The 144,179-nt window shown below is 42.4% G+C and overlaps 2 protein-coding genes across 6 annotated transcripts; one reads left to right on the forward strand and one right to left on the reverse strand.

Moving 5' to 3' along the window:
• Nucleotides 1-2,680: 2,680 nt before the first annotated feature.
• LOC147610738 (uncharacterized) lies at nt 2,681-4,439 on the reverse strand. Its single transcript, XM_086785242.1, has 2 exons — nt 3,860-4,439; nt 2,681-3,109 (listed from the first exon to the last, which is right to left on the reverse strand). Exons 1-2 carry the CDS (start codon nt 4,215-4,217, stop codon nt 3,078-3,080), a joined length of 390 nt encoding a protein of 129 aa, XP_086641368.1. The 5' UTR covers nt 4,218-4,439; the 3' UTR covers nt 2,681-3,077.
• A 43,804-nt stretch (nt 4,440-48,243) lies between these two features.
• LOC147610739 (uncharacterized) lies at nt 48,244-118,493 on the forward strand. 5 transcript variants are annotated; one of them, XM_086785213.1, is made up of 4 exons: nt 48,245-48,338; nt 48,412-51,311; nt 117,536-117,611; nt 118,003-118,493. In XM_086785213.1, exons 2-3 carry the CDS (start codon nt 48,772-48,774, stop codon nt 117,579-117,581), a joined length of 2,586 nt encoding a protein of 861 aa, XP_086641339.1. In that variant the 5' UTR covers nt 48,245-48,338; nt 48,412-48,771; the 3' UTR covers nt 117,582-117,611; nt 118,003-118,493. The 5 variants fall into 5 exon arrangements, with proteins under 5 accessions (XP_086641338.1, XP_086641339.1, XP_086641336.1 ...); XM_086785212.1 differs by lacking the exon at nt 117,536-117,611 and having other exon boundaries at nt 48,244-48,338; XM_086785211.1 differs by having other exon boundaries at nt 48,253-51,311.
• The last annotated feature ends 25,686 nt before the right edge of the window (nt 118,494-144,179 follow it).

Raw genomic sequence — 144,179 nt, forward strand, 5'->3', positions numbered from 1 at the left:
CACTAACTCTAGACCTGACATTTTCTATTGCACATCCATCTTAAGTCAGTATTTCAATGCTCCGAAGGAGCCACATTGGAGTTCAGAGAGATGAGGGTTATTCGCTATCTAGTGGATACCTATATTTTCGGACTTCACTTCAGTCATGGGTTCACCCTACATGGTTACACGGGGACTTCGACTGGGCTGGTGATATCGATTCCCAGCATTCCCATGGTGGTTATTTGTACTCACTTGGATCTGGCCCTTTCTCTTGGTCTAGCAAGAAGTAGAACACCATTGCAAGTTCTTCCGTTGAGGCCAAGTACCAGGCCCTCTATGACACCACCACTTAGGCTATGTATCTCCGTCAGCTTCTTGAGGAGATGCATGCTCCCCTGGCACCACTACTACTATCTTCGTTGATAGTTAGAGTGAGATTTCCCTTGCCGAAAATCCTATTTTCTCTAACCATACCAAGTGTGTTGGTGTTCATTTTTCCTTTGGAATAGGTTGAGCTTGGTACTATCAGGCTCCATTACATTCCTACGGCGGACAACCATGCCGATATTCTTACAAAGTCCATCAACTGGCCTATCCTCGAGTGTCTTCACGAGCGGATCGGCATTGGTCCTCCACCATCATCCTTAGCATCTTGAAAGGGGGAACCATCCTCACCATTTGGATTATTTATCATTGTTTTGTGAAGGGTGCATGAGTAAGTGAAAACCCCTTGAGGGCACTGCTCGTGTGAAAACCCACTGCATAGCATTTACCATCTTGCATACCCTTTGCATTCCATTCTGTTTTTTGGGTTTGGGGTGCATGTATGAATGAAAACCCAAAAGGGAATTCATGCTGTGAAAACCTCTTGCATTGTGGTGGGGCATTGATCCAGTACAGCCCAAACTCAAAAGACTCTACAAAAAGATGAAGAGCACATGACCTACACCCCAACAACCAAAGGCAAATACTTCGTCATGTTCCTCTTCACCCAATTACCATCTTCTTCATCTTCTCTCATGGTCCCCTTTTGGCCTGAGAAGGGGTGTGTGACCACCATCTCGACCACCATCTCTGTGCTGCTGGCACTTCATCACCCCAACGGGTCATCACAGATTAATCGTGAGCATCAACAATATATCATCGTCAACCTGACAGCATCCAACTGCAGCATTTCTACACACGTGATCAATCAACATATCAACCACCGAATATCTACAGCCTTCGGCTGTGTCTCTTGCGCATCATTCGTCAGTTAGAGCAGCGCCTAGAACATCTACATCGATCAACACAAGGCAACCTGCATCATCGTTCTGCCTTCAACTTCAGGCCAATACTCACAGCTACGTTTTCTGCCCACACCATCCAACCGGCCACCTGCATACTACAGCAGCTCGGCAACCAATCCCAACACATCATCTTCATCGTCGGCTCTACCCCCTTCTCACAACAGCAGCCTGCCTTCGACATCCTCACGGAATGCCACCGCTGTCCTTGACGGGAGCCTTCATCACACCGATTGAATCTCTTGCTTCCTGCTCTTTCTCCCATCTACTACTCAGAGTCACCTCACATCAAAGGGCCTCCTGTACTGCTCCTTCTCCCGTCTACTACTCAGAGTCATCTCACATCAAAGGGCCTCTTGTACAGGCCGATTTCATTCACCATTATACATACACTCATTCATCCATATCCATTTCATGCTGTGTTGATTTGCTGTCATCTCTTGATCTCTCTCACATCTAGTCCTTTCGTACTTTTGCCCTCACAAGACTTCCACAAATTCTAGTACGATCTTACAACCTTGGGGTGATCACTATGTAAAAGCTCCTATAGCATGCATTTACAAGGGTAATCCAAAATCCCCTATCTATAGATTTCTTATATAGTTTATATAAACTTGTTCTATAAATTTTGAGATGATAAAGTGCCCTTTTTAACATATAGATTTTTTCATTTTTTGGATTTAAAAATGCCTTATGTGTGTATGTTTTTATAAATCCACATCAAAATCAAACCCATTTTGTTGAATGCACGTGATTTTTAATGACCACCTAGCTTTACAATATGCCACAGGGAAGAAAAACACACATTGGGCTCATAGCATGCCATATGGAAGAAAAGCATACACTGGGTTCAATGGACACCCCTCAAGTGGCACTCAAGTGATAGAAGATTTATCAAACTTTTCCTTAAACTTTATGTTTTGTATAAAAATCTTGATAGAAGATAATATTTAAAATGTGAGGTTTCTATTTGGTAATATGCCCATTATTATATTTCAAAATAAATTTGCAACAATTTATTACTTCTTCATCCTATTCTTATTCTTCCTCCTATTTAGTTGTGTGATAAAGCATGAACATATTTATTTTTTACTTCTTTAGTTTGGTTCTAAATAGTTTAGTACATCCTATTCTTATTCTTTCTCCTAATTAGTTGTGTGAGAAAGCATGAACACATTTATTTTTTATTTCTTTAGTTTGCTTATACATGCACTAAATAGTTTTCCTTTGCTAAGCTCTAAAAAATCTTATGAATTTTTCAACACGTGTTGCTATTAACCTTCCTTATATCTATCAAATATAACCAATTTATATGCTAGAAACAAATCACAACAAATCTCATTACATAAGTCAATTTGTCATAAAGGAATGAATGTGTGGGGTCTTATTATGGAAGTAGTTTTTCTTAATGAGAGAAGATTGCTTAAGGCAAAAGACGAAAGAGTGGATCATAATAAACTTGATAACTCCACCCATGTCTTGTTACATAGAGATAGCGTAACTATGCAATTATTACATAGAGATAACATAACTATGCAATTATTTAATGAAACAAGCGAATATAAATTGCAATTTATTTGTAAGATGTTTGCATATAATTGAAACTTTCTCATACCATCATAGCTACGTCTTTTTGGATTGTGTCTTATGCACACACTTATACACACTTTAGGACCACCCTAACCATGCCCTTGTGAGGACTCCGATACCTCTAACCAAGTGGCTACCAATTCCTCGCATGTCATTTCACCTTTGGATGATTGTTGAGGTTGTTAATTTCTCGGTGGTTGTCTCATCACCATCTATTTTTTATTCAAAAGTAAACATTTTGATGTAGTCAACTGCGATTGAGCCAAAAACAAGAATTCGTTATCAACTTTACAAAATTCATTTCTTCTTTTACTTCACTCAATGCATCCAAGGTTTTTGACAAAAAGTAATTTCTCCAACCAATCCAAAAAAGAAGAAGAAGAAGAAGAAGAAGAAGATGCCTTGACTTTGGCATTCTTTTCCTTCAAAAAGTTATACCTCAACTAGTTTTGTAGGTGAACTTTGTAAACAATCATAGCCAGTATTCCAACTAGTTTTTTTTTCAATTTGAGGATCATGACATAGAACAACTTATCATGAAAAATACAGTTTGACAGGAGAGATGGGATGGAAGACAATTGTATTGGTGGTAACATGCTACACAAGGTATAACGAGAGCAAAAGGCAAGTGTAACACCGAACGCTCAGAGTCTTATCCTCTAGAATGTGTAGGCTCTAGCGAAATCCTAATGGCTTGGTATTTAAAGGCTTTAGTGTTTTTCTTAGTGTATTTAGGATTCTGTTTACCAGTTGTTGCAAATGGCAAAAAGTCATGCCCTATGCCATTTTGTACAAACCACACAAGATTATCACCTACAATAATTACCACACCCCACCAATAAAGCCCCTATGCACACACAAGTGTTTGCTACCATTGGAGCAAGCATTTTCTTCATTCTTTTTATAACGAAATTTTTGAGAAGCCATTTTTCCTTCGAAGCTATTTTTTAAAATTAGGGTAAAGCGCAGGCGCGCCCACACACACACACACGACGTCTTACCAAAGATGGAAGCGATCTTGTCCTTGCGAGAGTCGATGAAGGTGGTGAGTTGCTGCTTGAGATCTGGGGAAACGCGGGTGCTGTCGACGCGGTTGAGGCTTCGGCCGGCGGCCATGCTGAGCCGAGACCCGGTGGTGGAAGGGGCCGCGGCCGGCGGGGGCAGTGTATCCACCACCCCCCTCTTCAGCCCTTCCATCTCGGAGGAGATGACCGACTGCATGAGCCGCACCGTGAAGGCCTGGCACCTCTCCCTCTCCTTCAGCTTGCCACTCTCCATCCATGGACCCGCGTACCTTGGCAAACCTTCTCTAATATGCCTCCTCTGGCTGTGTTCTCCCTCTGTCGTATCATAGCCCATCTCTACTTGAAGGAGCCTTCTCTCTTTGATGCTCTAATCAATGGATAAGGCTAACCTAATTAGTCTAACAGTATGCCTACTGTATTGCAACGCTCACCACTGTATCGCTAGGGTAGAATTGGATGCTTGATTTGGTGGGCTGATATGATTACGGCTGGCTAATCTCTGCAAGGATTTGTAAGGGCGGATAATGGTTTTCTCAGCTCCTTTCGAATGAACTGAATTGCTGCCACTCAAATAACCTAGGTTAGCACCGTATCACAATGGACTGTTCTGCACGCTACTCCTACATAAAAGCGTAGAATGAAGACTTCCCTGCCTTTCAGACAAAGCTAAATTGCAACTTTCATGGAAACAAGCAAAGTAAGGCTAGGTACAGACAGCATCACGTGCATAAGGTTATTTAGGTGCTTGTAAATTTAATTGGTGCGTAACCAGGTGTTGGATTGCTTGAGAAGTTTATCATATGCGCATTTTAAATGCTTGACTAAAGCTATCGACTTCGCTTATTTAGAGCACTAGCCGGCTCACACCTTATAGGCAACGTGAAGGGGATGAAAGCCTCTCCTCTACAGTTAATTAACCATTTCTTTCACTTTCTTTTCTATGGAATCAAAGCATGAAGCTCAACAACTGAATTTGGAGATGGATGCATCATTGCATAAGTAAAGAGGAAGAAAGACTTCCCACTTCATTCAAGGCATGAGACTTAAAGAATTGCATCACTTGATGCAAGATGATTTCAGCCTTAAAAACTCATAGGTGGAGCACTTGAATGTAGCGCCTTCTAGCCCCAAGGGACCCAAATCAATACATGTACATGTTTGTATAAAAATAAAAAGACATTTAAGACAAATAGGTAAGTTCCATTAAATGTTTCAAAGGTAGCGATGTTTACTAAACTTACCCTTTTGGACAAAGGGAAAGTGTGGTTGTTGATGCCGCACTATTCAAAGATGTAAATGAAACATGAGAAAAAAAAGTAATAAGTTAGAGCATCCACAAAGAACGTGCTTCTCCTTTCTAAGGAAGCATATCATGCATGTACGTCCCCAATGATTATCATCTGCCAAGCCATCACCACTTCTTACACTACAACACAACCCCCCTAGCAACGCCCGTTTCTGTCGCTAAGGGGTCAAGTATGGACGTCGTTACTACCAACGTCATTATTGTGGGTCGTTTTAGAGATACTCCAAACGACATATTTTTGTCACATAAGTGATGTGTAGTGCATTGCATAAATGACGTCCGATATCCCATAAGGACGCATGTTTACAAACAAACATGTGTCACATAAACGATCACTTGGCCAGTAGTGCTAATCAATTCATTTTCACATCATTCAAGTAAGCAATTGGCCAATTTAGCCAGTAGTGCTGATCAATTACAACCTACCACCATTCATTTCCATAAAGAAGAAGCATCTAATACTGAGTTTACTAATTCCAGGTATGTGCACAAGCAACATGGTCTAAAGTTGTATCCACCCGATATGTTTATACCACTTGAAAACTCTGATTCGATATAGCACTCGGATGTAGAAAAATGACAAGTCAAAGACATTAATGTGTACCTTGCACCACTCAAATCATCGAAGATCTACAACAACACCATAGCACCAACTATAGCGGGAATATCAACAAGAATATATATCTTTGACATAGAAGATTTATGCCTGAAGGACACATATTGCGATCAAAATAACAACCAAGACATTTCAATAGAAGGATTGAGAGTGCAGTGTGTCCTATATGAATGACCCCCTATGGACTGGTACAAAAAATGGACAATTGGGCATATTATAGATCCAAACCCTAAGCTCACAAGCAAGGCAGACGAGCATTGTCGCACAGAGACAAAGGGAAAAAATTAATGACACCCGAGATTTCAATATGGTATAGTTTGGAATATTGGAAAGAATTGAAAATCACACATCTTCTTAAACCCACGCATATTTTCAAAAATGTTGGACACTCGCTTTGGAAACATCTTGTAGGTATCAAATATACAAAGGCTGTAAGGGTGAATTTAAAGGACAAAACTATAAAGCATCTTCATGGACTATTGTAAGCCCTAAAATAGGAAAGATGACTTATCGCCTAGCGCCATGGGTACTGACAAAGGACGAGATGAACACAATCAATGATAGGATGAGATTGATACATACACCTACTGGTTAAGGTGCATCATTGCAAAACATGTTTACTATGGACGATAAGTGTCTTTTTGGATTAAAGACACATGATTCGCATAGCTTCCTTAAGGTATGTCATACCTCTAAATCTTATTCTTGACATTTTTTAATTTGTGTGGATACTAATGTCAAAGACTTGCAGCTTGTTAATGAGAAGGCTCCCCCTATTTGGATGGCAGAAGAATCAAATAAATTATCAGAAGAGGTGTTATGTGGAAAGGCACTCCCAATACATCTTTCACACAACAAGCGAGAGAATTTAAGTATTTTTGTGATCTATAATTCAGAATATATGCAGAATGGATCGAAGAACATGACAAAGAATGGAAACAAAATATACAAAGAACATCCAAGAGGCAACGGGTGACCCCCACCATGTCAATGACTTGGATACAAGAGTGAGTAAAAAAGGTGCAAGAAGAAGGTACTCACGTTACGCGTGAGGAGTTTGAGCTTAGTCTCGGGTGTGACAAGGAGGTAACACATGACATGGCCCATACTTTCAGTATTCTATGTGCATGCTTTTGTGATGTTAACATTCTCTATGCTTGTGATTTTAGGTCAAGCATATAGCAGCATGTGGATCTATGGACAACATCTTCGAGTCAAAATAATTAATGATATGCATCTTACTCAAGAATCATGTATTGTTACATCATTTCAACAACAATCTCGTGCAAGTGCCATGACATGAACCTTGTCGGTGATGAGCTAGGTTACGTGGAGGATCTAGAGAGAATATACAAAGTTAATTATCATGTTATAAAACAAATCCGGGGGGGGTAGCACATGGGTTCAATAGAGGGCATTTTAAAAATCCCTTTTTAACACATTTTTTACATACAGACGGGTACCATTTAAAGGGGGTATTTACAGATTGAATAGAAAAAGGGTGTGCTTTATTCATGAAAAAATCATAGATAAGGGGTTTTTTAAATAGGCCTTGAACGCACGTGATATAGAGAGTTTACACATAGTGAACCCCCCAAGTAAAACAGGTATAGATCAACTAAAAGTTGAATCAGTCTCTCACATGTTGGTGTATTTGGTGCTAATTCGAGAGCATGTTTATTATAGGTCATTTTGAAGATTCGTTGGTTCCGTGCACAATACAGAGGTAGAAATGTATGAAAAGAGATCCCACATGTTTTTGGTCTATTTACTCTTTCAAGTTGCTAACGAGAAAGCAAATAACCTTACCTTCTTCGGGCCTTCTTCCAATACACTGTGAACAAGCATTCTCTTACAAGAATCCAAATGGTAGTCCATGGTGGCAAATTATGCAAGTCAATCCCCAAGGTCGACAAATTTTTAATAGCACACTTGCCTCCTTACTTGAGGATAGAAACCATATTGATATCTAAGAAGATACATCAGTTGGCCGAGGAGTGTACACATCCCGACCTCATCTTGATGGTGATTGCACAAGGAGATAGACCAACACCGTCTAATGTGAATGAGGAACGGGAGGAGGAAGACGAGGATGAGGGGAACGAAGACGAGACAAAGACATCCCTAAGTTTGGCGTTAATTAGGTAACAAAGCCTATAACATCAACAACTTTACCTATACCACGTGGACTGGACCTAACAAAAGAGGAACTACAAGAAGCTAGCCAGGACAATGATGATCTGCTCTTTTACATTGACATTTTTTTTGAGTACTTGAAACTCATGTATAATCCTAATTCTCCAATAATTGTCCTTTCACGATACCTTAATTATGGTTAGAGATTTAAATATGGTTGTTCAAGATCTCTCACATGCTTTCATGGCTTTGTAACATCACATGTATGTTCATACCCTAGTTTCAATGGGCCAGCCATAGAGACGGTAATTAGGAGTCTATATAGATCTATGGACAGCCTATACTAATATTATTCTTGGGTAGCCGTAGAGACAAATTAGTGCAATGGTGATTATGTGCATGTGTTATCCTACGTATATGTACTGGTGGATTGCGAGTGTACGCTTATAGGTTTAGGATTGATCTCCTTCTTGCATCTGTATTGGATGCACGTATATACTATAGACATCCATGGCAGACTCCAAGAAGGCAGGTCTCTTGATAGGCATCAAGAGGCTATTGCACTCTCTTGGTTTGAGTAGATCCGGAGGAGGATATGACAGAGTATGCTACCTTGACTGTCGATGAGTTGGAGGCTACTGTTCACTCAACTAGCCCCCTGCTCCTTAGCGAGGGCACCCTAGATCTATAGGAGGAGGAGGATCCAAAGGAGGAGGGTTAGGAGGAGGGCCAGGTTCAGGAGGGGTTAAGATCAAGATGTGGCACCAGAGGATCAGGATCAAGTGCTAGTCATGGTGCCATGCAAGATCAATATGTCTAATTTCTATAGTTTGTCTCTTTTGAGCTATAATTTGTTTTACAACTACTATAATATTTATATCTGGTTAATTGTACAGGACATAGAGGAGAGTACATAGGGGCCTGGTGCCATCACCCCAAGACTCTCAGAGCAAAGGCATCATCAATGCAGGCATGAAGTATGCTTTGTGTGTTATACTAGTTATTTGAATGTCTAATAACTATTTGTTTTAATTTCCTTATAGGAGTGATGAGCGGAGTATCACTATTCTGTCCGAGTAGCCAGCCCCACCACCTCTAGTGCCACGATCTTGTATAGGGGACGTGGGCATAGAGTGCTCGAGCGGGGGCACATTGTGGATTGATATGGAGGAAAGGTTTTCTGTCGTCAGCTCTCCAAGATCTCGTGGACCTCTACATGCCTAAGATCCACAAGATATGGGGGTAAGGGATCGCAGTGATTTAGCTATGTGCATGTCTACATGGGGTTAGATATACAGTGGGTGGACAGGTTGGGATATGATGGGTATACAATACATTATTATGCTTATATGGTAAAAGTAATACAAAAAATACAAGACCACATGCTTTGAGAATACACTTGGACATAAGCATTCAGAAGATGTTATGGATGAAGAGATGGTTGCATTGGATGCAAATGAGACATGGGAGTTGGTGCCTTTGCCTACTTAGACGAAGGCAATTAGATGCAAGTGGGTCTATAAAGTAAAGTGGAACTTAGATGGGTTTGCAACCAAGTACAAAGAAAGATTGGGGATATGTATAGACCTATGGCATTGGTTATGAGGAGATCTTCAGTCTATTTGCTAGAAACTGTAAGAGCAGTCATTGCTATGGCTACAACTAAGAAATGGTCTTTACATTAGATGGATATAAATAACGCATTTCTACATGGTGATTTATAGGAGGAGGCCTACATAGTGTAGCCACCAGGATATATGAGGACCATGAACACCCAGAGTTTATTTACAAGTTACGTTGTAAAGCCTTGTATGGCTTGAAACAAGCACCTAGAGAATGTGGCCATACAAAATAGGAGTTTATCTTGTCAGTATTGGATTTTATATATCTACATCAGATTTTTCACTTTATGTGAAAAAGATGGATAGGGGCATTATATTAGTAGTCATCTATGTTGATGACTTCATTGTCATCACAAGGGATAGTGATGGTGGTGACATTCATGAGGTGAAGATGCTCCTTAAGAGGAACTAGTTCAAAATGAAGGATTTGGGTGAGCTATGATACTTCTTGGGTATAGAGGTGATTAGATTACCTCAAGGGATTTGGAGTTTGGAGAGGCAATATGCTTTTGGAAATGTTGCCCAAGTATCGAGGGATGATAGGTTGTAAGCCAATCTCAGTGCCATTGGAGAAGAACACAAATTTGGATGTAGATACATGTGATCTTTTAGAGGATCCTACTATGTACTGGCATATTATAGGGAGTTTGATTTTTATATGAGTATCACTAAGCTAGATTTGAGCTATGATGTTGGGTTAGTGAGTCAGTTATACAGGCCCTTAGGACGCCACATTTGGATGTTGCTAGGAGGATACTCACATATATAAAGCCTAGAGTACACTATATGGACTTTTTTATTAGGCCAGAGTATAGGCACATATGCATGGATATATAGAAATAGATTGGGATGGTGGTATCTCAGACATGAGATCTACTAGCAACTTTATGTTTTCTTTTTGAAGTTCTATTTGTTAGCTAGAGCAGCAAGAGGCGACCAGTGGTTTCTTTATCAAGTAAAGAGATAGAGGGGTGCTGCTATGGCAATATGTGAGGTAGCTTAGTTATAGAAGCTATTTGAAGATATGGGGTGAGCCCATGGATAGTGATATTATCATATATTGTGATAACATAAGTAGCACACAACTGGCAAGTAACCCAATGTATCATGCTAGGATAAAGCACATTGAGGTGCATTATCACTTTGTGAGGGAGAAGGTTTTAGAAATTGACATGGATTTGGTATATGTCTACACAGAGGATCAACCAACTAACATCTTCACAAAGGTATTGGGTATAAAGAAGCTTCGTAGGTTCTAGAGCTTACTTAGAGTACATGGTATGGAGTTGAGCTCAAGGGGGAGTGCTAATATATTGACCTTAACTAGTGCAGATATTGGTGACATGCCATGATGATAGCTTTGCACTTATTCCAAGATTATGGTTGAAGAGATTATGGTTGATATACCACTAGTGGTGGATGACACGCACATTTTGATTACTAGAATATGGCATATTTATAGCACCAACTCATATAGTCAAGTTCACACTATGGACCAGCGTTTTATATGTTATAGTAGGGGAGTACTTTCCTTATAATAGTATGTAACCTTATCTCTTTATGTTAGTGGTTGTAGAGAAGAGGAGATTAGAAGCAAATTCAGCCATCCGTCTCTCTTACTAGCGCTCTTCTACTCGTGTGTGTGTGTGTGTGTGTGTGTGTGTGTGTGTTGTCTTACAAGGAACTCAAGCTCATCCTCTCCCTTGCATTGCGTGTGTGTGTGTGTGTTTGTGTGTGTGCGTGCTTGTCTACTTGCGTATGTGTGTTTTCTTATAGTATGTACTCTTATCTCTTTATGTTAGTGGTTGTAGAGAAGAGAAGAGAATAGAAGCAAATTTAGCCATCCATCTCTCTTATATACTTGTCTACTCTTACAAGAAACTCAACCTCATCCTCTCCCCTACATTCTTCTCATTATTGAGCCACAAAAGGCCACTTGATGTGACTTGCTTGTGAGAATTATGAAGGGAAAACACCTACTGGAATCATACACATTTCCTCATGTAAAGATTAGTTCTCGTCAAACTGCTAAGAATTTGCTCTACTATGAGAGGTCCTTTGTTGAGATAACCAAGTGTTAGGATATTGTGATATGAGGCCCCAAGTGAGTTGCTCTACCCTTGGTGCAGTTTTTGTTGCTAAATTATTGTATAGATAGTAGGGTAGGAGTCACATAACCCTTTTTAATTCTATTAAGAATGTAAGCTCAATGGTGGATGACAGGTAGCGAGATGACAAGGACAACCCATAAGAATCATCATGAGGCATTGATAGATGCTAGTTGCATCTGGTAGATATGCAAGCATGTAGAAGCAAAAAATGGTCAAACAAATGACCAAAGTGTGAATGCATATGAGGAGGTGTGAAGCCACATGTGAATGGGGGCTTGTAGAAGTCAATTATATTTGGAGAAAAAATAAGATCTAGAAGATAGAGAGAGAAAAAAGTATTTTGATTATGGAGTTAATTAGGAGATTTCATTACACAAAATAAACTGAAGAAAAGCTTTAATTCATCCCTATTATTTTCACAATATATTTGCTAAAGTGTTTTGAGTTGATTAAGGTATAGGTGTTTAGAAACCATGGGAGATGCTAGCTTGTCTCAAATTGCATCTAAGAATAAGAATAATTTTTAATCTTGGAAGTTTTGAATGCAAAACTTTCTTATGGGTAAAGAAATGTGGGATTTTATTACATGTGGAAGTTTTATAATAATCACTTTCAAGCTTGGAAGCTTTCAATAGTGGAACATAAGGTATGGGCAGAGAGAGAACACAAGGTGCGTCATTAGATCTCTATGAGTATTAGTGACCATATGATTGTATACATATAGGATGCAAAGAACCCAAAGGACACATACTCTTATGGGTCTCTATGAGACAAACACAAAAGCTAGGATGATGCACTTAAAGTACGAATTGCATGGAATTAAGAAGAACTCAATGTCCATAAATGATTATGTTCCAAAGATCAAAATTGTCGCGATGCTTTGGGTACTATATATTCTCTAGTGGATGATGATGACTTGGTTGTAGCTACAAGGAGTACAAATTTTTCAATACTTCCATTAGTGTTTGAGAAAATTATTCAAATTTTGGTGAGTTGGTGGTCTTCTCATTAATGAGGAGGAGATGAAGTTGGGAGGACCTAGTCATGTAGGTGTGTGAACCCATTTAATAAAAGTGTTCTCTACCACATATGGGAGTAGTAACAAGTGTTATGAAAAGACACTATAAAAGTTGTAAATATTATGAGAAAAGCTGTCCATGACCAAGCTTACTAGTTATTTTTAAGTTTTGGGCATCCAAATGTGAAAAAGGGCCAAATGACATAACGCAAAGACACAATCCCACTTTGTTCTAAGTAAGCTGCTCTTGTTATCTTGTGTGAATGTGTGTGTGTGTGTGTGTGTGTGTGTGTGTGTGAGAGAGAGAGAGAGAGAGAGAGAGAGAGAGTTAAGATATGGTGCTTGATCTTAGTACACATGTGCCTCTTTATGCTCTATGAGAAAGTGTAGAGAGTGAGAGAGTTGTGTCTTTGCAAGGAGGTGTAGCAAACCTCTTTTTGACTAATAGGGAGGCTTGGAGGGAGGCCTCGAATATTGGAGCTAGCTACTACTGGTGAAGCTTGGAGGTCATGGAGATCCTGGGCTTGGAAGTACCATGATGCTCAAGGTATGTTCCCCGATGAACTTCTCAATGCTTTAATGCCATGTGTCTATTTACCATTTGAGAAGATCTTACCATGAGATTCATTAAGTCTCTTTGGGAGTGTCTAATCTTATACAAGATTCGCAACAATGAGCTTTGATTTTTCATGCAATGACTAATTTCAAGCTAATACAAGTGATTAAGCTGCAGACTATGTGCTAAAAATACACTAAATACGATAAAAAGTACTCAAATTGAGCAATGCAAACAAGTAAGATGGACTTTGATGTAAGAGAGAGCTTCCCACAGTAGAGATTGATACTTTAATTATCCAATTTTGAAGCTTAATTAGCATAACTTTTGCTAATAATGAACTAAAGATAGTGATTAATGCTTAAGTAGTGTGATTAAGGGTAATAGAATTTGGAAGGTAAAATTGAGCTTGTACAATGCAATATGAGGGGTTTTTTCATAGCTTAGTTATCTTGAGAGTGCAAGTGTCCTATATGAAAAGATTTAGCTCAAACAACTTACTTACACTTACACAGCAATGATTGTTTTTTTGTGGATTCCACCCCACCTAGTTGATGAGAAGGCTTGAGATTCAAGCTTTGAGCTCCTTATCCTATGCTATAGACACACCTAAAAGGTCTTAGCTCAATTTTATGTAGGCAAGGAGAATGAGCTTCTAGTATAGCCACGACAGCTTGCAGAGCAAAACCAGCACAAATATGATGAATCCATTAGCCTCCTTGGCTGTAGAGCTATGCCATAGATTGAGGAATAACCTCCTAGAAGGGCAAGACAAATGATGGCTTGTGTGAGGAGAACAAGCCTCTGCAAATTTGGGCCACAAGAGGAAGATCAAGATAAGAATGGGATTTGTGAGCTCAATGAACTTGATTAGCACTAATGATCTAAGATAAGTGAAATGGAAGTGACATGGGTAAGCAATGGAATGCTATGGAGAAGCTCAAGGGGAAAGGGGAGGCTCGAATACCATGTCAAGATTTTGAGTATGGCACCTCATGGCTATGGTGATGAAGGTGAGACTATGGTGGGTAAGCTTAATCATGGTGTGTGAGTGTGTATCCTACATGAGATGGTGGGTAAAGCCTAAGCTTAATCATGGTGTGTGAGTGTGTATCCTACATGAGATGCACTCAAGTACAATTAAACACCAAGATAAATTAGCTTGGATACATAAAGAAACTTGAGTAAGTGCAAGTGATATGTTCATTGCTTGAAAATGGTACCCTTTTATATGGGTGAGTACAACATTGAATTTGCTAGCTCATGTGAGATAATTCAAATTTGCTCATGTGGCTTCTTGTTAGACAATGTCTTTAGCTTACTCAACTCACTCCCTACCTCTTCCTTATGCTCAATGGCACCACATTTCTCAACAAAAATGAGGAAGAAGAAATAGATAGGATTTATGCCACCATTGAGCACCGAGGCAAGAACCAACAATTTTCAATAATTCAATTTTTGAGGTAAAAATTTCAAGCACTTGGTTGATTCAAAGAGTACTTATTCATTTATTTCACCTTGATACCTCAGTAAATTAGTAATCAATTAGAAGCATAGTAAACCAATGCAAGTGGAATTGGATAGTGGAAAGGTTCTTTTCATGCACCATGAGATGGAGGTAATTTAGGTCTCCTTAGATGTGAACCTAATGAATCTAAGTTAAGACTTTACCCTTAGGCATATATGATGGTATTCTTGGGATGAATTGATTACATAAATTGAGGCTGACACTCACAAGGGGACTATTTTCTTCATAGATCTTTATAGGAATAAGGTCAAAGGGATTAGAGTAACTGGACCTCCTTCCTTGCAACTTGTAAATACATCTAAAATATTGAAGGAACTTAGGAAGAAGCATGAAATTTATGTCGTCAAGCTTAATCCTGTAGGCAAAGAGTCACATATGAAGGAACCTAAATGGTTAAGTGAGTATACTGATATATTTCTTGAATATTTTTACTAAAATGCCCCCAACTCATAAGGTAGATCATGAGATAGAGTTGATACCTAGAGCTCAAACTGCTAAAAGAGCTTATAAGTTGGTAGTTGGGAGAAGAAATTAAACTCAAGGAACAATTGAGGTAAGGCTTTGTTCGGACTAGTATATTCCCCTAGGGTGCACCAATTCTTTTTCATAAGAAGAAGGATGGGACTCTCATATTATGCATTGATTATTGAGGATTGAATCACCTCAGTTTCAAGAATAAATATCATATTCCTAGAATAAATGAGCTATTAAACCAATTACATAGAGCCCATACATTTACGAAGATTGACGTAAAATCAAACCAGGATTAAGGAACAACTTTTAATACCCGATATGGACACTATGAGTTCATGGAAATGCCATTCGGATTAATTACTACAACTACTACCTTTAATCATTTAATGCAATAAATATTCAACGAGTATTTGGATGATTTTATTTTAGTCCTCTTTTATGTTATTCTAATCTACTCCAAGAATGCTAATGATCATGAGAAGCATGTGTATAAAGTCCTAGAACCCCTCAAAAAGTTTGCCAAGAAGAGTAAGTGTACCTTCTTTACCAAAAAAAATTGAATATCTATGGTTCATAGTGTCAAAGGATGGTATATAAAGTGATTTTGTAAGAGTTCTAACCATTATTGATTAGAAGAACTGAAGACAGTAAAGAAAGTTAGAGGATTCTTCAGTTTAACAAGGTGGTAGCAGATCTCTATTCCATGATATTCCAAGATTGCTTCGCCTTTGAATGTCACTTCTCAAAAAGGACATTCCATTTTGATGTTCTTTGATGTGTTAGGGTGCCATTAATAAGCTGAAGGTTGCATTAGTGACAAATCCCATGTTGAAATTGCCAAAATTCAGGAACCCTTTGAAGTCATCATCACTAATACCAATGAATGTGCTATTGGAGAAAAGACGCCCCATAGCTTAAGAATCTTGGAAATTGAGATCGCATGAAAGGAATTATGTTATTCGTAATCTTGACTTGCTTACAATAGAGCATGCCTGGGCTTGAAGCTTTGACGACACTATCTTCTTGGGCAAAAGTTCACTTTGGTTTGAGATTAAAGTGCATTTTTACTCAAACTGATCTTAACACGAGAAAAAGAAAATGGATACAAACTCAGTATAGGTCAGGAAATGAGAATGTAGTCACATCGATGCACTTAGCAAGAAAGCCTCCTTACTTGTGGTCACTAAAGTCTTTTTGAGGAAATATTCAGACTTCATGGATTTCCTAGAAGGATAGTCAGTGGATTAAGATGATAAATTCACATCCCACTTTTAGACTGCTTTCTTCAAAGCTGTGGGTCTTTGCCCCTTCCGAAGAACTCTAAACTCTATGGCCAATCCATCATACCTGAGCCCAACTTGCTTATTCTCCAAATAAGACCTAAAACTCCTCTTGGCATCAATATTATTGTCCCTCAAGGCCTCTTCATTGGTTGCAAGCACTCTTGGCACCAACAGTATCCTCCCTTGAGGCCTTTTCATTGGTTGTAAGCTCTCTTGGCATCGTTCTTTGTGCTGCCAACATTTAATTTTGCATTAACTATTGATTCATGTGTGCTTGTAAAATAATATACTTTCTTTCTACATTGTGTTTTTCTAGATGGATAAAGGAGGTGAGAGCCAAGCCATCAAAAAGATAGTAGCATCAACACAAGAAGAAGAGGGGGAAGGAAAAAGGTCCCTCCACTAAAGCCTCTGTGAGTGGAGGCGCCTTGGAGGAGACTAATAAAACTACAAACATTAAGGGTGACCACACTCTTATTGTTGATGAGTTGGTTGATGTTATGGGGCTAGGTGCTTTGGTGCCATTGCAAGTGAATGTTAGGGGAAGTGAAGATGTGGAAAGTGGGGAACATGAGGTTATCTTGACCTTCAATTGTCAAGTGGAGGTGATGTGATTAAAAAGTGGAATCTTGTGGAGTTTAAACAATGTCCTTGAGTTCCTTTTTGTGTAGATTGATCACTTATGCATGTGTGAGAGGATTGAGAAATGATGTATCAGCCCTCAAGTCTGCATTTTAGCATGAGGGGTACATGATGGAGAAGAGTGCATTTATTGCATCGGTTTGTACATGTAAGGGAGATGAGATTGTTGTAGATGATGCTATGAGGGCCTCTTGGTCTCATGTGTAGCAAGAGGTTGACAAATGAAATTGAGGCAAAATTAGCAAAGCAGGTCAATCCTTCACTTCTTATCCAATAGGATGTTTTATTTATGGAAAGGAAATCATAGGATAATGGCATGGATGTCCTTGATTGACAAGATGTACATTGAAACAAAGTGGAGGCACATAAGGGTGGGGTGCACAATCATTGATCCTAAGAAGACAAATGACATTGCTCTACTTGTAGGCTTGCAAAGAATGTATGCGTGAGTACACCTATTGCAAATAATAAATACATGAGTATGCCTATAACTAAAACTTGCAATTTAGATACACACATAAATGCTAACAATATTTGTGAGTGTGATGTTGAGAAGTATATGAGTACTCTCACTAAAGAAGAGTACAATATTATTGAGCATATCAAGTCAAGGGAGCTAAAAGGTGTAAGGCCTTGGTATCCTTTGACACAAGCATACTTGGCACGACTTGTGTTTCAGGTTGTTCAAATCTTAGCAATGGCTATTTTACATATTGAAGATATACTATTGATCTTTGGTCTCATGCCCAAATTGTTTATGCTGTAAAACTTTTGGTTTAAATTAGTTTGAATATAATGTCAAAGTAAAGATGATCACTGAAATAGTTAGAAGCAAAGTGCCAATCAAAGAAAGAGGTGCTGCTAAAAGAAGTAAGCCAAAGATCGGATCCAAACACAAATATCAAATTGAATAGGGAAGGTATTCTTGAATTGTGTAGAATCTATGTTAAGCTTTATATTATATAGGATGGGCATATTGTTATGTGTGGTAATTTGTAATATTTTTTCATTGTCATGATATTTTAGGTCTTGAATTGTATTAATCCCCAACTCGGAGATGTTTGGAAGAAAAAGTTATTTGCATTGCAGTATGATGACAAAGACTCCATAGTGACCCTTGAAAAGTTGAAATGCATTGCCACCTTGACACCTCTTCGAACGGATAGAAGGGTCTATGTATCACATGCCGAAGCAAGATGTGGAATATCAAGGGTTGGTTTCTATCACTGGCTCTTGTTAATGTGCACATAGATATACTAAACTTTATAAAAGATTTAGGGAGGTTTTGATTGCATAATCTTTTGATGTCTTTTATATACATGCATGCATGAATTTGTGTAGGTGCCTTTTTTATACGAGATTTTGTATTATGCTATTGATTTACTTTGTGTGTTTGTGTTGTGATAAAGATGGTTAGCGCGAGAAGTGTTCTTGGATAAGACTGAGAGGAATGCCATTGCCTCTTTGGAAAATATATGTGGAGTTCTTTTAGATGTGCACCCATTGGTGATCCGAGGTAATTACTCCCTTTTGCATTACATGGATGAAATCAAGCTAGAGGGAGGAAAGCACATGTTCACTATGTTGAGAATGAAAGATGCTAAGGTGCAGTCAAAGAATGCAATGCAAGGTGATGCCACATTGTCACCGTTGCCATTGATGGGTTCAACTTTGAATAGAAACTCTTGAGAAGTCAAGGCAAACAAAGGGGGAGAAGGGGGAAACAAAGAAGGACAAGATAAAAGGTATTGTGTGCATGCTCCTTCGCATGAATTTTAAAGTATGTTGCATATATTTTTCATGCGTAGTTATTGAGGATAAGGATGACTCATCACCCCCCTATCACATCAACCCACAACATCACTAGTAGTAGTAGGTGCTACTCAACAGCTCCATGGAAAAGGATGCTTCTTCAAACAAAGTTGTCTGTATTGGTAGAATTGAATTCAGATTTAATTTGTTGTTTGGGCTAAGGCTTTTGTGTGATGCTTGTTTTGCATTAGTTTGTGCAAATACTACCACCTTGGAAAAGGTTAAGGTCCATTATGTTTATTGCTACCCATCATCTTTGGATGTAGTGTTGGTTCATAGATCTGTCCGGACACGAGACTAATCTGGTGGTCATTCCGAAACCGAAACCGGGAAAATTTTCCTTGCCCAGAAAACGAGGACGATTCCACCTTTTTTATTTTCTTAACGAATTTTCTAAAAAAACTTCTTGATCATAAGTTTGAATTCCATAACAGAATTCCTCGAATTCTGTAACTTTGATCCACAGATCAATTCGAAGGGTCTCAAACTTAGTTTCAGATTTGGTGGGAGTTTTGAGTGTATTTTCCTGAACTGGTCACATCTTCTTTTCTCGAAACTGACGAAAGAGTTTGGTCTTGGTCATAGTCTGATTCAGGGTTCGAGTCTGATAAGGTTCTTCCTGAACTATCTTTCTCAAAAAGGGGGTGATATTTCAGTTACTATTTTACTGAATTTCATTCATACAATATTTACTTAGCTGATTCTAAATTAATCACGAATTCCGATGAGGAATCATTTATCTGAATATTTCGACTTTGATAGATTTCCTGAATTTTCTCTATACAATTTGAGTGAATATAAAACGATAGAAATTCCTCTCTCAGAGTATTTACTTATTCACTTATCAAATACTCATAGAAATTAAACATAGAATTAAAGAGAATTCTAATTTTGATTTAAAAAAAATCTTTATGCATCTATTTATGCATAAGAATCAACGTCAATGGGAATAACACTTTTATATAAAAGAAAATCCTTTTATGCATCTATTTATGCATAAAATCAAATTTAATAGGAATAACACTTTTAAAATAAAAAGAATTTCTTTATGCATCTTTCTATGCATAAAAATCATATTTAATAAGAATAACACTTTTACAATAAAAAAAATTCCATTATGCATCTTTCTATGCATAGTAATTAAATTTAATGAAAATAACACTTTTATAATATTAAAAAATTTCCAATATGCATCTTTCTATGCATAGAAATTAAATTCAATTAAAATAACACTTTTATAATAAAAAAATTTCCAATATGCATCTTTCTATGCATAGAATTTAAATTCAATGAAAATAACACTTTTATAATGAAAAAATTTCCAATATGCATCCTTCTATGCATATAAATTAAATTCAATGAAAATAACACTTTTATAATTAAAAAAATTCCAATATGCATCTTTCTATGCATAAAAATGAAATTCAATGAAAATAACACTTTTATAATAAAAAAATTCCAATGTGCATCTTTCTATGCATAGAATTTAAATTCAATGAAAATAACACTTTTATCATAAAAAAATTCCGATATGCATCTTTCTATGCATAGAATTTAAATTCAATGAAAACAACACTTTTATGATAAAAAGATTTTCAATATACATCTTTCTATGCATAGAAATTAATTTCAATAATTAATATCAATGATATCCATGCATATTCATAGGTGAATATGTACATGGAGTAAATAAAAATATTTCTTTTAGAATGCACAAACGGTGGGAATTACTCTTTTAGAATAACATAAAATAAAGTTTATTTTCCATAAAATTCAAGAAAATTTTACCATAACCTCCTTTGTATGGCTGACCATTTCTCAATTTTTAACATTCTATTTTCAATTTAAAATTAACCTCAATCTGAAGTAAAGTACTCTAATCTACTCAATTTTCACTTTCTAGTGAGTAAACAATAAGAAAAGTTTAATCAATTTATTTGTTACTCATTCTAGGATAGAGAAAGGCTGAATTCTTAAGGAAGAGAAGGGGGTAGCCTTTTCATCAAGGCATAACATCAGGACTCACTTTAATCAACTATTAAAAAAATAAAGAAATCAGAAAACCATATATTTGAAATTAAAAAGTAGAAATTTTAGCTTACATGGAGTTTTGTAAGCTTTCCTTTGGCTTGAGGGATTGAGGGTTCTACTCTTGTTTGGATCAAGAGTGGCCACCAATTTCTTTGGAGAGGATTTAGTCAAAAATAATTGAATTATCAAGAGAATTCAATGTAATTGGCTCTAGGTAGGAGTAGAGTTACATTGCATAAACACTATTAAGCTTTTACAAAGGGAGAGGCTTCTATTTATAGGAAAAAGTGAGTCTCAAACCAAGCAAAATGATTCTAGAATTTTCTAGATCAGTTTGGTCAATTTTTTTACCATTTTTGGGTCAGTTCAGCTTACGTTTTGGAACTAGACTTGAAATAGGAGAGAGGAGAGATGAAATATCTCACTTAATTGATTTAAAATTGGAAAATAATGATGAGAAAAAAGGCACCTCCTTCATGAGGAAAAATCCCCACTCTAAGGTATTAAAAATTTAATTTGTTAATGTTTCCTTTGGTCCTTAGTCCACTCTTCATCTTATGTGAGTATTTACTCATTTTTTGGGAGGGGGTTCTTTATTTCTTCAATTTATCTCCTCCCTACATTTGGATTAATCTCATTGGTCCCTCAGAACCTTAATCTAAAATTTTAGAAAATCTGGACCCTTAGGCTAAGGTCTTTTGAGCAGATTATAATTTATTTCTAATACACCTTAGGAAATTCTTTTTAAACTTCCACTTCGGGGGAATTTATTTTAATAAGAAAGGATATTTTTCCATCCAAAGATATCTAAAAACTGATTCATCTCTCTCTAGAATATTTTCTCTCTCTAGATAAAAACAGGTAGAAAACAAGATCTTTTATTATTCTGAAAAGGGGATTGATTATAGGGGAAGAAACTGGACATCTTGAGGGGCTGGGGAGGAATCTTACATTCTCTCCCACTTGAAAAACGCAAGATGTCCTCATCTCACAAACTGGGCGTAATCCCACATCAGTTCGATTTCTTTCTCCCAGGTGGCGTCTTCAAAAGGACATAATTTTCATTTGACTAACAATTCTCTCAGAATTTTGTTCCTGAGAACCTTCTCTCGAACATCAAGGATTTCATTAGGTTGAATTTCCATCAACCCTTGGGTTGAAGAAGTTAAGAGTTCATCATTAAGCACATGATTCGGGCTTGGTACGTACTTCTTAAGTAGGCTGAAATGAAATACATTATGTACTTTAAGATGAGGAGGCAGAAGAAGTTCATAAGCTAAGTCACCTACTTTCTTTGTAATCAGATATGGCCTACAGTATCTGGGGGATAACTTCTTGTACTTCCCAAGAGATAGAGAACTTCTTTTGGGGTGTACTCGAATGAAGACCATATCTGCTTCTTCGAATTTTTTGACTGATCTCTTCTTATCTGCATACTGCTTCTGTCTATTTAAATCTTTACGAGTTGGCTGCATCTGCTGCTCCATGTCATCGTTTTTCTTTCCTGCATAAGTAGGGTAGCAATAGGGCCAAAGAATCTATCCTGTATGATCTTCTCTCTTGCTTCATTAATCAATGGATTTGACACCACTGTGGTTGCAAGCAAGGAGGCTTTTTTACTGAGGGCATCTGCTACCACATTTTCTTTGCCTGGGCGGTACTTGATTTCAAAATCAAATTCGTGTAGGGTCTGCATCCATCTTCTTTAGCGCATGTTGAGATCCTTCTGAGTGAAGATCCACTTTAAGCTCTGATGATCTGTATCAAAGTGAATCTTTGACCCGATAGGTAATGTCTCGACAACTTCAAGGCATATACTACTGAAAGTAGCTCCAGGACATGGACAGCATAATTTCTCTCATACGTTCTGAGTTTTTAGGATTCATAGACCACTGCATGAACTTCTTGCATGAGTGCACCTCCCAGGGCAAAACCACTGGCATCAGTTACTACCTCAAAGGGTAGAGAGAAATCTGGCAGCTTCAGAACGGGATTGGTTTACCAAGGCAATCTTTAGCTTATCAAAAGCGCTCAGACACCTGGCAAACCATTGAAACGGGGTATTCTTCTTGAGAAGATTAGTCAGGGGGGAAGCTATGAGAGCATACTTAGGTATAAAATTCTATACCAACCAGTTAATCCCAAGAATCCTCTGACTTCTTTCACTATCTTTGGTTTAGGCCAATCTATGACTACGTCTCATGGTGAGTGAAAAGGATCTTCTCACTGGCCAATTCAACTTGCATAGGTTTCCCTTATTTCTGTTCTAAGACTAGCTTACGCAAGCATCCAGGGGAAATAAATGAATGAGTACTGCCTGAATCAATCAAAAGTTTGAATGACTTACTCTTATACTCAACTAGAGTATGGATGACAGAGAATTGACAATTTGGCCCTTGGTTTTCAATTGCAGCATAAATCTGACCTCTTTCCTCTTCCACTAGGGGCGGAACTCTTTCTCTTTGGTTACCCCAATTTTGGGAGGGAGTTCTGAGATTACTCTGAACAGAGACAGATGGCTGAGCTAGATTCCTCCTGGGATTGCCCTGATTTTAATAAGACCGACCCTGATTGACTACTGATAGGAAGGAGTTGGTCTCTGCACTCTGGGTCCTTGACTTCTGTGTCCTCTTGACATGGCAGGAGTCGGGAAGTCTTTAAGCTGGTGATCGAAACCCTGACATCCAAAACATCTGTTCTCACTTCTAAGCTCATCCCTCTGAGTCCTTGAAAAAGGTGAGGCTCCTGAGAAAGTGTTCTGAGGGAAGGGTCTTCCTTCACTTCAGAATCTACCAGCATCTTGATTCTGATTCGGGCCTTGCTACCTCTTTGGGGGAGGAAAGTTTGAAGCACTTCTCGGGGTTTGGAACCTTTTAAAGTTTGAGGGTGCAGGCTTTGGCGGGACCTTGACAACAAATGCCTTGGCAAAGTCCTTTGCCATTCTGACAACTTCCGCCATTGAGACTGGTTTGGCATTTTTCACTAAAGTGTCCAATGGCTCGTTCATTCCTCGAATGAATCTGGCCATCAGCTACTCTTCATCCAAAAGTGGAGAATATTTGAGGAGAAGGGCAAATGCCTGATGGTATTCTTCAATTGTCCGGCTATCCTGCTTCAATTCCAAGAACTCGTTCATTTTGGTTTCTAGGAAGCCCGGAGGACAGAACCTCTTCCTAAGGTATACTTTAAGATCTGACCAGATCTGGGTATTTCGGTCGAGATGGTTTATCTCGCAATGGTTCCGCCATGCGACCCTGGCCATTTCCACAATTTTTAATCTGGCGAGAGCCATCTTGCTCCTCTCATTATAACCGGATACATCAAAGTACTCTTGCATTGCCTCAATCCATTTTTCCATTGTTTCTCCTAATTGTTCCCCTTCACCCTTGAATGGACCAGGTTGGGATCGGTGCAGGGCTTTACGAACGTCCGGATCTAACTCTTCATCATCGGTAAGAGGATCCGACTACTTAGCACGAGCCGCGCGCCTCATGATTCAAACAAAACGAGATTTTTGTCAACTTAACTTTGGCATCAGATTTATAATTATTTAATTTTTGAGATTTATTTCTTAAATAATAATTATTCCATCATAATTCTTAAAAATAAGATTTACTCTAATAATTTTATTAACCAATATTCACAACCACGAAAATAATTTGTAATCTTTTGCAAAACATCATTTATTATCAAGTCTTTGATATATACATAGAGCGTCTCGGCTCCAAAAGTCATTGCCTCAATCGCGTACGCATAAAAAGGCGATACTGCGATGGAGACATGCTATGATATACACGATTCATCACTGATAAAGGTGGTGTAATTCTACTTCTAGGAATAAAGTGGCTTAGAAGTGTAAAAATTCAGCAAGAATTTCTAAAATTTTGGGGTGAATGATTAAAGAGTTGGACATAATGAATAACTCCTAGCCTTATCAAGATCATGGCTAGTGAGATATTCTGCCTGAGTTTTTGAAGCTGATTGGTATTGACATTAATATGTCGCCCTCCAGAGAACCACATATGCTGATGTCACTCTACTGGATCAAGGAAGTATAGATCCTCAAAGTGACGAGCGAGCCTCACTCTGCTTTCTCGGGTTCTAGCAGAGTTGATGAGATTTTCGAAGGCAAAGGCGATCATTTTCTAACTCTAGGAAAGTCCAGGAATGCTAGACAAATTTGGGGTATCCATCCAAAAATCCAATTCAATTTATGAATTTATTTCAAACATAATTTTAGCAAGTGAAAACATTTTTTTTCCAGATTTACTTTAAAATTTTAGGCAATTTCTGCTGCTATTTCATAAGTTTACAACAGCGCTCTAATACCAATTGTGAGATCCCACTGTCCCCTCCGTGCACCGGATTCCCAATTGATAGCAGAAGAAGTATTTTCCTCTTATGCGGGGCAGGGTTACCCACTCAGGGCCTCGCCCTTGAATGTCCGGACACGAGACTAATCTGGTGGTCATTCCAAAACCAAAACCGGGAAAATTTTCCTTGCCCGGAAAACGGGGACGATTCCACCTTTTTGATTTTCTTAACGAATTTTCTAACGGGTTCAAGAGACTAAACTATCCTTCACCTGAATAAACCAAATAGAAGGAAAACTAGTACACAGACTTAACTTGAAGAAATCAATGCTTTTTTCCTAACTAAAATCAGACACAGCCGTTGATCTATTCATTTGAGAATTCTTCAGATTTTAATCTAACTACTCGTATTCTAAGCATATTCTTATTTTTCAATTTCATTATTAAAACTCCACTGATTCCAGCCTAACCCCATCCGGCCCATGGGTTAGCCACCACCCAACCACTGGAATTGGTAGAACCAGACAATTACTCACCCACCCATAATTGAATGCCTTTCTTAACTTTTGCTTTCGAATATAGATACGCACACACTCCTCTTTAAAACATTAACTTATAAAAACAATCCATTGACAAAACAGTTATTGGTATTACAGATGTCATAACTCAAAATTTCCATCGAGTCCTTGTTTCTAAAAAAAAAACAGTATCACTCTGGACTCTCCGTTGAGACCAGCTGGTCAGCAACACGAGATCTAGTAACAGAGATGACAATAATCATTGGTCCATCATACAATCTTCCACGACATACCTATGGGTGTCCTAGGCACCGTGAGCCCGTGCATCGCCTGGTCAGAACCCTCTAAGATCCTCCTTAGGTGTCCTGGCACTTCACTAAGGGACCGCTTCGTCGGCCCTCGTCCATCGTACCGGAAGCGCACTGTTTTAACCGTACCGAGGCTGGTCAAGACTTGGGCAGGCTTTGTCGCATGAGCTGTCCTTTGAACACTCCCCGCACCAGCTGTTGCAACCGAACTTCTCTTAGAAAAACACATATACCAAATGCTCCCTCCAGCATTCTGGCGTAAGACGGTCCTAAGACGGTCCTTTAAGAAAACAGGGTTTCTATGCAAGTTTTTAGTTTGATTTTCTTTTGAATACAATGAGTATACCTTAAATCAGTATCCCTAAAACTTCTTGATCATAAGTCTGAATTCCATAACGGAATTTCTCGAATTCTGTAACTTTGATCCACAGATCAATTCGAAGGGTCTCAAACTTAGTTTCAGATTTGGCGGGAGTTTTAAGTGTATTTTCCTGAACTGGTCACATCTTCTTTCCTCGAAAAACTGACGAAAGAGTTTGGTCTTGGTCATAGTCTGATTCAGGGTTCGAGTCTGATAAGGTTCTTCCTGAACTATCTTTCTCAAAAAGGGGGGTGATATTTTAATTACTATTTTACTGAATTTCATTCATTGAATATTCACTTAACTGATTTCTAAATTAATCACGAATTTCGATGAGAAATCATTTATCTGAATATTTCGACTTCAATAGATTTCTTGAATTTTCTCTTTACAATTCGAGTGAATTTTCTCTTTACAATCCAAGTGAATTTTCTCTTTACAATCCGAGTGAATATAAAACGATAGAAATTCCTCTCTCAGAGTTTACTTATTCACTTATCAAATACTCATAGAAATTAAACATAGAATTAAAGAGAATTCTAATTTTGATTTAAAAAATTTCTTTATGCATCTATTTATGCATAAGAATCAACGTCAATGGGAATAACACTTTTATATAAAAGAAAATCCTTTTATACATCTATTTATGCATAAAATCAAATTTAATAGGAATAACACTTTTAAAATAAAAAGAATTTCTTTATACGTCTTTCTATGAAAATCATATTTAATAAGAATAACACTTTTACAATAATAAAAAATTTCCATTATGCATCTTTCTATGCATAGTTATTAAATTCAATGAAAATAACACTTTTATAATATAAACAAAATTCCAATATGCATCTTTCTATGCATAGAAATTAAATTCAATGAAACTAACACTTTTATAATAAAAAAAATTTCCAATATGCATCTTTCTATGCATAGAAATTAAATTCATTGAAAATAACACTTTTATAATTAAAAAAATTCCAATATGCATCTTTCTATGCATAGAATTTAAATTCAATGAAAACAACACTTTTATGATAAAAAGATTTCCAATATTCATCTTTCTATGCATAGAAATCAATTTCAATAATTAATATCAATGATATCCATGCATATTCATAGGTGAATATGTACATGGAGTAAATAAAAATATTTCTTTTAGAATGCATAAACAGTGGAAATTACTCATAAAAATAAACTTTATTTTCCATAAAATTCAAGAAAATTTTGCCATAACCTCCTTTGTATGGTTGACCATTTCTCAATTTTTAACATTCTATTTTTAATTTAAAATTAACCTCAATTTGAAGTAAAGTACTCTAATCTACTCAATTTTCACTTTCTAGTGATGAGTAAACAATAAGAAAAGTTTAATCAATTTATTTGTTACTCATTCATCAAGGCATAACATCAGGATGATTCACTTTAATCAACTATAAAAAAAATAAGGAAATAAAAAAACCATAGATTTGAAATTAAAAAGTAGAAATTTTAGCTTACATGGAGTTTTGTAAGCTTTCCTTTGGCTTGAGGGATTGAGGGTACTACTCTTGTTTGGATCAAGAGTGGCCACCAATTTCTTTGGAGAGGATTTAGCCAAAAACATTGTAATTGGCTCTGGGTAGGAGTAGAGTTACAGTGCATAAACACTATTAAGCTTTTACAAAGGGGGAGGCTTCTATTTATAGGAAAAGGTGAGCCTCCAGATCAGTTTGGTCAATTTTTGACCATTTTTGGGTCAGTTCAGCTTACTTATTGGAGCTAGACTTGAAATAGGAGAGAGGAGAGATGAAATATCTCATGTAATTGATTTGAAATTGGAGAGTAATGATGAGAAAAAAGGCGCCTCCTTCATGAGGGGGAATCCCTACTCTGAGGTGTCAAAAATTCATTTTTTTAATGTTTCCTTTGGTCCTTAGTCCACTCTTCATCTTATGTGAGTATTTACTCATTTTTGGGGGGTTTTCCTTTATTTCTTCAATTTATCTCCTCCCTACATTTGGATTAATCTCATTGGTCCCTCAGAACCTTAATCCAAAGTCTTTTGAGCAGATTATAATTTATTTCTAATGCACCTTAGGAAATTCTTTTTAAACTTCTCTTTCGGGCGAATTTATTTTAATAAGAAATGATATTTTTCTATCCAAATATATCTAAAAATTGAGTTATCTCTCTCTAGAATATTTTCTCTCTCTAGATAAAAACAGGTAGAAACAAGATCTTTTATTATTCTGAAAAGGGGATTGATTACAGGGGAAGAAACTCGACATCTTGAGGGGCTGGGGAGGAATCTTACATCCCTCGAATCATCTCCTCAGTCTCACTACATTAAAAATGGTAATATTATCTACCTAATCTATATAGCAACAGTGGAAGAGAAATCAATGCCTTAGGATCCCGCATGTCACTATAGTGCTATCACCTGTAAGGGACTTCACCGAGTGACAAAGTCTCCCATTAAGACAGTTGTGGGTAGAGCCGCACACTATCCAAACCATAGCCTCACTAGGACCTCTATGCGCTGGTGTTGTGGCATTGATCACATGTACAAGGATTGCCTATTGTTGAGAGCATAAGACAACTAACTTGCTAAGATTCAGAGATGGGCTAGTACAAATGGTTCCTCTCAATGCTATGTAACGAGAATGCAAAATAGGAGGAAAGCCACCACTCACAAAGTTGGAGAAATCAACTCCCCATAAAGGACATAGAAGCCCCCAACCCAGGTCCTATCAACCAATTGTCGAAATATGGTGCCCTTCATGTCATGTATGGGGCACATGTATGCGAGAGCAAGGTAGATGAAGCCTAGAATAATATGAAATGGGAATGGATAAAGACTAAGGTTATTTGGGCATATGAATGGATGAATGTAAAAGGGAGTCAATGGTCAAAAAGTAGGCACATGTAAAGTGCAAGGGTGCATATGGCATGTGGTCATTTTATGAACACAAGGAAGGCACAAGGGTGTATGGAGCATCTAGATGGGATCTCTATGAGAGCTATAAATGGATGTATCAAACTCATTTCCTTAATGCAAAAATGTGATTATGTGATTAGCCCTAATCCATATCTTGTTCACCTTCATTAGTGTCAACTTTATACTCAAATTATGTATTCCTCCATCTTTCATAGGTCTCTTTTCTTCATATTCATACACTCATCCTATTCAAATCCATGTCATTTAACATAGTATCAGATCCAACTCCATTCCTCAAATTAGGTTACCACTTCATAATACCATAATTAGTAAAATTGAACCCATATTAGTGATTAATCAACACTATTTTATCCCAAAAAAAATTGTGGCAGGCAGAGAACCACCCAATGGTGGAGGGCTCCCCATTGCTTACTCTCTCCACCATTGGGGAAGGGCTTCAAAGATAGTGTAGAGGAGCTATGGGCAATTGAGCAACTTGGAGGATTGAGACCAATTTGGCACAGATCAATGGGAATCACCTGTATCGTCGCTTGAAATTTTGGGAGGAATCAGCAGTCTATTGTTGAGCTCGCGTAGCCATCGCCTAATTGCACTTAAATCCGGGGGTTTTCGACGCGACGAATCTGCTGGTACAGTCTGTTTCATCAATGGTTGACTGTGCATTGAAATCAAGGCATGCATGCTTCACTTCATAAGGCCATTAATGTTTAGTAAGCTTTTGCGTATGAATGCTTATGTCAATTATAAATGTCTTATTAAGCTTTGCATATGAATGCTTATGTCAATTATAAATGTCTTATTTTAACACTACTATTTTTTCCCTTTAAATTCTCTTTTCCAATTGAGAACACATCAAGCCCAATTGTCTTCTTAAAGACTATCTATTTTTGCTTGGGATTAGTTAGTGATTAATGGACTTAATCATCATTAGTCCACAAATCTGAACTAAATTTGTTCAAAGCATTATAAGAGGACTAGACACTACTTAGATTTAGTTAAAATCTTAGTAAGACCTTCCTCATGGGGCCATGGCCACTCAAATCTTACTGGATAAATTTAGTGGTGAAGGATTTCATACATGGCAAACAAAGGTCATGTATCTACTCATGCAAAAGGAACTTTGGGGGGTAGTAAATGGAGATGAGCTTGATGAAGGGAGTGATGATGAAGTCAAAGCATGGATAAAAAAGGATAGAAAAGCCATGTCCATCAATTGGTTAAGACTTGGGGATAACATCATTCATCATATCAACCAACAAGGAGCATGTCAAGGAAGCGTGGGATGAGCTAGAGAAGGTATTTGGAGCCAGGGTTAAAAAATTCAAAAATAAACATGAAAATACAATTCTATGGGCTTGATATAGAGTTCAAAGACTCATTTGTGGAGCATGTAGGGTAAGATGAAGAGCATTATAATGTAGGTTGCAGGTATCAAGGCACCCGTGGATGAGAAAGATGCAATTGTGGCTTTAATCAAAAGCATGCCTCAACGCTTCTCTTCGATGGTAACAACTCTTACTAATCTTGCAAATTGTACTCTTGAAAGTGTTGAATCCTCCTTTTTTGAAGAAGACAAGAAACTGAAAGGTTCACAACAAAGCTTAACAAATAGCAAGGAGACTACATTCTTTAATTAATCCAATATCAAATGTAATCATTGTGTAAGGGCCCAATGTCATATCAAAACAAATCTAAGCTTGTATGTGATTCATGTGGCAAGTTAGGCCACCTTGAGAAGAATTGTTGGTTAAAGGAGAAGCAACAAAGCAACTTGATGGTGGAAGCAACTCATGAGGATGCTCCACAAAAATGCCTTTTCTAGGTGTGATGATGATTCATGTCATGTCTTATGTTGATGTCAATCTTGGGATTGGGCAACCCTTAGTGAAGATGTGTCCATATATATGCAGATGTGATGATGCATGTTGATGTAATCACCACTAGCCACCAGTAATGATGTCAACTAAGTGATGTATGTGTGTCTCCATTGGGGGGGTGGGGCAAATGTCATGTCTATGTATATTACCTTCTTGGGATGAGACCCATTTGGGCACCAAGGGGGGGTGTTGAAATATGGTTCTCATCATGTCATGTATGGGTCACATGTATGTGAGAGAAAGGTAGATGAATCCTAGAATGACATGAAATAGGAATGGATGGCTATTTAGGCATGTTAATGGATGAATGTAAAAGGGAGTCAATGGTCAAAAACTAGGCACATGGAAAGTGCAAGGGTGCACAAGGCATGTGGGCATTTATGAAAAAAAGGAAGGCACAAGGGTGCATGGAGCTTGTGGATGAGAGATCTATGAGAGATATAAATGGATGTATCAAACTCATTTCCTTAATGCAAAAATGTGATTATGTGATTAGCCCTAATCCATATCTTTTTCATCTTCATTAGTGTCAACTTTATACTCAAATTATGTATTCCTCCACCTTTCATCCACCATAGATCTCTTTTCTCCATATTCATGCACTCGTATCCTATTCAAATCCATGTCATTTAACACCAATGAAGTCTCTGAACATGCTAGAGTCACCCCTAGAACAACCAGAAGACAAAGGCCCAAGAAGATGATAGGGGAAGACTGAATGAAAGTTTAAGAGGGTTTAGGTAAGGGTACAACTTCCAATGTCTCTTTATCCTCTTTTGAGGAGAAATTGAATCCTTGACCTGCCATGGACCAAGAAGAACTAGTCATAGACCCCAGAAAATTGCCTAAAAAGTTGGTAGAAAAGTAGTCTAAAAGTAACTTAGGAATTAGTAAGAGCGTGCCAAGCATAATTGAATGGTGAAACTCTAGTAGTTCCACTATTGGAGAAAAATCCAATATAGATAATGCCAGCCAGCTTCACTTTGCTCAAGATAAGACCGAGAAAGAACCAATCTATTCTATAACACGATGAGACTCAAAACATGGCTTAGGCAAAGTGGACAAAAGCTTTAAAGCCATACCCTCCAAGAGTTTCACACTCGAAAAAGGGACTATAAACATTCTATTTACCATTACCAGTCCTGTTATGTAAGTGATAATGGACATACCCTATGAGACATAGCAGGGCTCACCCTACAAGACATAGCAGGACTCACCGTCGCCTTCCTACCTCCCAAGTCCATATTTCTATTGGCTCCCTATTGCTATTGCAAGGAAGCCTAAGTCTATGGAAAGACCCAAAGGATTGGATGGATGAAAGAAGAACAACCACCTCAAGACTCCTTAAATGAGTCTGATGATGATGAACCCATTAGGAAAGAGGCAATTCACCAAATGTTTCCAAAAGTACCGATAAATAAATTGGGCCACTACTTTGAGAGTGATGACATGAATACCATCCTTCCAGTAAATATAAGGATAGCCAAGTCAGCCATCCTAGATGGAGGGGCTAGAGTCAACATTATTACCACGTACCAGCCTAATAGTTAAGCTTGCAATGTGGCCATAGCAAAACCCATGGGGATTTTGTGCAATCTAAGAATCCTAAGTTTTCGCCACTTTTTTGTGGTAATGAACTTTTCTTAGTAGCCCAACTCTTATGACTGCATCTTCTAGGCAGACTCTTTATGAAAGGCCAGAATGGTTCATGACTAGGACACATGCCATATCTAAATAGAAGAGTAATGAAACCCTAACGGTAAACCTGAGAACATTGAAAATACATCCCATGACTAGTGGACCTTTTGCCGAATAAATAACATTGCAGAACTAAACATGTGTCTCACATTACATGTGTCTCACATGTCATAAAACATTACACGAGGTGTGTATCGCTCAGAATTTGCTTTGCTCCTAGAGCAACAAGACTCTAAGAATTGGATGCACATCCTTACAACCATGGACATCCTCCCGAGCATGAGATATGCCACAACACATGGAAATTTCTTTGATCTATAGCGCATTGCAGCAATGCAACGTATGCCCAATTTTGAAGGCAATATCTACAACTAGGAGGTGGCAACTTGGGCCCCAAATAACTCAAAAAGAGAGGATTTATATCTCTTCTAGTAAAGACTATTGGCCATAGACTTTCATGTGGACTTTTGCCACCAATGGCAAAAGTCCACATGGCTCTTTTTGCCACCAATGGCAAAAAGAGCTCAATATTTTCAAGGTTCTGGTCAAGTTAATGGTCACAAAGAGAGACGAATCCTCAGGTTTAGGAGAATCTAAAAAACTCTCTCACTCCACAAGAAGAGAAAGAAAGAAAGCCTTAAAAAGAAGCTAAGTACATTCTCAAGAGAGTTCGTGTGGAAAACCTCATGCAGGTTCCTGAGCACTTCAAACGTATGACATGGGTGACTACCTCGTACATTTTGAAAAGGTGAAGAGGACCCCTGACGGAAAGCCTGAACCTCTTACAAAGGTGAAGAGTGTCTGTGTGAAAAATCTCAAGGAGGTTCCTGAGCACTTCAAAACGTACGATGTGGGAGACTACCTCGTACATTTTAAAAAGGTGAAGAGGACACCTGAAGGAAAGCCTAGAACCTCTTACAATGGACCGGATGAAATTAAGGAGGTTAACCTAGCAAGATCTGATGAGTGAAACTGATTTATATTGGAAAAGATCTAGCTCCAAAGGAAGAAAAGGACCTAGTTGACCTAATAACAGAGTTCCAAGACTGCTTTGCTTGGAAATACCCTGACATGAAGGGAGTACCTCTGAAGTGGTCAAGCACACTATTCCTATCATTGAAGGAGCAAAGCCATCAAGGCACAAGACCTATCAAATGAATCCAAAATACTCCAAGATGGTCAAGGAAGAAATTGACAAACTCCTCAAAGCCGAATTTACTTATGAGATAGAGCATATGGAATGGTTATCCTAATAGTCATAGTGCCCAAGAAAAATGGGAAAATTCAAGCTCATGTTAAACTCAAAAAGGTTAATGCGGCCACGATAAAAAGATCATTACCCATTTCCATTCACTAAGAATGTGTTCGAATACATAACAGGCAAGGAGGCTGAATTCATTTCTGAGATAGAGCATATGGAATGGTTATCCCCAAATAGTCGAAGTTGGATTCATTTATGAGATAGAGCATATGGGATGGTTATCCCCAACAGCCATAGTGCCTAAGAAACATATGGGTCTATATTAACCTCAAAAAGATTAATGCAGCCACCACGGAGCATGTGCTGGAATGCGTAGCAAGCAAGGAGGCCTACAGATTCCTTGATGGGTATTCGGGCTATAACTAAGTAGAGATAGAATTGAATAATTAACATAAGATAGCATTTACCATAAAATGGGGAACTTATGCATATATAGGTACAGTGCAAATCCTTGCCCTACTATCCCTAGGCTAATGGTTAGGCTAAAATAACCAACAAGATTATATGTGCTATCCTAAACCAAGACAGTTGAAGCCTCACATAATGACTAGTAATATAAGTTACCAGCTACTCTATGGGCATACAAAACCCCCTACAAGGTGGCTATCTGCACCACACCTTTCAACTTTAGGGCATCATGTCCATAGAATTCTTAGTACCAAGCTTTGCCATCAAGGAAAGGTTGTTGACACGAAACATCCTAACTGATTGATTATTCAAGCTTAAATGCTTAGGAGAATCCAGACTATGTGCAATCTATGGAATGATTGTTGAAAAGTTACACCAAAGAAATGGTTTGATAAGAAGCTCAAAGCAAGAAAATGGAAGTCGGGGATATGGTTCTCATGTACAGCACCACAAGAACAAAAAGTGCAAGCTAAAGTACAAGGAAATGGAACCATTCCTAGTGTGTGAGCTCACCTCTTAAGGATATGTATGCATCAAAACACTTAACAGTATGGAAATGAAAGGATTAGATGCTAATATGGTCCTTTGACTACAAATGCTTTTAAGGCCATTCACCAAAAGAAAGGAGATAAAATAAAAGAGGCTATGGTGAAACAAGAGGCCCATCGTAAATCGTAAAGCTAAGGCTAGGCAAGACGTAAATTGTAAAGCTAAGGCTAGGCAAGACAAGCTACACAACCATCGCATCTCCGTTAATATGGCCCAGTCGTTGACCTAGAAGAGGAATGCTAGGGGTTGAAGCTCGCCAGACATTGGTTGGGCATGACCACAGAAATTGGTCTTGAACAAAATCTAGCACTCATGGACATGAGAGCCAGCCCCATAACCTAATGTCTCAGAGTTGAAGAAAATAGTGATGATGGAGCAAGGAGGAAATCAGAAATAGAAGAAAGCAAGAGTGATGGAGAACGATGAGGGAGAGTCCCCAAGGAAGCATATACTAATCATGTAAGTGGTTCTCCAATAATTAGCTTTCTAGGTGCATCTCAGGATGGGGGGCCATGGCGGGTGAAAAATTAGTCCATGGTACTGCCGACCACCTAGATTGCTAAAGATCAGAAGAACACTAATTAAACGCACTTCCACAGGCATGGCATGCATATTTAATTAGGGTCTTTTTGCATGAAAATCTCAAGCACACACCCTTGACTAGCACCCAACTCACCATGTTTGAATTGTTATAAATCTCAAAAAGTTGCATGCTCAAGTTGCGCATGCACGCGCCGAGTTGTGCACATGTGTTCTAAGTTGTACAAGCATGTTCCTAGCTAGGCATGCATGTTCCAAGTCGTGCAGGCACATTCGTTCCAAGTTATGTACACACGTTCCAAGCTGTGCACTGATCCTATTAAGATCTGGGTTAGGGTTTTGCCTGTGCTCCACAATCTGAATTGCTTGGTCGATGTTGAGGGTAGTGGGTCTCTCCAGTTGAAAGGATGGTCAAGGGGGAACATCTATTCACACTCCATGATTGGGGGTGTTAGGATCTCAACTCCTTCCAAGGATGGATCTAATGCTTGTGAGGTAAGAGGGTGGCTAGGACTTCCCCTAAGGAGGTAATGGGTGGCGGTGGGGAGGATGGTGATGGAGAGGCTGGGGGTGTAACCATTGGCAGAGTGGCGGGTGTTGAAGTAGACGCAACATGAGGTAGATGGGGTTTGGCATGAAGTTCTTTAACTTTGCTTAGGACAGAAGCTCCTATAATTGGGTGTCGAAAGATGGGCCTGACAGGGGAGGGTCCTGAGGCACCTCACTTGGGCCATCAGCTTTTGAGCCTGCAAGGTGCTCCTTTGTCGTTTTTCCTTGGCTTGCCTGACACATCACTATCGTCTTTGTCTGATGGTGGGTCGATGTAGGGTAGGAGCAGAGGACAAATAGCTTGAGGAATTTGCCTTGCTCCAGGAAATTGGAGTATGTGAGGATGTGGCACCATGTGTGGAGATTGAGGCTGAGGACATGATGGGGGAGGCAAAAGATGGTGGAGGGCTCAATTAATGAGATTGTGTTTTGGAAGAATATCATGGCAAGGGGGACTGAGAGGCCCATGGCACTTTGGAGAGGTTGGTCTGGCAAGAAAAGGTGGGGATGTACTCATCTATATAAATATTATGTCGAAGGAGGTTGAGTTAGAGGCTTCAGTGTTGTAGCTTGAGAAAACCAAAGGGCCACATGGACTGTGTCGATGTTGTTGGTGGCGGATTCTTCATGAGTTGGAGTTGCTTCCATTTGCTATGGTAAAGTACTAGGATGACATCCTAGGGGTAGGCCACATGGACCGTGTCGATGTTGTTGGCAATTCTTCATGAGTTGGAGCTACTTCCATATTCTATGGTAAAGTACTAGGATGCCAATGGGTTTGTAGAACCACACTGTGCTTCGAGGTTTAATTCCCATCATCCACTGCACTTGAATATCCATTGGATTGCATTGATGATGATGGTGGGTCGATGCAAGGTAGGAGTAGAGGACAAATAGTTTGAGGAATTCATCTTGCTCCACGCGATTAGAGTATGTGAGGATGTGGCACCATGCATGGAGGTTGAGGCTAAGGACATGTATGATGCGGGAGGCAAAAGATGGTGGAGGGCTCAATAAATGAGATTGTGTTTTGGAAGAATATCATGGTGATGGTGGAGTGGGAGGCCTAGGGCACTTTGGAAAGGATGGTATGGCAAGCAGAGGTGGGGGTGTCCTCATCTATATAAATATTATGTTGAAGGAGGTTGAGTTGGAGGCTTCGGTGTTATAGCTTGAGAAAACCAAAGGGCCACATGGACTGTGTCGATGTTGCTGGCGATTCTTAATAAGTTGGAGCTGATTTTATATTCTATGGTAAAGTACCAGGATGACATCCTGGGGGTAGGCCACATGGGTCATGTCGATGTTGCTGAAATTCTTCATGAGTTGGAGTTACCAGGATGCCAATGGGTTTGTAGAACCACACTGCTCTTCGAGGTTAAATGCTTGTCATTCACCACACTTCAATATCCATTGGATGGCATTGATGATGATGGTGAGTCGATGCAGGGGAGGAGCATAGGACAAATAGCTTAAGGAATTCGTCTTTCTCCAGGCAATCAGAGTATGTTAGGATGTGGCACCATGCATGGAGGTTGAGGTTGAGAACATGATGGGGAGGTAGAAGATGGTGGAGGGCTCAATTAATGAGATTGTGTTTTGGAAGAATATCATGGCGATGGTGGAGTGGGAGGCCCAGGGCACTTTGGAGAGGATGGTCTAGAAAGCAAAGGTGGGGATGTCCTCATCTATATAAATATTATGTTGAAGGAGGTTGAGTTGGAGGCTTTGATGTTGTAGCTTGAGAAGACCAAAGGGCGACTGTGGGGGATGGCAAGGTTTGCTATGTTGGTGGCTACATCCATTAGGATGTCAATCTTCTTTTCTGCTTTGAGCGGGACCTACGCTTCAATTCTAGCATGGATTCGGCCTGTTGTTATTTGCTACTCCAGTTGGGTGATGGTTATGTATTTGGCTTCAATAGCCCTCTTGAAATCCCTGGTTGCTCTGAAAGTGTGTTCTAGAACTCATCCATGAGCTTGAACCTTGCTTGCACCAAGATTTCAGCCTCATGCAGTGCAGCAGTAGCTCTTGTGACCTCTTCATGTGTTTGTGCCCTAGTTGTTTTGGCCCCTTCAACCTCTATGTGTATAAGCTCTAGCTCTCACTCTAAATGATAGATTCATGGAGTTGACCTCGAGAGTTTGTACCTGTAGCTAGTTATCAAGTGCTCTCGCTCTAAATGATAGATTCATGGAGTTGGCCTCAAGAGTTTGTACCTGTAGCTAGTTATCAAGTGCGATAGCATCATTTTTTTGTGTCTCCAATTGGGCATGGTTAGCTTGGGCAAGGAGAAGTGCCTGCTGGGTCGCATTAGTCTACTCTTTTTGTCTCTCCATGAACTTTGTCACATGACCCACAAGGTTGTGGAACGTAGAGTTGGATTTTGCTGAAAAATCCGGGGACGACCCTAGGAGTTGAGGATTTCTCGCGAAGCTTTCTGCCGAGGCGAGATTGCCTTTGTGACGTCTCTAATTGGATCCAACTGTGTATCATATGCACGCCACCTTTTTCTCTGATTGGATCCAACTATGTATAATATACCCGCCAAAGTCTCGGAGTAGCTCCACTCCAAGTGGGGAGAAGTAGGCAACAACCACTTTTGGTACTCCAAGAGCTTGTGGACCTTGGTGGCCTTCCTCTTCTTAGTGGTTGTGAGAAGAATAGTGTCAGGTGATGTGTTTAAGTATATAATTTTACTAGCATGATGGCGGTTTGTGAGAGGAATTGATAGTGTACTAAAGGGGGTCGTGAAGGTGTGGGTGATTTCTAGTAAAATCTAGCAAGAGTTTGGCTAGCATAAGAGTGAATAGTAAAAAAATGAGAGGAGGGGCCCAACTTATATAGTTTTTTGAGTGGGAACATACGTACAAAGGTTGAACATACATTCATCTTGGGAACGTGCATATGTAGAGCAATGTATGTACGTGCATAACTCTAAATGTGTGTGTGCATGTCGGTACATGTATAGCTGAGAACATGCATACACAACTTGGAACGTGAGTGCGTAACTAGGAATGTTTATGCACAACTTGGAACGTGCATGCACATGTGGCTTACCTATTATCTAGAGGTAAAATTTAACCAATGGTCGAGGGAACATCATAAAAGGGACCATGACGGGCGGATACAAAATGCCATCATCCAAAGCTGATCCAATCATGCACGACCTTATGGGGAAGCAACTTGTTTGGCAGGCAACCATACCTTCTCAAGCCTAAATTTTGAAAGGAATATTGTTATGCTCTACAGTACCTCTGAGTCTAGGATCTCTTTGATAAAGAGCTGGAGAAGAACCCAAAGTTACAATTCAACTTCCCGACCTAGCCACCCTTCTCAACAAGGCATGGATGCTTCACACCATGCGAAAATTCATTCAAGATTACGATCAAGTGCCCTACCCCAACATCTTAATCACCATTCAATCCTTTCGCCTTGTCATCACTCTTCTGGTGGAATTCCTAGACTTGGACAGTTTTGATGAAGGTCCCTAGGACCTCGCCTTTGACATCAACAAAGGTCCAACGCTTTAACAGGTACTCGGCTACTACAAGCGAGTATAATGGATGTAAGGCTACGGTTGCTCATCTTTGAGGATCTGTTTGAGATAGCTTTCTCAACCTCCTACAAAGCCTTTCACCACCCCACCCCTAGTATCCGAAATCTTGCTTCAAATTCTAATGGAACTACAATGGCTTGTACCACATTGACTCCCACTGTGCTTCACTACCGATTTCGAGGACATAACCATGATTAGGTAGGGGGTATGTTGATCACATTGGCTAACATTACTCTGAACATGCGGCAACACTTTTTGAGCCATACTTTTTGTACCGTGCACAAAGCGCTTCATGCAAATGATTATGGGAAATCTCCGAGCTTATGACTTGTGTAATGCTTATACTATATACTTAGACTAGGAAATTATCTTAGATTAGCCTTTGGGCCCTAGGACATGTTGGAATTAGGGTTGCAGGAATGCACACACAACTTCAAGAAGATGAGGAAGCTTGAGCACAACACAGTAGTGTATTATGAGTGCCAAAAATGAAAGATAACGAGCCCTAGAAGATAATGGGCGTATATACAATGCACGGGGGAAAAAACCTCCTAGTGAGGGAAAAAGTGCCCCGGCGGTCCTAAGTGTGTTCACACACATCACTACTATAATATGGTAACAAATCCCCCCTGGAGTGATGCGGTGAACAAGAGCTAGCACTCATGTATAGGGAAGTGTCTAGCTATGTGGACGAATCCACAAAAGGGAGTAAGCCCAAAGCTTTGCGAAAAGCTTCGAACTTCTCACGAGGCAGAGCCTTTGTGAACAGGTCTGCAAGGTTATCCTGTGTTGGCACATAAGCCAAACTGATCTCTCCTGCAGAGAGTCTCTCCCTGACATAATGGTAGTGCACCTCAATGTGCTTCGTACGAGCATGGAACACTGGGTTCCGCGCAACTGCCAATGCGCTCTGACTGTCAGTGAAGATGGTGGTGGCAGATGGCTGCCCAACACCCAAATCAGCCATAAGGCGTCTGAGCCACACACACTCAACCGTAGCTGTGAAAGCTGCCCTGTACTCAGCTTCACAACTAGAAGTGGCCACAGTAGGCTGCTTCTTGCTCAACCATGATATGCATGAGCTTCCAAGCATGAAGCAAAAACCACTCGTGGACACGCGTGTGTCATAACAACCAGCCCAGTTAGAATCTGAAAAAACATGTAAATCTGGCGGCAATGATCCCCCCTTGGGATAAAACAACCCAAGATGCCGAATACCACTCAAATAGCGAAAGATACGCTTCACTGCCTGCCAATGCTTAATGCCTGGGCTATGCATAAATCTGCTCACCTGTGAGACTGCAAACTGAATGTCTGGCCTCGTAATGCATACATAAATGAGGCAACCAACAGCTGTCTGATAGAGTGTGACATCAAAGTGATCTCCAGCATCATGAAGACTCAACTTCAAACCTGTCTCCATTGGAGTAGCAATAGGCTTGCAGTCTTCAAGGCCAAATCTCCGCAACAATGTTTCAATATACTTTGTCTGACACAAAGCAATACCTCCATCACACTGCTTAAATTGTATCCCCAAATAATGATGCAAATGCCCCAAATCTGACATCTCAAAAGAGGCATTCAAATCAGCCTTAAAATCAGCAATATGACTCTCATTTGGTCCTGTGAGCAGCATGTCATCGACATAGAGAGCAATGATTAGATGTACACCATCCACACGTTTAACATACAAAGTGCTTTCTGTTGGACTATTCTGAAACCCATGTGCAGTCAAATATGCATGTATTTTTTCATACCAAGCTCGTGGAGCTTGCTTTAAACCATATAAAGCCTTTTTTAACCTGCACACTTTGTTTTCCTGCCCTCTTTGAACAAAACCACGAGGCTGCGATACATACACCTCCTCATGCAAATCTCCATTTAAGAACGCAGTCTTTATGTCCAGCTGATGTACATTCCAACCATTATGAGCTGCTAATGCACAGATGCTACGAACAGTGGTCATACGACATGTGGGAGCAAAAGTCTCATCAAAATCAATGCCCTTCTCTTGAGCATAACCTTTTGCAACAAGCCTAGCCTTATGGCGATCCACTGTGCCATCAGGCTTACGCTTCAATTTGTATACCCACTTAGTGCCAATGGCCTTCTTGCCAGGGGGCAAGTCACATAAAGACCATGTACTATTCTTCATAATAGCATCGTATTCTGCTTGCATAGCAGCCATCCAATTTTCTGAACTTTGTGCCTCATCAAATGAAACAGGCTCACTTTCATCGCACATACTAGAAACAGCCAATGCATAACAATCTGACGCATAAGAGGCACCATGAGAGCCAGAACGAGTGCGACTAGACAAAGGGGCATCCAACTTGCTGTCACGCAAAGTCTGCACCAGCCATCTAGGCATGTTCCTAGAGCCCTCAATCTCTTGTCTCTCATCCTCAAGTGCATCATGCACATCTGCATCAGATATAGGCTGATCTGTGCCATCATTTAAAACCTGCATAGGCTGAAAAACTGCCTCATGAGGTATTGCACTTGACTGTGCACCACTGAAAAGAGGCAACAATGTATCATAGACATCACGTGAGCTGATATCTGTCTCCTTAGTACATGAAACCAAGGGCTGAACTGCATCTTCCACAAATACAACATCACGGCTAACCAAAATGCGCTTTGTCTGTGGATGATACAAACGATAGCCTTTGCTCTCAGCACTATATCCAACAAAAATACATTTGACAGCTTTGTCATCCAATTTTCTGCGATGTTGCACAGGCACTAATGCATATGCCAGGCAACCAAAAACACGTAAATGGCCAACAGATGGCTTGCGGCTATGCCAAGCCTCATATGGAGTGACAACCTGTAATGCTTTGGTGGGACACCTGTTTAGTACATAAGTGGCACACATGACAGCCTCAAGCCAAAAACCATGTGGTAGACTTTGACTCTTAACCATACATCTTGCCATTTCCATGAGAGACCTGTTTTTTCTCTCAGCCACACCATTTTGCTGTGGTGTATACGGCACTGTACATTGGTGTTTTATCCCACGCTCAGCCAGAAATGCATTAAATTCTGAAGACATATACTCCCCCCCTCGATCTGAACGGAGGGTGCCCATCTTACTTTCTGACACATTTTCAGCCATAACCAAAAACTGTTTGAAGCACAAAAACACTTCGGACTTTGCCTTCAAAGGATATACCCATGCATGCCTGGTAAAATCATCAATGAAAGTCACGAAGTAAAGGTAGTTTCCAAATGATGGAGTTTGCATGGGACCACAAACATCACTGTGAACAAGCTGCAATCTGCATTCAGCTCTCACTGATCCATCTTTGGGAAAGGAAGCACGCTGCATTTTACCCAATATGCAGCCCTCACAAACATGCTTGATAGGTGCCTCAAGCTTAGGCAAAGAAGACACCATTTCAGATTTCTGCAGGCGCAGCAAACTTGCAAAATTCAGATGACCAAAACGTGCATGCCACAGTTTTGCATTTGAAATAGCCTGCGTATCCATAATAGCACATGCTGAATCCTCTACACATTTGCCATCCATATTGAGCTTATACAGCCCTCGACATAGTGAACCAGATGCTACAATGATGTCACCACAAGAGAGATCATGAACAGTACATCTGTCATCCACAAATTTTACAACCAAACCTGTTTTGGCAAATGCGGAGACTGACAGCAGATTCTTTTTGATCCCTGGCACATACAATGCATCAAAAAGTGTAAAGGTGTTGCAATTTGCAACATTCAGCACAATCTGTCCAACTCCTTTAACGGGATAAGAGGAGTTATTGGCACAAGTGACAGTATTCCCTGTGGGAGCAGACTCAAGGAAAGTGAATAAACTGCGCTGCGAGGTGATATGCTTAGTGGCACCACTGTCAAAGTACCATACATCTGAATCTACTGCAGACATACATGTGTCATGCAAAGATGGGTCATAACTGCACTGCGCATTGAATGCCCATTCTATATCTTGAACAACATTAGCAGATTCATTGTTAGAAGGAGAGGCATCTGCAACAGCCATACCAGCCTCTTTCTTCTTAGCCTCTTTCGCAGCCAGCTTAGGACACGCTTTGATGACATGATCATTTCCCTTACAGTACTTGCAAAATGTCTTCTGTTTGTCACCCTTCTTCTCATCTTTGTCTTCCTTCTTTGGTTGCGCAGCATTTGCAGATTTCTGCTTACTAGAAGAAAAGCCAGCTTTACCTTTCCCGCTTCTCTGACTAGCAACGAAAGCTTGATCTGCGACACGCATAATATTCCTGTTTTGCCTTGACTGGTCTTCTTGCAGCAAAACAGAAACTAACTCCTCAAATGATAAGGCATTGGGATTGCCTTTCATCATCAAGCGAAGAGTGGAAGCAAAACCCTGATAAGAATCTGGTAGACCATTCAAAACAGTCTGCACAAGTGAACTGTCTGACAGGATTTCATCTGCAGAAATGAGCTGCTCTTTGAAATCCTTGATCTTTGTCAAAAAGCTATCCATAGAATCACCTTCGTTCATATGCTCACTCTCCAACTGTTTTCGGAGGTAAGCAACACGAGCCTCATTTCTTGCCTGATACAATGTGGCAAGTACATCCCAAGCATCCTTAGAAGTCCTGCAGGAGCGAATATGTGGGATAATGGTACGTTTGACAGACAGCGCAATCAAGGCATGAGCCTGCGCATCTCTACCATCCCAACGAATCTGCTCAAAGCCAGCTTTACCTTTCCCGCTTCTCTGACTAGCAACGAAAGCTTGATCTGCGACACGCATAATATTCCTGTTTTGCCTTGACTGGTCTTCTTGCAGCAAAACAGAAACTAACTCCTCAAATGATAAGGCATTGGGATTGCCTTTCATCATCAAGCGAAGAGTGGAAGCAAAACCCTGATAAGAATCTGGTAGACCATTCAAAACAGTCTGCACAAGTGAACTGTCTGACAGGATTTCATCTGCAGAAATGAGCTGCTCTTTGAAATCCTTGATCTTTGTCAAAAAGCTATCCATAGAATCACCTTCGTTCATATGCTCACTCTCCAACTGTTTTCGGAGGTAAGCAACACGAGCCTCATTTCTTGCCTGATACAATGTGGCAAGTACATCCCAAGCATCCTTAGAAGTCCTGCAGGAGCGAATATGTGGGATAATGGTACGTTTGACAGACAGCGCAATCAAGGCATGAGCCTACGCATCTCTACCATCCCAACGAATCTGCTCTGCTGAAAGTGGTGGTTCTCGAACAGCTGCTACAGCACTTGTGCCTGCACCATCATCAAGAGTACCTGTTTCTGATGTGTTTGCAGCATTCCCAGCCACAATAGGACGTGCATCAATACCCTGCACAATGTTCCATAACCCCTTTGCTACCAATACATGTCGCATCATATATGCCCACAATGGATAGTTGGTGCCATCCAACTTATCCTCAGCAGCCAACATGCGGAATACATCATTGTTGTCAGCCATGGCCAATGACTGTACTACTAGATGTAAATGCTGTCTGTAAGAGGTAAACCTGTATAAAATCGACCTGTGCTATATAGCACAGCCCAAAACAGACGAATGGGCACCTGTCCTGCAGATTTTAATCTTGACAGAAAATCTGCACAGTAGGACGATTTTGCCTGCGCAGTACTTGGAATGCAAAAACGGAGGGCGAAATGACTTCAGATCAAAATTCTGAAACGAACAAGCCCTACGGGCTTTCCCACGGCATATACTAACCTGCAGACGCTCGTGAAACCTCGTCACAATCGGAGGAGATGAAGCGGCAGGTGCCGGTGATGCTGCCCGGGAGGAGGAAGCCTGCTCTGATACCAATTGTTGGAATTAGGGTTGCAGGAATGCACACACAACTTCAAGAAGATGAGGAAGCTTGAGCACAACACAGTAGTGTATTATGAGTGCCAAAAATGAAAGATAACGAGCCCTAGAAGATAATGGGCGTATATACAATGCACGGGGGAAAAAACCTCCTAGTGAGGGAAAAAGTGCCCCGGCGGTCCTAAGTGTGTTCACACACATCACTACTATAATATGGTAATAGGACATTACTTGGGTAGCCAAGCATTGTAAATATGAGTCTTGTATAATGTTGATACTATATACTTAGACTAGGAAATTATCTTAGATTAGCTTTTGGGCCCCAGGACATTACTTGGTGGATCATGCATACCAAAATTACATAGTGTCTCAATTACATAATGTAGGTGGATCATGCATACCAAAATTGCATAATGTCTCAATTACATAGTGTAGCTGGATCATGCATACCAAAATTTTAAAGCCTTGTATGGCTTGAAGTAGGCACCTAGAGTATAGTTAGATAAGATAGGGGAGTATCTTGTCACTATTAGATTTCAAATATCCAATGCTAATTTTTCACTTTATGTGTGAGAAAGACTGATAGGGGAATTGTGCTAGTGGTCATCTATGTTAATGACTTGATTGTCACATGTGACATTGATGTCGACATTCATGATGTGAAGATGCTTCCAAAGACAGTTTGAAATGAAATATTTGGGTGGGATGCAATACTTCCTAGGTATAGAGGTAATTAGATCACGTGATGGGATTTAGCTTTTGTAGAGGCAGTATGTCTTGGACATGCTGTCCAAGTATCTATGGAAATACATGTCCAAGGATCCTTGGACATGCTGTCCAAGTATGAGATGATAGTGTGTAAGCCGATCTCACTGCGACTAGAGCAAAACACGAGGTTGCCTATAGATACAGGTAATCTCTTTGAGGACCCTATTATGTATATATGCATAGTAGGTAGTTTGATTTACATGACTATCACCAGGCTAGATTTACATGACTATCACCAGGCTAGATTTAAGCTATTCGGTTGGATTGGTGAGTCAATTTATATAGGCCCCTGAGGAAGCCACATTTAGGAGGATACTCAGGTACAAAAAGTCCACAATACATTATGGACTTTTCTATTAGATGTGGTTAGGAGAATACTCATGTACAGAAAGTCCACAGTACATTATGGACTTTTCTATGAGACTGGAATATAGGTATAATTACATGGTTACATAGATGCAAATTGGGGTTGTAATGTGTCAACCATACAAAGTGAGAGGCTTCTAATATAGATAGCCCTCAAGCCCAATATCTTTGACATGTGGCTCTTATCTTTTCCACCTTTACACCATGTGTTCACACCACACACTCTCCACTTTTCCAAATATCTTGTCACACTCAACTTTACCATGAAGTATTTCACCCACATAATTTAGCATCGTGTTACGCGCGAAAATGTGTTGCCCAACACTCCCCCTCAATCAAATAAATTTGTGACACCATATTTTCTAACAAACCCATGGCTTCCTAGCCATGCCCCCATGAGGCGTAAGAACCAGGCTCTAATACCAATGTGAGGCCCCCCCCCCCCAGACCTAGCAAGCATGTAGGTGCGAGGCTTAAGGCTCACTTGCTAGCCATAGAGGCCTCTAGACCATCCCCCAAGATGGAGGCCATAGTTACATCCTTGGAGAAGCTCCCTCGCAATAAGACCTAGCATGTCCCATACCACAGGGTCACATCCCTACATCCTTGGAGAAGCTCCCTCGCAAATAAGACCTAGCATGTCCCATACCACAGGGTCACACCCTACAGGTGTCGTCTCACGATGGGCCATGCTTAAGGTAGCCATCATGAGAGCTATGATATAGGATTATACATGGGGAAAAAGGCCTTCCACACGACAACATCTAATGTTTAATTCTCCATACCGTTACCTAACATGATGGAAGAAGAAATTTACTATGCCAACGTATATACGCTAATATACAAGCAAAGCCCCCTCTTTCCTGACAATATGTAGGAAAAAAAGTAAACAAAGAGGAAGGGAGACAATTGCTTTTAACAAATGGAGCCATAATAGGTGTTAATAGTTTGTGTATTTACCAATACAAGTGCAAGAAGCATTTTGCTCTAGACAGACAAGCTAAAGCTTACTTTTAGGAGATGAAATTTAGATAGTTTGATTGATTGCCGATCGTAAATGTGGTTACACACTAGGTGGAAGTCCGAAGTGCTATGTGGACGCTAACTATCTCCCTTTTGGGTTCAAGGGAGTCTCGCACTCACAAAGGATAGACACCTTTTGGGAGCCTTGCCCTCCCAAAGGATAGATAGCCTTAGAACAGACATCCATAAAGTAGCCAATCACAATATGACTCCTGTTTTGTACTTCTGTGTTTTTGTGGGTCACTGCCTTCCCCTTTTTGGACATGCTGAGTGTCACTCGTTTTCTTTTTTGCTCCTTTTTTTTGTTTTTGTGGGTCACTCCCTTCCCCTTTTTGGACATGCTAGGAGGAATTCAGTGTCACTCGTTTTCTTTTTTGCTAGGAATACAGTGTCACTCGTTTTCTTTGTGGAGAGAGGGGGACTAAAGCCTTATCCACCGGCCGTATTCATAAAAGCTTGAGCATGGGTCCAACACAAGGTAGCCAGAAGAGTGTGTTTTATCGAAGCAACCGGAGCGATGACTCTCTTTGTAGCGATGGGTCCAACACAAGGTAGCCAGAAGAGTGTGTTTTATCGAAGCAACCGGAGCGATGACTCTCTTTGTAGCGATGGGGTGAAACAAAAGCTTAGTTTGTAGGCAGCAGCAGGTCGGCATGCGCTTTTTAAGGTTATTCCACAGAGCTTTTTCAAAGGAGCCAAGGCGATGGCAGTTTAGTACAGAGGCGATGTCTAGGGTTCTGGGACAGAGGATTGGCTCAAGGTACAGTGTCTGTGGCAGCTTTTGACAGGGGTTTTATTGAACCGTAGTTATGGCAGGATTGCGGACAGACTGGTAGGGCTTTTATCGTGCACGTCACAAGCATCCATGGCCACGACAGCTTTGTAGACAAGTTTTTGTAGACAGGAGTAAGATGAAGAAACGCCCGTCCACGACGGCTTTTAACACCCGCACTTGCCCTTCCTGTTTTAGCATGGTTGACCCTGTATGGTATGGCTGGCACATCACTCGATGCCCCTCTTCTGATAAGCTTACCAGCACTCAGAAGCCTTTGTTTGCAGACATGGCTCCCCTCACTCCTGTCAAGAATGAAGTGGCAGAAGATTCTCAGTTTGCAGAAGCCAACCTGCATGTTACCTCTGCCGGGGAGGTGGCGTCTGTTTCATTCCCCGCAGCACATAGCCTCACATCAGCTTTGGATTCTCAGAGTCAGAAGGAAAAGGAGGGTCAAGCCGAAGATAGTTTGCCTCCCAGTGCAAATGCCATACCATCACATACTTCACATACTCAGAGTCCTGAGACCATCCTACAAGAATTGGAAACGGCCATGTCTTCTTTGAGGAGAGAGAATGAGGCATTATCTCAGAAGGTGAAAGACCTGGAATCCAAACAAGATGACCTACAATCTGAACTTACACTCTCCAAAGAAGCTGAGAGGAACACGTTGTGCTTAGTTAAATCTCTGCAGGCTAAACTCAGCGAGAAAGATGAGCATCACAGTTGCTTAAAATCCAATGCAGAAGGCCTTCTAAGTCAGCTCACACAATCCAAAGACGCTGAGTTGAAAACCTTGAGTCTGGTCGAATCTCTGCGTGCAGAATTGGGCCAAAAAGACAAGCTTTACTGCCACAAACCAGTGGAGGTAGTTGACCTGGAGGAGTGTTCTGATCGTTCAGAGGAAAGAGGCACAGCAATTGATTTAGAGAAGAATTTTGTTGTGAAAAAGAAACTTGATTTGGATGGCATAGTTGGTCTTGCTTGTGGGGAAGAACCTCCATCCCATGACTTTCTCTCTCAGGTGGATGTATCCATCAAAGAAGCACCTATTTTAACACTGAACACTTTTGGAAAGCAAGGAGATTTGCTAGGGGCTTTAAACAATGTCAATAATGCTGATGGCAGTGCAGACGCTTTAGAAAAGCGTGAAGAGCCAGATAGTGTTGAGAATGGCAGTGAGATTCCTGCAAACCTGTGGGATGATAGAGAAGTGCCTTCAAAGTTTGCATCACCAAGAGTTGTCCTCGACACTCAGCTGGTGAAGAAATCCAACGGCACAAATGGCCCAAAGATTTGTCAGGCAGACAGGCTTGCCCTTGCAAAGGTTGTTGAGGATGGTGTTAGTAACACAAACAGTCTTTTGCTAGAGGAGGGTGAAACTGCTGAGATGAAGTCTCATGAGGAGGACATAGGGCTCAACACTAAAAGGCAATGCACTATTCCTCTGCCACAGGCCTTTCCAGAAAAGCAATCAGATTCACCTGTATTGAGTCCAAGTGCTGGCTCTGATTCATATGCTAAGCAGTTTCCTGAAAAGCAATCACATTCACCTCTATCGAGTTTTAGTGCTGCGGTCAAAACCAAGTCAGGCACTCGCCGAATCGTTCTCATGAGTGACTCTGAGAGTGAAAATGGGTCCATGCAGAATAATCACTCTGGTTCCAACACAGCCAAAAGTCACCATTGCAGTGGTGGGCAAAGCAACCCATCTAGTGCTGGCACTAGTGCAGAAAGAAGAAACACATTTATGCCAGCTGGCATTGAAGGAAAAAACGGCCAAGCAACTTCACGAAGAAGCAAGAGGTTAAAGATGTTGTCTACCAGAACTTCGAAGTCTATTACTCCAAACCAGTCAGTTGATGTTAGTTGTGAAGCACAAAATGAGCAAAGCAGCCATCGAAGTGCAAAGAGGCGTAACACTGCTGTGGAAGTTGTCACAGAAGGCAACATTGAGGCTGAATGCCACACAGATAGAGAACCTTCTGGTGTTCGAAGTGAACCTACTGCTGTTCGAAGAAGCAAGAGGCTAAAGACATTGTCTTTTTGGAATTCAAAGAACAATGCTCAAAACATTGAGTTGAGTTTATCACCAGATGAAGAGAGCATGCCTATGAAGAAAATGAGCTCCAGCCACGGTAAAAAATGCAGGAATATTGAAGAATCTGAAATGTCCAGGTCTGAAGCAAGTGCAAGTAGCCACAGTAGGTCACCGAGAATGCATTTGGAAAGGAATGGATCCTCCAGGACACGGAAAAGGTTGTTTAAAGAGGCTGAAAGCAGGGTTCTGTCTCGAAATAAACAAACCACTGACAGTGAAGAGGATGATAGTGAAAGTGAGAGTGATGAAGGTGCAAGCCTAGGTGGTTTTATCACAGACTCTGAAGGCAGAGAAGTTTCACAAAATTCTGATGAAGATAACTCATCGAGCAGGTCATTTTCTTCAGAGGATAATGTTCAGCTGAAACGTTATCGCGATTGGAGAATAACGAAAGACCTCAAACTCAAGAACTACGTGTGGGATAGTGAGGGTGAAATGGTGTCTGTGCTGGATACAGACCTTGAGCTTTGTTTAAGGGCTGTTTGTGCACTCAACAGACGGCAAACAGAGGATGAACAGAGAGAAAAAGCTTCCAAGTATTTGAATAAACGTGGCTTTGACAAGCTGCATGCTAAAAGGTAAAGGTCTGTCTGTGGTTGCATAAAGTCTTTTCTATTGGTAGCATAGTTGCCAGACATTTTTAAAACGGGAAGTATTATACGAGTTTTATACTTTTAAAAACGTTTTTTACTTTTGGGGAAGTTTTTAAAATAAGTTTTTTATTCACTAATTTTTTAGTTATAATTATGGCATGTATATATAGTTTTTAACCCTAGGAACCATAGATTACATGTATAAAAGTTACACTTGTGCATAAAAACTCAAGAGTGAACAATTTGAAGCCTATGGTCTGGTGGCGGCAATGCTAACTTTAATATTGATTTACCAATGACCATTCAACATTGAGCATTCTTGTTTTTAAAAAAACGTGTCCCAAAAAAATAGTAAAAAATATTTTTTTTTAATTTTCAAAAATTTTTAAATAAAAAAACTGCCATAAAAAAAACGCGTCCCAAAAATTGGAACGTTTTGAAATGTACGCGTTTTTTTGCAACTATGATTGGTAGCCCATAAGATAAGCTTGGTTGATGCACATATGCATGCATTCATGCACACACGTAGGTTAACTCTTGTATACAAGGGTTATCTTGGAATCAAGGGACACATAATCAAAAGTAACATGGGCGAAAGCTCTGTGTCTTCTTTCAGCCCTAAGCAACTGAATAGGAACCTTGATGTAAATCACCAACAAACACAAAGAGAGGAGAGAGAGAGATAGCTATATTTTTAGTATCTTGGAATCAAGGGACACATAATCAAAAGTAACCCGGGCGAAAGCTCTGTGTCTTCTTTCAGCCCTAAGCAATTGAATAGGAACCTTGATGTAAATCACCAACAAACACAAAGAGAGGAGAGAGAGGAGAGAGAGAGAGATAGCAACTGAATAGGAACCTTGATGTAAATCACCAACAAGCACAAAGAGAGGAGAGAGAGAGATAGCTATATTTTTAGTATATTATATAGTACATAAAGATTTGTACAAGACTGTGGCCTTTGGCCTTCAGAAGAAACAACTAGCTCTAATACTTGACCTGCCCCAAAAGGGGGAAGATGAATAAATTGACAAGCTGCATGCTAAAAGGTAAACGTCTGTCTGTGGTTACATAAAGTCCTTTCTATTGTCGGTAGGCCATAAGATAAGCAAGCTTGCTTGATGCACATATGTATGCACTTTATATGAGGGTTATCTTGGAATCAAGGGGCACATAATCAAAAGCAACCTTCCTGTCACCATGCACATGGACATGCTCATCCCAGGGCTAATCCTTGAAGGGCAGCAGAAAAAGAGATGAATTAGGGCATGAGCAGGGCACAAGGGAATCCCGAAAGCATGTTGTGGGTGCAGGATCTGGCTAACAGGGTATTGAAAGTACTACGCGGTTGGTCGGCAGAAGGCATAATATTTTGTGTATTTTTTTTAAGGGCTCAACCAAGAACTTGTAGAGCATCTCATTCCTTATTGGGATTTGATCATAGACTAGGACTATAGTAGTCAAGACAACCTTTTGGGCATGCCTAGGGCTGCCAAGATTATGTACCTTTTTGTACCATATGAATATATTGAAAATACAGCTAGTCATTTGGGGCTGCCTGAGAGGCTTTTATGGAGCACTCCAAGGGATGAAGTTTATCCAAGGGGTGGAGCCAAGGATTGTCACGCAGTGTGCAATACACGTACGGCCCGACCACTAGCGGAGTCCGAGCCTCAGAGCATGGCCGATAGGAGCTAGTGGGACCTAAGATGGACTAAGCTGCTTGTCATGAGGAAAAAGAGTTGATGGGTGGGTGTGTGGATGCCCATGCTGCACGCGACAAGATGTGAGGTACACAATCTTCAAAGAGGTAGCGAGCTTGCAGGTGGTGGAACCCTTTCCTCAAAAAAGGGCCCTTGTAAGGGGTGAAGAGACAGAAGAGAGTTTGCCAAAGAGACGAAGCAGCATGATGCAGTGGCAAGCCCTTGCACAGAGAAGTTTACCATTAGGTTAAGGATTCCGAAGGGCACACACTTGGGCAAGGCTAATTCTGAGAAGGAAGGCTCTGCCCATCACCTGATGCTACCCTGCCGTACATGAACATTAGAGAGACCAGCCGCTTTGACTGTAGCAAGAAGCATGAGGACACCTCCATGTATTCCTTTGTGCCCACATGTCAGAAGGTTGCACAATAGACCTGTCTTGTGCTAACAACTATTTCCGCAGGAACAAGGTCTGCGAGAACCATTTCAAGGCCTCCAAGGTGGAGGTGGGCATTTTTGAACAACGCTTTTGTTAGCAGTGTATAATAGGTTCCATGTCCTGGCCGAATTTGATGAGGGCAAGAGAAGTTGCCGGTTGACTCTCGTGGGCCACAACAATAGGAGGAAAAGGTCACAACTAGAAGCCACTTTTGTGCTGTCTTTTGGGACCTTTGTTTGCCTTCCAGCGTGGATACGTGGGCGGAGTAGTGCATTGCGGAGTTACTGTGGCTTGGCGGTGGGCAAGTCTACTCCGAAAGCAAAGTTGGAGCTACCAAGTTGGTGTGTGTGTGTGTGTGTGTGTGTGTGTGTGTGTGTGTGTGTGTGTGTATATATATATATATATATAAAGTTTTCGTAACTTTTTACAAATTTGTGCATGCGGATGTTAGTTTCCATTATCCAAATGATGGATACTAATCAATCTAGCCTTTTGGTCTCTGGTTTATTGGGCCGAGAAATGTGTCTGTTTTGAGTCTAATTTATAACTATTTCGACCATAATTGTCCGGAGATGGTTTTACGTCCCAGATGCCTGTGTTTCCGAAAAGAAACCTTTCTTGACTAGTTGGTTAAGACAAATTTACTCTAGCTAAAAGCCTGCCTTGCATTGGCTTTAAAAACTCATGGTAGTGTGATCGCGACCAAACTAGGCCCATTGTTCTTATCACTATTTTGTCAAGAAAGTGTCTTTGGGAGGGGTTATTTAATAATTGGAGTGTTGTTTGCTTAGTTTGTGAGATGCAAGCTCTGGTGTGTGGTCCGTAGAGATGCATGTCCTTGTGAGTGCATTCTAACATGCCAACAATTTATGTTTCACAAGGTATATGAATTATGTTTGGATTTGAACATTAAGTGCGAGGATATCTTTTGTCGAGTTTTGATCCAATTTATGGGAAAAGGAAAATGAAAAGTTTTTTTTTTCTACCTTGTTAACAAATATCAATAGCTTCAAAGATTTGTAGTAATCTTAAGCTCTAGGGCTTGTAGTAATCCGAGGCTAGGAGTCAATGGGGTTCATAGGAATCCTGGGCTGAGAATCCATACATTTCGAGTACGTAAAACCAAAGTATTAAGGACATTTATTGTTTGTTATTCATCATGTTTACGTTTGAGTATGTAGTTACTTCATTTCATGTGAAATAGCATATGTTCCATTTGCTCGATAAATTGGGAGTGTATTTGACATGTTATGTCATCTTGGAAAATATTAATTGTGAATTTCCTCGTTTTTGTCTTATAACTTCATAAAATTTGCCATTCAAGTGGTTGGGGTTACACTTAGCCCAAGATTTATCGGATCAATTCCACAAGTATACTCCGGAGTGAGTATTATAGAATTTTGTGATTAGATTTTGAATCTCCTAAATAGTGAATACATGGTTAAAATAAATTATATCTCGTACAAATGGTGATATGTTGCATCTGTCATCATTTGGCCACCCAAGCTTTCTCATCATGTATGTACATTGGACTGGTGTCCATGGCAGTTGTATATGCCGGGGATTGATGCCACTCATGTGATATTGTGGACTTGGCTTTCCGTTGGGACTTGTGCCTCTGTGTACATGTCCGGAAATGCCTGGTGGATTGGTGTTCCATTGGGTCTGGTACTTTGTGTACTTGCTTGGAGCACGTCTATTTTGGTATAGTCTCATGAACAGGGATTGTCCATACCAATGCTGAATTGCATAGCATCTTTATGTGCTTGCTTGCAATTGAAATTGCATGCTGTTTTCATGCTTGCTTGATCAATGTGTAGTTCCGGGTAAGGGGACGCCCGCTTGTGAACCGTGCATGTGAAACTGTCTGCTGACATGGTTATGTGGCATGTGACAGGTGGTAAGTATTGGTCATAAACCTAGCCTTAATTTATAAGTGAGTGTGTACACACTTCATTAAGTTTTGGGCGACCAAAACTCACTTATAAATTATGACCAGCCCGGTGTTTACACACACTAATGTCCTGAGGTGGACAAAACCCAATGTCCACTGCCCAGACCTTATCCCCTTTGTACAAAGGGAGTAACTAGCCATGTGTCCACTCTAGGTTGCTCCACAAAGCACCTGCCGACCACCTATACTGGACAACTCACCACCTCACTCCTCCTCCTCGCTCTAGAGATTGGCGCCTCCTTCATGAGGGCATTTGGGCTGTATTTTCTGCACTTTCTCCTTCCCAACTCCATATCCAAGCTTGCTAAGGTATTTCTCAAGCTTCCAAGAGTGTTTCCGGGTGCTAATCACTCTCCTACACACTCCCAATGATTGAAATTCAGCAAAACAGCTCTCTTTATTGCTGTAATTTTTGGTCTTTTTGCTGAAAACCCTAATTTTTGTGAGGGCAGAAGAGACCAAAGGACCAAATATATGAAAGATCCAAGTAAAACACATAGCATGCAATGGTGATATGTATATAAAAGATGAAGTCCAGTACAGAAGCTCTATGTGAGACTCCAAATGACCAGAGAAAGCTGCTGTCCCAAAAACGCAGACGTCAATCCTGAAGTAAGCCTGATGTGAGCGCCTAGAAGTAAGCACTAATGTATCTCTGAAGTATAGCTGAGATGTAAGAGCTGATGTGAGCGCCTAGAAGTAAGCACTAATGTATCTCTGAAGTACAGCTGAGATGTAAGAGCTGATGTAGGCGCTTATGAGCTAATCACTGTTGATGCAAAACGTAGAACTGTGCTGTGGTGAAAAAACGCAGTTGTATGCACCATGGACCAGTAGCATTAGTATGTGAAAAATGCTGAAGAAGAATAGCAGAAGAGCACGTTCAAAGCAGTATCAGTAGTGATGGGTTTCGCTAGTTTGTAGGCGACCTGTTCCAACGCCAGCGGAAGGTAGTGAAGCAAGCTATGGTGCTGTCCACGATCAATCCAGTAGAAGGGGGTGAAACGTTGTGGTGAGAGTTGGTGCCCAGTCGATGTTGGTTGATGAAGAGGATTAAGAGGCGCCTCATATTTATATGAGGTCAAAGTGCTGGTCGACTAGCATGAGCAGTTGGCTAGAAGGTAAAAAAACGTGGCCCCTTTTGGGCTGGGTTAAATACCCTTTTTGGGTATATTTTCACACACCCCCTCTGAGACCAAAAAGGGATCATGAGAGAAGATGAGGGGAAAAAACAGATTTGGTTGTTGAAGATGAGGATTCTTGTGATTTGAGACCAGAGTAAAGGCATCTGGAATTGAGAGGTACTGGAAGAATGCCACAATGCAAGAGGTTTTCACATGCATGAATGCCCATTTTTGGGTTCACATTCATACATGCGTCCCAAACACAAAAAACAGAACGCTGTGCATAGGGAATGCAGGACGGGAAAAAATGGTGGCATCCAATGGAGTAGCCACGGGGTCCGGGGATAGCACCATCAGGAAAGTAGGAAGTAATGAGTTGGAGATAGTACTACTGTGGAGACACGAAAATACCATCAAGATGTCGGATCACCTCCATGCCAAGGAAATATGAGAAGACCGAGATCAGTCATCTCAAAAGTTTGTCTGAGCTGTGCCATGATATCAACCATTTTGGCTTGATGTGAACCTGAAATAATTAGGCCATCGACATACAGTACTAGGTAGCAAACCATCACCTGATCAGTGTAAATATAGATATTGGGGTCATAGTGAGATGGGTGAAAACCTTGGCTGTGAAAAAATTTGTCGATGCAATGATACCACGCCCGGGGTGCCTGCTTAAGCCCACAAAGAGCTTTATGTAGGCGAAAGACTTTGTCCTGACTCCTCAAGACCAGGGAGAGGGAAACCGGGAGGTTGGTCAACGTAGACCTCCTCTTTAAGAATGCCATTTAAAAAGGCACTCTTAACATCCATTTCATAGACTGGCCATTTATGTTGGGCAGCTAGATTGAGTAAAAGACGGATTGTGGTCATTCGAGTAGTGGGATTAAAAGTCTCGTCGAAATCAATGCCTTCTTTTTGGCGAAAGCCTTGCACAACAAGCCGGGCTTTGTATTTGTCCAAGGTACCATCGGCTTTAAATTTGGTGCGGAGGATCCATTTGGTTCCAATGACCTTCTTATGACGAGGGCGACCCACAAGGGACCACGTGCCATTACGATCAATGCTTTCAAGTTCTAGTTCCATGGCCTGTTTCTAGGATGGAATTTTAATAGCATCTTTCCCATGATGTTGGCTCATCATGTGCCACATAGTCTGCGGAAAAAACAGAGGCAAACGAGGCACGAGGAGTGAGTCTGGTGGATCGACGAGGATCGTCCAAAGGGATATCAAGGGGAAGCATGCAAGAATCATGCATGGTTTGTTGATACCAGCGAGGTAAAGGGTCCCTGGGTGGTTGTCGGGAGGAGGAAGCCTCCTCAAGAGGTGAAGTTGTAGGTAACTGATGGGGTTCGTTTGGCACAGTCTGAGATTCTTGTTCAGTTGGTATGGGCAGCGGAAGGCAAAGTAAGTCTCGCTCATCAAAGACATCGTTTCCACAAACGAAAACTTTGTTTGATCGTGGATCAAAAACTTTGTAAGGCCGGAGTAGCCAAAGGGCGAGGCGGCGGTGGAGTTGGCAGCACTAACTCTGCCAATAAGGGAGGCGGAATAGGGCGGCGGCGGCGACCAGCGTAGTAGCGCCGCCTGGTTGGGAGGTGGGGATGGGCGGTGGCGGTTCTGTCTCCAGTAAGGCCGCTGATGCTGTAGGCGGGACTAGGAGGATGCGGGCCAACGTGGGCGGCATCGGCTGTCGACGGAGCTGATTGCTGTGCCGGACTGCGCTTGTCGCTGTGCCGGACGGACTGTGATGCTGTTGGACGGACCGTCTGTTCGACGGATTGCAGCGACGGAAATCCACACGCGAAGGAAAGAAGACGGACATTGGCAGCCCAGCTTTGATACCAAGGGCATACACTCAAACACTCACACACATTCCTGCATATTAGGGTTAGGTGCAGGAAGAAGAAGCTCACACATAAGAGAGAGAGAGAGAGAGAGAGAGAGAGAGAGAGAGAGAGAGAGAGAGAGAGAGAGAGAGAGAGAGAGATTTTATTAACGTCTTCCAAAAGACCGAACTCGGCCTATGAGACAAATCGGAGTACCTGTATGGGGTATCCTCTGTCATCCCAACAAAATGAAAAAGTACTGAATAAAAAAGCTGAATCTGGGTGTGCAGGGGATGGAGCTCTATTACTAGGAGAATGCAAAGCTATATGCATGGAGTATACAATCATGATATGCAACCTAGCTAGCTCCATCCTGTACCATACTGGGGGTATAAAATGGTATACATCAGTGAAGGGGGTGTCCACAGCTCCCTGAAGAACATGCCTGGGTGTGCTCTGAAGCGAGCCAGTCGCTCCGCACCCTCTCTGTGAAACTGAGCTCTGATCTCTGTCATCTCTCTCTGGTATAGGCGTGGTGTCCGAAAGCCAGGTGTCCTCTGTCTCCTGCGGGCTCTAAGTGTCTCTGCTCTCTGGAGAGTAATTCCCTGCCGTGTAGGGGCTGGGAGGGGTATGGATCTCTGAAAAAATGTAGTAATCTGTGTCTGTCGCCCCCCCTCTGGAGTTGTCTGAGCCTGTAATAATGTCTCTCTGTGGCGCTGTATGTCTAGAATGTATCTCCCCAGTATGCGTTGGTCTGCTGTCTCAAAGATCTGGCGTAGGGAATGTGGCTCTCTGAATAAAATGGGATATCTCTCTCTGATGGCTGTATATGCTCTGCATCTGCATACATAATGCTCCTCACTCTCCACCTCCTCTCTGCACAATCTGCATACCCTCTCCTCTTGGGGGATCCGTGCTGCTCTGCCAGTCTCAATCTCCAATCGGTGTGATGAAACTCTGAGCTGACCAATAGCCACTCGGGAGCCGTGTGGTAAAAAGCCCTCCATGTATCTAGGCCTCTCTATAAATCCATCATTAGTGATACTCATGAAGTGATCTTTGTAGTATAGCATCTTCAGTGGAAGAGGCTGTGTAGGCGATATCCATGTCTCTCGTGTATAGAGCTGCCATAGATCCTGTCTCAACTCTCTGTTCCTCTCACTATGAGAGAGACGGATATGTGGTGCATCCCTGTCATACTGGAATGGTGGTAGATGATCCATGTCTAGGCCATGCTGTGAGAACCAATGTGTGACCTGTGCATACCATGATCCTCTGTCTCCTGCCTCAGCCAACTGTCTAGATGCCTGAAAAGCTCTGTATGATAATCTGTCCTGTGGCATCTCTCTGAATCTGTCTAGCAGGCATATAGTCTGAAATATGGCCTCTACCGTCATAGGAGGCGCAGCAAACTCTGCTCGGATAATGTCATGAGGTACTGACGGTTTGCTGCGTATCATGCGTGCCATCATGAGGGCCTGTGGTCTCTCTATCTGTGTCCACCAATGAGTAGCAAGGCCTGGCGCCCATACTGCTGCTCCATACATCAATGCCGGTGTGACTAATGTGTCAAATAGCCACCCCTTCGTCCGGGGCTCCTGAAAATGCGCCTGGTGGCACTGTCTCTCTAGCATAGCCAATGCTGCATATCCCCGTGTCAATCTAGCTCTGGCTGCTGAACCCATGGTAAAGCGTGTGGCTGCTGCAGAGAAGGTAACCCCTAGGTACACGTATGATGTCACCACCTCCACCTGGCATCCTGCGAGAGTGAATGTCAGCTGACTCCTGCCCTGTCTCGATGTATGAAAGACCATAACCTTGGTTTTCCCAAGGTTCACAGTAAGACCCCTCTGTGTGCAGAAATCATGGAGTGCATGTAGATGCTGCTGTAGACCACCTGGGGACTCAGACACTAATACAATATCATCAGCATAGAGCATAATATGTACTGAGGTACCTGCTAAATCAACTCCATCTCCGCCTCCCCGTGTAATGAAGTCAGCCACCTCATCAATGTATAACCCAAATAGCGTGGGGGAAAGTGGGCATCCTTGCTTCACACCAATGGTGCTAGCAATAGTCTCGGACATACCTCCTGGACATCTGACTCGCCCAAAAACCTGCTCATATAATGCATAGATGCCCCATGTCATATCTGCTGGTATGCCAAGAGACTGCAGGCGCTGAAAGAGCCTCTCTCGTGGTACTGTGTCAAATGCCTTGCGGAAATCCACAAAGCAGCAATAGAGCTTTCTCTTCCTCACTCTGGCCTGATCAATCATACATCTCAAAGTGAATACATGGTCAGTGGTAGAGAAAGCTCTCCTGAAGCCTGCCTGCCCTGATGAGCGTAAACCTGCTCGCTCAGCATATAAGCTAAGCTCCTGCTCCAGCACTGCACCATAGAGTTTGGCTAGCACGTGGCCAACCATAACCGTCCTGTAGTTGCTCGGATCGAGCATATCCCCTGTTTTGTGAATCGGCACAATGGTGTGCATCGTCCACTCCGCAGGCAAACCCTCTGCTAGTGCCCTGTTAAACAGGTGTGCAAGAAAAGGAGCTAAAGAATCTACTGCATATATGAGATGCTCACCCTGCAGGCCCATATGGTCGGCGGCCCGTCCATGCTGTAGGCGGCGGATAGCTTCCTGTACCATCGAGTGGGTAAAGAAGCTAGCTGTGGTAGGTCGAGGCTCCTGTGGCTGAGGTATAGGTGGCTGCTATGGGGCATGGTATAGACCCTCTGCATATGTGTGCCATGTCTGTGGGTCTGCAATAGGTGTCGGGGTCCGGGGCTCTCTGAAGTGCCGCCATGAGACAGGGCTATCTCTACTCATGAAGAAATGAAAGATCTCTAGCTCCTGCATCTCTGCAAAGGCCCGCCTTTTGCGGTGAGTAAGTCTCCTCATCTCTCTCCTCGACTCCTGCTCTGTGATGGCTCCCAAGGCTCTCTGTATGCGGAGTCATGAGTATAGGGCTCTGCACTCGTCATCATACCATCTGTTCTGGGGCATAGTCCTAGGTCTCGCAGGCTCTCCTGAATGTACACGATGTGGGAAGCTCTGTAATGCAGCCGTGTGTAGGAGTGATGCGAGCTGGGCTGTAATGGTATCCATAGATGCCAGGGGATCCATGAGTAGGAGCCCATCCTCTACTCTGCCAGTGTATATGTCTGCCATGTCATGTGTGAAGTAGATGGTAGTGTGTGGCGTCGGTATGTGGGGGGCTGGTGATACTGGTGATCCGGCTAGTGAAAATGCCAAGTATGTATGATCTGCCCCAATAGGACGAGGTGGAATGGAGAATGAGGTGACAAGCTGTGATGCCTCCAAAGACCCCATAATGTAGTCTACCACCGTGCCTCCGGTCCGTGTATGACCCCCATGTGGGAAGCATGTCAGCCCTCCTGATCCCGGCCACTGTAGCATCCCGTTATAAATAACGAGACGATGCCTGGCTCCTAACTCTAGTAAGTGGTCCCCATAATGCCCTCTGTCTGGTCCAGTGTCCTCTGATGCCCGACTAGCCCCTATCTCCTCTGGATCCACAGGGTGGAGGATCTCCATGTCATCATAGTCATACACCTCACACTGTCTGCTCTGTGTGTGGGCATTGAAGTCGCCCGTAAGAAATACTTCCCCTAGTGTAGAATAATGCATAATCTCCTCTGACAGACAAGTGTATGGCGAGGCTCCTATCTCCTCCTCCTGTGGCATGTCCTCTGTAATGACGTAGGAGGATCCTGATGGAGAAAAGTAACATAGAGCTATGTATATAACCCTGTCCTGTGAGAGCTGTAAGCTGATCCACATGTATCTGGCCTCTGGATCCTGTGCTACCACTCTCAGTCTCCCCTGTAGCTCCCGTCTGAATAGGACTGCTACTCCCCCCGACCCTCTCGAGGTACCCTGGCGTGTGGTCCTCCTGTATGCTGACTCCCACTGGAATCCCTCTACTCGAGGTAGCCCTCTCTCTGGGCTCTGATGTGTCTCTGTCAGAAGTATGATGTCTCTCCCCACCATAACATGCTCCAATCGTCCAGGCTGCACCCATAGTGAACCATTACAGTTCCATACTGCTATGTGTATCTCTGTCAGTGGCCTGGTCTGTGTCCCATAGGCCCCAAACCGCTAATCCATGGGCCGGCCATCAATGATGACCCGACCATCTCGATAGAAGGCCTTCTTGCCTTCTCTCCTCGCGTGTAAGACTCGTGGCATGCAAGTTCTCCTATGCTCAAGTTGCATCCTCGTGAGATCATCATCCAAGAAAATAGGAGCTCCCTCTAAACCCCGTAGTATGACCCTCTTCCTCATGAAGGTGACCCTCTCCGTCTCTCCTGCAAACTGTAGGATGAGGGCTCGCTTGCGTGTTGAGTCTTTCCCGGCTCTCCATGCTTTGGTGAAGGGGAGAGGGTGCTCTTCCTTGTAGCCGAGCTTCATGCATAGAAGCTTTCCATCTTTCTCGGGAGTGGAGTCGGGTGTCTCGGCTATACCTGAGAGAGCCCAAAATACCAAGTGTGTGGTAGCCACCAACAATTGGTATTAGAGCTAGTCTCGCTTGCCTCCGCGAACTTCCGTCGACTAGATTCCGTCGGACACTGCGGTTTCGACGACTAGGCTCCGTCCGTCGGCCCCTCGGCCACTTCTGCACGGCTCAACAGGCGCACTTACTGGGGCGAGAAACGCCGCCGTCCAGGTTGCAGGCGTTAGCCGCCAGATCTTACCTCCCAGCCGGCATTTACTGCGCAATGCCTCACCGCCGCCGCGTTCCACCTCCAGTCTTGACGTCGTTACTGCGCATTGTTCCACCGCCGCCTCGCCCAATGGCTATGCTGCCCCACCTGTGCCCACACGGGCCTCCGCCGCCCGTTGGCTTCCGACCGGTCCCACACCCGTTGCTTGCACGGCCTCTGACCGCTTCCATGTTCAGCGTGCAATTCCCGCCATTTGCAATACGCCCTGCTCCCTATTCTGTCCGGCTCCAGCATAGAGCCTCGTCAATGCCGGCGTCGTCCAGCGTTCTGCTCCGTTCGGTGTACTTGTTGACGTTGTGCAGTTCTCCTCGTGCCGTCTGACACCCGACACTTGGCTTGTCGTAGGTACTTTAATTTCAAACAGTACAAAAAAAAACAGACATTCTTGTGCAGGTCTAGGAAATTTTGGGGGTTTAGCAAAAACCCCCCTTTGCATGGAAAATTGTAGGAGGCAGAATTGCATGGAGAGTATTTGCTGCAGAATTGCCGAAAATAGAACATGCTGCTTTGGTTGGAATTTGGGGGTTTTCCAAATTAAGTTCAAAATCAGCAAATTAAGCCTCTTCTAGTTGCAGAAATTTGGGGCTTTCGCGAAAATTGGGCAATTGACTACCCACTGAAGCAATTGCAGTGCATAAATAAAAATTGAGGCTTTTCAGATTGGAGCATGTAATTGGGGATTACAGCGGTGATTTGTCACATATGTATACACATTGTGTGTAATTGGACAATTTGGTGCAAGTTTATACTTGCTTCAAGTTGCAGGCAAAAATTTGCACAGGACATTTGGTTGCCTGGCAGTGCACATTGGTGCTTGGTTTGCTTGCAGGTGTATTTTGTCGACATGGGTCAAAATGCTACAGATGTATTTGGTGTGCTCACCCAGGAGGACAAATTGGATGGATCAAACTACTCCCTCTGGAGTTTCATGATCTGTAATTTGCTAGTAGCCAAAGGACTTTGGGGCATCTTGTGTGGTGACGACACACGTCCACTTACCATACAACCAGCAACGCCTCAAAGGGGAGGTGCTCAAAGAGCTCCTGAGGTAGAACCTACTTCCACACAAGAGCAGAAGAGATGGGACTCTAGGGATGCACATGCCATGTCCTTGATAGCCCTTTCAGGGATAAAGAAAAATCTGCTCTCCGTCTCAGCCATAAACGACCAAGGTTTAAAGGTTGAATTTGAAGATGGGAAGTGTTTGGTAAAAGACCCATCAAAGGGTTAAGAAATAGTCACTTCTCGAACACGATACAAAGGCTTGTATAAGCTAGACAGCTATGACAAGTGTACTTATGATGCAAATACAGTGGCTGCCCATACTCTTGCTATGCATGATGCAGAGCTATGGCATGCTCATTTTGGGCATGTAAATTTTCGGAGTTTGATGCTTTTGCAGAAGCATCATATGGTTGATAATATGCCGCCTCTTGAGTCTCTAACAAGACATGTATGTGAGGGGTGTATTTTGGGAAAGATGCATCGAAAACAATTCCCCAAGGATGGAGCTGTTAGAGCTGAAAGTAAATTACAGCTCATACACAGTGATGTATGTGGTCCAATGCGGATGTTGGTGTTGGACTCACACACTCACACACACACAAACGTGCACATTACGGTTAGGTGCAGGATGGAGAAGCTCACACAGAAATGAGAGAGAGAGAGAGAGAGAGAGAGAGAGAGAGAGAGAGAGAGATATTAACGTCTACGAGAGGCCAAAGTCGGCCTATGAGACAAAAAAATAATACAACTATGAAGAAAAGAAAAAGTGTGCATGTGTCTGGATACAACTGTGAATCATCATGGATCGGTGGAGCCCATATACAAACAATATAAGGGGGGGTGGGGAAGTGGATGGAGAGAGAGAGCCGAAAGTGTGGTAGCCACAAAATGCAAGTCAACCCTTGCATGTGTGTCACATCCATATAATATAGAAGTACAAAATATTATATGTAGAGTGTCCTTTCACACTTGATATCCAAGGGGAAAAACCACATGGGAAAAAGTGCCCTTGGTTAAGCCCTGTTCACACATAGCACTACCATAAGTGAGCATATGCCTACAAATCCCCCCTGCAGCAGTGGAAGTGTGAACCTGTACAAGGTAGCAGATCACTCTCTGTATGAGAGTAAGCCCAAAGCTTTGCGGAAAGCTTCAAACTTTTCTCGAGGTAAAGCCTTTGTGTATAGATCTGCAACATTATCTTGTGTAGGGCAGTAAGATAAACTGATCTCCTTTGCATGTAACCTCTCTCTGACATAGTGATAATGAATCTCAATGTGCTTGGTACATGCATGAAATACTTGATTTCGTGCCACGGCCATAGCACTCTGGCTATTAGTGAGAATGGTGGTGGGTGTCTGTTGACACTCACGAAGATCAGCCAATAATCTCCTCAACCATACACAATCTACTGTAGCTATGAAGACTGCCCTGTACTCAGCCTCACAAGTAGATGTGGCAACAGTGACCAAGATATGCATGAACTGCCAAGAAAAAAGCAATTCCCACTGGTGGATTGCCTGGTATCATAAACACCATCCCAATCTGAATCACTGTATGCATAAAGCTGCAAGCTGCCCCACTTGGGATAGAACAAACCAAGATCCAGGGTACCCTGAAGATAACGAAATATCCGTTTGACTGCTTGCCAATGCTTTGTGCCTGGGTTGTGCATGAATTTGCTCAACAAAGACACCCCAAAAGAGACCTCGTGTTACACAAGTAAATGAGACATCCCACTGCCTTGCTGTAAATGCCGGCCTCAAAAGGCTCTCCAATATAATGCATAGTAAGCCGTACACTTGGTGCTACTGGAGTAGAAATGGGCTTACATTCATCCATGTGAAACCTTTTTAGCAAACTTTTTATGTACTTAGTTTGCTGGTGCATAACAATGCCATCATCTATATGCATAAACTGTATGCCAAGATAGTAGTGTAAAGGCCCCGAATCTGACATCAAATTCAGCTTTCAAATCAGCTTTGAAATCTGAAATTTGTGCTTTGCTAGTACTTGTAATGAGCATGTCATCTACATACAAGATGACTATGAGAATATCGGCACCGGTTTTCTTCACATACAATGTGCTTTCAGCTGGACTATTCACATAACCTTGGCTGGTTAGATGAGCATGTATTTTATCATACCAAGCTCTTGGAGCTTGCTTTAACCCATACAATGCTTTGTGTAACCTGCATACTTTATGTTCCTCACCAGGAACTACAAAACCAATGGGCTGATTTACATATACTTCCTCTTGTAAATCTCCATTTAAGAATGCAGTTTTGATGTCCAATTGATGCACTTTCCATCCTTTATGTGCAGCCAATGCAATCACTGTTCTTATTGTGGTCATTCTTGAAGTAGGAGCAAAAGTCTCTTCATAATCTATTCCCTTTTGTGTGGGAGAATTAGGGTTAAGAGTTCATGTGTGGGAGACATACACAGAGAAGAAGAACAAGGGAGACAGAGAGAGAGAGTTGTGGGGATAAGTCAACTCATCAATAGCATGAGTGTGTGACTCCCCTATCACACATGTATATTGCACTAGTACACATAGTGCACTTAGTACATTAAAAGTACTAAGTGTACTATGTACTATAACTTATGGGCTTGTACACACTATAAGGGTGGGCATCACGCCTTTACCCCAACAACCTCCCACTTAAAGGCAAAGTGCCCTTAAATGAAGGAAAAGAAAAATCAGCATGTACATGATAATATACAAGGCCATATCAAGGCTGAAACTGGCCTCATCCAATGCCCATCAAGTGTCTGCAATGAGCAAACCGCTCCGGAGGCAAACTCTTTGTCAACAGATCTGCCGGGTTGTCATCCGTATGAATCTTAACAAGCTGAATTTGCTTGTTCTCTATCACCTCTCTGATGAAGTGATACTTCACATCCACATGCTTCGTCTTTGCATGAAAAACAGGGTTCTTTGCCAACTGGATGGCACTCTGACTGTCACAATGCAACAATGGAATATCCCCTGTATAACCCAAATCAACCACTAACCGAGAGAGCCATAATGCCTCCTTGCAAGCCTCTGTGGCTGCAATATACTCGGCCTCTGTAGTAGATAAGGCAGTGCACTTCTGCATCCTGGATATCCATGACACAGCACCTCCCGTGAATGTAAATACATAACCGGTAGTAGACTTCCGGTTATCTGGATGACCGGCATAATCCGAATCCGTGTAACCATGCACTAATGCATCCTGTTTGCCAAAGCAAATGCACATATCCTGTGTGCCCTTCAGGTATCTCATGACACCTTTCACTGCTTCCCAATGCTTCTTGCCAGGGTTGGCCATGTATCTAGAAACCACTCCCACTGCAAATGCAATGTCCGGCCTAGTAGCAACCATGGCATACATGAGACTGCCACATGCTGAAGCATACGGAATCTTGGCCATATCAGCCCTGTCTCTATCTGACTGTGGGCTGTCCATAGCATTGAGTTTCACATATGGAGGCAAAGGAGTACTAGTCTTCTTCCCCCCGTCCATATTGAACCTCTGCAAAACTTTGCCAATGTATTCCTTCTGAGACAAATACAACACATGCTGATTTCTGTCCCGAAGTATCCGCATACCCAAGATGTGATTTGCATCACCCAAATCCTTCATATCAAAGGTTTGATGTAGCCTCTGCTTCAAGGTATCCATCTCCTTACGAGATTTCCCGGCAATCAACATATCATCAACATACAAGATGAGGATCAATAGACTGCCATCCAAAGCTTTCTTGGTGTACAAGCAGTGATCTATGTCACTTCTCCTGAATTTCTGAGATTTCATGAATGTATCAAATTTATGATACCATTCTCTTGGTGCCTGTTTGAGCCCATAAAGACTCTTTTTCAGCTTGCATACAAGCTTCTCCTTTCCACTCACTGCATAACCCTCTGGCTGCTGCATATATATCTCCTCATGGAGATCACCGTGAAGAAAAGCAGTCTTCACATCCATCTGAATCAAGTCCAGATCATCATGCGCAACCAAAGCTAACACAGCTCTGTGGTCATTTTGACCACTGGAGAGAAGATCTCATCAAAGTCCACACCATATTCCTGCTTGAAGCCCTTAGCCACTAACCTGGCTTTGTATCTTGGCTTTGCATCAGATGCAACTTTGAGCCTGTATACCCACTTGCATGGCAAAACCTTCTTGCCTGCAGGCAAATGCACCAACTTCCAAGTTCCATTTTTATGTAGAGAATCCATCTCTGACTTCATGGCACGCTCCCAAAGAGCCTTGTCTGCCCTCTGTAAAGCCTCTTTATAACATGAGGGCTCCCCACAGTCAGTGAGCATCAAGTAGTCAACCCCTGGAACAAACCTGTCAAGGGCTCTGGAGGGTCTAGTGGACCTCCGTACCCAATGACCATCATTTGCAGGTTGCTGTCCAGCCTGCATATCACCCATTGGTGGCTCCTGTTCCATGCCATAAGGCTGAAAAATCATGCCCGGTATCTCCTCTAACTGTGGTATATCCATAGGGATATCTTTTGCCATCTCTGGCTGTCCATTTGGACCATTTTCAGCACCATTTAAGGGCTGGTTTTCCTGCTGTAATGGCTGATTTACAGCCCTTTGTTGTTGTCCATGATGTCCATCATCATCAAAGATGACTCTGCCAGGCTCCTGTTGCCTTGCAGGCTCCTTATACATGCATGTTTCATCAAAAATGACATCATTGCTGCTTATGATCTTTTTATTCACGGGATCCCAAAGTCTATACCCCATTTCACCTCTGTCACCATATCCTAGGAATATGCATTTATGAGACTTAGGATCAAGTTTGGTGCGCATTTCCCTGCGTATGTGCACGTACGCAACGCAACCAAACACTCTCAAGTGCTTGTATGACGGAGGCTTTCCTGTCCATACTTCCTCTGGCACTTTCCCACCAAGCCTCGTGTTAGGTGACCTGTTTATAAGGTGAACGGCTGTCATAACAGCTTCAGCCCAAAAACCATGAGGTAATGCAGCATGTGACAACATAGAACGGACCTTCTCCTGTATGGTCCTGTTCATCCTCTCTGCTGTCCCGTTTTGTGGAGGATCATAAGGAGTAGAGAGCTCCCTCTTGATGCCTTTAGCATCACAAAAGTCCTGAAACTGTTTGGACATATACTCTCCACCATTGTCGGAACGCAAAGCTTTTAGTGTTTTGCCAGTTTGATTCTCAACAAGAGCAACAAACTTCTCAAACACTGAGAATGTATCACTCTTTAAACGAAGAGGATAAACCCACACCTTGCGTGTGGCATCATCAATAAAAGACACACAGTATTTTGCCCCTCCCAAAGAAAGCTGAGGCATCTCACATACATCTGTATGCACAAGCTCTAACTGAGCATCTTTCTGTCCAAGAGCTTTCTTGTGGGGGCACTGTAGTTGCCTACCATATATACAATGCTCACAAAACTGAAAACTTGAAAACTTTAGAGAAGGCAAGTAACCCAAACGAGACAATTGCTCCATTCCCTTGACACTCATGTGTCCCAACCGGCTATGCCACATAGAAATTTCCGGCAGCTCGGTTGCATTTACATTAGCATGGTGACAAACACCTGCATGCATAAAGTAAAGAGTGTCCACTTTAGAGCCTCTGGCAACAACCAGTGAGCCCTTACTAATTTTCCACTTTCCACTACCAAATGTGGTAACATAATCAGCATCATCAAGCTGTCCAGTAGAAAGCAGATTCTTCTTGATCTCAGGCACATGCCTGACATCATGGAGCATAAGCTGTGAGCCATATGAAAACACAAGCCTTACATCACCTCTGCCAAGAATCTTGCATGCATGGTTATCACCCAAATAAACCACTCCTTCATTGCCAGCAATATACCTGACAAACAAGTCTCTGCAACCTGTGACATGAAAGGAGGCACCTGAATCAATGATCCATGAGTGCATACCATGACCACCTGTAAGAAGTGAATGGGCATCAAGTGAAGACGTAAAGAGGACCTCATCCTCACTGCCACCTGCATGTGACACATTGATTTCTTCAATCTTGACTCCACTTTTGCCCTTTGGCTTTACATCTTTGGCTTCATCTTTCTCTTTGTCTTTCCCTTTTCCCTTTTCCTTTTGATCATTTTTCCATTTGTAGCATTGCTTTTTAATGTGTCCCTTCTTGCCACAATAATGGCATTCCAAATCCTTTTTGGAGCGAGACTTGCTCCTTTCCCTTTCTTGGCTTTTCCCCCTTTGCTGGGATCTCCCACGTGCATTCATTGCATTGGACTTTCCAACAGAGTTGTTTTTCCTGTTCATCTCTTCTTGAAGAAGAGCACCCTCAACATCTGCATATGACAGCATAGCATGCGAATTGCTAGTGGCTGTCCTGAATGTGTCCCAACTCTCTGGCAAAGTGCATAACAGAAAAGTGGCTTTGAACTCATCGTCCATTGCCAAGTTTTGATTAATGACCTGGCTGACAATACCATTAAACTCATTTAGATGGGCTGTCATAGACACCCCTTCCTTCATCTGAAGACCTATGAGTTTCTTCAACCAATACACTTTGCTTGAGGCACTTTGTTGGGCATACAAGTCCTGCAATCTCTGCCACATTCCCCAAGCTGTCTTCTCTTCACGAATGCTGAAAAGTAATGAGTCTGACAGAGACAACATGATAGTAGATCTTGCCAGCTCATCCATATCTTCCCACTCTTCAGCAGTAAGAGAAGCGGGCATGACACCCCTTTCTTTGATAGGCTTGTGCTGCTTTTTTTTGGAGCAACACATTGTAGCACTGGGTTTGCCAAATATCATAATTATGCGAGCCTTCAAGCTTCTTGATGTGAAGCAATGAAGAGCTCTCACCTGTGGTTGCCATAGCAAAATGCAACCTGTCAATGCCTGACTCCCTGCAAAATGTGCAAACACTGCACCAAAAGCACACAAAGTGTTCACAGTTTTTCTCCCAAGCTTTATCTCCCACTGCGGAAGCACAAATGCAACTTTTCTCCCACTTTATGTGATGAAAACACCAAAATCTGGTTGCTGCAGATTTTGGACAGCACCTTAAATGTGCTCTGTTGCCCTTCCAAAGTACTGTACAGCAGTACCAAGTGCTCACTAATGATGTACCAAACCTGTGCCGGCAAGTACAGCAGCTGAAATTGAACCTTTTGGTCACTCAAAACAGTGTACAGCCATGCCAAAACATGCACAAAGCTGTGCCAAATCTGTACCAGCAGGTACAATAGCAATAAATGCTCTCCTGGCTGTCCAAATGAGTGAAAATCAGACTTTTACAGTCCTGTACACTGCATACAACAGTCCCGAACAGAAATTGGGCAAAAGCCCCTTGACTGCAAGCTGATTTTTGAGGATTCAAGGCATAAATGTCTTGCCTGCTGCTTTGCCAAGCTCAACAAGCATACGAACTTGAAAAGCCCCTTGATTTAAGATCAATTGCTGATCATGCATGGTACATTGACGCACATGAAGGCATCCAGAGTGTTCACGATGCTTCCCCCTGGCCACATATACATCCAATACATGAAACCCCTTGATTTACAGGCACATTGAGTGCTTGTAAGACATCAACACATTATCCACAGCATCAAACGCGATTGCCTGCATGCAAATCAACCAAATCGGCACAAAAGCCCCTTGATTTGCATTGCAATTTGCTGCAATTTTGCCCAAATGTGCGATTTTTCACATCATACAGCATGTATGAGTGCTTAATTGCACAATTATATCAAAAGCCCCAAATTTCGACATCCAATTTCCCACAAATTGATCCTGATTATGACCAATTTCTTGCAAATTGATCCTGATTGTGACCAATTTCCTGCAAATCCAATTTTGCCAATTTTGCTCAAAAATTGAGCAATTTGGCACCTGTACCTCCTTAATTAATGATTGCACCTGCTCAATTGCAAGTCCCAAAAAAAAAATTGAAGCAAGATACCTTGTAATTTCTGATTTTTTGTTGCAGAAAAAAAATGCTGCTATTGATGCTGATGCTGATGCTCCTGCAGCTGTAGCTGATGCACAGGCTTCCGTTGAATGTGCTGTTGACGGGCACCAGGGTTCTGCTCGCACTGAGCTTCTGCCTGCGGGTGGCTAATCACTTGATGGAGCTGCTCCTTTTTCACACCAGGCAGAGGCGGCAAAGGGGAACGTGCATTCATTCGTGCCCAGCCAGCAGCGCAAGCTGGCTACTAGGCGCCCTCCTTCGCACGGCGCCCAACTTTAAAAAAAAAAAAACAAACGCTGACGTGTTTTCGTTTGTTGACGCCGCCTTGTGGTTCGCTATGCTGCCTTCGCCGTGTAGAGCTATACGCGTTGCTCACGCTTAGCAGCCAGCTACCCAACGCTTCTTCGCTCACTTCAGTGGCTCGCTTGTGGCCTCTTCAAGCATCTCCGCCATCACTGCCGGTGTGGGGTTACGCCTTGTGGCCACCAACACTTTGCTGCGGTGCCTCTTCTGAGCCGGTGCCTGCTATCAAGGAGAAGAGGGAAGAGGGAGGGATCACTAAGCTCTGATACCAGTTGTGTGGGAGAATTAGGGTTAAGAGTTCATGTGTGGGAGACATACACAGAGAAGAACAACAAGGGAGACAGAGAGAGAGAGTTGTGGGGATAAGTCAACTCATCAATAGCATGAGTGTGTGACTCCCCTATCACACATGTATATTGCACTAGTACACATAGTGCACTTAGTACATTAAAAGTACTAAGTGTACTATGTACTATAACTTATGGGCTTGTACACACTATAAGGGTGGGCATAACGCCTTTACCCCAACACCTTTTTTTGGGAGTAGCCTTTAGCCACAAGTCTTGCTTTGTACCTGTCAATAGTACCATCAAACTTCCTTTTGACTTTGTACACCCACTTTGTTCCAATGACATGCTTGCCTTTAGGCAATTCCACAAGATCCCAAGTATTGTTCTTCATGATAGAAGAGATTTCAGCTTGCATAGCTTGCACCTCATTCTCATGTGCTTCTTCATAAGAAGAAGGCTCTTCTAAATCAAAGAGACCACCCATGGCTAATGCAGACTCCCTACGATGTATATTCAATGCATGGCTGGAACTAGCCCTTGTTCTACCTGTGAGTGGAGCTGCAAGTTTGCTTTCTTGCAAAGTTTTCAGCAACCATCTTGGCACTGACTTGGCTGTGTCTATGGCTGTTTGCTCTTCCCTGACAAGATCTTCCACTTCTTCCATAGAAGGGGGCTGAATGGCTGGCTGTTCCATACGTTCTACATGAGAATTTTCTTGTATAGGGGCTGGCTGATCTGAATCCCCCCTAATTGCAATGGGTAATAGTCCATCAAACATGTCCTGTATGCCTGTATCATTACTTTTATACAAGCTGTACATGGGCTGTTCTGAATTTTCAGCAAATACCACATCTCTAATGACAAAAATCCTTCATGTTGTTGGATTATAAAGATGGTATCCTTTGCACTCATTGCTGTAGTCCACAAAAATGCATTTCATTGCTTTGTCATGTAGCTTTGTTCGGAGTTGTTCTGGCAGATGTGCATATGCCAAACACCCAAATGTACGCATATAATCCACTGTTGGCTTTCGGCTATACCAAGCCTCAAATGGTGTTATGGTTTTCAAAGCTTCTGTTGGACACCTGTTCAACACATGAGTTGCACACATTATAGCTTCCATCCAAAAATTGTGAGGCAACTTTTGTGCTTTCACCATGCATCTTGCCATCTCCATGAGAGATCTATTTTTCCTCTCAGCTACACCATTCTGCTGCCGTGTATAAGAGTAGTCATCAATGAATGTGACGAAGTAAAGATGCCCCCCTATGGATGGTGTCCGCATTGGACCACATACATCACTATGTATGAGCTGTAATTTACTCTCAGCTCTAACAGCTCCATCTTTGGGGAATGGTTTTCGTTGCATCTTTCCAAAAATACACCCCTCACATACATGTCTTGGTGGAGACTCAAGAGGCGGCATATTATCAACCATATGATGCTTCTGCAAAAGCATCAAACTCCGAAAATTTACATGCCCAAAACGAGCATGCCATAGCTCTGCATCATGCATAGCAGGAGTGTGGGCAGCCACTGTATTTGCATCATAAGTACGCTTGTCATAGCTGTCCAGCTTATACAAGCCTTTGTATCGTGTTCCAGAAGTGACTATTTCATAACCCTTTGATGGGTCTTTTACCAAACACTTCCCATCTTCAAATTCAACCTTTAAACCTTGGTCGTTTATGGCTGAGACGGAGAGCAGATTTTTCTTTATACCTGAAACATATAATACATTTTTCATACATATATTGGCACCATTGGCTGCAATAAGTATGACATTGCCAATTCCCTTTACTGGATATGTGGTATGATCTGCACATGATACAGTGCGGCCATTTGAAGCATAAACCAAGTGCTGAAATACATCTTTGCATGAAGTGATGTGGCTCGAAGCACCACTATCAAAATACCATGATACATCCTGTCTGTCAGATGCAATGCAAGACATATCATTGTCTGAAGCACTTGATGTGCCACTAGTGCATGTGACCAAAAAAGTGTACTCTTCCTGGATTACATCGGTTGATTGCTGTGCTTTGTCATCAGAAGAGTTTGCTACTGCATTGCCTGCTTCTTTCCTTTTCTCTTTTGCAATCCGCTTCCTACATTCACTGATGTAGTGTCCAGGCTTATGGCAGTTGTCAAATCCACACCGGATCTCCTCGTGATCGCTCCTGGTACGAGGCTTGAATCCTGCAAACAACACAAACAAACAAGAAGGGGTGCAGGCCTGACTCACCTCCCAACCATGACAGCCGTGGGCAAGCCCACAGTCTTGGTTGTCCCCACCGAGCCAGGAGCTGAGCTAACTAGGTTGACGTACTGACCAATCCCCTCCTCGCGACGTCCCATACCGCCGAGAAGCTACCCTCGCGGGCCTCGAGATTGTTGCCGACCTCGGTTGCGTAAAGCAGGTGCACGTCCGCACTAGATCCAGGCTCCAAGACCATAGAGCTCTCACAAACTCGCGAGACTCTCTATATGACTAATGACTAACCTTGGCCACTCTTTTATAGGTTCTTGGCCGGTCATCGGGCGTCCACACTTGGGCGTCCGCTCGTCGATACTTGGGTGCCCGCCCGTTAGTCTATCCCTAACTCAGCTCGCCAATCCTACTGTAACAGGTGATCTAGGTTGAAAACCATACATAAGCATGAAAGGACTAAAACCTGTACTCGTATGCTTAGTATTGTTATATGCAAATTCTAACATAGGAAGATAATCCTCCCATGAACTCTGTCTTTTGGATACATATGCTCGAAAATCTGATTCACTCTTTCAGTCTGGCCATCAGATTGAGGATGATCAGAGGAACTCAAATTCAAAGTTGTTTCCAACTTCTCAAAAACAAGTTTCCAAAAATCACTCATAAACTTAGAGTCCCTATCACTGACTATGTCCTGCGGTAACCCGTACAGTCTAAACAATTACTCGATAAACTGCCGTGCTAATTGCGTAGCTATAATAGTCTTCCGGGTCGGTAAAAATCTAGCCATTTTTGTCAAGCGATCTACCACAACCCAAATAGAATCGTGGCCTTGATGTGTTCTTGGCAATCCGGTAATAAGATCCATGGAAATACTTCCCATTTATTACCTGGGATTTGCAAAGGATGCAACAACCCAGCCTGTCTAAAGCGTTCAGCTTTATTTGCCTGACAAATCTGACACTTGAGAACATAATCTTCTACATACCCTTTCATCTTTGGCCAATAAAAAGTGTGTTTCACTAACGATAGCGTCCTGTGTACCCCAGGGTGTCCAGCAGAAGGGGCGTCATGACACTCCTTAAGAATCTTGGACCTAAGGTCCGGGATCTGTGGTACACAAATTTTGTCATTACGGAATAGTAAACCATTCCGAATCATCCACTGGCCTCCTGCTACTTGAATAGTAGGCTGTTCAGTCATCGAGTCTTGGTCAATCAATGAGCTCCCGTCCTGGATCTTCTGCCAAAATGGACCAAAATAACTATCAGTCTTGCAAAGCCCTCTCAATGACTGAAATAAGTCAGTAGAAATCTCGGTGAACGACAAAGTATTCACCTCTCGAATTCGACTAAGCGCATCTGCAACACTATTCATGGACCCTTTTCGATAACGGATCTCAAAATCAAAATCTTGCATTAACTCAGTCCAACGAGCTTTCCTACCTCTCAAATCATCCGCATCACACACATACTTGATTGACTGATGATCAGTCAATACCACAAACTTGGAGCCATATAAATAATGTCTCCAAACCTTGAGAGCATGAATCACAGCATAAAGCTCTTTCTCAAGGGTTGGCCAACGAGATTGAGTGTCATCTAGCTTTTTACTTTCAAAAGCAACCGGTCTACCATCTTGAAATAGAGCAATCCCGATAGCATAGTCACTGGCATCAGTTTCAAGAACATAAGGCTGACTAGGATCAGGTAATGCTAAGATAGGTGCTTCCTTGACTTTATCTTTCAAAAGTCTGAAGGCCATATCTAGATCTTTATTCCAAATGATAGGCTGGTTGGACTTACCTCCACGACCTTTCAACAAGTCGGTCATTGGTAGTGTGAGCTGAGAGTACTTCCGCATAGATTTCCGAAGAAAAACAACAAAACCGAGAAAAGAACGAAGTTGTTTCACTGTTCGCGGTATAGGCCAGTCCAGAACCTTCTGAACTCGGTCATAGTCAATGCTCGATCCATCTCTAGTGATCTTGTGTCCCAAGTAAATGATGTCTGATAAAAAACTCACATTTACTTAACTTAGCATATAGTCGATTCTGTCTTAAAATAGATAAGACAATCGTGAGGTGTCTAACATGATTCTCAAGAGTACGACTATATATCAAAATATCATCCAGGAACACCACCACAAATTTTCCCAAATGTTCACGAAAAAGATCGTTCGTCATTTGTTGGAATGTGGCTGGAGCATTGGTTAACCCAAAAGGTAATACGAGAAACTCGTAATGGCCATACCTAGTCCGAAAGGCGGTTATTTCGACATGCCTTTCATGAAAAAGTATCTGGTGATAGCCAGTACGTAAATCTATCTTCGTGAAATATTTCGCTCCTGCTAACCGGTCAATCAGGTCATCTGATCTAGGGAGAGGATAACGGTTCTTAATTGTCAGCTTGTTCAATCTCTTGTAATCTATACACATTCTCCAGGTATTGTCCTTCTTTCTCCTAAGCAACACAGGTGCACCCCAAGGTAATTTACTTGGACGGATTTGACCCATCCTCAAATAATCTTCGAGTTGTTTAGCCAACTCATCTTCCTCAGCTTGGCTCATCTTGTAAGGTAGAATACTGACAGGATTGATGGGGAGAAACCTGAATTAGGGTTTAGAGTTCATTCATGGGAGACATACACAGAGAAGCAAGGGAGAGAGAGAGAGAGAGAGTTGTGGGGATAAGTTCATTCATGGGAGACATACACAGAGAACAAGGGAGAGAGAGAGAGAGAGAGTTGTGGGGATAAGTCAACTCATGAAAAGCATGAGTGTGTGACTCCCCTATCACACATGTATATTGCACTAGTACACATAGTGCACTTAGTACATTAAAAGTACTAAGTGTACTATGTACTATAACTTATGGGCTTGTACACACTATAAGGGTGGGCATAACGCCTTTACCCCAACAACCTCCCACTTAAAGGCAAAGTGCCCTTAAGTAAAGGAAAAGAAAAAATCAGCATGTACATGATAATATACAAGGCCATATCAAGGCTGAAAATGGCCTCATCCAATGCCCATCAAGTGTCTGCAATGAGCAAACCGCTCCGGAGGCAAACTCTTCGTCAACAGATCAGCCGGGTTGTCATCCGTGTGAATCTTAACAAGCTGAATTTGCTTGTTCTCTATCACCTCTCTGATGAAGTGATACTTCACATCCACATGCTTCGTCTTTGCATGAAAAACAGGGTTCTTTGCCAACTGAATGGCACTCTGACTGTCACAATGCAACAATGGAATATCCCCTGTATAACCCAAATCAACCACTAACCGAGATAGCCATAATGCCTCCTTGCAAGCCTCTGTGGCTGCAATATACTCGGCCTCTGTAGTAGATAAGGCTGTGCACTTCTGCATCCTGGATATCCATGACACAGCACCTCCTGTGAATGTAAACACATAACCGGTAGTAGACTTCCGGTTATCTGGATGACCGGCATAATCCGAATCCGTGTAACCATGCACTAATGCATCCTGTTTGCCAAAGCAAATGCACAAATCCTGTGTGCCCTTCAGGTATCTCATGACACCTTTCACTGCTTCCCAATGCTTCTTGCCAAGGTTGGCCATGTATCTAGAAACCACTCCCACTGCAAATGCAATGTCCGGCCTAGTAGCAACCATGGCATACATGAGACTGCCACAAGCTGAAGCATACGGAATCTTGGCCATATCAGCCCTGTCTCTATCTGACTGTGGGCTGTCCATAGCACTGAGTTTCACATATGGAGGCAAAGGAGTACTAGCTTTCTTCCCCCCGTCCATATTGAACCTCTGCAAGACTTTGCCAATGTATTCCTTCTGAGACAAATACAACACATGCTGATTTCTGTCCCGAAGTATCCGCATACCCAAGATGTGATTAGCATCACCCAAATCCTTCATATCAAAGGTTTGATGCAGCCTCTGCTTCAAAGCATCCATCTCTTTACGAGATTTCCCAGCAATCAACATATCATCAACATACAAAATGAGAATCAATAGACTGCCATCCAAAGCTTTCTTGGTATACAAGCAGTGATCTATGTCACTTCTCCTGAATTTCTGAGATTTCATGAATGTATCAAATTTATGATACCATTCTCTTGGTGCCTGTTTGAGCCCATAAAGACTCTTTTTCAGCTTGCATACAAGCTTCTCCTTTCCACTCACTGCATAACCCTCTGGCTGCTGCATATATATCTCCTCATGGAGATCACCGTGAAGAAAAGCAGTCTTCACATCCATCTGAATCAAGTCCAGATCATCATGCGCAACCAAAGCCAACACAGCTCTAAGTGTGGTCATTTTGACTACTGGAGAGAAGATCTCATCAAAGTCCACACCATATTCCTGCTTGAAGCCCTTAGCCACTAACCTGGCTTTGTATCTTGGCTTAGCATCTGATGCAACTTTGAGCCTGTATACCCACTTGCATGGCAAAACCTTCTTGCCTGCAGGTAAAGGCACTAACTTCCAAGTTCCATTTTTATGTAGAGAATCCATCTCTGACTTCATGGCACGCTCCCAAAGAGCCTTGTCTGCCCTCTGTAAAGCCTCTTTATAACATGAGGGCTCCCCACAGTCAGTGAGCATCAAGTAGTCAACCCCTGGAACAAACCTGTCAAGGGCTCTGGAGGGTCTAGTGGACCTCCGTACCCAATGACCATCATTTGCAGGTTGCTGTCCAGCCTGCATATCACCCATTGGTGGCTCCTGTTCCATGCCATAAGGCTGAAAAATCATGCCCGGTATCTCCTCTAACTGTGGTATATCCATAGGGATATCTTTTGCCATCTCTGGCTATCCATTTGGACCATTTTCAGCACCATTTAAGGGCTGGTTTTCCTGCTGTAATGGCTGATTTATAGCCCTTTGTTGTTGTCCATGATGTCCATCATCATCAAAGATGACTCTGCCAGGCTCCTGTTGCCTTGCAGGCTCCTTATACATGCATGTTTCATCAAAAATGACATCATTGCTGCTTATGATCTTTTTATTCACGGGATCCCAAAGTCTATACCCCATTTCACCTCTGTCACCATATCCTAGGAATATGCATTTATGAGACTTAGGATCAAGTTTGGTGCGCATTTCCCTGCATATGTGCACGTACGCAACGCAACCAAACACTCTCAAGTGCTTGTATGACGGAGGCTTTCCTGTCCATACTTCCTCTGGCACTTTCCCACCAAGCCTCGTGTTAGGTGACCTGTTTATAAGGTGAACGGCTGTCATAACAGCTTCAGCCCAAAAACCATGAGGTAATGCAGCATGTGACAACATAGAACGGACCTTCTCCTGTATGGTCCTGTTCATCCTCTCTGCTGTCCCGTTTTGTGGAGGATCATAAGGAGTAGAGAGCTCCCTCTTGATGCCTTTAGCATCACAAAAGTCCTGAAACTGTTTGGACATATACTCTCCACCATTGTCGGAACGCAAAGCTTTTAGTGTTTTGCCAGTTTGATTCTCAACAAGAGCAACAAACTTCTCAAACACTGAGAATGTATCACTCTTTAAACGAAGAGGATAAACCCACACCTTGCGTGTGGCATCATCAATAAAAGACACACAGTATTTTGCCCCTCCCAAAGAAAGCTGAGGCATCTCACATACATCTGTATGCACAAGCTCTAACTGAGCATCTTTCTGTCCAAGAGCTTTCTTGTGGGGGCACTGTAGTTGCCTACCATATATACAATGCTCACAAAACTGAAAACTTGAAAACTTTAGAGAAGGCAAGTAACCCAAACGAGACAATTGCTCCATTCCCTTGACACTCATGTGTCCCAACCGGCTATGCTACATAGAAATTTCCGGCAGCTCGGTTGCATTTACATTAGCATGGTGACAAACACCTGCATGCATAAAGTAAAGAGTGTCCACCTTAGAGCCTCTGGCAACAACCAGTGAGCCCTTACTAATTTTCCACTTTCCACTACCAAATGTGGTAACATAATCAGCATCATCAAGCTGTCCAGTAGAAAGCAAATTCTTCTTGATCTCAGGCACATGCCTGACATCATGGAGCATAAGCTGTGAGCCATCTGAAAATACAAGCCTCACATCACCTCTGCCAAGAATTTTGCATGCATGGTTATCACCCAAATAAACCACTCCTTCATTGCCAGCAGTGTACCTGACAAACAAGTCTCTGCAACCTGTGACATGAAAGGAGGCACCTGAATCAATGATCCATGAGTGCATACCATGACCACCTGTAAGAAGTGAATGGGCATCAAGTGAAGACGTAAAGAGGACCTCATCCTCACTGCCACCTGCATGTGACACATTGATTTCTTCAATCTTGACTCCACTTTTGCCCTTTGGCTTTACATCTTTGGCTTCATCCTTCTCTTTGTCTTTCCCTTTTCCCTTTTCCTTTTGATCATTTTTCCATTTGTAGCATTGCTTTTTAATGTGTCCCTTCTTGCCACAATAATGGCATTCCAAATCCTTTTTGGAGCGAGACTTGCTCCTTCCCCTTTCTTGGCTTTTCCCCCTTTGCTGGGATCTCCCACGTGCATTCATTGCATTAGACTTGCCAACAGAGTTGTTTTTCCTGTTCATCTCTTCTTGAAGAAGAGCACCCTCAACATCTGCATATGACAGCATAGCATTCGAATTGCTAGTGGCTGTCCTGAATGTGTCCCAACTCTCTGGCAAAGTGCATAACAAAAAAGTGGCTTTGAACTCATCGTCCATTGCCAACTTTTGATTGATAACCTGGCTGACAATACCATTAAACTCATTTAGATGGGCTGTCATAGAAGCCCCTTCCTTCATCTGAAGGCCTATGAGTTTCTTCAACCAATACACTTTGCTTGAGGCACTTTGTTGGGCATACAAGTCCTGCAATCTCTGCCACATTCCCCAAGCTGTCTTCTCTTCACGAATGCTGAAAAGTAATGAGTCTGACACAGACAACATGATAGTAGATCTTGCCAGCTCATCCATATCTTCCCACTCTTCAGCCGTAAGAGAAGCGGGCATCACACCCCTTTCTTTGATAGGCTTATGTTGCTTTTTCTGAAGCAACACATTGTAGCACTGGGTTTGCCAAATATCATAATTATGCGAGCCTTCAAGCTTCTTGATGTGAAGCAATGAAGAGCTCTCACCTGTGGTTGCCATAGCAAAATGCAACCTGTAATGCCTGACTCCCTGCAAATGTGCAAACACTGCACCAAAAGATGTGCAAACACTGCACCCAAAGCACACAAAGTGCTCACAAATGTTCTCCCAAGCTTTATCTCCCACTGCGGAAGCAAGAATGCAACTTTTCTCCCACTTTTTGTGATGAAAACACCAAAATCTGGTTGCTGCAGATTTTGGACAGCACCTCAAATGTGCTCTTTTGCCCTTCCAAAGTACTGTACAGCAGTACTAAGCGCTCACCAATGATGTACCAAACCTGTACCGGCAATTTCAGCAGTTGAATTTGAACCTTTTGATCACTCAAAACAGTGTACAGCCATGCCAAAACATGCACAAAGCTGTGCCAAATCTGTACCAGCAGGTACAATAGCAATAAATGCTCTTGTGGCTGTCCAAATGAGTGAAAATCAGACTTTTACAGTCACGAACACTGCATACAACAGTCCCGAACAGAAATTGGGCAAAAGCCCCTTGACTGCAAGCTGATTGTTGAGGATTCAAGGCATAAATGGCTTGCCTGCTGCTTTGCCAAGCTCAACAAGCATACGAACTTGAAAAGTCCCTTGATTTGAGATCAATTTCTGATCATGCATGGTACATTGGCGCACATGAAGGCATCCAGAGTGTTCACGATGCTTCCCCCTGGCCACATATACATCAAATACATGAAAGCCCCTTGATTTACAGGCACATTGAGTACTTGTAAGGCATCAGCACATTATTCACAGCATCAAATGCGATTGCCTGCATGCAAATCAACCAAATCGGCACAAAAGCCCCTTGATTTGCACTGCAATTTGCTGCGATTTTGCCCAAATGTGCGATTTTTCACATCATACAGCATGTATGAGTGCTTAATTGCACAATTACATCAAAAGCCCCAAATTTCGACATCCAATTTCCTGCAAATTGATCCTGATTTGACCAATTTCCTGCAAATTGATCTTGATTGTGACCAATGTCACCCAATTTTGGCAATTTTGCTCAAAATTGAGCAATTGGGCATTTGTACCTGCTCAATTGTTGATTGTACTTGCTCAATTGCAAATCCCAAAAAAAAATTGAGGCAAATACCTTGTAATTTCCTGAATTTCTCTGAGATTTGCAGGCGAATTTGGTGCTGATGCTGATGCTGATGCTGATGTTGATGCTCCTGCAGCTATGTAGGTAGGGACTGGTTCACTCTCTGCTGAAGAGCTTCAAGACTCCTGGGGTAAAGGAGTAAGGAGATGAAACCCGCCCTTCCTTCAGCGTGAGAAGAAACGCTAGACGAAGCGCTGGGCTTTGTACTGCTGCCTTCGCCAAGCGCTGGTGCCTTCGCTCGCTATTGGACCAGCCGACGCTACACGCCTTGTGTCAAGTCGTCCTTCGCCTAGCGCACACGTTCATACGCTTAGTAGCCTTCGACGCCTAGCCTACGGCTGCTGCCTCCACGATCGAACGGTTGCTACTAGCCTTCGCCTGCGTGCCTTCGCTCGCTACCTTCGGTGCTAATGCGCTACACGCGTTGTGTGTTCGCCCGACTACGCTCACGTATGGCTGCTGTTCGCTTCACTCGCCTAGCGCCTATACGCCCAGCGCTTATGCGCTTTGCCTTGCGACCAGTTGATGTAGGCGCCTGACATCTCCAGTTGCCTTGCGACCAGTTGATGTAGGCGCTTTGCCTTGCGACCAGTTGAGAAACGAGCACCTGGCAGAAGCGTTTGCTTTGCTGCTGCCTTCGTTCACGCCCAGCACTCAGCTAACAGAGGTTTCTTTGCTCGATCAAACAGAGAGGACGGGTCTGCTCCAGCTCCAGCTCTGATACCAGTTGATGGGGAGAAACCTGAATTAGGGTTTAGAGTTCATTCATGGGAGACATACACAGAGAAGCAAGGGAGGGAGAGAGAGAGAGAGTTGTGGGGATAAGTCAACTCATGAAAAGCATGAGTGTGTGACTCCCCTATCACACATGTATATTGCACTAGTACACATAGTGCACTTAGTACATTAAAAGTACTAAGTGTACTATGTACTATAACTTATGGGCTTGTACACACTATAAGGGTGGGCATAACGCCTTTACCCCAACAAGGATCAGCACCAGGGATCAAGTCAATACGATGATCTACTGCTCGTTCAGGTGGTAAACCCGATTGCAGTTCCTTAGGAAATACGTCTTGAAACGAATCAAGTATTTTTTGTAATTCTTTGCTTTCAAACACACTTAATTCTTTGACATCCATAGAAGGGATGAGAAAGGAAGAAAGTGAAATAAAAAACACAATGGAAAGTGGTATACAAAGAAGAATCCATTATATTTCCAAAATCAACTGTATTTACAAGAGGTCCCTGAGAGGGATGAATACAATCACCTAAAATACTATACTGGATGTCCCTATGCTGAAAAGAAAAAATATGACTAGACCAATCTATCTGGACTTGAAGAGTCTTAAACCACTCAATCCCTAATAACAAGTCTACATTTTCTAGGTGCATAACATAGCATTCCAGAGTATCTTTGTAGTCCTGAATCTGGATTGGAAGCATCTCCACCTTTCGATCCCTTACTTGCCTTCCTGCAGGTAGGCGTACCTCATAGGTATGATCGCTGGGTGTCGTATCAAGACTCAATTTCTACACAAGTTTGTAGTTAACAAAGTTGTGTGAGCTGCCAGGGTCTAGAAGAATGTGAATCTTATGGCCATTCACTTCTCCATAAATTCGGAGAAGATTATGCAAGCCAAATACTTTAGAGTTGAACAGACAATCAGAATAAGTACTACGGCGAGAAAGTACAGTAATTGACGTACCTGTCAAAGACAACTGGTTAGCTGCCTTTGGCTTGGGTCCTGCGTTGGTCTTTGCACCCTTTTGCTTTGGGCACTCGTTACGCATGTGTCTTTTTTCTTCGCAGATAAAACAACGTCCTTCTTTCTTGAGCTTTAAAGCCCTAAGGAGTCGTTTCTTCTTCGCTGGTGTCGAACTTGAATTCTTCGAAGGTTGGTCCGAAGACTTTCCTTCAATCGTGTTAGCCATAGGTGCGGAGAACTTTCTTTTATGCTTGTTCCCCTGCTCGGTAACGGGGTTCGACTTGGAAGAGACCATTGTATCATCATAGATACGAGCTGAATGAATGGCCTCGTCCAATGTTTTGCATTTGTTATTTTTAACCTGTAAAAGGTATGAGTTTGGTAAACCAGCTACGAAGAACCCCAAAAGAGTAGTGGGATCCATCTTTGTAGCTTTCATCTATAAGTCCCTAAACTTCTGGAGGTAGACCTCATAAGTGAGGTGCTGCGAGGTCATGGTCAAAGCTGAAAACCGGGCAACAACATCATAATCATCCTCTTTCTTGAGGAATTCTCTCTTGAAGACGTCTTCGAATTGTGTCCAAGTTGTTGGCTTAGGGTTGAGTTCCTTCCACCAAAGCAAAGCTTTGCCGGAGAGGAAACCTGCTGCTATATGGATCTTTTTTCCATCATCATATGGATGAAACTGAAAGTGAACTTGCCACTTATGTAGCCATATGTCCACGATCTCCTTGGTACGCTGCTTTTGCTCGCCCCCGAACGGTTCCGGAGTAATGTCGGGGCCTAAAGCAGAGGCCAAGGTATCCATACCCGATAGAGTAGAGAGGGTAGTGGTCAAAAGAGCGATGGAGTTTTGCAAAGCTTGCATCTGGGCTGCGATTTGTGCCTGACGTTTCGACGAAGAGGCTTCGAGAGCTACTTTGAACTCTTGGAAATCTGATTTTGACACATAATCGTCAAAAAGATCGGCATCGGTATCTTCCGTAGCCGGCAAGCCTTCACGTTCAACAAGGGGCTCCAACTCGGATTCTTGGGTCGACATCTTGAAGAGGGCAAGTGGACAGAAAATTCGATCTTTACACAATAAAAGTGCAAGGGAACTTGAGAGCTTGAGAGCTTGAAAACTTGAGAGATGTGTGGCAAGAAGCCCACTTAAGGGGTTTATATAACTAGTTCCAAAAGCTACTTGAGCTTTTGCTTTTGTGTTTAAAAAAATAATATATATATGTATATATATATATATAGATATATATATTCTGCTTTCTTAAAAAAAAAACAAACACCTTTAACCTTGGAGGGGACTTTTAAACTTAAAAAAAAAAATTTAAACTTAAAAAAACGAAAGCAGGTCCAAATCGGCGAGTGCTTTTCTTGTTTTTTTTTTCTCTTCCCTCCTGGATTAACGTTGCCGGCTGCCTGCAGGTGTCACACGTGCAGCTGCTTTCGCCATCCTTCCTGCCGGCGCCACCTTTGCTCAGGCGACCAGGGCTGTCTGCGCTGGCCTGCGCCTAGGCTCGGCCGCCTGCACAGGCCTGGCCCAGGCGCCCGCCAATCTGGTCGCTTGGCTGCGTAGGCCAAGGCGCCTGCCGCCTGGCTTCGCAGGCCTGGCCGCTTGGCTTCGTAGGCCTGGCCGCCTGGCTAGATAGCCCTAGGCACCCGCTAGCAAGGCCGCCTTCGAACGCTTGGCCGGCTCTGCCAGCCTTGCCGCCTGCACAGGCACGACTGTTAAGCACCTGCCCACTAGCCTCGCCCAGCCTCGCCCAGCACTGCCACAACCGCCTCTCGTGCTCTTTCTCTCTCTCTCTCTCTCTCTCTCTCTCTCTCTCTCTCGGTAAAACCAAGGTGATGGTGTTTAACACCACAGCACAGTGGGTTAGGAGGTCAATGCCCACCTTTACATATGGTCAGGAGACAGTGGAGTATACAGATGCATATACTTACCTTGGTGTGGTTTTTAGTGGCCCACTATTTTCCTTGAGGAGAGCAGCGGAAACCAGATTGACCAGAGCTTATGCAGCATTGGGGAGACTAGAGAGGATGTGTTCGCAGGTTCAGTTTCAGGAACCTCGAACAAAGCTGTGGCTCTTTGACACTTTGGTCACTTCAGCCATGCTGTATGGAGTGGAGATATGGGGACCCTCAGTGGATCACCACAGCCGAGCTGGTAGCACTGATGGATGGAGACGTATGGAGAGGTCCTTGGTTTCTATGATTTCCCGGATGATTAGGGCCAAGGCCTCCGTACCACATGATATTATCCGTGCAGAGATGGCTGCCCCCCCATTGGTAGTAGAGGCACTCACTCGATCAGTCTCCTTTATACATAGCACTTGGGCTCTCCCTAGAGACAGATATGCTCGCTTAGCCCTGGAGTCTTCACGACAGTTGGCATCACAGGGAGACGGATCATGTTGGTATGCACAGATGACAGCTTGGTTCCAACTGCATGGCTTTAGTATGGACAGGCTACCTCCATTTCAGTACTCCCTGGATGCACCCTCCCTCTCTCTCACACGGGCAGAGATTACCAGACTTATCAGGCAAGACTTGACTCAGCTGGACACTAGGAGGACATGGATACAGCCGACACACGAGCTTGGTACGAAGATGGCTTTCTATAGAGATCATCTTCTCCAGCTCACGGAGGATGGGTTTGTGATTAGACCCAGCTACATGGATACTCATCTTTCTCATGGGGTACGGTGTGCTATTGGTCAGATGCGCACATCCTCACACCAGCTAGAGATTGAGACTGGCAGATTCAGAGGAGTACCAGCTGAGGCCAGGATTTGTCAGCTATGCCAGATGGAGCCAGAGACAGAGTTACATTACATATGTCACTGTCCAGTATATTATGAGATACGAGGCCGTTTTCACTGCCTGTTCAGAGAGGGCTTTGGACCACTTTCTAGAGTCATGAGATACCAGGATCAGAGATGCCTCGGATTGTACTTGCTGGAGCTGCGTAGACATAGAGAGGGTCTCCTGAGAGGGAGGGGATCAGAGAGGGAGAGACACCTACAGAGGCAGATTACAGACTTCTTTCGACCAGAGATTGAGCAGTCAGGTCAGCAGGCATTGCAGCTAGCCCCAGAGTACAGCCGCACCAGAGGTACACTGATTGATCGGGCTATAGAGCTGGGGCGGTCCAGGCGCCCCAAGATGAGAGGCCCATCTCGACACCGGCGGAGACTACAACAGAGGATCAGGATCATACTAGCACGGCATGGGAGACGTCCAGTCAGAGTACTCACCATGGAGGACATTGAGGATATCCGCCATCGACCGATGAGAGACATCTTTGGATAGTGATGTGTATGATGCTTACCTTTGTTGCTGGAGTTTTCCTCCTAGATGTTATCCATTAGGCGTTCCTGGTACCGTACTTTTCCTCATAGTTGTTTCAGTTTCAGTTAGTTGTTTAGTTGTTTTTAGCTTTCCTTACACAGACATTGTATCAGATCCACCAATTGTTGTAACCTTTTTGGTCTCATAGGTCATTTTGGCCTTTTGAAGACGTTAATATATCATTTCATTTCATTTCATTTCATTTCTCTCTCTCTCTCTCTCTCGCCAAAAGCAACGTGCTTTTTTTTTCTTCTGTTTTCTTTCTGCAGTTCGTGTGACTGCACAAACATCTTTCCTCTTCTTTGCAAAGCAAATAACCCTTCTTAGACTACCATCTCCATCATCATGGGTTTCTTTGATGAAAAAAAACACATACTGAATCTGAAACCAGCAGTATGCACAGAAAAAACAGCCACACCGGATCTCCTCGTGAACGCTCCTGGTACGAGACTCGAATCCTGCAAACAACACAAACAAACAAGAAGGGGGTGCATGCCTGACTCACCTCCTAACCATGACAGTCGTGGGCAAGCCCACAGTCTTGGCTGTCCCCACCGAGCCGCGAGCTGAGCTAACTAGGTTGACATACCGACCAATCTCCTCCTCGTTACGTCCCATACCACCGCGAAGCTACCCTCGTGGGCCTCAAGATTGCTGCCGGCCTCGGTTGCGTAAAGCAAGTGCACGTCTGCACTAGATCGAGGCTCCAAGACCCTAGAGCTCTCACAAACTCGCGAGACTCTCTATATGACTAATGACTAACCTTGGCCACCCTTTTATAGGTTCTTGGCCGGTCATCGGGTGTCCACACTTGGGTGCCCGCCCGTTAGTCTATCCCTAACTTAGCTCGCCAATCAGCCTGCCTAGCTCCAAGCTTCCCCAAACCTCGAAGCTAGTCTTGTGTGCGTATAGCACACTGTAGATACACACTGTGCACATGACAGCAGTAGTGACATTTGCCCTTCTTTTTGGGCTTGTTTGCATCCCCTTTGTCAGACTTTTCACCACCAGAAGAGGGCTGTCCATGACAAGCCTTGCTAGACTGTTGTCCCCCATGCTTAAAGCTCTTTGCTTTACCCTTATCCTTGGCTGTATATGCCTTGTCTCCACCACGGTTGCCCGATAAGTTTGCTCTTGTTTGCTCTTCCTGCAAGAGTAAACCCACCAGCTCTTCAAAAGTGACGGGATCACCACCTCCTCTCATAGAGAGGTTGAGAGAGGTGTGAAAGCCCAAGGAGGAAGGTGGTAAAGAATGAAGAGTGTTGGTGACCATCAGGATTTTTCTTGTGTATATAGAGCAGAGTTACACGCTTCTCTCTCTCTCTCTCTCTCTCTCTCTCTCTCTCTCCATTGCTGTATTTTTTTTGCACTTGCTCGTGTTCTCAGATTTTGTCATCATCTCTGCTGCATATTCTGACATGGTATCAGAGCTCTAGGCTCTTGATAGATCTTGGGAATTGTGTGAGCAAGAGGGGGACTGTTGTGTTGCTGATTGGTGGACTGTTTTGGACTATTCGGGAAGAGGAGAAGCAAGAGGAAGGCGGGCTGATTTGCTGGACAGCCACTTGCAGGTTTAAGTTCTTTTTTTTTTCCCCACCCACCCACCCATCCACCCACCCTTTTCAGTTACATCCCCGCAATGGCAGATTTACTTGAGATGGTTGAGAAGCATGTGAAGATCCCGACACTCCCCACGTTCCCTGTGGACCGTCAGTTGGACGGGAATAACTACGGCATCTGGAAGGTAATGATGGAATCTGTTCTAGAGTCTTGTGACTCTGTTGATTTCATTGTTGTTGGGGTTCCACGGCCGGAGGTAGAGGAAGGGGAGTTAACCCTCGATTCGGAAGGACTGCGAGGCACAGGCACAGTTGTGGGATCGTGTCAATGCCAGGTCCACTCTTTCATCTTCCTCAACTGCACACCGTAGGTAATCAATTATATCAAGCATATGACGCTGGCCAAGTCATCTTCTGTCTATACACATACACCAGGGTCTCTGTTGTGGGTGTGCTTGCCCGTATTAGGTGTTTTCTCATTTTTCCCTACTCTCCATATTTTTTTCATTTTTTCCCTATTTTTCCATGGTGTGGGAGGCTGCCTTGTGCTGGCAGGATGGTCCAGATGCTGGCCGACTGGAGTAGGCCGACTTCACACGTGTGCATGCTGGCCGTCTGGAGTAGATGCTGGTCGGGTGATTTCAGCATGCTGTCGGCTGCTCTTCTACAGGCCGACTGCACTCATGGGGCCCCACTCCATTGTATCTTGTTTCGGGATTTTTCTTGTGTATATAGAGCAGAGTTACACGCCTCTGACTCTCTCTTTCCATTGCTATATTTTTTCTGCACTCGCTCTTGTGTTCTCAGATTTTGTCATCATCTTCGCTGCATATTCTGATAGTAGCAGCCAATATCCCATATGTGGGATTGGGGTCAATGTGACCCGATAATTAATCCCATGGTCTCCCTCATCCCCCACCTTTATGGTGGTCACCGACTCACCGGGATTCGGGGGTGGGGGTGACCCGGCGAGGCTAGGCCTCTTCTGTCTGTCCTCTTCCGCAGTGTGGTGGTGCCATAGTCACATGGGACGGGAAACGGGGACGGGGATGGGGAACGGGTCCAAAATGCCTATCCCTTGTGATTATGGTGTGTGTACGATGGGGGAGCGGGGAAATGTGGGACGGGAATATTTTGCCATCCCATCGTCTCGAGGTTTGAAAATGGCCATCCCCTATGACTATGGGTGGTGCTCCTGGGCAGCTCTCCACGTTTCTGATATGGTATCAGAGATCTTGTGCTTCCATAGATCAACAAGAAGAGTTGTTAGATATCACAAATACGGAAGCGTGTACACAGAAAATCTTATCCCATACATAACATCATGGCATGCTGCATAATACATAGGCATTAGACAATACATAATCATGCTTTGAAACCACTAAAACAACAATATAAGAAACTTGTACAAGACACAGCGCTAGGGGCTAAAGTTGGGTCAGCCCCATAGTAACATAAAAACCCGTTTTGCCCTCTCGAAATGGCACGAAATGTTTCTGGGAAACAAAACAAAACCTGCCCATCGAAATGGTGTTTCGCCCAAATGTAAAGTGAGGTAAATAAAAAGGGCGGATTTGCAAATGCGATTTTTGCTGTCGTTTCCATTCTTGTTTGCTGTCCATTTACCACTTCACGCATTCGATGCTTCTTCTCGGCCGCAACCTATTGCTCCGCCTCTTTCTTGTCCTCGTCCACTCCTCCTTTTCGCTCCTTCACTTCTTCTCCTCCACGCGTCCTCTTCCTCTTCCCTTTTCCTCTTTCTCTCTTCTCCTCCACGGTCCACCCCTCCTCTTCCCCCCTTCTCTTTCCTCCTCCTCTTTCTCTCCTTTTCTTGTCTTCTAAGTTTCTCTCCTTTTCTTCTCACCTTCTTCGCTTTTCTTCTCACCTCCCTCTTCCCTTCCAACTTGTTTCTTTCCTCCTCTCTTCCTCTCCTTTTCTTGCCCAAATTTTGAAAATACCAAAAACCCTACTCTCAAAATCATGAATTTCATACCCACTAGTCCCAAAAAATGCATCTTCATCTTTTTGTTGGCTATGTTATAAATTTGGTATGTGTATATAAGAAGTGTCATTTCGAAACCTTTGTGTTTCGTCCAAAACAAACGAAACAAAACCTTCGAAACGACGAAACGACGAAACGGACGAAACGTTTCATGTTACTATGGCCAGCCCCCCCTTGAGGTATCTTTATTACCAAAACAGTGTGTTCCAGTACAAGAGAACGGGTGCCAGAGAGTAAACACTCTACAGACTGGCACCAGATACATCTAGAATATGATGACAACAAATAAAACAATTGTCTGAGACCTCAATCTTAGCCTTCCAAGAGTTCCTCGGGCATAGCCATACTCTAGTACGTGATCACACCCTCTAGCAGTAGTATTGTCCCGAATAATTATCCATGAAAACCCTAGCTCTGGCCACCCGAAGGTTCCACCCTTAGAGCCATAGGCCTCATGGAGCTTTAGATACTGTTTGCTTTCGAATTTGTCACGAAGAACCTTGCTGAATTTGACTGAACAGCACTATTTTCAACCCTCAAAACATGTTTTATAGGTCACCCCAAGAGATGAGATGGTTGGCCTGTTGTGTTGGCCTTGAACCTAGAGTCTTTGGAGTATCAAACATAGCCATGAAACCTGCTGTACAGCAGTCGACCGGCCCTGTAGGGGAGCCAGAAGTAGTTGCCTGTTGAGAAAGAAAGAAACAAAGAAAGATATATTAAGTGTCTACTAAAGACCCAATGGGCCTATGAGACCAAAGTAATACAATAATGTCCATGGCATATCTCATCATGGAATGGAAAATAAAATAGAATGAAAACATAAATATAGCTATCTCACTGGGGTGATACAAAACTGTCCATGGAAACTCGTCATGGAATACTGAGAACATAAAAACATGGGAGTATCCTCAGCTCTGAGTAGATGGAATACCACTCTCCAAAATGTCAAGCATGGGGCTGACGACTATGGCCGAGAGGTCTCCCTCAGCTATGTCACGTGGAAAGGTAGCTCGATGGTGGTGGAGCATGTCCTGGATCTGGAGCTGATGAGGTGATCGTGGCTGACGGGGGGGTCGAGGGCGTCGGACACGCTGGAGTGCAGAGGCTCGGTCCGAGGTAACTCCTCTCGGGCGAGGTAGGTCCGGAGCAGTTCCCGGAGGGTCCACAAGATCCACTGTGTCGGTGTCCTCCACCTCCTGGGTCCGGAAGAAACTGGTGATGTTTGGCTGTTGAGGGAGGGGATGGGGTGGTTGGGGCCTGTGTCTCAAGAAGGTGTCCCCGTGTCTGCGGAGCTCAAGCAGAAAGAGGCCCAGGCAACGCTGGTCCTGGAAGTCAATGATCCTGGAGAGTGGACCGAATCCCTCACTAAATAGATAGTGAAACCTCCCGCGGATCTCATAGTATACTCGGCAGTGGCATATGTAATGCTCCTCTGTCTCAACCTTTCCGTGGCATAGTCGGTAGATCCTCTCCTCTATGGGTGTCCGTACGAGCGTCTCGGCTCTGAAGATGCGCTCAGCTCTACCTGTCTCCACTCTGAGGCGGTGGGAAGAAACCCGTATCTGGCCAATCGTAATCTGCATGGCCTGGGACATGTGAACACTCAAGTAGCCCGGTTGCTGGATGAATCCATCCTCAATTAGTGTGAGGAAGTGGTCTTTGTAAAAGTGCATCTTCGTGGGGAGCTTCAGGAGTGTGATCCATGTGCAATGTGTGTAGAGGCTAAGAAGATCTGATCGGATAACCCGCCGGTTGGTATCCTTGTGAGATAGCCGGGAGTCCAAACTGTACTGAAGGGGGGGTAGGCGGTCCATGCAGAGCCCATATACTGAGAACCAAGTGGAAACTAGTGCTAGCTGTTTGGAGGACTCCAGGGCAAGCCTCGGGTACCTGTGGGGATCCATGTGACTGATGCAATGGAGGTATGTGACTGTCTGGAAGAGTGCCTCCACTACCATCGGGGCTGCTGCCTGCAGCAAACTCTGCTTGGATAATCTGGTGTGGGACTGATGGTTTGTTGCGGATCATATCGGAGAACATCATGACTTGGGGCCTCTCAACTCGCTGCCAATCCTCATTGGATAAATTGGCCCCCAGAAAGCTGCTCCATACATCAAGGCTGGTGTGGCGAGGGTGTCAAAAAGCCAGGCCTTCGTCTTGGGCTCCTAGAAATGTGCCTGGAAGCACTGCCGCTCAAGTAAGCTCAAGGCTGCATATCCCCGCGTCACTCTGGCATGTGCTGCGGGAAGCATGGTAAAGCGTGGGCCACTGAAAGTGACACCAAGGTAGACATAGGATGAGACAATCTCCATAGGATCCCCTCTATGTGAAGCTCAATCTGGATGAGACAATCTCCATAGGATCCCCTCTATGTGAAGCTCAATCTGGATTTGACGGGGCGAGAGGTATTGAAGACCATTACCTTGGTTTTACCAAGGTTAACGGAGAGGTCCTGTTGAGTGCAAAAGTCGTGTAAGGCATCCAACTGTCTCTGAAGCCCTTCGGCTGAGTCTGAGAGGAGGACGATGTCATTTGCATAAAGTAGTATGGGGATTAATATGCCTGCCAGTGTGGGACCAGCCCCGCCTAATTCATCAATGAAGCTCGAGATCTAATCAATGTAGAGGCCGAAAAGAGTGGGTGATAGAGGCCCCAATAGTGCTGGAAATCTCCTGTGATGTACCTCCTGGGGCCTCACTCGTCCGGTGACGGACTCATAGAGGGCGATGTACCTGTTTCACCCCAATAGTGCTGGAAATCTCCTGTGATGTACCTCCTGGGGCCTCACTCGTCCGGTGACGGACTCATAGAGGGCGATGATGCTCCAAACCGGACTCCGATCTCCTGTAGACGGTGTAAGAGGCGGGCTCGGGGTACAGTATCAAAAGCTTTGCGGAAATCCACAAAGCAGCAGTAAATCCTCTGGTGTCGTGCTCTACCCTCCTCGATGATGGCATGGAGGGTGAAGATGTGGTCAAGGGTAGAGTAGCTCCTCCGAAAGCTAGCCTGTCCTGAGGCTCTGCATCCCTGGCTCTCTGCAAATGAATTGAGCTCCGCCTCTAGCACTGATCCATAGAGTTTGGCCAATGTGTGGCCAAGTCTTGTAGTTATTAGGATCCAGTGGATCTCCGGCTTTGAGGATGGGGGTGATGGTGTTGGTGGACCAAGAGGGTGGAAATCCTTCACAAAGGGCTCTATTGAACATGTAGGCTAGTAGGGGTGCTAGGGTATCATGGGCATGCGAGATGTACTCGGCGGTGAGTCCCTCATGATCTTGGGCTCGCCCATTGCATAGTCTACGAATGGCCTTGAGGACCATGCCCTTGTACTCGGCGGTGAGTCCCTCATGATCTTGGGCTCGCCCATTGCGTAGTCTACGAATGGCCTTTGTGAAGAAGGTGGAGGTGGTGGGGCGGGGGTCTGGTGGTGGGGGTAGGGGTGGCTGATGGGGGATATGATAAGAGGGAGTGTGCATAGGAGTGCCATGTGTTTGGGTAGGTGATAGGTGTGGGAGGGCGATGTTCTCGGAGTTTCCTCCATGCCTCTTTGCAGTTCGGCCCTAACAAAAGTCGGTATAACTCATCCTCTTTCCGAGCATAGAACTCCCGTTTCTTGCGTCGGGTGAGCTGTTGAGAAATCCGTTGCGCTTGGCGCTTCGTGATTTGCCCAATCCGTACCTCATGCTTAAGACGGGAGCGTGTGGCCCGACATTTGTCATCATACCAACAGTTCTGGGGCATGGAACTGCAAGGTGGCTTGGCGGTAGACCATCGCGTGCAGATGAAAGAAGCTGTGGCGGATGTGTGGAGTATGGTAGTGAGTTGTGTTGTGAGGGTGGATAGGGGGACAGTAGGTTCCACATCTTGGAGTTGGCGGTAGATGTGGTTGGAGTAAACAAGGTCAAGCTCGTGATCAAAGAGGACCTGAGTGTAATGTGAGATTTTGGGGGGGGGGGGTGGTGGAGGGACGGGTGGTGTGTAGGTAAGAGTGAAAGAGCAACCATCCGCAGGTAACACCGGCGAGATCTTCGCCGGGAGGAAAGCATCCTCGCCTATGGCCTTATAGTCGCCTATAAGTTCAGACTACATCATCATCTCGAAGGATGTAACCGGTTTACCTACTAGATAATAGATAAGATGGGTCCTACAGCGCTTACCTCTTTGTCTGAGCTTACCGCTGAGTTAGGCAATAATCGAGGTGACAGGATTCGAACCTGAGAAGGGAGCAAGAGAGCTGACTGAAGCTGAAAAGCAAAAAGCATTGGAGGAAATGGTTCCATTCCCGTGTGTTCGTGGGATTCCCTTCCTTTCTTGTATCCATAGCTTTTTGTTTTCCGATGCTTAGATAGCATGGGGAGGTCGAATGACTGCGGCCACGTCAATCCGCCGCTAGCAATTGTCTAGCTTCTGCTACCAACTGAAACCCCCACCGATCCGTCGAAAATAGCAAGATTTGTTGAAACTAGGGGCGATCCGACGCACTACGGTAGTGGAGTTGGCTTGTGACACAAAGGCCGAAGTGGCAACCTCCGCACCTCGACCAATGGGTCATGGTGCTGGTGTTTTATCCCTCGTAGACTCGATGTTCCCAGTAGGGACTTATTTAAGTCTTCAACCGAAACCCCGTGCGCTGAGGGTTCTGCTTTCAGGAGTGTTGGATGAGTTCCGGTACGAGTAATCTGACCATAGTGGGCTTGATGACAACCTTGCTCTATTCCCCTCGAGACACTTTCATCAATGGCTAAATGTGATCGCTTTCTAACCCGTCGACTGGCTAAATGTGATCGCTTTCTAACCCGTCGACTGGCTGAAGCGGTCGACTGTCTTTCAAGCCCCGAAGGTTCTCTTCGATCAACCTTGAAGGTAATCTCGCGGTTTCTTGATCCACCCTTGGCGTTCATAGTGTGCTTTTGCGCGCTCCGAGAGGTAGGCATGGTCAGCTTCAAAAGGGTGTGGTGGAATGGAGAAGTCGGGGATAAGGTGTGCCAAAGCGGGAGTTCCCATAAGGTAGTCCACAATGCTAGTACCTCCTGAGCGAGGGAAGGAGGTGAGGGCGTCGGAGGAGGGCCATCGGGACATCCCGTTATAGATAACGAGACCATGTGCAGCTCCTAGCTCTAAGAAATATCTCCCGTACACTGTGACCTCCTCAGGGCCCTATAATGATCGCTCCAGCCCTGTGTCAGTGATGCCCAGCTCTTGTAGTCTGATAGGGTTGTCTAGATCGAGTAGTGGGACCTGTTGACTTCCCGTCCTGGCGTTGAAATCCCCGAGTAGGAGGACTTCCCCCAACTGTGAGAACTCCATGATATCCTCATATAATGGTAAGTACGGTGACTGGCCATGCTGTGCGGCGTAAGGGGAGTGGCGTGGTGCAAAATAACACACAGCAATGTGGATGACTCTGTCGCTGCTAAGCTGTAGCCGCACCCAAAGATATCGTGCATCCTCGTTTTCTGGACGATGCTGAGAATCTATCGGAGATGGGATCTAAAAAGGACAGCTACCCCCCCAGAGCCATGTACTCCTCCTGATGTGTGGGTCTCGCCTTGAAAAGTTGACTGCCACTCATACCCGGCTATGTATGGTAAGCCCCTCTCAGGGCTCTGATGAGTCTGTATAAAAAATGACATCCCTGCCTGTGAGAATCTCGCTCAAGTCTCCTGGATTTGACCACAGCATGCCATTGTAGTTCCATACTGCCAACCCCAGGTGTTTGGTCTCATAGACCCCTGCGTCCCTATTTGGGACGACGCACAGTGATAATGACTCTACCATCTCTGTAGATAGCCCACTTGCCTGCTCTGCGGGCCTCATGAACAGTCATCATCGCCTCACGTCGGTGTGCCACCTGACAACCTGTGCTGGAGTGAGATCATCTCCCATGTACACCTGTGTGCCCTTGAGGGCAGCTCCCTGTCTAAGAAGGCCTGTCTGTTGGTGGCAGTAGGGAATCTAATGATGAGGGGTCGCTCTTGTGTCATATCCTTTCCTTGTATCTCCACTCCTAGCATTTGGCAAAGTGTCATGGCATCCTCCTTTGGGGAAGCCCCCGCCTGTAGCCCCCGTACTCGCACATGGAGGGCCCTATCCTTCCTGCGTTTCTCCTCCTCCAGAGTCTCATGTATGATGCCTGCAGGGGTTTGTGTTTCTTCACCACCTCCACCCAATCTTTCTTAGTGGTCTGCAGATCTTCCGGCAGCTTATCACTCGCAGCTTTCAACTGCTCCAAGTCAGTCCTTAAACCCTCCTGAATATTCAGTTCCCCTTCCTCCACTGTATGGTCCTTGACTGTAGCCTTTAGGGCTTCCATTTCTGCCTGGAGTTCCCCTATCATTGGGGCAGCTTCTGGCATTCCTGTTTGTTGCAGCTGGGTCTCTTTCAACATCTGAATCACCTCTTCCTGTGGTTCACCTGGGCTGTCAGTTCTTCAATCCTGTTGTTCTTTCCCTGTATCTCCTTGCGGAGGCCTTTCAACTGTTTTTCATGTTGGGTCAGAACCCTGACCAGCACCTTCTTTTGTTCACCCAGTAATTTCTTGGTGTTGTCCTCTACTGTCTTGATGTATGCCTCCAGCTTCTGTAGGTTCATTGTGCTATTTCCCCTTGGTTGCTGCCTTGGGGGCCTGAGCAAGGGCGGGTGGAGAGATAGCGAGGCGGACACGCAGTGTGTGAGCACAGAGCAGCACGCAGATCAAGGGAGGCGGAGGGGAAGCAGTAGGGGCATAGTGCGGCAAAGGGCCACCAGCGCGCAGCGCGAACATAGGAGGGGGGGGGGGGGGCTGCGCAGCTTCACGCCATGAGCAAGGCAGACAGAGAGTGCACAGGTGCAAGGCAGCGCAGCGCACAGAGCAGCACGACTGTATGAACAGGCGCAGCACGACACACAGGGCAGCGTGGGCGATCAAGGGAGGCGGAGGGGAAGCAGCAGGGGCGCAGCGCGGCAAAGGGCCACCAGCGCGCAACGCGAACGGCGGGGGGGGGGGGGGGCAGAGAGAGAGAGAGAGAGAGAGAGAGAGAGAGAGAAGAATCGCTTCTATTTGAAGCAGCTATGGAGGCAAGGAATCAGCTATATATCAGCCTTGGAAGGAGTCAACCAGCCTTGTAGAGCTGTTGTGCATGCCAAACTGACACCTGTCCTTCAACCCTAGAGTGTTCCACTCCAAAAACAGATGGAGAGGGGGTGCCTAGCTGCTTTTGGTTTCTCTCTCCCAGAATAGCAACTCGTGGAGCTATTATTGTATGATGGGTCTACCCACTTTGAGTAATGGCCAAGTTTCATTAAAAAATGGTCTACTTGATGTGAACACTTTATAGACTGTTCGCCCAAACTTTGTATGTGAACACTTTATAATTTGTCCGCCCAAATTTAAGTGTTTGTGAACACCTCCACTCATAAACCTTATTATAATAAAATATAAGCTGTAAATTGAGTTTGGGGTCACTTACAACCTGCAAAACACATAAGACCACCGCCTCAGTCTCAAACAGGTGTGCACACACGCGTCCATAGGGTTTCTAGACATCCCTGGAGCCCATGGACAATCACAAGCAGAAATACCAGGCATTGTCCAGGCAGCTAAGACAAGTCATTCATGCATGTCAAAACACACGCAAATGCTTTATGTATAATATTTTGGATTCCATCTCCCAACTTATTCATCTTGTACAGGACCTGTCTCGGGCACCGCCCATACAAGTATAAAGAATGCTCACCAGGGTGTTCACCCTGGTGAGCTTTCTTTATACTTCCATGATACTTCATTAGCATGCCAGGAACTCTCACCAGGGTATCTACCCTTCCACATGTACTGAGCCATGCCAAGAGCTCTCACTAGGATATGAATCCTTCCATGGAGCCCTTCCACATGTAACGAATCATACCAAGAGCTCACACCAAGATCTCAATCCTTCCATGGAGTCCTTCCGCATGGAACAAACCATGCCAGGATCTCACACCAGGATCTCAATCCTTCCATGGAGTCCTTCCACATGTTCTAAACCATGCTTGGAACACACACCAGGTTCTATATCTACCCTTCCATGGGGTTCCTCCACATGAAATATGACATCAGCTTGTGTTGTTTTTTTCTCCTATGCTCCCGTGGTGGCTGCATTTTGGAGATTTACTTCGTGCACAAATCAGCGTTTTTCTCCATTGATTTGGGGCTGTTTTTTGCCTCTTGGACAACACTTCTTTGTTGCGTTTCTCCTACAGCAGTGCCTTGCTGCGCTGCCTTGCTGCGCTATTTTCTCCTAGCCCTCCCTCTCCTTCCCTAATTTCGTATTTTGTAGGTACCTTGGACTCCGTGCGCTTGCTCCATTAGCATCTCCCTCCCTTACTTCATTGCACATCGGGTCGGCTCCCGTCTTCACCCATGTGCCTTGATCTCTAGTAGAAGTACAGTACTACATCTTTCTTTCACCTCACCTGAGGAGTGGGCAACCCCCGGGTACCTACTTGCAGCTTTTCAGTGTAAATTCAAGAGGAGGATTCCATGGCCTCTACACCTATTATCTCTTCATTCATTCCTCAACTTCCCAAGAAATCCATCTTAGATGGAACCAATTATCTTGATTGGTCTGATGAAGACTCTCATTTGGTATCATTGGCTATGGGTATTGTTTTTGGTACTGATGCCTCTCCTTATGCTACTTCTCCTTAGGTTGAGATTGATGCCTGGGCTGACAAAGATACAAGGGCTCATGCCTTTATCTTCTTCAACGTAAAACCCTCTATTGCTCGTCAATTTGATGACAACGATGAGGAAATTGCAGAAGAATTGTGGGATGTCATCTAGAGGAGATATCATGTGAGAACTCTGCTCAAAAGGTAGCCTTGGAGAATCAGCTTTCCGACTTGAAGATCGCCGATACTGCTAACATCATGGATTCTGTTATGGAGTTCATAACCATTTAGAAGCAGCTGGTCTCTTTGGGGAGCAAAGCTACCGGCGAGGACTTTGTCAATCAGCTCCTCGCCAAATTTCCTGAGACTTTCTTTGCTTTTTGTGATACTATATCACTTCCTTTTACTCTTGATCTACATACCATTGTTGGCATGCTTTAGGATAGGGCCATGAGAAAGAAGACTAGCCACGGTACTTCCGAGACCCTTCTTCAGGCTAAGGGCAAAAGCACATGGCAGTCCAGGGTTTCCACTAGCAACAAAGGTGACCACAAATTTGCCAACAATCTCTCTCACATGGAGCTTACTTGTCATTATTGTAGTCTCAAAGGTCACATTCAGTTTGATTGTCGCAAGAAGAAGAGAGAAGGTGGTTCTGCTAAGACTCCCCAATCAAACCTCTTCATCCACAAACCAAACTCAAAATCCTCTTCCACCAAGGAGACTATCTTCATCGGTATTGAGGGGCTTCTCTCTGACTCTCTTGTTTCTTCCACCTCACGTCTTATGGATTGGGTGGTTGATAGTGGGCATTGGGTGTACTACTCACATGACTCCTCACAGGACCATTCTTCATGACATTGGTCCCAGTTCTTTGTACAAAAGGGATAAGGTCTGGGCGGTGGACATTGGGTTATGTCCACCTCAAGACATCAGTGTGTGTGAACACTGGGCTGGTCATAATTTATAAGTGAGTTTTGGTCGCCCAAAACTTAATGAAGTGTGTACACACTCGCTTATAAATTAGTGCTAACTCCTAAGGCTAGGTTTATGACCAATACTTACCACCTGTCACGTGCCACATAACCATGTGAGCAGACAGTTTCACATGCACGGCTCGCGGGCAGGTGTCCCCTTACCCGGAACTACACATTGGTCAAGCAAGCATGAAAACAGCATGCAATTTCAATTGCAAGCAAGCACATAAAGATGCTATGCAATTCAGCATTGGTATGGACAATCCCCGTTCATGAGACTATACCAAAATAGACGTGCTCGAGGCAAGTACACGAGGTACCAGATCCAATGGAATACCAATCCACCAAGCATTTCCGGGCATGTATACGGAGGCACAAGTCCCAACAGAAAGCCACGTCCACAGTATCACATGAGTGGCATCAATCCCTGGCATATACAACTGCCTTGGACACCAGTCCAATGTACATACATGATGAGAAAGCACGGGTGGATCAATTGGGTGGCCAAATGTTGACACTTTGAGCACTGCTGTTTACATCATCAACCATTCTCTTACAAAGGCGGTTTCTCATATGGCTCCAGAGGAGGCTTTTACTAGACAGAAACCGTCCATCTCTCATTTCAGGGTTTTTTTTTTTGATGCCTATGTTAATATCCCTGATTGTGATAGATCCAAATTTGATCCCAAGTCTAGGAAGTGCAAATTCCTTGAGCACAATCTTTGACACGGGCACAAAGATTACAATAGCTTCATCATTCTTGTAACCTCGCGCTGATGAGTACAATGATACAGTTGTATGAGCCTACTTCAGCTAAAGAGGCTCTTGCTCTTTTGGAGTGGCAAGCAATCATGGAGGCCGAGATTGATTACATTGGTAGCTTGTGGACCAGCTTCTGCATCGACGGGTCAGTGGGGTCAAGTGGGTCCTTAAGACCAAGTGTCATGTTGATGGATCTCTAGGCAAACATGGAGGTATATCAGGCTTCTGATGAAGTGTTTCTTAGCCAATACAGATATTTGCGGTAGCTCCTGGAGACATTTGGGATGACCGAGTGCCATCCTATTTCTTGTTCGATGGATCCTAACTCCAAGCTTTGCCGTGATGATCCGTCTCCCCTCTTCGAGGACAGTACATAGTACCGGAGACTTGTTGGTTCCCTTATTTATTTGACTTACACTAGGCCCGACATTTCTTATAGTGTCGGTGTTCTCAGTCAGTTTTCTTCCGCTCCTCAACATTCTCATTGACAGGCCGCTCTGAGGGTTCTTCGATACTTATCTGGTACCTTGGACTATGGTCTCTCTTTCAAAGGAGGCACTGAGCTTGTTGGATACTCTGATGCTGATTGGACAGGTGATCAGGATACTTAACGATCCACATCTTGTTACTGCTTCACTCTTGATTTCGGTCTTATTTCCTGGATCCAAGAAGCAGAATACAATTTCATTATCTTCTACTTGTTGAGATATCGAGCTCATCTAGTGAGGCGGTGGACACTGATGACCCGCCTGGGGGATAGGCCCCACACTTACACCACTGGTATGGTTGGTGAGATCATGGGTGATATGCAGCCAGTGGGATGATAGGCTGTGTGACAGCCATTCTAGAGACTGGCATAGTTATAGTGCCAGCTCATTTAGTTGGGTTCACACTCCTAGTATGTATTTGGTTGAGTACCTTTTCATAATGTGTGCTCTTATCTTTGTAAATGGTGTGTTGAGTGTTGTGTGAAGAAGAAGAAGATTTTCAGTCTCTCACCTTGTGTGCTCTCTTTTAGGGTTTTGTGAGTGTGTGTGTGCTTGCAAGAGCTCAAGCTCTCTTCTCCACTTTTTTATGGTATCAGAGTCTGGTTCATGCTAAGGGCTGAGCTGCAAGCAAGAGAAGCACAGGAAGCGGTACGAGGGCAAGGGCTTCATCTACTCTTCCCTATTTGTGTTGGCGACTACACCCTTGTCGGGAGCTCTACGGGAGGCACCGGCAAACGATCTCTGATTGAGGAGCTTTCTTCGCGGGAGTAAAGCTATAGGGCAACTATATTGTCCTATCCTATTGGATAATATTTTTCGGGCCGAAAACGCGTTTCGGGCGCGTTAGGACCTCCGTTTTTCAGAAAGCAGGCGATTTCGAGCACTGTGGATAAGTCATTGATTCTCTGCAGAACTCTGTTTTAAGAATTGCAGGAAGATAGATTGGCTGTGCAGACACTGTGTGTGCTGCAAGGAGGTCAACAGTTGCCATTGGGTAATGTATGCACATTGAGGTCACTGGTTGTGACACTGCAAGTCAGCAATCACAGTCTTTGAGTGGACCAGGAGAGTCCTCATCTAGTGGTTCAGTTGATAGACCATGGAGTGGCAGGCTACGTCATAATACCAGTCCTGCAAATGTGATTAGTACATCACATAAAGGCAAAGAGAAAGTGGTTGAGCCCCTTTGTATGCCTGACATTTCTGCAGGGCATTCTCATGTTGATGGAGAGTCTAGTCCTTGATGAGGAGCTTGGGATACCAACTATGAGAACACTTGGTGTAAAGAAGGCTATGGAAGCCATGAATGCAAAGCTACGAAGATCTGGGAGAGTGAAGAATCCTGTGCAAAGGTTTACCTATGATGGTTATGTGGTACATCACTATGCATTGATGAGGCTGTTGGAAATGTGTGTTGGCAGAAAGCTATGGATGAGGAGATGGATGTACTATATGGAAATGAGACTTGGGATTTAGTGGCCATTGGATGCAAGTGGATGTACAAAGTAAAACATAACAGTGATGGAAGCATAAGCAGGTACAAGGCTAGATTGGTAGCCAAAGGATATGCGCAGACATATGGCATTGATTATGAGGAAACTTTCAGCCCAGTTGTCAAGATGGCAACAGTGAGAGTTGTGATAGCAGTGGCTACGTCAAAGCAATGGTCTTTACATCAGATGGATGTAAAGAATGTATTCTTTACATCAGATGGATGTAAAGAATGCATTCTTGCATAGGGATTTGCAAGAAGAGGTGTATATGAGGATGTGAGTCACCCGAGCATGTTTGCAGGTTGAAGAAAGCCTTGTATGGCTTAAAACAAGTACCAAGAGCATGGTCTGACAATATTTCTGAATATCTTGTCACTATTGGCTTTCATGTAGCCAATGCAAATTTCTCGCTGTATGTGAGACACAGTGATAGAGGCGTTGTACTTGTCATCTATGTAGATGACTTGATCATTACGGGGGACCATGATGCAGAGATCTTTGATGTAAAGATCTTGCTTAGACAGAAGTTTGAGATGAAGGATCTTGGGGAGCTTAGATATTTCTTGGGCATTGAGGTGATTAGGTCACCACATGGTATTGGATTACTGCAGAGACAGTATGGCTTGGACATGTTGTCCAAGTATGGTATGACAGGGTGTAAGCCTATCTCAGTGCCATTGGATCAGAATGGCAAGTTGAGTGCAGATTCAGGAGAGATTTTGGAGGATCCTACTATGTATAGGCGCATAGTAGGAAGCTTGATCTACATGACGATCACCACGCCAGATTTGAGCTATGCTGTTGGGTTGGTGAGTCAGTTTATGCAGGTTCCTCGGAAGCCGCATTTGGATGCATTGAGACGCATACTGAGGTATGTGATACTTTGCATTGTGGACTATTTTATGAAACTGGGACAGAGATATGTGTACATGGGTACATAGATGCTGATTGGGTTGGTAGTATCTCAAATAGAAGATCTACTAGTGGCTTCATGTTTTCTTTGGGGAGTGGTGCTGTGCTTGGAGCAGCAAGAAGCAGCCTACGGTTGCTCTATCCAGTACAGAGGCCGAGTACAGAGGTGCTGCTATGGCAGCATGTGAGGTAGCTTGGTTGAGAAAGCTACTTGCAGATTTGGGTCTATTAGTGGATAGATAAGTTGTCATTTTCTGTGACAACATTAGCAGTATGCAGTTGGCCAGGAACACAGTTTTTCATGCTCGCACGAAGCATATAGAGGTCCACTACCATTTTGTCAGAGAGAAGATTTTGGCAGGAGACGTTGACCTTGTTTATGTTAGCACATAGGATCAGGTCGCTGACATCTTCACCAAAGCATTGGGTACTGAGAAGCTCCCTGGATTCAGGGCTTCGCTTGGTGTACATGAGATGGAGTTGAGCTCGAGGGGGAGTGTTGAGATATGGAGCTCATCTAGTGAGGCGGTGAACACTAAAGACCCGCCTGGGGGATAGGCCCCACACTTACACCACTGGCATGGTTGGTGAGATCATGGGTGATATGCGGCCAGTGGGATGACAGGCTGTGTGACGGCCATTCTAGAGACTGGCATAGTTATAGCGCCAGCTCATTTAGTTGGGTTCACACTATAGAATGTATTTGGTTGAGTACGTTTTCATAATGTGTGTACTCTTATCTTTGTAAATGGTGTGTTGAGTGTTGTGTGAAGAAGAAGAAGATTTTCAATCTCACCTTGTGTGTTCTCTTTTAGGGTTTTGTGTGTGTGTGTGTGTGCTTGCAAGAGCTGAAGCTCTCTTCTCCACTGCATCTTTTCACTACTGAGGTTGAGTACCGTGCTTATCTGGATTCTTGCTGTGAGCTTTCCAGATGTTGAGTAATCTTGATGTACTCTCGGATTCTCTGATCCGTATTCTTACGGATAGCCAGAGGGCCTTGGCGTTGGCTCGAACTTTATCCTTCCATGGCAGGACTAAATATATTGAGGTCCACTTTCAGTTCATTTGTGAGCTGGTCGCCGACTGCATCATTACACTGGAGGATTGTTCTTCTTAGGCCAACTTTGTTGATCTCTTCGCGAAACCTTTTCCTCCAGATACTATTAATCAACTGCTTACCCGTATGTGAGTTGGATCTCCGTGCTGGAGTTGAGAGGAGGTGTTGGACATGTCATCTCTAGCTCTCGTGGATTCATATTGGTATATAATTCAGCCATATTAGCAGACATGCAAATTTCACATTGTGAAGTTTTCGTCCGAGTTGCGGCCAGTTGATATTGTGCTTATTCTTTCTATCTTTAGCGGTGCATTTGCCCTATCAACTACTTATTTTTTCAGTATTTTATAGCTTATTTTAGGCATTTATCACTTTTGCTACAGTCTTGTGCCTTCTGCTACTAGCCGACTGCTCTCCATGAGATGTATATAAGCATGGTCTTCGGGTCTTCATAATTCATTCAATACTTTTCAGTTCTTGGCTCAAGTGTTATATCTCTCTTAGCTGTCTACTCTCTTGTGTGATCTCTATTTGCTTCTGCTTCATATTCACATATTTTGAGACCAAGTGTTGGGTACCATGGGTAAACCTGTGGCCCATACACTATGCAACTCTACATGCATCTACATGCTTCATCAGGTGCCTTACATTTGGCTACAAGCCTATCAATGCGTGGAATACCTGTCGTCATCCCAGAGGGTGACTCATAGTACGAACTGGCACTGCATCATGTGCGGGACTTGCACTGTCACCAGGTGGTGAACTTTTGCAGTTGCTTTCCTTGTATTTACCTAAGTAAATACATATATTTTCTTTTTCTTTTTGTTCTTTAGTTGTTGTTGATTTCTACCCTCAGATATCTCTTGGATCAAGCTTCGACATTGCATGACCAGAGAAGGTGGACCATTGGGACTTCGTGCGACTGATGGTTTACTTGAGCCTTGGGACCCTGAAATCCCAGAAGATTGGGCACTGAAGACTTGACGAACAGTGGACCAGGACAGTGTACTTGGCCACTGAGAATGGTGCAGGACAGTGTGCCTGGCCATAAATGTAGATACACATGACCAGGACAGTGTACTTGGCCACTGAGAATGGTGCAGGACAGTGTGCCTGGCCATAAATGTAGATACACATTTGTGAATGTCCATGAAATGAAAAGTCACTGTATCATGACCACATTACGTTTTCTGATGTGGTCATGAAAGAGAATGTTGGTCAGATGACCTGAAGGAATGCTTTGGGCATATCTCCTAAAATTTAGGGAAACTGCTATTTTTGGACAGTGATCAGATTTGAAATCTCTTCGCGTCAATCTCTCCGGAATGTTGCAAGGATCAATAATCACCAAAGGACTGATGTCAAAATGTTAGCAGATTGGGAGATTTTTAGACCGGAAGACTGGAACGGGAAATGAGCTGCATGACTGCCATGTGGCAGCTTTTAGGCCAGTTTCTAAGTACAGGAGGCTGGGCGCTTGCTTATCTTCCCCCTGGGCTCATTTTTGTGGTAGGCAGGTGGATTGTTGCAGGTTAAGAGCTATTGGAGCTTCCCCTTCCCTGTTCTCTATGCACTGAGGGTTGAGCTTGCTCCCCACAGCCTCTCTTAACCTATATTCAGCTATGGAAATGCCCCTCTAGTGGGCTACTCTCATGAATTATGTACAGCTGTGTGAGAATATGCTTTTTGGCTGAGGAAAGAGCCTCCTTTGACAGGAAGAGGAGCAGCTAACTGCTGCTCCAAAGCAAGACCAGGTGAAGATAGTTACCTCACCACGCAGGTGTCCAATTCAGCACTAAATCAGTGCTGTTTTTGGACTGTTCAGGGGCTGTTCCAAGGCCGAGTTGATGCCAGATTGCAGAGGGACCTTGCTAAGGTCTACCAGGATAGTGTGGTGGTTGTGCAGAGCTGAAAACAGAGCTGAAAACAGGTCTGTACAGAAAATACAGCAAGCTGAAATTCACTGTTTTGGGCTTATTTGAGTGGTAGAAGGCCAAGGAAGAGGACCAGGGACTTGGGATTTTGTTCAGGGAAGGTTTATGTACCGAAATGCTGTCGAAATTTCCTTAAAACAGGGGTTTCTTGGCTGTGAATTGCTCTTGTAACCATACCCTTGTAATTTCCCTTGAATTAATTGATAAATAAATACCGAAAGGGGCGTCGGACTTCGGGGCCAATCTGGTGTTGAGCGAGGGAGCGAGGATTCTGTTTGTGTGTGTGTCATAAAGTCCAGGTATTTAATTGAAAGAATTACTGCGTTATGTGTCCATAGCCCGGTTTCATGCACACTTGACCAAGACCATGACAGGACTCGCACACTTGACCAAGACCATGATGGGACTTGTTGTCATGTGCACAGTGCGTATCTACCGTGTGCTATACGCATGCAAGACTAGTTTCGAGGCTTGGGGAAGCTTGGAACTAGGCAGGCTGATTGACGAGCTGAGTTAGGGAAATACTAACGGGCGGGCACCCAAGTATGGACGGGCGGGCGACCAAGTGTGGACGCCCGATGACCGGCCAAGAGCCTATAAAAGGGTGGCCAAGGTTAGTTATTGTATTATAGAGAGTCTCGCGAGTTTGTGAGAGCTCTATGGTCTTGGAGCCTGGATCTAGTGCAGACGTGCACCTGCTTTATGCAACCGAGGCCGGCAGCAGTCTCGAGGCCCGCGAGGGCAACTTCGTGGCGGTATGGGACGTCACGAGGAGGAGATTGGTCGGTACGTCAACCTAGTTAGCTCAGCTCATGGCTCGGTGGGGACCACGCACAGCAGGCGGGCGCCCAGGCATTCGTGGCAGGCGCAGGTTGGCGCAAGGAAGTAGGCGACGTCCGCATCAGCACACGCCGGCGGGTATTTCCAGGAGAAGAAAAAAAAAAAAACAAAAAACAACAAGGAAAGCACGTTTCTTTTTTAGCTTTCAGTTTTTTTTGGAGTTTAAAATTTTAAGGTTTAAAAGTCCTCTCCTCTCTAAGAATTCCAAGGTGTTTTTTCTTTTTTAAGAAAAGAGAATATATATATCCATATATATCTATATATATATATATACATATACATATATATACATATACATATACATATATATATATATATATACATATATATATATATATATTTATTCAAGGAAAAAAAAAACACAAAAGCTAAAGCAAAAGCTAAGCATAGCTTTTCGAGATTTTTTTTTTGGCTTTTGGGAAACCTTTATAAACCCCCTCACGTGGGCTTCTTGCCACACATCTCTCGAGTTCTCCAGTTCTCAAGTTTTCAAGCTCTCAAGCTCTCGAGTTCGCTCGCACTTTTGTTGTGCAAAGATCGAATTTTCTCTCTACGTACCCTCTTCACGATGTCGACCCAAGAATCGGAGTTGGAGCCCCTCGTGGAACGCGAAGGCTTGCCGGCTACGGAAGGAACCGATGTCGATCTTTTTGACGATTTTGTGTCAAAATCTGATTTCCAAGAGTTCAAAGTAGCTCTCGAAGCTTCTTTGTCGGAACGTCAGGCACAAATCGACGCTCAAATGCAAGCTTTGCAGAAATCCATTGCTCTATTGACCACTACCCTCTCTACTTTCTCGGGAATGGATACCTTGGCTTCAGCTTTAGGCCCCAATATTACTCCGGAACCGTTCGGGGGCGAGCAAGAGCAGCGAACCAAGGAGATCGTGGACACGTGGCTACACAAGTGGCAAGTTCACTTTCAGTTTCATCCATATGATGATGGAAAGAAGATACAGTTAGCAGCAGGTTTCCTGTCCGGCAAAGCTTTGCTTTGGTGGAAGGAACTGAACCCTAAGCCAACGACTTGGGCACAATTTGAAGACATTTTCAAGAAAGAATTCCTCAAGAAAGAGGATGATTATGATGTTGTTGCCCGGTTTTCAGCTTTGACCATGACCTCACAGCACCTCACTTATGAGGTCTACCTCCAGAAGTTTCGTGACTTGCAGATGAAAGCTACAAAGATGGATCCCACTACTCTTTTGGGGTTTTTCGTAGGTGGTTTACCAGACTCGTACCTTTTACAGGTTAAAAATAACAAATGTAAAACTTTGGACGAGGCTATTCATTCAGCTCGTATCTATGATGATACGATGGTCTCTTCCAAGTCAAAACCCGTTACCGAGCAGGGGAACAGGCATAAAAGAAAGTTCTCCGCACCTATGGCTAACACGATTGAAGGCAAGTCTTCGGACCAACCTTCGAAGAGTTCAAGTTCGACACCAGCGAAGAAGAAACGACTCTTTCGGGCTTTGAAGCTCAAGAAGAAAGGACGTTGTTTTATCTGCGAAGAAAAAGGACACATGCGTAATGAGTGCCCAAAGCAAAAGGGTACCAAGTCAAACGCAGGACCCAAGCCAAAGGCAGCTAACCAGTTGTCTTTGACAGGTAAGTCAATTACTGTACTTTCTCGCCCTAGTACTTGTTCTGATTGTCTGTTCAATTCTAAAGTATTTGGCATGCATGATCTTCTCCGAGTTTATGGAGAAGTGAATGGCCATAAAATTCACATTCTTTTAGACCCTGGCAGTTCGCATAACTTTGTTAACTACAAACTTGTGCAGAAATTGAGTCTTGATACGACACTCAGCGACCATACCTATGAGGTACGTCTACCTGCGGGAAGACAAGTTTGGGATCGCAAGGTGGAGATGCTTCCAATCCAGATTGAGGACTACAAAGATACTCTGGAATGCTATGTTATGCATCTGGAAAATGTAGACTTGTTATTAGGGATTGAGTGGTTTAAGACTCTTGACGTCCAGATAGATTGGTCTAGTCATATTTTTTCTTTTCAGCATAGGGACACCAAGTATAGTATTTTAGGTGATTGTATCCATCCGTCTCAGGGACCTCTTGTAAATACAATTGATTTTGGAAATATAATGGATTCTTCTTTGTATACCGCTTTCCATTGTATATTGATTCCACTTTCTTCTTTTCTCATCCCTTTCATGGATGTGAATGAATTAAGTGTGTTTGAAAGCAAAGAATTACAGAAGATACTTGATTCGTTTCAAGATGTATTTCCTAAGGAATTGCCATCGGGTTTACCACCTGAACGGGCAGTAGATCATCGTATTGACTTGATTCCTGGTGCTCATTCTGTGAGTATTCCACCTTATAGGATGAGCCAAGCTGAGGAAGATGAGTTGGCTAAACAACTCGAAGATTATTTGAGGATGGACCAGATCCGTCCAAGTAAATCACCTTGGGGTGCACCTGTGTTGCTTAGGAGAAAGAAGGACAATACTTGGAGAATGTGTATAGATTACAAAAGATTGAACAAGCTGACAATTAAGAACCGTTATTCCGATGACCTAATTGACCGGTTAGTAGGAGCGAAATATTTCACGAAGATAGATTTACGTACTGGCTATCACCAGATACGTATTTATGAAAGGCATGTCGAAAGAATAGCCTTTCGGACTAGGTATGGCCATTACGAGTTTCTCGTATTACCTTTTGGGTTAACCAATGCTCCAGCCACTTTCCCCAACAGATGATGAACGATCTTTTTCGTGAACATTTGGGAAAATTTGTGGTGGTGTTCCTAGATGATATTTTGATATATAGCCGTACTCTTGAGGATCATGTCAGACACCTCACGATTGTCTTATCTATTTTAAGACTGAATCGACTATATTCTAAGTTGAGTAAATGTGAGTTCTTTATGACCGACATCATTTACTTGGGACACAAGATCACTAGAGAGGGATTGAGCATTGACTATGACCGAGTTCAGAAGGTTTTGGACCGGCCTATACCACGAACAGTGAAACAACTTCGTTCTTTTCTCGGTTTTGTTGTTTTTCTTCGGAAATCTGTACGGGAGTACTCTCAGCTCACACTACCGATGACCGACTTATTGAAAGGTCGTGGACGTAAGTCAAATCAGCCTATCACTTGGAATATATGGCCTTCAGACTTTTGAAAGATAAAGTCAAGGAAGCATCTATCTTAGCATTGCCTGATCCTAGTCGGCCTTATGTTCTTGAAACTGATGCCAGTGACTATGCTATCGGGGCTGCTTTATTTCAAGATGGTAGACCGGTTGCTTTTGAAAGTAAAAAGCTAGACGACACTCAATCTCGTTGGCCAACCCTTGAGAAGGAGCTTTATGCTGTGATTCATGCTCTCAAGGTTTGGAGACATTATTTATATGGCTCCAAGTTTGTGGTATTGACTGATCATCAGTCAATCAAGTATGTGTGTGATGCGGATGATTTGAGAGGCAGGAAAGCTCGTCGGGCAGAGTTAATGCAAGATTTTGATTTTGAGATCCGTTATCGGAAAGGGTCCATGAATAATATCGCAGATGCGCTTAGTCGGATTAGAGGGGTGAATACTTTGTCGTTCACCGAGATTTCTTCTGACTTATTTTAGTCATTGAGAGGGCTTTGCAGGACTGATAGTTATTTTGGTCCATTTGGGCAGAAGATCCAGGACGGGAGCTCATTGATTGACCAAGACTCGGTGACTGAGCAGTCTACTATTCAGGCTGCAGGAGGCCAGTGGATGATTCGGAATGGTTTACTGTTCCGTAATGACAAAATTTGTGTGCCACAGATCCCGGACATTAGGTCCAAGATTCTGAGGGAGTGTCACGACGCCCCTTCTGTTGGACACCCTGGGGTACACAGGACACTATCATTAGTGAAACACACTTTTTATTGGCCGAAGATGAAAGGGTATGTAGAAGATTATGTGCTCAAGTGTCAAATTTGTCAGGCAAATAAAGCTGAATGCTTTAGACAGGCTGGGTTGTTGCATCCTTTGCAAATCCAAGGTAATAAATGGGAAAGTATTTCCATGGATTTTATTACCGGATTGCCAAGAACACATCAAGGCCATGATTCTATTTGGGTTGTGGTAGATCGCTTGACAAAAATGGCTAGATTTTTACCGACCCGGAAGACTATTACAGCTACGCAATTAGCTCGGCAGTTTATCGAGCAATTGTTTAGACTGTACGGGTTACCGCAGGACATAGTCAGTGATAGGGACTCTAAGTTTACGAGTGACTTTTGGAAACTTGTTTTTGAGAAGTTGGAAACAACTTTGAATTTGAGCTCCTCTGATCATCCTCAATCTGATGGCCAGACTGAAAGAGTGAATCAGATTTTGGAGGATATGCTTCGAGTATATGTATCCAAAAGACAGAGTTCATGGGAGGATTATCTTCCTATGTTAGAATTTGCATATAACAGTACTAAGCATACGAGTACAGGGTTTAGTCCTTTCATGCTTATGTATGGTTTTCAACCAAGATCACCTGTTACAGTAGGATTCTCAGGACTTCAGCATGATGCAGCACGTAATTTTTTGCAAGATATGCAGGAAATGTTACAAGTTGCAAAGGAATCTATTAGAAGTGCTCAAGACCGAGAGGTTTTATTCTAATAGACATCGTTCACCTAGAGAGTTCTCTGAAGGAACGATGGTGTATTTGCGAGTTCCGAAAGATTCCGAGACTTTACGGACAGGTAGATCTCCGAAATTATCCCCTAGATACTGTGGACCATTTCGTGTTACACGACGGATTGGTTCAGTTGCATATGAATTGGATTTGCCTTCTCATGTGAAAGTTCATCCTGTATTTCATGTCAGTAGACTTAAGGAAGTACTGGGTGGAGCAGATCAGTTAGTTACTCCTCAAGAAATCATAGATGTCCAGGAGATGACATATGTTCCGCACGAGCCTGAAAAGATTCTTGGATTTCGTGAAAGAAGATTGCGTCATACGCTTATCACGGAATACAAGATCAAGTGGAAGGATCGTGTTGAGGAGGACGCTACATGGGAGACATTGACTTCTCTTCAGAGAGATTACCCTGTGAGCTCAGGAGTGAGCTCTTAGAGGAAGGGGAGTATGTCATGTGCACAGTGCGTATCTACCGTGTGCTATACGCATGCAAGACTAGTTTCGAGGCTTGGGGAAGCTTGGAACTAGGCAGGCTGATTGACGAGCTGAGTTAGGGACATACTAACGGGCGGGCACCCAAGTATGGACGGGCGGGCGGCCAAGTGTGGACGCTCGATGACTGGCCAAGAGCCTATAAAAGGGTGGCCAAGGTTAGTTATTGTATTATAGAGAGTCTCGCGAGTTTGTGAGAGCTCTATGGTCTTGGAGCCTGGATCTAGTGCAGACGTGCACCTGCTTTATGCAGCCGAGGTCGGCAGCAGTCTCGAGGCCCGCGAGGGCAACTTCGTGGCGGTATGGGACGTCACGAGGAGGAGATTGGTCGGTACGTCAACCTAGTTAGCTCAGCTCGTGGCTCGGTGGGGACAACCAAGACTGTGGGCTTGCCCACGGCTGTCATGGTTGGGAGGTGAGTCAGGCCTGCACCCCCTTGCTTGTTTGTTTGTTCGTTTGTTTGCAGGATTCGAGTTTCGAACCAAGAATCGATCACGAGGGGATCCGTGTGGATTTGACACTTGTACACTTGACCTTGGACGCTTAGAGTGGAACCTTGGCTGACTCGTCTCGAAGTGGGGCTCTCATGGGACCAGTTTCCACTCTAGCAATACATATATGTCCACGTGGCATCCAAGTGCGGGATGCACGTGACAAGGTTCCTCTTCGTATCTAGAATCAAAAGAACATTTGAAAGACTTTCAGTACAACCTTCTTTAGACATAAGTGAAATAGTACTTGAACCTTTGATTGGGCACTTTGCATGCCCATTGCCGCGGTGATGTTCTCTCCACAGGTTTTAGGGAGGAATATCAATCCTTGGGACTGGTCATATGCCTAGAAGCTCCACTGGCGATGATGATCCAAGTGTCATTATGTGCAGCAACATTAGCTGTCTCATTGTACACTTCCTCAATGGCAACAAACAGCTCTATTTATGCAGTATGATTGGAATCTTCCTTGGTCTTTGGAGTGCCATTCTTGGCCTTTGCATGCTTTTTTCTACATTCTTTGGCGATGTGCCCCTTCTTGTTATAGTGAAAGCATTTAACATTTTTCTTCTGATTTGAAAACTTAGAATCCTTACCCCTCTTCTTTGTGTTAGCGGCGAAAGCCTGGACGCTACCATTGCGACTTTGCATCCGCATCTCCTCACTCAACTCCTCAGTTGTGAGAGGGGTAGGCATGCCACCAACATTCTAAAATGTAATAAAAGTATCATATTTAGGCGGCAATATGATTAGACAACAGTGAGTGAGATCCGGGGAGAGCACACTCATGCTAATTGTAGTTATATGGTCATGGAGATCTTTGATTCTGGTGAGAAACACCTCCATTTTCAGCTTCTCTTATTGGAGTTGAGAGACGTTCCTTGAGGGTTCTGCAACAGTCCATGCTTATGTAGTTGTGTGGAGACGTGCTGAACCATGGCCGGTATGCTATCTTTTATAGTGACGATGGCGTAGAAAGCAAGGCGAACATCAACACTAATGATGGTGTCCCAGAGCTCACAGGAGGAAAGAATAGCCTTGAGCTTGAACTTCCAGAGAGGATAATTGGTATTGTGAAGTGTTGCATTGACACTGAATGGTAGTGGGCGGGGTTTTGCAGAAGATGCCATTTCTCCTAAGGGATTGCGAGGCAACAATTAGCAAAGTAGTTTTGTGCCGAGCCGGAGCTCTAATACTGTGTAAAGATACGCGCGGTATATACAAGAGGACACTCAAATCTTTCAGTTCACAAAACTTCAAAACTCAAATTACGCAGAGATAGAGAAGAATACTATATTATTGAAGTGAGACAGCAGATGGCAAAGCCCCACACCCGTGTGCTCCTATGAAGGGAGCTTCGATGGTTGATTTGAAACCACTAAGACGGAGGCTGTATGCTGGTATAAGCTAGGGAGTAAACTCATAGTGATGAGTGATGAACTGTGTGGAGAAACGGGCTGGCCGTGTATCTATATAGGTATGTATACACTATGTGGCCATGACATGACCGCATAGGTCCGCGGTCATAGTCAGTGGTATCTCCGCAGTGTAGACTCGGCCCATAAAGATGAATTAGAAGCCGCTCCCAGCCTCCCATGGCCACCGGGGCTCATCTTGGGCCTCGCAATGCAGGATTGATAGAGTGTGCACAGAGCAGAAGCAAAGGGAGCACTAGAATGTGCTGAACTGAGAGTGCAAGAGAGAGAGACATGAAGCCAAAAGGCTGAATATACTGCAATGAATACATTCTTGAGCAAGAGACCTTGTAGGCTCATAAGTGGAGGATACAAAAGGGGGCAGGTGTGTCAACACATGAACCACACAACTAATGAAATGATATGAATGGGAGAGGCCAGCCCACCTATATATAGGTATGGGGCTGGCCGACTTGTCATCAGGGACCCGGCCTGGAAAAATACCAGAAAAATGGGGAAAAATTAGGGTGGCCAGAGAGATATATGAAGCCAAAAGGCTGAATATACTTCAATGAATACAATCCCGAGCAAGAGACCTTGTAGGCTCATAAGTGAAGGCTACAAGAGGGGGCAGGTGTGTCAACATATGAACCACACAACAACTACTAATGAAGATATGAATGGGTGAGGCCAGCCCACCTATATATAGGTATGGGGCTGGCCGACTGGTCATTAGGGACCCGACCTTGAAAAATGCTAGAAAAATGGGGAAAAAATAGGGTGGCCAACCCACAATCAAGGGCCAGGAAAAGGGAACAAATATGGGCAGCATCCAGGGATGAAATGCTAACAAGGATAGGGTGTCCAAGAGTAAAGTCTACATATTCATGTGTGGACCGTTATGAAATAACGATCCAGTGTAGCATGTAGCCTATTTGGTAGTGTGCCAAATCTAATCCAAGCTGTCTCTAAACCATGTGGCCTCCTAGGCCACCCTTCCATGTGAATACATGGATGCCGAGTGCCCAAGCTACTCAACCATGGCTACTTCTCATAATGGGGTCCGTACGAACATGAGCTAGTTGTTGGTGCCTTGGCAATACAATATGAGGGTGGAGCATTGATATCCAATAGAGGGGGACTTACGTTTCATGGCCAGTCGAGGCGCCCAAAATCCATACTGTCCACCGTATATTTAAATAAATGTGAATGCCTTTAAAAGCCTGTCCAATAAATATGCATATCCATAAACCTTTGTTCACATGCTCAATTTCCTGAATGTCCATAGGAAGTTGTGGGCTCTTGCTGCATGGATACCTGGTCGACTATCATTCTCCCATCTACACTTGCACAATATTGGTATGGATCAAAAATAACAATAAGGTCACGCTTTATTAGGTTGTGGCTGCCTTCATTTCATTTTGCACACTCTTCAATGTGATTATGGAGTAAAGAACATGTTTTGCTACTGCACCAAGGCTGGCATGAGGGTGTGCAGGCAACGAATGGACATCGCCGTACGGACATGGGTAGTTGTGGAGTAGTGGTACAGCTAGCCAACATGAAAGTCATCAGAATTGAAATTGGCTTGTTTCAGTGATTTTCAGGCACTTTTCAGCTCCCGAGAGTGATTTTTCTATTGTTTTCTAGGTTCTGGACTGTACTGACAGATTTGGAAGTGGGTGGTTGCTGGTGAACCAGCTATTCTACCTTTATACAGGCTGAGGTTATGTGGAATTTCTATCATGGTTATTATTTGGCATTTTTCTCATGGTTATATCATGGCTTGTGCAAGCTGCTTCAAGCCCAAGGCTACTGTATTCTCTTCCTCTGTGTTTCCCCACTATTTCTTCACTTGGTTGCCCTTTTCCCTCCTTTAATGAGCCTTTTATACAATCCGCCTCTCATCTGTGCCTATCCTGCACCTGGTGAGAGGTAGCGATGACTAGGGCATGAGGCTCCCAAAATAGAGGCAGAAGCCTGTTATCTTTTTATGTTGTTTCAAGTAAATGCTATGTTTAGAGATTTGGTTCTTGAAAGCTATGTATGACCGGTGAGTCTTAAAAAGTGTAACCAGTTTTCTGAGTCACTGATCATCATGTTGATGTGCATTGCAGGGGTTCTCGTCTTGCTGAGTTCTTAACTGATGGAGAACCATCAGGGCCTATGAAGAAGTCAGTTGAAGACTTGAGAAAACATGAGGCAAACGCATTGAGATTTTGCAAAATGCTAGCCTTCAAACACTCGAAGCAGCTGTTTGAAATGTATAAAAATGAAGAAGATCCTCATTTTCCTTGCCAGTGAAAGGAAGATGTTGCCTCATCTGAGCAAGAAATCCTTTAATCTTTTGTAATTATGTCTTACCTTAGCGAGCTAGTATTTAACGACCAGATAGCTTGGGGATTTCTTAGTACAAATGTCGTAGGGAGAGTATTTGAATTTGTTTAGTTATAGGCAAATGGGGATGTGTGTAGGCTTGGGGTATTGAGGTTCCCACCCTGGCGGGTGAAATCCCTCACCACCAAGCTACATGCTTTCTTACCTTGCACATATTTATTATCAACATGTTCTAGTTTTGATCTGAATTTGCAGATGTCTTTCTTCTCTATGTATTAATTCTTCTTTAGCTTATCAGGTTGGGCTCCAAGACCAAGAAGGATCCATTGGCATGTAAGAATGCAAGCATTGACTCAATAGTACAATGTTCCGACAAGTGCCATAAGTGTTGTGGCAATTTGCTTGGACAACTTAATCTCAGTGGCAAACATTAGTTTCCTACGATAGGAAAGGTCAAAGTACACACCGGGAAATGAGACCACAATGGGAAATGCAACCAAGTCAGTCGCCCGAAAGTAGGATTACCTTATCTGTGGAACGAACTTGAAATATTCCTTGGTAATGTTTTGCTTTCTCTTTGAATCACTTGTGTGTTCACATAGCATGGTTGTGTATAGCCTTGAGAGATGTGACTTGGGTGCCCACACTGAGGGTCCTCTCCCTTCCTCTCTAGGGTGCCCTTATCAAGAAAAAAACTACAATATTTTGAACATTTGCAAGGTCCATCAGGGCACACGTCAAATCAATAGACCGGCCATAAAGGGGGCAAGTAGCTAATTGCTCGTAGAGACAATAGACCACACATTTGTCTGTCTAATTGCATGGACTTTGTCCACAACCACCACCCAATAGGCCACAATTGCCACCCTTTGCATACTTGAACACGATTGTGTGAACACGTGCTTAAATGGGTAGAATGAAATCTTAATTAAGGTGTGACCAAAACTGTAATTCCACCTTGCTTCTCTAAGATTGGCTATGTTGCCTATTAGCATTTTTATCATGCTTGCAATGCCATCGATGGACGTTAAGGGCACCACCCCTAAGGCTTGAGAGGAAATCAAGGGCTCACCCTTGGGGCTAGCATCAGACAAAACCAATGCTCGAACTTGCGAGGCAAAGTCATGGAGGAAGTTGGATAGGTGCAATTAGCTGCCTATTTCGATCCACAATGCAATCAACTATTATTGCACTTTTGTGACATCAGACCCTCCCTGTCTGTCAAACAACGATGGAGTCATGCATTGTCAATCGTCCGACATATCACCTTCCTTGGTGGCTACCACTGTGGTGTTGGAGTTGCCTCTAGTAGCCCTTGGATGCACTTTGGGTGGGGTCACTTGTCATGTAGTGGAAGACACACAGCCCCACCCCTCGTCCCTCCCTCTCGACACTATTTGAGTTGACGATCAGGAAATTGGATAATGCAAACAATATGGTTGTTATGCCAAAGAATGTGTTTCAAGGAAATATTTGTGCTGTAGCAGGTATAGCATGAGTATATGGGTCTGTAAGTGTTGGGTTGTTCCAATCAACGCTTCTTGTCATCAACGGGTGCTAAGAGCAAGGTCGCTTATAGGAAAAGTGCATGCACTTGGTGTTGGGATTCTTGCTATTTGGTGGGGTGGGGTTCGTCCAACAAATAGGGAGAAGAAGACAATAATGCAAGAGGGAAACCTATAAGCAAACCTATTCAAGCAAGCATCCATCTAACATGCATAAATTCAATAGCATCCAAGCAAGCAAGTGTAGTGAAGAAGAGAAGAGCACAAATATTCTATTGTTGCAAGGAAATGATTGTATATTCCTTATTGTAAAAAATGACTTATATACAAGTGATTATTTATGTAATAGGCCAATAGAACTTAAAGATGGTCCGACCTTTAGTCTTGAGCAAGTATGTACATGAGCTTATTCTTTGCTTCATATTGAAGGAGCTCTGAAGAGCTCAGTTGTAGAGAGTTAGGGTGTCATGTGGGAGACATGCACAGAGAAGAAGGGAGAGAGAGAGAGAGACATGTGGGGATAAGTCAACTCACAATGTATGAGTGTGTGACTCCCCTATCACACATGTATATTTGCTCTAGTACACATAGTGCACTTAGTACATTAAAAGTACTAAGTGTACTATGTACTATAAAACTTATGGGCTTGTACACACACTACAAGGGTGGGCATAATGCCTTTACCCCAACAACCTCCCACTTAAAGGCAAAGTGCCCTTAAATGAAGGAAAAGAAAAAATCAGCATGTACATGATAATATACAAGGCCATATCAAGGTTGAAACTGGCCTCATCCCAATGCCCATCAAGTGTCTGCAATGAGCAAATCGCTCTGGAGGCAAACTCTTTGTCAACAGATCAGTCGGGTTGTCATCCGTATGAATCTTGACAAGCTGAATTTGCTTGTTCTCTATCACCTCTCTGATGAAGTGATACTTCACATCCACATGCTTCGTCTTTGCATAAAAGACAGGGTTCTTTGCCAATTGGATGGCACTCTGACTGTCACAATGCAACAATGGAATATCCCCTGTATAACCCAAATCAACCACTAACCGAGATAGCCATAATGCCTCCTTGCAAGCCTCTGTGGCTGCAATATACTCGGCCTCTGTAGTAGTAGATAAGGCAGCGCACTTCTGCATCCTGGATATCCATGACACAGCACCTCCTCTGAATGTAAACACATAACCGGTAGTAGACTTCCGGTTATCTGGATGACCGGCATAATCCGAATCCGTGTAACCATGCACTAATGCATCCTGTTTGCCAAAGCAAATGCACATATCCTGTGTGCCCTTCAGGTATCTCATGACACCTTTCACTGCTTCCCAATGCTTCTTGCCAGGTTTGGCCATGTATCTAGAAACCACTCCCACTGCAAATGCAATGTCCGGCCTGGTAGCAACCATGGCATACATGAGACTGCCACAAGCTGAAGCATACAGAATCTTGGCCATATCAGCCTTGTCACTATCCGACTGTGGGCTGTCCATAGCAGCAGTGAGTTTCACATATGGAGGCAAAGGAGTACTAGTCTTCTTCCCCCCATCCATATTGAACCTCTGCAAAACTTTGCCAATGTATTTCTTCTGAGACAAATACAACACATGCTGATTTCTATCCCGAAGTATCCGCATACCCAAAATGTGATTTGCATCACCTAGATCCTTCATATCAAAGGTCTGATGCAGCCTCTTCTTCAAGGCATCCATCTCTTTACGAGATTTCCCGGCAATCAACATATCATCAACATACAAGATGAGGATCAATAGACTGCCATCCAAAGCTTTCTTGGTGTATAAGCAGTGATCTATGTCACTCCTCTTGAAATCCTGGGATTTCATGAATGTATCAAATTTATGATACCATTCCCTCGGTGCCTGTTTGAGCCCATAAAGATTCTTTTTCAGCTTGCATACAAGCTTCTCCTTTCCATTCACTGCATAACCCTCTGGCTGTTGCATATATATCTCCTCATGGAGATCACCGTGAAGAAAAGCAGTCTTCACATCCATCTGAATCAAATCCAGATCATCATGAGCAACCAAAGCTAATACAGCTCTAAGTGTGGTCATTTTTACCACTGGAGAGAAGATCTCATCAAAGTCCACACCATATTCCTGCTTGAAGCCCTTAGCCACTAACCTGGCTTTATATCTTGGCTTTGCATCAGGTGCAACTTTGAGCCTGTAAACCCACTTGCATGGCAAAACCTTCTTGCCTGTAGGCAAATGCACCAACTTCCATGTTCCATTTTTGTGCAGAGAATCCATCTCTGACTTCATAGCACGCTCCCAAAGAGCCTTGTCTGCCCTCAACCCCTGGAACAAACCTGTCAGGGGGTCTGGAGGGTCTTGTGGACCTCCGTACCCAATGACCATCATTTGCAGGTTGCTGTCCAGCCTGCATATCACCCATTGGTGGCTCCTGTTCCATGCCATAAGGTTGAAAGATCATGCCCGGTATCTCCTCTAACTGTGGGATATCCATAGGGATATCTTCTGCCATCTCTGGCTGTCCACCATTTAAGGGCTGGTTTTGTTGCTGTAATGGCTGATTTACAGTCCTTGGTTGTTGTCCATGATGTCCATCATCATCAAAGATGACTCTGCCAGGCTCCTGTTGCCTTGCAGGCTCCTTATACATGCATGTTTCATAAAAAATGACATCATTGCTGCGTATAATCTTTCTATTCACTGGATCCCAAAGTCTATACCCCATTTCACCTCTGTCACCATATCCTAGGAATATGCATTTGTGAGACTTAGGATCAAGTTTGGTGCATATTTCCCTGCGTATGTGCACGTACGCAACGCAACCAAACACTCTCAAGTGCTTGTATGACGAAGGCTTTCCTGTCCATACTTCCTCTGGCACTTTCCCACCAAGCCTCGTGTTAGGTGACCTGTTTATGAAGATGAACGGCTGTCATAATAGCTTCAGCCCAAAAACCATGAGGTAACGCAGCATGTGACAACATAGAACGGACCTTCTCTTGAATGGTCCTGTTCATCCTCTCTGCTGTCCCATTTTGTGGAGGATCATAAGGAGTAGAGAGCTCCCTCTTGATGCCTTTAGCATCACAAAAGTCCTGAAACTGTTTGGACATATACTCTCCACCATTGTCGGAACGCAAAGCCTTCAGTGTTTTGCCAGTTTGATTCTCAACATGAGCAACAAACTTCTCAAACACTGAGAATGTATCACTCTTCAAACGAAGAGGATAAACCCACACCTTGCGTGTGGCATCATCAATAAAGGACACAAAATATTTTGCCCCTCCCAAAGAAAGCTGAGGCATCTCACATACATCTGTATGCACAAGCTCTAACTGAGTATCTTTCTGTCCAAGAGCTTTCTTGTGGGGGCATTGGAGTTGCCTGCCATATATACAATGCTCACAAAACTGAAAACTTGAGAACTTTAGAGAAGGCAAGTAACCAAAACGAGACAATTGCTCCATTCCTTTGACACTCATGTGTCCCAACCGACTATGCCACAGAGATTTCCGGCAGCTCGGTTGCATTTACATTAACATGGTGACAAACACCTGCATGCATGAAGTAAAGAGTGTCCACCTTAGAGCCTCTGGCAGCAACAACCAGTGAGCCCTTACTAATCTTCCACTTTCCACGACCAAATGTGGTAACATAATCAGCATCATCAAGCTGTCCAGTAGAAAGCAGGTTCTTCTTGATCTCAGGCACATGCCTGACATCATGGAGCATAAGCTGTGAGCCATCTGAAAACACAAGCCTCACATCACCTCTGCCAAGAATCTGGCATGCATGGTTGTCACCCAAATAAACTACTCCTTCATTGCCAGTAGTATACCTGACAAACAAGTCTCTGCAACCTGTGACATGAAAGGAGGCACCTGAATCAATGATCCATGAGTGCATACCATGACCATCTCCTGCAAGAAGTGAATGGGCATCAAGTGAAGACGTGAATAGGACTTCATCCTCACTGTCACACCTGCATGTGACACATTGACTTCTTCAATCTTGACTCCACTTTTGCCCTTTGGCTTTGCATCTTTGGCTTCATCTTTGTCTTTGTCTTTTCCTTTGCCCTTTTCCTTTTGATCATTCTTCCATTTGTAGCATTGCTTTTTGAGATGTTCCTTCTTGCCACAATAATGGCATTCCAAGTCCTTTTTGGAGCGGGACTTGCTCCTTCCCCGTTCTTGGCTTTTACCCCTTTGCTGGGATCTCCCACGTGCATTCATTGCATTGGACTTTCCAACAGAGTTGTTCTTCCTGTTCATCTCCTCTTGAAGGAGAGCACCCTCCACATCTGCATATGATAGCATAGCATTTGAATTGCTAGTGGCTGTCCTGAATGTGTCCCAACTCTCTGGCAAAGTGCATAAGAGAAAGGTGGCTTTGAACTCATCGTCCATTGCCAACTTTTGATTGATGACCTGGCTGACAACACCATTAAACTCATTTAGATGGGTTGTCATAGACGCCCCTTCTTTCATTTGAAGACCTATGAGTTTCTACAACATGATGGTGGATCTTGCTAGCTCATCCATATCTTCCCATTCTTCAGCAGTAAGAGAAGCGGGCATTACACCCCTTTCTTTGATGGGCTTGTGCTGCTTCTTCTGGAGCAACACATTATAGCACTGGGTTTGCCAAATGTCATAATTATTTGAGCCTTCAAGCTTCTTGATGTGAAGCAATGAAGAGCTCTCACCTGTGGTTGCCATAGCAATATGCAACCTTTGTCAATGCTTGACTCCCTGGAAGATGTGCAAACACTGCACCAAAAGCACACAAACTGCTCACAGTTGTTCTCCCAAAGTTTATCTCCCATTGCGGAAGCACGAATGCAACTCTCCTCCCACTATGAATGTGATAAAATCACCAAAATCTGGTTGCTGACAGCACCTTAGATGTGCTCTGTTCCCCTTCCAAAGTACTGTACAACAGTACTAAGTGCTCACCAAAGATGTACCAAATCTGTACCGACAAGTACAGCAGCTGAAAATGAGTTTTTTCCTCACTCAAATCAATGTACAGCCATGCCAAAACTTGTACAAAGTTGTACCAAATTTGTACCAGCAAGTACAACAGCAATAAATGCTCTCCTGGCTGTCCAAATGAGTGAAAATCAGACCTTGACAGTCCTCACACCACTGCATACAACAGTCCTGGACAGAAATTGAGCAAAAGCCCCTTGACTGCAAGTGGATTTCTGAGGGTTCAAGGCATAAAAGTCTTCCCTGCTGCTTTGCCAAGCTCAACAAGCTCAAAATCTTTAAAAGCCCCTTGATTCAAGATCAATTTCTGATCATGAATGGTACATTAATGCACATGAAGGCATCCAGAGTCTTCACAATGCTTCCCCCTGGCCACATATACATCCAATACATAAAAGCCCCTTGATTCAATGGCACATTGAGTGCTTGACATGCATCAACACATTGCCCAAAGTATCAAATGCTAGTGCCTACATGCAAATCAATTCAATGGCACATTGAGTGCTTGACAGGCATCAACACATTGCCCAAAGCATCAAATGCCAGTGCCTGCATGCAAATCAATTCAATTGGCACAAAAGCCCTTTGATTTGCACTCCAATTTCTTGTAATTTTGCCCCAAATGTGAGATTGCTCACATCATCATGTATGAATGCCCAATGGCACAATTACATCAAAAGCCCCAAATTTTGACATCTAATTTCCTGCAAATTGATCCGGACTGTGACCAATGCCACCCAATTGTTGCCAATTGTGTCCAAATCTGAGCAATTTGGCACATGTACCTGCTCAATTGATGAAAATGGACATGCAAAATCTCAAAAAATTGAAGCAAAATACCTCAGACAATTTTTGATTTTTGTTTCAGAAAGGGAGGAGTCGTATTTGCTTTGATTCGTGAACTGATGATGATGCTGCTGTGCAGATGAAGGGCTTCTCAGGCGTGAGTATCATCAAGTGTGCTGCAGAAGACTGAGCCAATGGAGGGCTCCTCAGGCGGAAGTATGGATGAAGCTGGTACGTCGACGGAGGAAACTGCAAGCTGGCGGCGTTTCGCTATAGGTGTCTCACCTGCCTGCGAGCGCTGCCCCAGCGAGTCGAGAAGAAGGCGACGGGCAAGCGAACTAATCGACATGCGCCACAAGGGGCTTTTGCTCGTTGACGTCGCCTCCGCCTAGTGGCCAGCGCTACACGCGACAGGGCCTGTTTGTTGACGCCGCCTCCGCCTAGTGGCCAGTGCTACACGCGACGGGGCCTGTTTGTTGACGCCGCCTCCGCCTAGTGGTTTTACGCCTTGTGGCCAGGCGTCTAACGCCCAACGCTTTGCTGCAACTCGTGGCCAGTTCTGCACACGCAGCACACCCAGGCGACTTCCAGCGCTGCAGCTCTTCTACAGTCGACATGCTGACACCAGCGTTCTCAACGGCCTGTGTAGTAGTTTTGTTGTCTCGACGGCCTGGTCGGCTAGAAGCGATGGAGAATATGGGCCAAAAGGAGGAGAAGCTTCAAATCTCGCCGCGACAGGGATCAACAGCTCCAATCGTGCCTTGAAGCTTCAGCAGAAGCAACACACCAATCCTCACCTGCAGGCTCTGATACCAGTTGAAGGAGCTCTGAAGAGCTCAGGTGTAGAGAGTTAGGGTTTCATGTGGGAGATACACAGAGAAGAAGGGAGAGAGAGAGAGAGACATGTGGGAATAAGTCAACTCACAATGTATGAGTGTGTGACTCCCCTATCACACATGTATATTTGCTCTAGTATACATAGTGCACTTAGTACATTAAAAGTACTAAGTGTACTATATGTACTATAAAACTTATGGGCTTGTATACACTACAAGGGTGGGCATAATGCCTTTACCCCAACACATATAGTTGATAGAGCTACACAATAGTTGTACACATGTGCATAGATACACAATGGTTGTACACATGTGCATATATACATCTTCTTTAGCCATAGCCGAGTAGAGGAGCCATGTGAAATGTGAATGCTATGTTTTTATGGGGGATATAACAATGTGATGCTTAAATGATCATCATCTCCATCATCGTGCACTATCAGCAATAGTGCATGAGTATCGTCCATGTTTGCATAGTGTTATGTGTGTGCATGCATTTGTAGTTTGCACTTGACTACAATTAATGATTTTTTACGATTAAATTGGGTGGTACGTAGCAAACACCCAGCCTTAACACTATCTTTCACAGGGTCTTAAAGACCCTTGTCAGGTGACATCAATGGATGACATTAATCAAAATTGTGATTCCTTTTTTTGGGCCGTCAGATAAAGTAAACTACGTTGAGTAACCTATAAAAATCTGAGAAAATTTCATCTTAGTTAACTTTGTAGTTTACTAAGCAATCATAATTTACTTCCTAGTTTACTTTGTAGTTTACTAAGCGGGCATAGTTTACTTCCTAGTTTACTCAGCAAATCATAGTTTACTTTGTAGTTTACATTATGGGATGAGGGTGAATTTGGGTTTGAGACTTAAAAGAATTTGGAGCAAGATGTTTTGTGCAAAAGAAGATTTGAACTCAAGACCTTGGGTCACCAATGGAATCATCTTACCACTACACTATACCTTCAAGCAATGGAGCCATGTAATTTCAAACCATTATATTCTATGTTTCTCTCCCCTATTTTACTTCACGATGCATCGATGTAGTTTACTTATCCACGTTCACTTTATCCAACAGTCCAAAAAAAAAGTAGAGATTTTAATCAATGCCATCCGTTGATCTCATTGACAAGGGCTTTTAAGACCCATGGGAGATAGTGTTGAGGAACGCCCAGACAAGAGGCATTGAAACCTTACCCTTATCTTCACTTTCTTTATATGGTCGTGGTGAAGGCTGCTAGCTGTGCCTTGTTTGTCGCCTCTTGCCCCGCGAATGACTGCTCTGTCTTGCTCTAGAGTTTGCTTCTCTCCATCTCGCACACATCAACAGCACCATGCTTCACCTCAACTCCTCGGCCTTGCTGCTCTCCAATATCGACATTGCCAACCTGCAGGATGGTTTTCTTGGGACTACTCATTACTCTGCCTCTTTTTGCTCTAGCTCAAAACTCTTTTGTCTCTGCTATGAGTTATGGCCGAGCTATCCAAGCTACATTGCTTGTAGATCTCATTGAAATCATTGAAGTTATTGAGTTGCTACAGTCGAGTCTGTCGCCTTGTCTTTAGTTTTACGGTTTAGTGTGCACCATGCTATCCTCTACAAAAGCTTGATAATGGTGCCATCGCCAAAGAGAGCCTGGTCTACAAGACTGTCTAGATGGGTCCTGCTGGGGCCTCTGAAGGTGACTGCAGACCACAAGCACACACGCCCTTCACCAATTTATGAGAACTTTCACCCATAGTAGAAGGCTTGCCCTTTCGTCTACTATCTCTTCCCCTTTCTCTTTTACATTTTGCTTACTTCACAGCATACACTTTGTTGCTTTGTTGCTGCTTACTTTTTTTTTAGTTACTCATCTTTTTCCTTCCAACTTGCCTCAAATCTTTTGCATCAACTAGAGCTCAATCTTAGAGCTCACTACTTACATGTTCCTCTTATTGACATGCAACCATCTTCTTAAGGGTGCCTCTCTTCGCAAGTTTCTATAGAAACCAACATGTGCACGATCAACTTGAAAGTCTTTAATGGTCTTCATGCCATGTTGCTTATCGTTCATGAGCAAACTTAATGAGCACATCCATCTTTTCGGTGTGCTCAAGGCGGGCTATATCTGTAGGCCACTACCACTTATCCCTTACTTGGACATGCCTGCACCTCTTCACATTCTTTGCCAACTGCAAAGAACCATGGGAATCACACATCCCGTCACATAGCATCCCTTCGGGACATTGAGCGTAATTTATGTTGAACTAATTCTTCATGAGGCAAAAAAATACAAAATCAATCTTTCTTGAGACATAAATGAGCTTCTCTTCACTTGTTTGTTGCATGGGCAACTTCAAAAAATTGTCAATCCTTCCATTAAACCATTGAACAAGGTAATCTCACAAATAGTCTCTCCCTAAGATAATGAGTGTGCTAATTTTTTTAAAATCAAAGAAAAAAATGCATAAACACTCTAATTAAAGGAACCATATGTCCACACTCTCTACTTTCCATTTGACTTTCTCATCAACATGTTTATCTTTACAACTTTGCATTGCACCAAATGTGTGTTTTCTCTCTCAACAAAGTCACGGTCTTCGATGATTGATATAGAAATGAGGTTTCACTTCATGTCTAGAATCCAAAGAACATTTGAAAGACTTTTTATACAACCTTTTTTAGACATAAGTGAAATAGTACATGAGCCTTTGATTGGGCACTTTCCATTGTTGTCCATTGCTACCACGATGTCATCTCCCATAGGCTTTAGGGAGCAATACCAATCCTTACGATTGGTCATGTGCCTAGCAGTCTCACTATCAATATTCCGAGAATCATCATGTGTTGCAACATTAGTTGTCTCATTGCACACTTCTTCAATGGCAATAAACAACTTTGTTTTTGTAGCATGACTTTGCCTTGGTCGTTAGAGTGCCATTCTTGGCATTTGCATGCTGTTTCATGCATTCTTTGGCTATGTGCCTCTTCTTGTTATAGTGAAAGCATTTAACATTTTTCTTCTATTTTAAAGAGTTAGAATTCTTCTTTGTGTTATAGCACAGGAAGCCGAGTTTGCCAACATTGTGAATCTACATTTTCATCTCCTCATTTCGAAGTAATGAGATGAACTCCTCAAATGTGAGAGGAGTGGGTTTGACACCAACATTCAAAGATGTAACAAAACTATCATACTTAGGTGGTAATAGCCTTAGACAATGAGGAGCTAGAATCAAGGAGAGGATACTCATATTGAGATTGTAACCAATCGGGTCTTCGAGTAAGAAACACCTCTTCTTTAGGCAATAGTCATTTTCATAAGCAAGTAATCACCACCTCACTTAGTACTTCACATGGGCTTTCTTACACTCTTCACATGGGGTATTCACTTCTCAAAAACGTTTTTCAAGCATGTGGTCCTTTCTTACTCAGGATTTAAGTGTAACATGGTTCTCAAATGGTCTCCTTCAAGTTCCCAAGATTAAATGTTCACATTTTTATACTTAGGCCTCTAACTCTTCTTCCAAATCTTCTAGATTGATAATGTTCCCACCTAATCTTAGCTAACACTTACTTTTTCACTTTTTTAGGATCCAATACACCTAGGTGTGATGTATGAGATCCACCTTAAACTCTTTATTTAATGCAAGCGAACTTTTTAAGGTAAAAACGGGATGGTGTTCTCAAGCATCGATTCTCCTTAGTTGGACTTCCTTTTTTAATTTTGAGGAGGCCGATCAAAGGAATGTATCGTATGCTCCAAGGCACTTGTTTCGAATAGATACTAGTCACGTGTCCCTGAGGTGGTGAAATATCTTATTTGTAAGATTTTTCTTCTCTTGTCCTAATGTAGGTGAGATATTAATTTTTGGGGTGTATATTCTAGTGAGACAATATATTCACATGTCCCTAAGGTGGTGAAATTTCTTATTATAAGATTTCTTTTCTCTTGTCCTAATGGAGGTGAGATATTAATTTTGGGGTGTATATTCTAGTGACAGAATATGGAATTTTAATAAGATGAGAATTTTAATGAAACTTGGAGACCTGAGGAATTAGGAAATAAAATTTAAGCTTGATAGCCAAGTTGGCATGTGCACATGTGCATATGTCCACCCCCTGCACACTGGGGTTGGAAAGAGAAAGAAAGAAATAAAAAAATAGAAATTTTTTTAAAAGAAATAACATAATTATTTTAAAGAAAATTAAATAAAATAAGCATCCATAAACTATGTGTGCAGTAGCCTTGATAAAACCTACAAATAGAGTGCACATTTAATTTAAGGTTGAATGGGTGAAAGATTAAAGGCCTAAGGTTGGAAGGTGAGTACAAAAAACCTTAGGGTCAATTTTAAGGGAAACATAATAATTAATGTAGAGATAAACATGATGAACTAACAGATAACTCTAGCCATGCATAAATGTAGAGATAAACATGATGAACTAACAGATAACTTTAAGGGAAACATAATTAATGTAGAGATAAACATGATGAACTAACAGATAACTCTAGCCATGCATAAATGTGGTAGATACATGTTATGCATGAGAAAATGGATGGATGCATGAAGTCAGGTTAATCTACATGAGATATGTTGGGCTAGCAACTTGAGTGAACTAATGGTGTATGTAGAGAGTGCAACTGTCATTTCTAACTATAAAAAGGGTCCTCTCCTAAATGAGAAACCCACGAAAGTTTTCCTAGAGGAAGAAGAGTACTTTTTGCTTGGTTTTTAGTGCAGCACATGTCCATTGGTCCAAGGCTGTAAGCAATTATTTGGAGTGTAAGAGGGAGATCATTGGAGTTGTACTACAAGAGGGGGATCATTGGAGTGTAAGAGGGGGATCATTGGAGTTGTACAAGACCCAGGAAACTGTAGAAAAACTAGTGGGATATTGAAGAGGATAGAAGCTCATTTCTTTACCCACTCAGTAGTACAACAAGTCTCCTACAAGACCTAGGGAACTGCAAACAAGTCTCCTACAAGACCTAGGGAACTGCAAACAAACTAGTGGGATATTGAAGAGGATAGAAGCTCATTTCTTTACCCACTCAGTGCAAGTCTCCTACAAGTCAACATTTTCAATTACCCCTTTGCTTATAATTTGTATTTTTCTCATTCTTTTACAAATAAATTGGCTATTCTATGATTACTTTAATTTAACTCAAATTAAGAAAATAAATTCTTATTCTTTGTACATTTCTTAAAACAAGAGACCCTTAAAGTCTAAATTTGACCCTTTACCCTTAGCATAAATTAGATATTGCACATAATGCTTGTAAGAAATTTTATTAAATCGAGTGAACCTCCTTATCGATTGGAACCATATAAAAATTAAGGATTTGGATAGGATATTTTCTAAACCTAGGAAAAAATTTAATATTGGCTAAGCCTTAGGATAAACTAATTTTTAGAGAGAGAAGGCTAGTCTGGATGCGCTAAATTGAGGAGAACCTAAGTCTAGGTAAGTTTCTGGATTAAATTATGGATGATGGGATTTAATTAGGATAATTAGATTTAGATTATAAATTTGGATTATCCCCATATCTAGAGAGAGAAAGTAGGGTTAAAGTTTAGGGAGAGAAAGATAGTAACAAGATGGGAAAAATACTAAAATTTAAATGTAAGGAAAAAATCAAGGATGGCCTCTTTGAATCGAGCACATCCAAACCTTGCTTTTCCTATCCTTGACCTTGATCTTAGTTCTTGCCCATTACTAAGTATCATTTAATCACTTTAATGAACTTAAGAATTTTATTCTAAAATATTGATTTAGACTACTTCAGATATATCATATTTATTGTTTGTAATTCTACTTTAGTGTTTGGATACTATATTCATGTGATGCATATGTGTTTATTTGTGGAAACCCGTGAAGGTACCACACATGTTTATGAATTGCCATGTGGGTATCATCCCATGGGGTACATCACACGAAGGTGGTCATCCAAGACCTTGACCCCTCTTGATGATCGAATATGGTCCTGTTGTGATGGACACGAAGTGGCTCTAGAGTGAAACGAGCATAGTAATTCCTAGTGGCTAAGTATGCGTGATGGCTCCTTATACTGGTACCTAGAGTGTTCATGCTTTTAGAATAGGTGATAACCAATAGAAGCGACTCTTAGGATTATTTGGCACCTGTGTTAAGGTGGATGTTGTTAGAATTTCGTGGTGTTCATTCTAGATCATTATGTGGATGAGAGAGACTCACAAAATACAAGAAAATATCTTGCTTATTAAGTTGCTCAAAATACAACTAGGCTTCTTGCTCAATACAAAAAAGCCTTCTAGCTCCACCTTTAAATAGGTGAGCTAGTGGACCATAAGTCCATTCACACACACACCCTTCTCCTCCCCTTTTACAAAACCTTAGTCTCTTAATATCCCCCTCAATACCAACACAATGAAAGAAATTTAGAATAGGTGGTGTTGGACATAGGTTGCCTTTATAACATTAGGCGTACAAGGTTAGGAATATAGGTGTGGTTACATTGAGATTTAAAATAATTTCTTAGTGGAGTTAGAGGCTGATACAAAGTTAGCCTATGACTCTTTGTTAGGACATTTAGAAGTGATATGTTATGTTTGTTTACATTTGTTACATTTCATTTTGTTGGGATATTTGATCCAACAATTATTTGCCAAATGACCTACCTTTTTGCAATGGACACATCTTACTTTGATCACTTGATGTGACAAAGCTTGTTCGATATTCGATGAAGTTGTTGCATTTGAAGATTCAGTTCCTCCCTTTGGCCTTTTTTCTTCATCAAGACAAGATTGAATGACTCCTTCAAGGGTGGGATTAGGTATGTTCTTCAGGGTGGTGACTAAGGTGGGGTACACCTTCTTGACTGCTTTTAGCAAAACAGCCCCACTGCATCATCTTCATCCATTCTCGCATTCATTGATGCAAGTTGAGCCATAAGGCCCTTCAAGTGAGAGATGAAGGCTCCAATGCCGTCTCCCTCTTTGAGTTCCAAGCTGAAAAATTCAATTTTGAGTGAGATCTTGGAATTCTTACCACGAGCTCCATAGAGCTTATCAAGCTCATCCCATTTCTCCTTTGCAGTCAGAAGCTGGTCCACATGGTGAATGAGAGCCTCATCAAGATGAAGCATGATGATGGCTTGTGCCCTCTCATCATCTTCAATATCTTCAGCCTTAGTTCGCTCAATAACCTTAGTGCCGGAGATGAATGGCCCCCAAAAACCTTTGGACATCATCTTGTACTTGACAAGGACTTGCCAAATGTGGAAGCCCTCTCCTGAGAACTTCTTAATTTGGGTGTTGTCCTTTGACATTGGGGTATTGAAGGAGATTACTAGAGAGTAATGGGCTGATTTATGAAGAAGAAAAAACCAAAAATTTTGATATTTTGGCTTAAGTAGAAAGAGAAAGGCTTATGAGAGTGCAACAACCCTTAATCAAGCCAAGGATGTTGCATAAAAAAGGAGATTAAGATGGCAAAGATTATGGTTTAGCACTTAGGTTTTGTGCACAACCACTAATTCTGATGGAGATTAGCTTCATTAGTGTCGATGAATACTTTGTTTGGTGATTAAGATCACCATTAGTGTTTAAAAACATGATTAGTGCTTAAGAGCACATTTCTAGTGTCTAATGACACTTGCATTGGTGATTAGATTCACCAATAGTATTTAAGAACACTCTTAGTATTTAAAAACACTTTGGAATGACTCCCCTTTGCTGGATTAGAAGCCTCATTAGTGTTAATCAATACTATTAGTGCTTATAAGCACACTTTGAAAAGCTTTGTGCACTTGAAGATGTTGTTGATGGAGCTTGATGAGAATGAGGCTCATGAATACCTCATGGTGTATGCCCACCACTTCAAACTCAAATTAGGATCAGCAACAACAAACCCTCACAAGAGAACTTAAGTGATTAGAGCAAGAGGAGAGGATTAGAGCAAAAAGAAGCTTGATTTTGAAGCTTTAATGGAAGCTTCAATGGCTTTCAAGGGGAGCAGCCTGGTTTTTTCACTGTAGCGAATGATTCGGGCTGAAATCTTGACTGTAGATAGTTGAGGCCATGGGATTCAAAAACCCTAAGCCCACGCAGCCTGCAATTGCCTACACACGGCGTATTGCTGTACGACAGTGGGGCTGCACAGCAGAAACAGCGCCGACTTACTCAGAGGGCAATGCCGCGGCAGTGAAGGGAGAAAACATCTGATGAGCTATACGAAACTGAGCGCTCAGAGGTCCTCTATACTTTCCCAGTTGAAAGCTCCCCGAGTTTTTGCCTCCTCCACGAGTTGCTGGAAGGCCTCCACTGGCAGGAGGTTCAGCTTCACAAAGAGAAAGATGATAAAGTTGACCTATTCTACACCATAAAAGTAACCTAGTCTTGCCAAGCTCTAGATACCATGTTAGAATTTTGTGGTGCTCATGCTAGATCATTATGTGGAGGAGAGAGACTCACAAAATGCAAGAAAATATCTTGCTTATTAAGTTGCTCAAAATACAACTAGGCTTCTTGCTCAATACAAAAAAACCTTCTAGCTCCACCTTTAAATAGGTGAGCTAGTGGACCATAAGTCCATTCATACACACACCCTTCTCCTCCCCTTTTACAAAACCGTAGTCTCTTAATAGATGTGAGACATGTAGGGCTCCTTCGGTTAGACCAGTGGTTGAGGAGTGTTCGGGCTCATTGATGTGTACCATCTTGGTCTAAGGATTACACTCATGGTGTGAGGAGATTTATGATAATGATGTGGCAGTGATGTATTACTTATGATATATGATATGGACACCTAACATATACATGCATGAAAAGAACCGCATGTTTTTCTTTTATCAAAGAATTATTTTCCAAAGGAGTGTGTGTGTGTGTGAAATTAATTGAAGTGGTGTGTAAATAAAGTGGCAATTTCAATTATGGGTATGTGAGTTCACACCGGCTCCATAGGTCTGAGTAGAAGGCTAGACCCATAGGACTAGATGGGGCTAGGTTGAGCTTATGGATGTGGTTTAAGTAGAAAAAGGATTAAACATTGGAAAGTGGTGGACCCAAGTTATGGGTACTTTCCAAAATGAAACAAACTTATGCTTTTTTAGAATGAGAAAAATAAGGGAGGAGTAATTTAGTCTAGTAATCATAAACAAGGATAGAATAATTGTCTTCATAATCGAGGAGTCACAACATCTTGTTATCAGCGAGCCACTCGATGTGCTTCTTGTGAGAATTATGAAGGGAAAACACCTAGAGGATCCATTCACCTTTCCTACAACACAAGTATTGTTTGTCAAACTGAGAGGGATAAATGGAATAGCTAAGCATTAGGATATTATGATATGAGGCCCCAAGTGAGTCTCTCTATCCTCAGTGTGATTCCACTGCCATAGATAGATGGGTAGGGGTATCACCCTTAAACGGGGTAGATTAGATTTAAATGGGGATAGATGGCCCATACATTACGGTCTAGGGCTATAATCCTTTTGAATCTGAGATAATATTTTGGCTTCCTCAAGGCCGGGGCCTCTACAAGATGTTCGGACAACTATAATCCTTTGGGATCTAAGCCAATATTTTGGCTTCCTCAAGGACAGGGCCTCTATAAGATCTTCGGACATTTATAATTCACTTTGGTCCTTTTATCAAAAATCTCTAATATGACTCCTCTTGCACTCGGGCCAGTTAAGGATTTTTCTTCACATTATGGCCTTAAAAGAGTTCTTATAATATTTGGGGGACAAATTTTGAGATGTTACGTGACTATATTTGGATTTCGAATGAGGATTTTAAAAGGTTTCCCTGACTAGCCTAACTTTTATGGTCCCAACTGGTATCTTAAAAATATCTCTTGTTGTTGAGGTCCAAATAAAGTGAAAAAGGTAATAAATTTTGAGATGTTACATGACTATGGTTGGATTCCAAATGAGTATTTTCAAAGATTTTCACCTAGTCTAACTTTTTATAGTTTTCATTCCAACTCATTCCTTAAAAATATCTCTCGTTTAAGGCTCAAACAAAGTTTCATTTTCACGTACGGGTTCCCAAGATTAAATAAAATGTTTCTAATAGACATAATTTTAAGGTGTAACTTTCTCTCTCTAGACTTTTTTAATCTCTCTACCTTCTTACTATACAAATAAAGGATTCTTCTCTCTTAACCTTCTTACTATGTAAATGAAGGGTTCTTCTCATCTGATTCTTCCAAAGTTTGTAGAATAATTAGATAACATATCTTAATAAATTACATGCCCTCAAAATGATTCAATGTAGATAATTTAGAAACTTGCACCTACTAGGCGCTATCATAAGCTTAAACTCAAAAACTCTCACTCGGTTGACATTCTGTTTTACGATTTGTTGCTCCTTTGCATACCTAGAATTAAAAGGAAAACTTTCCATTTAAAGAAATTTTGAAACTCAATTCTTTCTTTGGGTTAATTTTCTCTCTCTAGATTCTTACATGATAAATGATGAGAGAAGTTTGACTTACCTACAACTTACAAAGAGGGATCTTACATATCCCCTTGAAAACTAATCTTGCCTTGTACATGTTAACGAAACCATCTAAATGATGCTTCACCTTACATAACCCACTTACATCTAATTACCTTCTTTTGCTTAGGCAAATGCACCAACTCCCATGTCTCATTAGCATCTAATGTAACCATGTCTTCATCCATGGTGTCTTCCCAATGCTTATGTCAAGTGCCTCTTAAAACATGTGGGCTCTACCTCTTGATACCTTTGACTATATAGGCATAATGATGGGCTCATATCTCAACCTGTAAGATTCCTCCCTCTAGCTTTTGAGGTGTGCAGGTGTAAGAACCTCCCCTTTTGATCTTATAATTATTCTCCCCTCTCTGAAATGAAAGAAAGATCTTGTTTTACCCTATTTTGGCCTGGAGAGAGAAAATGTCTAGAGGGAGGTAATTCAAAATTGAGATATTTTTGGATATAAAAATCATCCTAAAGTCTAAAATGGTTTCCCCTGAAACAGAAATTCAAAAAAAAAAAACTTTCCAATGTGCAATGGGAATTAATTGAAAATAGGTATAAAGGACCTTAGCCTAAGGGTCCAGATTTTCAGAAATTTTTAGATTATGGTCCAATTAAGGTTCCTATGGACCAATAAGATTAATCCAAATGTAGGGAGGAGATAAATTGAAGAATAAAAGGAAAACCCCCCAAAAATGAGTAATTGCTCACATAAGATGAAGAGTGGACTAAGGACCAAAGAAAAGAATTAAAAAACTGAATTTTGACACCTGTGTGGGGATCTCCCCTCATGAAGTAGGCACCTTTTTCTCATCATTACCCCCAATTATTAATCTATAAAATGAGATATTTTCATCTCTCCTCTCTCCTGTTTTAAAACTAGATCCAAAAAGTAAGCTGAAATGACCCAAAAAGTAAGCTGAACTGACCCAAAAATGGTCAAAAATTGACCAAACTAATCTAGAAAATTCTAGAATCAGTTTGCTTGGTTAGAGGCTCACTTTTTCCTATAAATAGAAGCCTCCCTCTTTGTAAAAGCTTAATGGTGTTTAGGCACTCTTACTTTGCTCCTGTCGTCCCTGAGCCATCTACATTGAATTTTTTAATAATTCAATTGTTATTGGCCTAATCCTCTCCAAAGTGAATTGGTGGCCACTATTGCTTCAAACAATAGTAGAAACCTCAATCCCTCAAGCCAAAGGAGAGCTTACAAGCTCTATGTAAGCTAATTTTCTTACTTTGTTTACAAATTTTAATGAAAAATCTATGGTTTTCTCGATTTTTATGTTTTACAATTGATTAAATTAAATTTAGATGCTATGCCTTTGATGAAAAGTCCACCCCCTTCTCTTCTTTACATTCCAACCTTTCTTAATCCTAGAAAGATTAACTAAGTGATTAATTGAACTCTTCTTATTGTTTACTCTCTTCTCTTGAATTTAAAAAATTATGTAGATTAGAGTTCTATAATTCTAAATTGGGTTAATTAAGTCAAATAAAGGAAGATAAAAATGAGAAATGGTCAGCCATACAAAGGAGGTTATGGCAAACTTTTCCAGAATTTTGTGAAGAAGAAAGTTTATTTTTATGTTATTCTAAAAGAGTAATTCTCACCATTTTTGCACCTAAAAGAAATATTCTAATTACTCCATGTACATATTCACCTATGAATATGCATGGATATCACTGATATTAATTATTAAATTTGATTTTTATGCATAGAAAGATGCATAAAGGAATTATTTTTATTACAAAAGTGTTATTCTTATTAAATTTGATTTTTATACATAGAAAGAAATTATTTTTATTACAAAAGTGTTATTCTTATTAAAATTAATTTCTATGCATAGAAAGATGCATAAAGAATTTATTTTTATTACAAAAGTGTTATTCTTATTAACTTTGATTTTTGTGCATAGAAAGATGCATAAAGGAATTTTTTTATTGTACAAAAGTGTTATTCTTTTTAAATTTGATTTTTATGCATAGAGAGATGCATAAAGAAATTATTTTTATTACAAAAGTGTTATTCTTATTAAATTTGATTTTTATGCATAGAAAGATGCATAAAGGAATTATTTTTATTACAAAAGTGTTATTCTTATTAAAATTAATTTCTATAAATAGAAAGATGCATAAAGGAATTATTTTAATTACAAAAGTGTTATTCTTATTAAATTTGATTTTTGTGCATAGAAAGCTGCATAAAGGAATTTTTTTAATTACAAAAGTGTTATTCTTATTGAATTTGATTTCTATGCATAGAAAGATGCTTAATGGAATTTTTTTAATTACAAAAGTGTTATTCTTATTAAATTTGATTTTTATGCATAGAAAGATGCATAATGGAACTTTTTTTAATTACAAAAGTGTTATTCTTATTAAATTTGATTTCTATGCATAGAAAGATGCATAATGGAATTTTTTTAATTATAAAAGTGTTATTCTTATTAAATTTGATTTCTATGCATAGAAAGATGCATAAAGAAAATTTTTTATTATAAAAGTGTTATTCCTATTAAATTTGATTTTATGCGTAAATAGATGCATAAAAGGATTTTTCTGATAAAAGTGTTATTCCCATTGAAGTTGATTTTTATGCATAAATAGATACATAAATAATTTTTATAGAATTCTCTTAAATTCTATGAGTATTTGATAAATGAATAATTAAATACTCTAAGAGAGAAATTTCTATCATTTTATATTCACATGGATTGAAAAAACAAAATTTAAAAAATCTATCGAGATCGAAATATTCAGATAAATGATCAATTTATTCCTCTTTGGAATTCGTAATAACTAATTTAGAAATCAGTTATTACGAATTCCTCATTGGAATTTGTAATAACTAATTTAGAAATCAGTTAAGTGAATATTCAAAGAAAGAAATTCAGTAAAATAGTAATTGAATTATCAAACCTTTTCGAGAAAGATAGTTCAGGAAAAATCTTATTCGACTTAAACCTTGAATCAGACTATGACCAAGACCAAACCCTTTCGTCAGTTTCGAGGAAAGAAGGTGTGACCAGTTTAGAAAAATACACTCAAAACTCCCGCCAAATCTGAAACTAAGTTTGAGACCCTTCGAATTGATATGTGGATCAAGGTTATAGAACTTGAGGAATTCTTGTATGAAATTCAGAATTTCGATCAAGAAGTTTTGGGGATACTGATTCAAGAAATACTCCTTGTATTCAAAAGAAAATCAAACTGAAAACTTGCATAGAAATGAGATGTGATGTGAATAGATATGATGAGATGTAATGTGAATAGATGTGATGAGATGTCATGTGAATCAGATAGATGTGAATGAATGGATGGATGGGATGTGATGTGAATAGATGTGATGACATGTGAATCAGATAGATGTGAATGAATGGATGAGATGTAATGTGATGTGAAACAGGATGTGAATGAATGAGATGTGATGTCATGGGAATCGGGATGTAAATGAATGATATGGAATGTGAATGTGTATGTGAAAATAGATGTGAATAGGTATGTGAAAATGGATATGGATAGGTATGTGAAAATGGATATGGATGTGTATGTGAAGAATGTATGTGAAGAATGGATGTGAAGAATGGATATGGATGTATATGTGAAGAATGGATATGAATGTGTATGTGAAGAATCGATGTGGATGTGAATAATGGATGTGGATGAGTATGTGAAAGAATGGATGTGGATGTATGTGAAGAATGGTGGATGTGAATGTGTATGTGAAGAATGGATATGAATGTGTATGTGAAGAATGGATATGAATGTGTATGTGAAGAATGGATGTGGATGTGGATGTGTATGTGAAGAATGGATGTGGATGTATGTGAAAGAATGGATGTGGATTTATGTGAAAGAATGGATATGGATGTGTATGTGAAAGAATGTGATGTGACGTGACATGAATATATGTGGATGTGAAGTGATAGATATGAATGTATGGATAGATGTGGGTAGTTGTACATGTGAACGATTAGATGGATGTGGATGAATGAGATGAGATGTGTATGAACGAGATATGATGTGGATAGAAGTGATGTGATATGATGTGGATAGAAGTGATGTGATATAATGTGGATAGAATGTATGTGATGGGATGGTTATGAGAATGAATATAATGCATATGAATGAATGAATGTGATGTGATAGATGTAAATGAATGTGATCTTTAACGTGAATAGATGTGATGTGATGTGAATGAATGAGATGTGATGTGATGTGAATCAGGATTTGAATGAATGAGATGTGATGTCATGTGAATCGGGATGTGAGTGAATGAGATATGTAAATTGGGATAGATGTGAATGGATGATATGTGATGTGAATGAATATGATGTGATGAGATGTGGATATGGGTAGATGCGAGTGGATGAGATTTGATGCGGATAAATGAGGAAAGATGTGATGAGATGGAAAATGATGTGATGAGAATGGGAATACATATGAAATAAATGAGGATTGATGTGGAATAATGTGGAAAGATGAGAGTTCGTTATAGAAATTGTATTTATGACCTGTTTTTAAATGACTGTTTTATGTCAAGAATGCTGGGGAAGAATTTCGACCGTCTTGTGAATGAGGTCGTGGAGACCTATCTGATAAAGTTGCAACAGCTGACGGAGAGTCAACGGAAGACGTCTCACGTGGCAAGGTCGACCGAGGTCTTGACGAGCCTCGGTTCAATTTAAATGGTGAGCTTCCAGTACGGTGGATGAGGGACTAAGGAAGCGGCGTATAAGTGAAGCGCTAGGTGACCTGCGAAGGATCCTAGAGGGTGCTGACCATACGGTGCTCGGGCTTTGGGTCGCAGAAGATACCCACACATGGAAAATATTGGAACAAGGAGTAAGTGTTGTTTTCTGAATTCGGGCATGGATCTGGTTGATTGGGGTAGGATGTAAGATTCCTCCCTCTAGCTTTTAAGGTGTGTAGGTGTAAGAACCTCCCCTTCTGATCTTATAATTATTCCCCTCTCTGAAATAAAAAAAAGATCATGTTTTACCCTATTTTGGCCTGGAGAGAGAAAATGTCTAGAGGGAGGTAATTCAAAATTGAGATATTTTTGGATATAATAATCTTCCTAGTGTCTAAAATGGTTTCCCTTGAAACAAAAATTCAAAAAGAACTTTCCAATGTGCAATTTGATTTAATTGAAATTTTTGGATTATGATCCAATTAAGGTTCCTATGGACTAATAAGATTAATCCAAATGTAGAGAGGAGATAAATTGAAGAATAAAAGAAAAACTCCCAAAAATGAGTAAATGCTCACATAAGATGAAGAGTGGACTAAGGAGCAAAGAAAAGAATTAAAAAATTAAATTTTGACACCTTAGTGTGGGGATCTCCCCTCATAAAGTAGGCGCCTTTTTCTCATCATTACCCCTAATTCTTAATCAATAAAATGTGATATTTTCATCTCTCCTCTCTCATGTTTCAAAACTAGATCCAAAAAGTAAGCTGAACTATTTCCATGTACATATTCACCTATGAATATGCATGGATATCTTTTATGCATAGAAAGATGCATAAAGGAATTATTTTTATTACAAAAGTGTTATTCTTATTAAAATTGATTTCTATGCATAGAAAGATGCATAAAGGAATTATTTTTATTACAAAAGTGTTATTCTTATTAAATTTGATTTCTATGCATAGAAAGATGCATAAAGGATTTTTTTATTACAAAAGTGTTATTCTTATTAAATTTGATTTTTATGCATAGAAAGAGGCATAAAGGAATTATTTTCATTACAAAAGTATTATTCTTATTAAAATTGATTTCTATGTATAGACAGATGCATAAAGGAATTATTTTTATTACAAAAGTGTTATTCTTATTAAAATTGATTTTTATGCATAAAAAGATGCATAAAGGATTTTTTTAATTACAAAAGTGTTATTCTTATTAAAATTAATTTCTATGCATAGAAAGATGCTTAATGGAATTTTTTTATTACAAAAGTGTTATTAAATTTGACTTCTATGCATAGAAAGATGCATAATGGATTTTTTTAATTACAAAGGTGTTATTCTTATTAAATTTGATTTCTATGCATAGAAAGATGCATAAAGGAAATTTTTTATTATAAAAGTGTTATTCCTATTAAATTTGATTTTATGCAGAAATAGATGTATAAAAGGATTTGGTTTATAAAAGTGTTATTCCCATTGAAGTTGATTTTTATGCATAAATAGATGCATAAACAATTTTTATAGAATTCTCTTAAATTCTATGAGTATTTGATAAATGAATAATTAAATACTCTAAGAGAGAAATTTCTATCATTTTATATTCATACGAATTGAAAAAAGAAAATTTAAAAAATCTATCGAGATCGAAATATTCAGATAAATGATTAATTTATTCCTCGTTGGAATTCGTAATAACTAATTTAGAAATCAGTTAAGTGAATATTCAAAGAAAGAAATTTAGTAAAATAGTAACTGAATTATCAAACCTTTTCGAGAAAGACAGTTCAGGAAAAATCTTATCCGACTCGAACCTTGAATCAGACTATGACCAAGACCAAACTCTTTCGTCAGTTTCGAGGAAAGAAGATGTGACCAGTTTAGAAAAATACACTTAAAACTCCTGCCAAATCTGAAACTAAGTTTGAGACCCTTCGAATTGGTATGTGGATCAAGGTTATAGAATTTGAGGAATTCTGGTATGAAATTCAGAATTCCGATCGAGAAGTTTTGGGGATACTGATTCAAGAAATACTCCTTGTATTCAAAAGAAAATCAAACTGAAAACTTGCATAGAAATGAGATGTGATGTGAATAGATGTGATGTGAATAGATATGATGAGATGTAATGTGAAAAGATGTAATGTGAATAGATATGATGAGATGTAATGTGAATAGATGTGATGAGATATCATGTGAATAGATATGATGAGATGTAATGTGAATAGATGTGATGAGATATCATGTGAATAGATATGATGAGATGTAATGTGAATAGATGTGATGAGATATCATGTGAATTAGATAGATGTGAATGAATGGATGGATGGGATGTGATGTGAATAGATGTGATGATATGTGATGTGAATAGATGTGATGACATGTGAATCAGATAGATGTGAATGAATGGATGAGATGTAATGTGAGTTGAATCGGGATGTGAATGAATGAGATGTGATGTTATGGGAATCGGGATGTAAATGAATGATATGGGATGTCGATGGGGATGCGAATGTGTATGTGAAAATGGATGTGAATGTGTATGTGAAAATGGATATGGATGTGTATGTGAAGGTCATTGTGGTGGATACAATGTTTTCTAAGCTACCTATATTAGACGAGCACCTATGCTAAGGTCATATCTCAGAGAAGCATGAAAATAAGACATGA

Source organism: Cibotium barometz, chromosome 48 (genome assembly GCF_041138505.1).
Source record: "Cibotium barometz isolate CiBa-2024 chromosome 48, ASM4113850v1, whole genome shotgun sequence".
Classification (NCBI taxonomy): domain Eukaryota; kingdom Viridiplantae; phylum Streptophyta; class Polypodiopsida; order Cyatheales; family Cibotiaceae; genus Cibotium; species Cibotium barometz.

Bases quoted from the DNA above. Each gene is read 5' to 3' on its own strand.
- LOC147610738 (XM_086785242.1), bottom strand. From the start codon at position 4,217: ATGGGCTATGATACGACAGAGGGAGAACACAGCCAGAGGAGGCATATT. The intron at 3,110-3,859 runs GTAAGACGTCGT...GCTCAATCGCAG, and splicing joins CAAGATCGCTTCCATCTTTG to TTGACTACATCAAAATGTTT.
- LOC147610739 (XM_086785212.1), top strand. From the start codon at position 48,772: ATGAAGAAACGCCCGTCCACGACGGCTTTTAACACCCGCACTTGCCCT. The intron at 51,312-118,002 runs GTAAAGGTCTGT...TGTGCATTGCAG, and splicing joins GACAAGCTGCATGCTAAAAG to GGGTTCTCGTCTTGCTGAGT.